The sequence below is a fragment of the Lissotriton vulgaris genome, chromosome 10 (assembly GCF_964263255.1).
Source record: "Lissotriton vulgaris chromosome 10, aLisVul1.2, whole genome shotgun sequence".
NCBI classification, from domain to species: domain Eukaryota; kingdom Metazoa; phylum Chordata; class Amphibia; order Caudata; family Salamandridae; genus Lissotriton; species Lissotriton vulgaris.
In genome coordinates, this window is record NC_141698.1 from 137,604,177 (window position 1) to 137,748,355 (window position 144,179).

The following is a 144,179-nucleotide window of genomic DNA, read 5'->3' on the forward strand; positions in this document are numbered from 1 at the left end:
GGGTCCTCTTTTCAATGGCTTTAGTCGGTATATTCTCTCTAACTCGAAAATCAGCAAATTGACTTTGCCTTGTGCTGCCGCCTTGCCCTGGTGGGACTCACTGTCCCAGTGTTCATTGCTGCTGAGGGCGGAGGCACCACCAACATGCTCAAAGCGGTGCCTCGACCCCCACGTCGCAGGACACTTTGCTGCCGCCTTGCTGCCTTGCCATGATGGGACTCGTAGTCCCAAGGTTCCTTGCTCCTGAGGGGAGAGGCACCACCCACATGCTCAAAGTGCTGTCGCGACCCCTGCTGCATGGGACACTTTGCCACTTGCTGCAGCCTTGCTGCCTTGCCCTGGTGGGACTCGCCGTCCCAAGGTTCCTTGCTCCTGAGGGGGGAGGCACCATCAACATGCTCAAAGTGATGCCTCGACTCTTGTGGCACAGGACACTTTGCTGCTTGCTGCCAACTTGCCTCCTTGCCCTGGTGAGACTTGGTGTCCCATGGTTCCTTGCTGCTGAGGGGGGAAGCACAACAAACACGCTCAAAGTGCTGCCTCGAACCCAGCAGCGCCTGTCCTTGCCGGTCATTACCCGCAAGAGGCCGGGCTGGGCCCCCCTTTAAGGTTTGGTGGATTTTGCAAGCGGAAGGTATTGTCCTTTTTAGGTCTCGCCTACGCAGCGCGAATGCGCAGCATAGGAAACAGACCTCTTAAGACCGCTTCACTTTTCCAGGCAAAAATGTGCACGCGTTGCAATGCTTTCAATGCAACGCGTACATGTTTTGGCGATTTCCTTCTGGGAGCGCACAACACCATATGGTGGCGCCATATGGTCGCACGCTCCCGCAAGGGAAATGCTGCCTGCTCTCAGCCGTCCGGCCCACGCCCCTTCTCCTCCGCTCTAACAGGAGATCACAGAGGTCGAAGCTATCATGGAGATAATGTTTGGTCTATACAGTGAAGTCAGCACACCGCTGCCTATATGGATTCCCCTACGAGGCATCGGGTTGGCATTCATACTATAATTGTTAGCCAAATAATTTTTATTGTGAACATACCTCGAGGCTTAGAAAGATTTGTTTTTCATTTGCCAATGATTTCACTCGCACATACAAAACACCTGATTAGCACAAAATAGGATGTACATACATCGTTCAGTTAATGTTAACCTTCACCTCGCATTGAAAATAAAACAAATGTAACTCTCCACCAATCTGTATTGCCATGATCACCCTTCTTCCCCTCATATATCCCAGTCTTTCAAAGGTAACCCGTTCAGCCATCTTCACAGGGTCTAGTTAGTAGAACAGAAGAGCGTGGCAGCTCTCAATGACATTTTCATAAGCCTTGCATACAACACACGTTGATTTTTAGAGGCTACATTGTACTTTCAGGTCTGGTAGTTGGAATCTATTTGTACGTATGGTGGAAAGGGGTTACTTTATTTAAAGAGATAACTCTACAGGATAAAACTTGAAATGGAGTATTTCGCCTGTGGTGTTGCAAAAATATTTGACTCAAAGAAAATGGGGCTGCCCTCCTTTGATGGTCTATTCCTATATATGTACTGATTTTTATAGGGCAAAGTTAGCTGTGAGGCAAGGGTGCGCTGCAAGTTTACATGAGGGGTTGGGAGGCAATCTACAAAATGGTGAACATCAAGTGGGCTTTACACACATACATTTTACACCATTACATGTCACATCTCTAGGCACAGGTAGATGAAGCGATTTGCCTAGAATAACACATTGTGAGTATAGTGCCAGGATTTGAAACTGGGGTCCAAGGTTCCAAAGGCAGACCCTCCAGTCCCTAGGCCACATCTCCTCCCACTTCCTAAGTCTTAGAGAGTTGCCTTTCCTGGTAAGATCTGTGAACCATGTGCTTTTACCGGGTGGGGACAAAATCTGGGTGTTGAGATTGATCTGGGCAGTCAATGAGGGGTCGCTTGACCAGAGTCTGCGGTCCATGACGGCAGAGTAATGTATTAAAAGAACAGAGGTACAGATGTGCCGCATCCAAGACTGACCCAGTTACAGTATCAGGACTACAACTCCCACAATTCCCATATGTTAAAATCCTTTACAGGGGAGTGTTTTTCTCAGGAATGGAGTTTAGAACATGGCATATAGCACTCCATGGTGCCCAAAATGCTTTTGGAGACAATGACGTAGCGAAGCCAGTCCTTGAGCATTTTAACATTGCTTGAGAGCAAATTGATACTATAGAGCTATATTTATGCAACAGCTTTTGCACTGTAGGTATACTGACCTCGCAAAGTAATTTTGCTAAGCAAATTGTCTTGTCTTTGCAATACCCCATTTTTCAAAAACTCTTTCTTAGTTAACACATACCAGTCCAGTTCGGTATTTCTGCTAGCGTTTAGAGCAATGTTCCCCTACACATTTGGTACTCTGAAGTACCCTTGAGTATAATCTGGATATTTTTGTACTCTCAACAGAAACAAGCATTTGCAATGCAAAAGGGTTTGCATTTGCGAGAGTTTGAGCTATTTTTTATTGTAAATGACATTGCCTTTTATTTATGTTTTGGTTTTTGAAACATAAATAAAAGCCATTGTCCTTTACAATGCCAATAGGTCAAACTCGAGTAAATGCGAGACCTATTGCATTGCAAATGCTTGTTACTTTTCTTGTTTTTGTGACTTCGCTCCTCTGAATTAGCAATGAAGACTGCTTTGAAGGCTGTTCTTTAAGGAGAAATATTTGATGATTTTATAGTTATTATTAGAGAAAGTTTTAAACATGGCATAAAGCCTACCATTGTGGTGCCTGTTTAATGGTTTACCGTTTAATGGTCATTTACTTTCTTCTGATTTGACTGCTCATGTGTACTGTGGATTATTTTGTTGTAATAGCCACATTATTTGTTTCCCTTCCCCCCATATTTTCCACAAGTTGGTATGGGTAAGCGTAAAGCTACTAATGTTCTCTCAGCATTAGACACCGTCTGCACAACAATTGATTCCTTTTTAGTGCGGGTGGTGAATGTTATCCCTAAAGAAATGGATATTGCAGAAGGGGCTGGGCGACCTGGGACATCTATGAACAATGATATTGTGATAGCTGTCCCTGAGCCACAGATAGGAGAGCCTCATAGCCCTAGTGCTGCTGAAGGCTCAATTACCCTATCAAACCAAGAGCTGGCACTGGTTTTCTCCTCTGATAATTGAGCCACATCTGCCGTCCTCCCACACCTAAGAGGGAAATGAAGTGCAGGAAGGCTCCTACGATGACTGGTGGGTCATATGACCATCCATCTGTAATTCCGACACATATTAAGGCAGTGACCCAGCCGAGCCCCCCTACGGATTCCTATTGAGCACCACTAAGTAACCTTAACATCTAGTATGTCGGGGCCTAACATAGGGGCAACTAGACCACACCTAGAGGGAACAAAAGAGGGTAGTATTGGACCCGAGTTACACACTAGGGGTGGTGGATGCCTATCTGCCAATATGGCTCAGATATGGTATAGGTCGCAGCAATCCAGTACAAATAATATCTACTCGTTACAAAGTGACATTACCCACCTGAGCTCCAGCCTGCAAATAAAAAAAATTAAATAGGGATACTGGCGTTAACAACATGAGTGCTCATGTTGCCATCAATGTACCTCCAGAATGTTGACAAAATATTGAAACCAAAATATTGTCACACCAAAATATTGTGTCAAAAACATTGTGATATAGAAATATCACCTTCAAGAATATTGCCGTCAAGAATATCGATTTTAAGTTTAGTAATATCGATTTTGAAAATATCTAAATCATGAATATCGTTACAAAATATAGTTGTTTAGAATATCATTTTTTAAAATTAATGTTATGTATTTTAATATAGATTTTGAATGTATATGTAATAAGTTTTGTATAATTATTGTTTATGGTTTTTCATATAATTGTTACATTTTTAGTAGTTATTAAAATTAGTTGAATTTACTTGCGTGATTTTTAGTACCATAGCGGTTGTGGGGTTAATAGGGGTATAGGGTGGAAATATTTTAATTATAAATAATTATTAATTATTTTTTAATTAATATTCATTATTAAATCGATAAGTAATTATATTCTCTTTTTTACTTTAAATTATAGGTGTGGGTTGTGGGTTTTGTGGGGGTGTAGGGCGGGAAGCAAATTCATTATAATTAATAATTAATTTTTATTTAATATAATTTTTTTAATTGATAAATATTTATGTTAATTACGCAATAAAAAAGTTAACATTACATTTTAGGGGCGGGTTGTGGGTTTTGTAGGGATATAGGATGGGAAGTAAATTAATTTGAGCACATTGCTATTTATTTTTTATTTAATATCAAATAAGTAATTGATAATTAATTTTACTAATTGTATTTTTTTTATTTTATATTTTAGGCACTGGTTGTAGGTTTTATAGGGGTATAGGGGTTGCACTGACTGGAGTGGAAATAGTCAATTTTACCCCTCTGCATTCCAACACTTTCCCTACTCTTGCATACACTGGGGTGGGAATAAGACATTTTATCCTTCTGCATTCCAACCCTTTCGCTACTGTTGCACTGATTGGAGTGGGAATAGTACATTTTACCCCCTCCGCAATCCAACACTTTCTCTACTGTTGCACAGAATGGAGTGGGAATAGTAAATTTTACTCCTCTGCAATGTTACACTTTCCCTACTGTTGCACAGACTGGAGTGGGAATAGTAAATTTTACTCCTCTGCAATGTTACACTTTCCCTACTGTTGCACAGACTGGAGTGGGAATAGTAAATTTTACTCCTCTTCAATGTTACACTTTCCCTACTGTTGCACAGACTGGAGTGGGAATAGTACATTTTACTCCTCTGCAATGTTACACTTTCCCTACTGTTGCACAGGCTGGAGTGGGAATAGTACATTTTACTCCTCTGCAATGTTACACTTTCCCTACTGTTGCACTGCCTGGAGTGGGAATAGTAAATTGTACCCCTCCGCAATCCAGCCCTTTCCCTACTGTTACACTGGCTGGAGTGGCAAAAGTAAACTTTACCTCTCCGCAATCTAACACTTTCTCTACAGTTGCACTGACCCCAGTGGGAATAGTAAATTGTACCCCTCCGCAATCCAGCACTTTCCCTACTGTTACACTGGCTGGAGTGGGAATAGTAAACCTCACTCCTCCGCAATCCAACACTTTCCATACTGTTGCATACACTGGAGAGGAAATAATACATTTTACTCCTTCAGAATCTAACACTTTCCTTAATGTTGCACTGCGTGAAGGGCAAATAGTTCAATTTACCCCTCATGAGTCCTACATTTCCCCATATGTTGACTTAAGAGGGAAGAGAACATTTTACCCCTCCCCAATAAATCATTTGCCATACTGTTGCACTGCGCGGTATAGGAATAATAAATGTACCCCTCCTGAGTCCATTTTTTTCCTACAGTTACATAAATTGTAGTGGGAGTAATATATGTATTATTTATAGAATGTAGTACTTTAGTTAAAAATAAAATGATGGTGTTTTTGTATATGTAAAATATATTTATATTGAATCATATTTTTAATATTTAATATTTATAATAATACACTTTAAATACATTTTTTAATGTTATTACTTTTTTAAATTGTAATTAAATTAGTAATGTTTTTAATGTTATTAAGTTATCTGGTTTATATTTATATTATAATGTTTATTTATGATATTATTGAATTTAAAATATGTTTTAATTAAAATGTAAAATGAAAAAAATCAATTAATTTGAGCAAATTGCTATTTATTTTTTATTTAATATCAAATAAGTAATTGATAATTAATTATACTAATTGTATTTATTTTATTTTATATTTTAGGCACTGGTTGTAGGTTTTATAGGGGTATAGGGGTTGCACTGACTGGAGTGGAAATAGTCAATTTTACCCCTCTGCATTCCAACACTTTCCCTACTCTTCCATACACTGGGATGGGAATAAGACATTTTATCCTTCTGCATTCCAACACTTTCGCTACTGTTGCACTGATTGGAGTGGGAATAGTACATTTTACCCCCTCCGCAATCCAACACTTTCTCTACTGTTGCACAGAATGGAGTGGGAATAGTAAATTTTACTCCTCTGCAATGTTACACTTTCCCTACTGTTGCACAGACTGGAGTGGGAATAGTAAATTGTACTCCTCTGCAATGTTACACTTTCCCTACTGTTGCACAGACTGGAGTGGGAATAGTAAATTTTACTCCTCTTCAATGTTACACTTTCCCTACTGTTGCACAGACTGGAGTGGGAATAGTAAATTTTACTCCTCTGCAATGTTACACTTTCCCTACTGTTGCACAGACTGGAGTGGGAATAGTACATTTTACTTCTCTGCAATGTTACACTTTCCCTACTGTTGCACTGCCTGGAGTGGGAATAGTAAATTTTACCCCTCCGCAATCCAGCCCTTTCCCTACTTTTACACTGGCTGGAGTGGCAAAAGTAAACTTTACCTCTCCGCAATCTAACACTTTCTCTACAGTTGCACTGACCCCAGTGGGAATAGTAAATTGTACCCCTCCGCAATCCAGCACTTTCCCTACTGTTACACTGGCTGGAGTGGGAATAGTAAACCTCACTCCTCCGCAATCCAACACTTTCCATACTGTTGCATACACTGGAGAGGAAATAATACATTTTACTCCTTCAGAATCTAACACTTTCCCTAATGTTGCACTGCGTGAAGGGCAAATAGTTCAATTTACCCCTCATGAGTCCTACATTTCCCCATATGTTGACTTAAGAGGGAAGAGAACATTTTACCCCTCCCCAATAAATCATTTGCCATACTGTTGCACTGTGCGGTATAGGAATAATAAATGTACCCCTCCTGAGTCCATTTTTTTCCTACAGTTACATAAATTGTAGTGGGAGTAATATATGTATTATTTATAGAATGTAGTACTTTAGTTAAAAATAAAATGATGGTGTTTTTGTATATGTAAAATATATTTATATTGAATCATATTTTTAATATTTAATATTTATAATAATACACTTTAAATACATTTTTTTAATGTTATTACTTTTTTAAATTGTAGTTAAATTAGTAATGTTTTTAATGTTATTAAGTTATCTGGTTTATATTTATATTATTATGTTTATTTATGATATTATTGAATTTAAAATATGTTTTAATTAAAATGTAAAATGAAAAAAATCTTTTATTATATTTATTATGTATATATGTAACTAAATATACATATATATATATATATATTATTTAGTTGTGTGTTTAATTTTTTTGAATATGTATAATTGTTATATGTTTTTAACAATTAATGAAACATTTAATTTGTATTATATTAGTGTTACTTTTTGATATTTTTAATGTTAATATTTATATATATTTTTTTAAAAATGTGTGCAACAATATTAATTTTTAAATCAATATTTTTGTTATTTACATTATAAATATAGGATGATGATATTTTTGACAACTATATTCATGTGACGATAATTTGGTATGGCGATAATTCCAGAGGCAATATTTTGTCACTGAACCACTGTAAGGCATTGCACAAACACAAGTCCTATCCTCATCTCTGATTACCAGTGTTAGAAACTGGGTCTGTAGTTGGCAAAAGTATGGACCCTGTGCAAGTAGGGACCACAATCCTAATCAGGGTAAGTCAGACACACACCCTAAATTAACCTGTGCTTACCTTCTGGTAGCTTTACAAAGAGCAGGCAGACTTAACCTAAGAGGCAATGTGTAAAGCATGAAGCGTACTCTCCAAAAGATCTGTTAATGGCTTGGACCACGCCTGTAGCCAATCCTGCATCCATGCCCTCTCTTGGCTTAGTTCCTGGTCTACCACCATTGACTCCACCCAGGCCTACAGGGCCTCAGGCAAATTGGCAGTTTCAGACTCAGACTCACCAAACCCTCGGAAGAGGGATCTAAAGTTAATCTTGACAAAGTTCCTATCTGGCAATGTCCTTTATTCCACAATGAAGGCTCCTTTACCAACATTGACAGTGCAGCTCCACCTCTAGTTTTCTGTATCTCTGGTTGATTGATAATTGAATTGGCCTCTCAATTGTCCTCCAGGTCTTTCCTCGTATACCCAGGTCTTTGTAGTTTTGAGAAAAGCGGTTACTCTTTCACTCTTGTTTCCTTATTTGAGTCACTTTCATTTTCATTAGCTGGGTCAATTGATCGCCTGACAAAAGAGTTCTTTACTTTGCTAGCATTTCTTGGACTGAGATTCCTGTCCATGACCCGTTCTTAATAGTTGTTTCCAATTTGAATTCCATTTGGAGATGTGTCTGATTCAACCATCTTCTGTTTCTTGGCTGTTACTTTGCACTCTATGAAACTGCGCCACTCTGCCAGCACCTTGCACCATATTTATAGTTTAACTCCTTTTCTCAATTGGCCTCTGACCATTAAAGCCACATGGATTCCCCACTGCATAGCCAGATAGCCGGCTGTTTTCCCAATATCTTTGCATGGGGAAGTGGGCAAGGGAGCTCATCAAAACAGTTAAATATTGCACGGGTTACGGATGAGGGGGCTGCTGTGGATGCCAGAAATGAAAGAAAGTAGTGTACTCAGGGGTAGACATCAGACAATGCAGATCTTGGGTCACAGAGTACCGATAATGGCTTCTCGTCGCTAAGCTGATGGGGGTCAGTATTTGCAAATCTACCTTTGGGAGCCGCCTGCTCCATAATTCAGGTACCCGGTCAGGTGTGACACCCTTGGAAACCTGCCCACTGTCTCGCGTCCAGGTTGGGGATTTCCAAGTGAATATTTTCACTCACTTTGTCTTCTTCCGAACGCTAATCGCATGGGCTTGCAGCACAATGGTTAGCTGACTGCATGTCCACTCTGAACTGCGGTGCAAAGTGGGAGGTAGGAGGAGCTACCTATTAGCTAGGCTTAGGGGTTTGACTTCCACACTCCTTCTGCCTTGTGAAGTCTGTCTTCACAAGGCCGAAGGAACTCTGATGCTGTGTATTTTCCTTGTATACTATGGTTTGCTTCATTTGTCAGAAGAAATTCAATGTGACTACATTTTTTAAGATACTCCAATTTTTATGATTATTTTTTACTTTCTCACCACTCTATTTGGCCCACAAATTCTACAGAAATGAAAAACTGTGTGAAGCATGAATTTAAACTAGAATGTGGTTGTATATCCTTCAGGTCACATTTATTTTTGAGGAAAACAATACCACAGATACACAAAATAAAATTCAAAATATACATTTCAAAGAAATTTTTTCAAGATAACTTTATTATATCAGTATTTATTATCTCCATATCTCACCTCTGTAGCACTCCTACATTGGAGGATATAAATGCAAGCACACACATATGTGTGATTCTGATTAAATCACAGGTGATAAAACCTCAAACCAACCAACGGCACATGTAAAGTTTACACAATATGTATTTACTGTTCAAATATAATTGTGGGCACATCAAAACATGTGTACCCCCAAATTTACAGTAAACAGCCTAAATAAATTCCACTCACTCAATTATTCTAATTTTATTGGGCGTCTTCCTTCTACTTTTAAAAGTTCCCTATTTGAAAATCATGTAGATTTACTTGTACGTACAACTGTACAGTGAAATACAAAAGAATGTGAGCCCATAATGTTATGTACATTTTAAAGAGCCTCTAACAGCAATTCGATGTTGCAAACTCTAGGGTCTGAAAGTGAAGGAATAATAATCAATGCTCTTTAAGACTTTCAAAGTAGCAGGATTATTTTTGATTCTAATTTATTTCTCCCATCCCAGGTTAATGATATCTCTATGCGCCTAATTGAAGTAAAATGTCAAATTTCTATGATTGACCAGTTCAACATACTTTTATAAAGCAAACTTTAAAGGGACTCATTGTGAATATATTCAATTCATATACGTCATTTTAATCTAGTTGAGCAAGCATCAAACGAAACTTGCATTGCATGTTTGCTCAAATTCAACCATGTCTCAGTTCCTATTACCCTGAATCACCCACATGGATTGTGCTCTGGTTTCAAGGAGGGCATATGGTGTGGTTGTTGCTGATGATTTGGGCCCAGGTTCTATTGTCAGGGATCCTTGCCTTGGGTTTTGTGTACTCCCCTCATGGCTCTGGACCTTTGTGTAGCTCATATGGCTTGACCCACTAATAATTCGTTTTTTTGTCTCCCACGTGGGCATACCAATTGTTGTGTATATATACAACACCAATGTGAATTTTCTAGTGTTTGTTGTTGGAATGCAGCCCACGTAGAAAGAGGAAAAAATGATGAGAAACAAAGATATTTCTCCTGGTTATGCCTTACCCAAGGAGGCATAGCATTTTGACGCATTCGCAGGTCTACCACTATTAGTAAATTTAGGAGTGTGCCAACACCCATGAGTGGATGTGTGAGACATTTATGAAGCCATGCAGGGCCCTGTGAGATGGCCAGGCATGGCTTGATAAATCGCACTTGGGTTTTGCATCACCTTTGGATCCCTTGCATGGCGCAAGGATGACACAAAACCTTGATATATATGGACCAGAAAGTCTACCTAAAAAAAAATGATTCTAAGGGAATCTCCATAGTTCTACATATGCTGAGTATTTGCAACAGCGTTGAAGAGTGCACCGTGCGCAGTCCTGCAGATGCACTTGATAATTATTATGCAATTAACATACAAATCAAGGACAGATTTAACATTCTTTCATGAAGCGCAACACAGCCGTGAGAGGGCAGGAATGTGCCATACCTATTAAGAGATGATGCATTCCTACCCCTGCGGTTGTATTGTCTGCAGCCTAGTGCCAATGCAGGCACCCTTGCGCCATGGAGCATGTAGTTACAGACAGGACTGTTGTGCAGGAACGGTCACCTTCCTGCACAAAACAACCCTTATAGGCATATTCCTCTTTCCAAGTGTGCAGCAGAATGCAGCACATTTAGAAAAAGGAAATAACTAGGAGAAATATAGATATTTCTCCTTGTTACTCCTCTGGCGGGAATTGAACACAGTTCTGCCGCATTCCCAGGTCTACCAGTGTTGGTAAATCTGGGAGTGTCTCAGAATACAAGTGGATGCATGGGAACCCCCACGATCCATCCATGTAACGTCCCCACCATGTAGAGTATATTTGCGCCACCTTGTGTTACTCCCGCTTTATCAAGATATGCAAGGCCATGCAAGGTGCCTTGCACGGCTAGGTAAATTTCCTCTAGGTTGGTGTTGGCCTTGAGCCTCCTTGTGTCCTGCAAGAACGACAAAAAAAAACTTGAGAAATCTGGCCCAAGATGCGTGTTTTCTGCTCTGTCGTGTGAATGCCTCTGCAATGGAGATACTGTGACACCCCCACAAATAACTACGTTGCAGACCAATAGTGTAAAATCCCTTGACACCACAGTAAAGCTGAGCAGTGTGAGACATTAGCTTGCTTACTTTACAGAACAGCTTGCAGAATTTCTTTATGCCCCTGGGAACTCCTTAGGGTGCATGCCATACACTCCTGGGAGCTGCAGCATTTGTCTACATATGCCATGGTGTTCTCCTGTATGTGCCTAGGGTACCACATGAGGGTGCCCAGCCAGACCTGCATAATATCAGCAAATACCTTTCACTAGCTTCCTGTATTAACGAACAACGAAAGAGCACGATTCGGATGAGAGAATTAATCTCCCACAAGCTAATTTACCTCCTTTGTCCATAATCACAGAAGAAAGGTAAAATTTACTCCTGAACCAATTACAATTTGGTAATGAGTGACACAAACTCCTGGCATTTTATTCTGTTTGACATAAATGATATAATGTTCCTGGAATACATTTGTGCTATTTCTAATTCCAGAGTCATTGCGTGCACTGGATCTGTGCAGCTTGTTATTATTATTGAATGTTGAGCAGCAGGGCCGGTGCTAGGCATGGGCAGCGTGGGCAGCTGTCCAGGGCCTCGCACTCAGCCCATCAGCATGGGGCCCCGAACCGATCGTGTGCCCTGTTTTTTCCCTGTCTCCTTGCAATTAGGGTCTATGGGAGGGGTCCCCTCCCTGGGCCTCTCAGGGATGGTGTTTGGAGTCCTAGTGGAGGGAGACGCTTCCCCTTGTCCCAATTGCAAGGAAACCCATTCAGAGACACTCGGGAGGACAATTGTACAGGATTTTAGCGCACCCACAGTGTTAACTCTCAGCCCACAAGCAATTCTTACACCTATCAGGCTGGCGGTGTGAGAATTGCTAGTGGGCTGAAAGTTAAAACTGTTGGAGTGCTAAAATCCTGTACAATGGACTTACCGTGGGGTCTCTGAATGGTTTCCTTGCAAGGGGTCACTTAAGTAAATTAGAGGGGCCTCGCACATTCCCTTTTGGCCCAGGGCCTCGCAAATCATAGAACCGGCCCTGGGGAGCAGAAATAGTAATAATTGAATGCAGCCTGGATGAATATTTATACTGCAATAAAACACCCTTGGGGTTAAGAGAAGATCTTCTGGGAAAACATAATCAAATAAACCACCATCAGTTTGCAATGCTCTCTGTCTTCTACAATCAGGAAATGAATTCATAACTAAATAGAAATCACGAAAATCCCAAAGGCTCTCTCTCATTGCAGTGGGGGCTGAAGACGGTCATTTGCACGGGTAAAGTTGGAACAAAACTAAAAGGGAATGGCACTAGAGGCCAAAATGGGCTTAATTCAGGCTATAGTAATAATGCAGTAATGTGCTTCAGGCAAATCATAAATCCAAAAGCTTCAAATGGAACATATAGTGCATACATCTCAAATTTTTTGAACATGTGCAAAATCCTTTACCCCAGAAAACTATATTATACTGTATTAGAAGCACATGAAATATAAGAAAATGACAAATTCAATAGGTCTGGCATTTATTCACGAACGTATGCAATTCACAAATGTGCAGGCATGTATTGGTGTGTTAAAACCAGATATAATGCCTTTGGTATTGCCTTTTTATTAGTGTGTCTGGAGGGCTCCAGGAGAAAAAATGCAACTCTTGGCTATATTAAACAAGGATCTGTAATGCAGTATGTCTCATATTTGGAAGATTTTACGCTATTGCCATTGTATATGAGAGTGCCTTTAATTTATGTGTTTACCAAGCCTGCAAGTGGTGCCTCTTTCAGGTTTGTAAATACATAAATAAAAGGCATTGTCATTTACATTGGTAATAGCTTGAACTCTTGTAAATACAAGACCTTTGTGGCACCAGCGATTTACTTTTATACATCTTAAGGTAAAGGGTGTGTGCCGTGATAGCTTCAAAAGTAAAGCAATTGAAAAAACTTGTTTCTATTGCTTTACTTTTTAAACAATCATGACAGAGACCTTCAAACTTTTTTACTGTGAGCCCCACCCCCCCAAGCAAAATGTTTAGAGGTCGGGCCCCCCTCCAATAGTTTATGAACCACACTAAATATGAGACGTATAAAACAGCAAATGCATCAAACAAAAACAGATATTATCCCTGACAAACTGCTCCCCATAATCGGGATGCTGTGAGCCCCTCACACTCTTTGGCCCCAATGCAAATACGCCTGCTGCACTAATGATAACTGCAGCCCTGAGAAGCAGGCTATCTCCTCTGCATCATTTACCTCCTCCTCACCGCGACAGATCATCACCTTGGTTCTAATGCTTGAAAGGAAAATAAGCTCTGGTGCCCTTTCTTTAAAGGTAGACAGTCATAACTGTTATGCAGTGGGCCCCTCAAATCCCTGGTCCCCAGTCCTGCTGCATCTGCTTCCTTATTGATAACCAGCAGTGGCCACTTACGCACTTGGCAGCAGTACCAGCTTCACTAATGAATGTCCCTTTAAAAAATAAAACACTTACATTGTCCTCTTCTTAAGGGTATCTCTCTGAAGAATATGTCTCTGGCTATTTGTAAACATAAAAATGAGTCTCCATACAGTGCTCCCTATTCTGGGCTTTCTCTGTGACAATATCTATGAATCTCACTCCTTTCCTCTGTCTCCTAGACCATTACTGTGAGGCCACAGGGATCAAGAGGATTAGGGCTCTCCATCTAAATACAACCCTGATGGCCTTCTACCTGCCACCTCATGGACTCAGCTTTCACAAAACAAACTGCACCTGAATGGTTAATACTGACTTCGAGGTGCCTCTGGAAGGGTGTGGTGGTAGTGCAGAAAGCTAAAAAAGAAACCAGCCTTCTGACTAGCCATTACTTGATTGGGTCACTTAAAGCCAGGGCCACTGGAATTATGAGTTTCTGCAGCAGAGGGGTTTACGACATAATTATCAGTTTACGGCATTTGATATATAATCTGCAGATTTCAACCCTGAAACGGAACAAATGTTACATGAATCGTGACAAAGTGTTCCGGAGCAGTGGAAGGCCCTTTGCAAAGATTGACTGGCAATCTTGTAGTTGCTTACTGCTGTATTTGGGTGTCAAACTGGTACTAATGAGGTGAAATATTTCCCCTGACCGCGTTACCTTGAGTTCAAATGACAAAATAATGAAGTAATGCTAACCACAAAATGTGGTGCATTGTGCCGCATAATTGACCTTTACTTGCTGCATAATTAAGTCAAACCTGCCACTAATGTTGTCCTCTTCTGCTGAATAATTCCAGTTGCTCTGCTTAAAGCTTCATGATGGCAAAGATGTATTCTTTTTGAGATGTAATGTAAGGGTGTTATCATCTGAGATCTGGAATAGTGGAGACATTGACAACAATGTCTGCATTAGATGCAGTTTGATTACTTATTACTAAAAAGTATATTTTGTAAGAACTTGTTTTAGCTCAATCACTGCATCACTTTGCAGCAGCCTAGCTTAGAGTATGTAAATACTGTTTTAAAATATTGACTTACATATTCACAGTGCTTTCTGAAACAGGCTGGGACCTCATAGCACTATAACAGGGCCACTGGAATTATACGGCAGGAGAAGCCCAAATTATGCAGCAGGGTTGACTAAATTCTGCAGCCAGCAAAGGCGAATTATGCTGCATAATGCTGCATATTTTGTGATAGCATTGCCACCTTATTTTGCAATTTTTACACTTGTTAACACGGTCCAGGCTTTTAGTGCCCCTCATAAGTACCACATTAACACCCACATATAGCAATAAGCAAGAGAAAGGGGGCCAGTCAACCTTTAGAAACGGTCTTCCACTGTGTTGCTGCATTTTTAGTAACTTTTGAACCGTTTGAACAACAGGAAAGTTTTTTTAAATCTGCAAATTATGAAGCAGATGATGGTTTATGTAGCAAATGTGGGAAATCCATAACTATGCGCTGTGAGTGTAGGGTAAGCGTGAAAGTGAAGGGTGAGAATGAGGAGTGAGTTGTCTGAATGCAGGGTGCATTCCCGGACACTTGAAGTAAATCAGCATGTTATTGATGGTGGTGTAGGGTTTCAGATATAAGTTAAACTATTGCTATAGTGGCATTAATCAGGAATTGAGGGTGGACGAAATAAATAATGGGCTGATCCTGCAACAAATGTCCAGTCTATAATTAGGATTGCTAGCTCATTATTTAAAAAAATAAACAGTCACCTAAAGCCTTATTTTTAGCACTTATCTGTGTGTACTTCAAGCAGCAAATACAAATAGAAAGCACTTTTAATTGTGTTCTAGGTCAGCCTGAATGATTTATGACTGATAATTAAAGGGAACAAAGACAGAAAAGTCACATTACAAATGAATACATACTTTTTTATTTATAACCCTATTTAGTGTGAAGACGAGGTCTTTGCAGGCTCTTTAAACAACACATGGCTGGCATTTTTCTATTGGCAACTCTAATTTATATTCCTTTTCGTGAAATGCATTCTCACACTAGTAAATGTAAAATACAATTGTAAGGAATAGGCAGAGTGGGGGCCCAGGGCGTACTGTAACCAGAAAAACAACAAAGTCTTCGTAACCAGTTAACAAAGGTATGTAAATATGCAAATGGTCTTTAAAGACCTGTGAAAAACTTGAGAGTGCAAGAGATAAGACTCCGGACACTGCCCAGCCGAGCTCATAGCAGCACACTCACACTCACTGACCTCCAGCCCCACGGCACTCTGATCTCCCTTCAAGGGCTTCAGAGTAAATGAAGACAGCCTGGAATTGCAGTAAATAAACATCGCCGCACTTCCAGGCCATCTTCATTTACATGTACTTGCAGAGGCATTTGTGCCCCCCTGGGAACCCATCCACGCCCACCCCAGGGAGGAATGCCCCACAATTTGAAGACCTTTGGCTTGAGATGTTCAAAGCAAAAGTGCGTTTGGCACCATTGTAACAAAGTAAATAAATAGAAAAAAGTGCGGCTGCAAGGATTTGTTTTCTATTTACTCACTTTTGTTACTGTGGCGGCACCCATGCTTTCACTTTGAACATCTTAAGCTAAAGCAAGGGTGTCGCGATTGCTTTCAAAGTAAACAAATAGGAAAGGAAAGCCCTTTTTTTACCTACTTGTTTACTTTTAAAGCAATCGCGTCACCCACGCTTTAGCTTAAGATGTTGAAATCCAAAGCGCGTCTGCTGCCATGTTAAAAAAAAAATGTTATTAAAATAAAAAAGTACGTCATGCGACCACGTTGAGACAACAATCCCTAAAATAAAAGTGCAGAAGCCATTATGCTACTGGAGGTGTGCAGCGCTGGAAAAACAAAAAAAATAAGCATAGAGGGAGCCATTATGCTTGTGGAGGCATGCAGCGCTGTGAAAAAAAAAGCATAGTGGGAGAGCGTGTCAATAGGACAAATCTATTTCAGTAAAGCCTACTGAGCAGCAGCACGCTTTACAGGGGTTCTGCCATGGAAGAGTTCAAACTGAGACAAGGAGGTACTAAGGAGGGAGTACTAAGCCTATTGACCAATGAAAAGCCACAGTGTTCAAAGGACAATGACACAAGCCAATGAAAACAATGGGCGGAGAGTGGGCGGAGCTTCAATGCCCTACTTGAATACAGCATGCCTCGCAGAGCAGCACATGGGCTGCACAGACTCGACCTAAAAAGCTTTTTGCAGTGAAAAATACAGAACATAAAACAGATTGGTTTCTTTATCCAATGCATGTATGACAGAATCAATGTAATGTGTGATGATTCAGTGTATTTTCGAGATGCAAAATAGTCCTTCATGCATTGCAGTGCCAACATTCTGTAGAAGGCGGAATGATACACCAGTCAATAGCATAAGGTGAGAGAGGCATATTCGTTGGGTGTAGCCAAAACCCACTATATGTATAATTAAAGGCAGTGGTAATAATAGGTCTTGCATACAGCTCCACTTTCAAGATAGAGTTAAAGCTTATATCAGTATATATTGTCCTCCTTCAGTCGTACTTTTCAATATGTGAAGATTCCAAGGATATGCATGCCTCAGCTCCTCACTTGTGCCTTTTTCTACTTTCCTGCTAAGGAACAGATTTATTTGTATAGACAGCTCTTACCAAACATACCCAAATAAGGGAAAGTGTCTTAAGGGAGCAAAAAAGAGTTAAAACACATTGAGATTTTTAAAAACTATTCTTAAAATACAAATGTGGAGGGTTATTATTGTCACAGGAACACCCTGTTGGAATAACAAATCGCCTCCCTGAGTGGGAGACTATTAAATACTACTGAGTAGCAGGAAAACACAGAGCCACAAGATAGACTTGGAAACTGGCTCACTTAGAATAGTGTGCTTTTTCCTCTTCTATGACCACCCATTCCCAGGAGAAGGATAAATACGGCGGGAAGTGCTTCCCGGATACAGTGAATACGCACAATGCTGGGTGAGGTATTTATCAGGTGTCATAAAAGACTTCTACTTTGAGCACAGACTCATCAATGGGGCATATGAGGCAGATTAAGACACTTGCCAAACTGAGGGGGATATCCATATATACTACTATTATAAAGAGAGAACACAAACCTTTGAGCCAGGTAAACTACAAACGTAATGCACCAATCACTACACCCAATACACCATTTGAAAGGGGAAATGTGGCAGAAGGACATAGGCTATAGATATCTACACCATATACATTAAAAAGAGCGAAAACGCCAAAAGTGGTAAAGTAGTCACTTGGGGGCGTGGTCGTGGGTGTCTCAAACAACAAATGTGTGCATTTACAAGGCCGTGCCAAGTGCAAATAACAAACAAATGCCAAGCGACTTCACAACACACTTAGATATGCACACAGAGCGGAAATGCGCTTTCACTGAATTTAGAATGCACAATATGCAGACAGAGTGGAAATGCACTTTCAATGAATTTCTAACAAACATTTGCAAATCCCAACACATACAGCGGAAATGCGCTTTTGAATGAATTTAAATTCACACATACAGCACGGTAACACCAATATACAAAAACAGCAGAGGTGTGCGCTATAAGAAATACACACATTCGTTGCAGTTACCCAGACAACATTGACGCCTTCGCATTAAAAACCGGGCGGGCCTTCCATCGACGAGGAGTGTCAAATGACGCCACACAGGGGGCAGGATTAATCGCATACTACACCAATCCCAATGCACTAAAGAAACACACACGACTTCGGATTACCAAAAGAAAAGTCTTTAACCATTGGCCATTGACCAACGACGTCACAGGGGGGTAAACACGAACAAAAAAAGCCAACATTTAATGGAGAAACGCAACTGACTGCGCATTTACGAGACTTTCCTCACACCTTGCGGACAAGATAAAACGCTTACAATAAGACATACGAATAACGAAAATAACACAACTGCCCATAATCACTCGAGCACTGCCAGGACTTCACCACACAATTGACAAAACGAAAGGGAAACTTCTTTGAAGGGATACAAAAACGAACACACGGAAAGAGCCTTCGAAAGAAAAAAAACATTAAACAGGTGACACGACACTTTCCTCACATCTTGCGGACAACATAAAACGCGGAAAACAATACATATGAATTAAAAAAATAATACAAGTGGGCCAAATCAGTTGAACAGGGCCAGGACTTGCACAGACAACTCTTCTGCGGGGCGGGCGGGGGCCCTGAAGCAGCCTTTTGCTCCCGGACAACGTCGGGATGGGCTGCTAGTACTAATATAATAAAGAGAGAGCCCAAACCTTTGAGGCGGGTAATCTCAGGAACCACAGCACCAATCACAACACCCAATACAGCGTTGCAGTTGCAGCAGAAGGACATAGGCTATGCAGACGCACACCATATACATTTAAAAGGTAAAAGAACCTTGCCAGCAAAGTAGTCCTTTGTGGGCGTGTCTGCATTGTGCTGTGGGAGTGTGCTGGGGGCGTGTGGTACGTTCGGCCCTTCATGCATGTCTCATATCGTGTGCTAATCCCACCCTGCTCCATTTAAATAGCCCTGCCCCCCATGATCATAACCCACCTTTACTCCTTAAAATATCCCAACACCCTTAAACACTAACCCACCTTAACCCTATAAATATACCCTGTACCCCAAAACCCAAACCTATCCCTAAACCCTAAACCCTAAAAATACCCCTGTACTCCAAAACCCAAACCTAGCCCTGAACCCTATTAATACCCCTGTACCTCAAAACCCAAACTTACCCATGAACCCTAAAAATACCTCTGTACCCCAAAACCCAAACCTACCCCTGAACCCTAAAATACCCCTGTACCCCAAAACCCAAACCTAGCCCTGAACCCTTAAAATACCCCTGTACCCCAAAACCCAAACCTACCCATGAACCCTAAAAATACCCCTGTACCCCAAAACCCAAACCTAGCCCTGAACCCTAAAAATAACCCTGTACCCCAAACCCAAAGCTACCCATGAACCCTAAAATACTCCTGTACCCCAAAGCACAAACCTAGCCCTGAACCCTAAAACTACCCTTAAAATACCCAAACACTCCAAAACATATACCTCAGTACTCCAAAACATATACCCCTATACCCATACTTACCTTATCCAAACATAAAAAAAAATGCTTTTACCATTCATGCATTTACAACGAATTTCGTTGTAAATTTATGCGTGGTAAAAGCATATAAAATGTAATGCCATGCGTTATAATGGCATTGCGGAGTCATGGTACTTTTGTAATTAAAGTATGCGGAGTGATGGTATGCGGAAAGAAAGTTGCGGAATAATGGGTGTTTACCCTCCCCCGGTAAGTACATTGGTGGCACGGCGGTCCACATCTCCAGCAACATACTCATATTTTTTCACCACCCATTTGAAAAATGCACAGGTCTCTCTCATTGATGGTCAGCACCGACATACACTTTTAGACACAATTCCTGTCACAAGAATTGCGAACTTTAGAGCTGGGGAGCTACGTTCGAATCTCGGCATCAGCTCAACATCCTGTGATTCCAGGCAAATCACTTTGTCTCCCTGTGGTTACCACAAATGAATGTGTTTTTCTGTAATGTAAATTGTGCTCATGCCATGTTGGCGAGTTCGCGCCATATAATATTGCAAGGAAAAATAAAGTAGGGAAACTCGAGTTCACACACTACTGAACACGCACTCTTAGGTGCATCAGCAGTGCACTGTGAATCGGAGCGTTTCACAGGCCTGTCACAGTTAAGAAATGCTATAAAAACGAAATCCTACAAAACAATATACTACTGGCCGGCAGCAATTCATACCCGGACAACGTCGGGACGGGCTGCTAGTTTACTATAAAATGTCAGAGCACTGTGTTATTCTAAAATTGCTCTAACATTTTTGAAACACAGGTATGCTCCATATTTACAGAAGTACGGTTCACCCCTGCATTTCTTCTAGCACTGGTGTTAAAAAAGCTGCCTAGGACCAGCGCAGGAACCCTTGCACCATGTTTCAAGGGTGCACTGCACAGGTGATTGTTTATGTGCAGGAAGGAACACCTTCCTGTACATAAACAATCGGTGAAGGAGATTTGCTGTTTCACTGTCTGCAGCACAATGCAGCACATATAGGAGGAGCCAAATACGAGGATAAATTAATAATTTCTGCTCGTATCTCCATCCTAAGACCATGTTTTGTCTAGTCTTTGTTTTTTACACTGCCCCATCCTTCTAAATATGGGGCAGCATCAAAAAGCAAAAGGTGTTGCAGCAGAACACCCACTGCATCACACATTGCATGCCCCATTCACCCTAAGTGAAGCATGAATAGGGACCTTATTTTGTAGGCGGCATTAAGCCACGTTAAGTGGCTTAATGCTGCCATGTAAATAAGGAGATATTGCCACCAGAACATCACATAAAGTGACATTCTGGTGGCAATATCCCCGTATAAATATGCTCCTGAGTTCCACATGTCCTAGTCAGGGTTGCAGACTATCCCTATTACCTCTCTTAAAGACAAAAGGGTTGGGAAAGTCGAGGAAACTCAACTGATGAGCAAAAAAGACTCAAAAGGAGCCAACCACAATTAGCGACAGAGAGGGGAGTGTGGAGGTTCCATAGCTGCATTTAGGACAGAATATTCACAAATTTGTAGATAAAAAGCTAAACGTGCTGCAGTTAGGTAATGTAATTTAACATTTGCACTTGTTGCATCAAAATGTTTTATTTGTGCAACTAAAGTACAGGGAACACCAACTGGCTCAGAAAGTCAGTAGTGAGTGAGTTAAAAGAGACTTAGGGCCAGATGTACATAAAGTCAGTTTTGTGAGTCCTTAATAGCAATTTTTACTGAATTGCTATTAAGGACTCGCAGAATGCCATGTAGGTAGGAATTGCAATATTGTTTGCGATTCCTTAATATTCCCTAATTGCACATTGGAAACTGCGATTCGCAATCAAGGAATACCTTCCTATTCATTCCTATGGGCCTAGAGGCCCAATAGGTACTTGCGAATTGCCGGCGCAGTTTCATGGGTGCAAGGGTTCCAGAGGGACATCCTGTGGCACCCCTGAAATGTCCATGTGTGCACATGTGGTGCACATACATGTCCTAAGGGAATGAATGTGTGTCACTTGCACTTTCAAAAAAGTGTTTTTTTAAAAGAATTCGCAAATTACCACCAACTTGAAGTTGGTGGTAATTGGCAATTCCTTAAGGCAATAACGCAATTTGCGATGCCTACTAGCATAGCATTTAGGGCGATTCCCTAAATGCTTGTGCAAAATAAGGAATCTCAATTTTAACGATTCCTTATTTTGCGTGTAGGTATTTGCCTTTCTACATTGAACAAAGCTGAATTGCGATCGCAAACGCCGAAATTCACAGAATTTCAGAGTTAGCGATCGCAATTTGACTTCCTACATCTGGCCCTATATCACTTTCAGAATTTAAGACAATGGTCTCTATTTAAGTCAAAGATGACAGCCTACTGTCTCAACTTGAGCAGCAACTATACCATGAGTCTTGCATCTCCAGGTGAGCAGGTTCTATTCCAACTTTCATCAGCAAACTGAGATGCACCAGATGGTCTCAGGCTCACCTTTGGTTGTTGTGTTTTGCCTATTTTGGTTCAGTGCACCCCTTCACAAAAAACCTCTCTACCAGTTTAGCACATTCAGAAAATTGATAGATTGTGCCTCAAAACAGAGACTAGGGTAGATTCCTGCTTTTTGCAATTAACAAATGCTGCCTGAGAAGCTATGCTGGTCACAGGTTTCCAGGTGTACTACTGACAATGACATGTGTGACATTTGTACACAGTGCCCCTTCTCCACAGCCCCTTCTCCACACTGGAATTGCACACATCATTCCACACTTAATGATTAATGTTACTACATAGCCAGAGTCCGATTTTCCAAGAAGGGTTCATTTTTCCTGTGGATTACAGACTAAGGGGCTTATTTACAAGCCCATTGCATGCCAGGTGCAGCACATATATTGATGCACTGCCAACGCAATGGACTTCCCTATATTTACAAGGCCATGTAAAGTCACCCTGCATGACTTTTCATGACCTTGTAAATATGTTTTACTTTTATGCATATCACTGCGTGAAATGGGCGTTCCATGGGTGATGCTGTGGGTGTTCCCAAGCAACATCTATAGAACTAGAAACATTCCCAGATTTGCAACAATTTGTAAACCTAGGAAAGTGTCATAATCCTACGCCTCCCCAGGGGAGGCGTAAGGAGGCACAACAAGGAGAAATACATTTATTTCTCCTCGTTTTTTCCTCTTTCTGTGCATGCTGCACAAAAAAATCATCCTCTCAGCACAGGCGCCCTTGCAAAATGACTCATTGGTGTATGCGCTGGCTCATGGCTGCTGTTTGTGGGCCAGTGCAGGGGATAAGAACGGGAAGGAGTCGTATCTTGTAGATACGGTGGATTCCTGCCCCTTTCATTTGACACATGGCAGCACTGCAGGAAAGGCCTGCTGTGCTGCCATGCCTCAAAAGTTTGTAAATGAGGCCCGAAGGTGCTTATTTTGAAGCCCCTTGCACCGGCTTGGGCCACCATTGCACTGCCATTGCATCAGTGGCTCTGCTTCGGTCCATATTTACTACATTCATACATATGGAGATGTGTAACTTTATTAAAGGCTGTCTGTTTTCACCTGCGTGAAAATCGTCTGCGCCACCTCAGGTTTTAATTTATGCAACGTAGACCTGCCGTCAGGAGTGCATACCTTTAAACTGACGCAGTGGTATTTACCAATTTTCTTTTTGTCTGAGCCTGCCTCTGCGCTGCTAATGCGTCACAATGCATTGGCTGTACCCAAGAGACCACAACAACTGTAGTGAAGTGATTGCAATATGCAATCAAGTCACGGGGTAAGTGGGCCAACTAAGGTAAGTATATGCACGCAATATCACAATTTGTGACATTATGTGCTGATGTCACACATACAAGTGGGCACTATGCCCACTTGTATGCATCTCATCCAGGACCAACATGTTTGAGCGCAATTTTACAACCCCAGCTATCAGGAACATTAACTAACTCAAATAAGTTTAAAAAAATTAAAGCACTTACCTTATCCACTCCACTGACTCACCTCCTCCGGTCCTCTGCTTCAGTCCCTCTGCATCTGCAGCAATTGAATCCTCCACACCAATCCAGATGCTCCTCTCATGCTGCTAATAATGTCAAGCAGCATGGGAGCAGTGCCAGGATTGGCTGGAGTGGGCTGCCTGAACGGTCCTGCAGGCTCTGGGGGCCTGTGCCTGCTCTCCGACCAGCTGTCTAGGACATCTGGGTGGAGTAGTTTCAAGTGCGCACATCAGGCTGGCCGTCGCAAGGCAGACGGCAATCCTAACATGCACACTCTAAACTGATGGAGCAGCAGTGGCCCCACTCCCAAAAGCTGTTTGGCTGGTGAATGGAAAAAATAAAATAATAATACATTCAATTTATTACCCTTTATTTTTAACCTTCGCTGTCCTGCCAGCAAGGGCTGACGCTCCTCCGCTCAAATGGAGGGCCCGCTGCTGCTACCATCAGAGAGACCTTCACTGGCAACCTGTCAACAAAAGAATCACTTTTAAGCTTCTCACTCACACCTACAAGGCCCTCCACAATGCTGGACCTGTACACCTCAACCACTGCCTCTCCTCCTACACTCCCACCAGATATCTCCGCTCTGTCCAACTGGCCTTGGCCACAATTTCACAGATCCGCAAGACCTGGAACTCTCAGCCTCTGCACCTCAGGCAATCACTATTACTGCTGCATTTCAGGTAGGACCTCAGTACCTGGCTCTTCCATTGAACTGCAGACCCCCCCCACTAGCACTTTAAGAACCTCATGGGTGAGTAGTCACGCTTTATAAGATCACTGATTGATTGATTGATTTGAAGATATATACAACAGTAGACCACCACCCGCACCAACCGCCTTCTCTCCTGGACTAGCGTCAACGACGAGGACACCAGCAAGATCATGAGCACCATCCACTCTGGATCACCGTTAGACCCATGCCCCCACCACATCCTCAACAAGGCCAACACAGTCCTCGCACCCCATCTCCGGAAAGTAATCAACATCTCCTTCGAGACAGCAACCTTCCCGGAAAGCTGGAAGCACGCCGAGATCAACGCCTAACTCAAGAAACCCAAGGCGTACCCCAAAGAACTCAAGAACTTCCAACAAACAACTGACTAGCTACCTCGAGGAGAACACCATCCTAGGTATGTAACAAAAAAAAGGTGGAGGAGGGTCTGAGGGGAAGTCATATTTATAAACCTAGCGGACAGTCTACACCCCCATATACCATGTAGAAACAAACACAAGTGGCTGTCAGCGGTCTGTATTATAAACAAAGGTAGAATGAAGCAACCATGTGTCTGAAATAACGTAGGTGTCGCTATGTACAGGAAATGAATCCCATCAGCCCACCCATATGGCGGAGCTTCATTATCTTGGACTTTTTATGGATACTCGTGTAGTAAGGGAGACACACCTGTTGAAATAGTGTGTTACTCTCCACTTAACCGAGACCACCAGCGATGGATCCAACCATAGAATGTCAAAGGAGGGATGGAATGGTGTTGGAAGTTAGTTGCAGTGAGAAAATGTGTGAACAAAAATGTGCCATTTAAAATTGGCTACCATGACCACAGGGAATAATTTTAATAGGGAACAATCATGGTGTCAATGTTAAAACAAAGTGTATGACAGTTTGACATAATAACTGCCAGGAATAGATGGTATAGTGGTCAACATGTTTCTGCCATTTTATAGGGACATTCCCTTCTGGCTTTTATCAGGACCTATTAATACACTACTGCAAAAAGAAAAAACAACAGTGCAAAGTAACAAAATATTTACACCAAAACAAATGATACCGGGTATGGTGTTGAACGAGGAGAATCTCCTACGTCTCTTTATCCGGTTCAAAATTCTATTGGATTCTTTCCTGAAAGATTTACAAGCAAAGAAAACGTACAGTAACAGACACATAGAATACATCTTTCCAACCTAATGTCAGATGTTGCTCTCAAGTCAACCTTCAAAAGATAGTTTTTTTTAAATATAGTAAACTTTAATCACTCGCCCAATAATCCTTGGGAGTAAACCTCACTTCTCCTGGCCACTGCTCAGGAAATGGAGGCCCGCTCTAAAACAGAGAACATTTTTTAAAATAACAGTTCAATGGTGGCATTGGTTCTCTCTCAAAGTGATACCAATCCCATTTATTCACTGTATTTACAAAAATGTGGTAGAACCTTGGCATTGAGTTCTGAAACTGTAAAGACGGCAGTATCCACTGTAGCCTACACACAGCGGCGACAGTGCATGTTGGTATTGTTTAAGGCAATTTAACAAAAGTGCACCATCCTACCTATATGAACTGGTAAATATCAGTCCTGATGTATTAAGAGTCATATTAGCTTGACAGAGTAATTCTGCAGTGCAAGGTCCCTTGAAAACATGAGGTTCGCTCAATGCACGAGGAGAAGAAAGATACGCTGTATCTGACAAAGCGTCTAACTATCTTCCATTTCTTACCTCTCCGTCGGTACCTCTGGCCTCGTCCTGAGCCAAGGGGGAGGTACCGACTGGCCGAGGCAATGTCCTTTTTCTATGGTATATTGGCCAATCATGGTTATTCGAAATGGTCATGTGTTAGTGCGGACCAGAGAGGACACCACACCATGCGGGCTACACCGAGGTTCGCAACCTATCATAGGCATCGAACACCACTAACCAGGATATAGTTAGTGGCAGGCGTTTTGGTGACTGTGGGCTTAGACTCCGCTGTACCGGAAATAAAACCTCATAGCTACAAATATTGTGAGCGAATTATTAACCTTACATTCCTCGCACCCCATCTCCGGAAAGTAATCAACATCTCCTTCGAGACAGCAACCTCAGGGCCGGCCCAAGGCATGTGCAAACTGTGCACCTGCACAGGGCCGCCAAACCCCAGGGGCCGCCACGACGAGGATCGGAAGGATCACTGGCGGCCCCCTGGCAGGATTTGGCGGCCTCCGGGCAATGCGTGAGGCGTTGTTGTTACTTATTTTCACTGACTCCGTCTCACTTGCTGGCCCCAGCCAGCACTTTTCACACTCCACTGCTCGGGGCGGGACACACGTAGCTAGGGGGGGGCGAGGGGACCGGTCCGCCCCAGGCGGCACTATTTTGCAGGCGGCAGCCTATTTGGCCCTGTCAGGTTATGTGCTACTAAGTACGTAACGTGCCATCACCACGGTGGACGTGACCGTCGTCACATCCTGTCTTGTTATTGAGCGGGGAGTTCAATTTATTGCCGACGGCTAATCTTAAAACTTTAAAGATTTTAGGCAGCCGTATATGCTTGATAAGAGCACCGTGCGTGTTGATCATTGACTATGACTGCACAGTTCATGGAGCCTCCTCTGCTCTGTCCTCATCTCAAGGAGCCCTGCCTGAAGGCTGCTGAGGGGAGCCGAGCTACGGCGCTGTCTGTTTGTGCTGCGGAGCGCGGAGATGCCCGGGAGGTCCCACCACCATGAAATTCAGGCAGGCCTGCCTGCCCGACCTGCTGTAGGTAGGTAATTACTTTGTATTAATTAATTATTTGTTTGCACTTACAGCGTAATGTTATATTATGTTCACTGCGTTTTACATTCCGGCGCAGAGGGGCAGGAGGTAAAGTGATAGTAACTATCCCTTCACCTCCTGCTCCTCCGCGCTGGAATGTGTTGGACATATGGGACATGTAGTTTTACTGCCGCTCATGTCACTGTTTTAAATGGCGGCAAGGGGGGTTACTTCCAGAAAAGTAAGTCGGGTATTGAGTGGCGGGGGGTGAGGGGAGACTTCCCTGGCAGCGCAAGGAGACTTTGCAAAATATTACATGTATGGTGGTAACTTTTTTTATGGAGGTGTTTATGAGTGGGGAAGGGGCTCGGGTCAGGCGATTGTGGAGAGTTTTCGCAGACAAGGTCCTGAGACTGGGAGCTGGGTAGCAGTGCTGATGGCCCCTTCAGTGACTCGGAGAGCCCCTGGGGAAGCTGGCCCGCCATCTATATTTGTGCCCTGATAAAAGCCCCGTCTTCTTGCTAGGCTGCACTCAGGCCCATAAATACCTCAGCGGGCATGTGCCTGTGAGAGGACTGGGGACACGGGCGATAGGGGGATTAATGACCCTCAAGGGAGCGCGGTGAGTGGCTTCATTAGCAATATCGACTGCTGCAGGATATAAATTTGCAGTCCATGATTAAAAATCCCTCCCAAGCATGCTTCTTCATCCAGCAGACCAGTACAGCTTGTGAATTTGGATAACATGTGTTTTTGCCTTTGCAGCAGTGACTTCTTTCTGACTTTACCACGCTGTGGCACTGTTAATTGCTTCAGGCATGTATCAAAATTTGCTTCTATGGTGGAAAATCTTGGATCTTACTTAGTTATCTTGTAATGGTGGGCTTGTCAACATATATGGCTGACTGTGAGGACATTTGAGAAGTTGGAGGTGTTGGCATATATAAAGTAGTTCAATGTTTTAATAAACTGTGTCAAACGTTATATTACTCTGATGGTGAGAAGACTGGGTCAATTAGTATGGTGGGGTGGGTTGGGCCCACGAAGTAAAAGTAGCACATTTCCTCATTAATTTTATGACTTGTTAATTTTTATGACAAAGGCACTGTTAATATATTAGTCAGCCTTAACAGTGAGTACACCCATTCAACTGAAGTGTTTTTTGGGGGGCATTTACAGGAGTTTTGTTGTGATTTGTTATGTGAGGTATGGTGGTGTGTGGAGTATATCATTGTTGCTTGTGTTGATGCATTGTTCTTTGTGTGACTGTATGAAGGGGGGTGTTGGCATAACTGCTGCTATCCATCTGACTGTCTATCACTTCCCAACAATCCCTCTTTTAGCACTAAATCTTCCTGAAGCACCAATGAGAGATGTTGTGTCCCCATACATTTTTGATATTTACAATTTCTATGGGATATGTATTTGTCCTTATTTCTTATATGCAGTTAATTTTACTTCCAAGGGCTGAATGGAAAAACATATGACTCGTCATGGGCAGCAATCTGAGGGATAGCCCCGGGCGCCACAAGCTCTAGCTACGCCCCTGCTCTGCTTTCGGGGATAAACTGCAGCTGTTCTGGAAACAGCCGAGGAATCCCCGCCAATACCTCTGCTCCAGCTGTCAGCCTGAGAGGACAAGGAACTGCCACCTGTTCCAGTGTCTCTTCCGGCCTCCTCCACCCCCGTGGCTGCCTTCCCCAGCCGAACCATCTCGAGGTAGAGAATCCCTCCTGCCGATGCCCCCTCCACCACCCTTTCTCTCTCTATCCAGGTGTACCTCGACTTCTCCATACCTCATAGCGCCTCTGGTACATTTTACAAGCGTCACTGAAACCCATAGCTCATGCACAACATGACTCAAAAGCGCCAAACGCAGACTATATCTGTATATAGGCATAGAAATCATAACCATATTTAGACTTGGCTCTGCCCCGTCCGGACCCCCTCTTCCGGGGCCCCCACCTACGCTCCCTGCACAGGGCCACCATGAGCCTAGAGCCGGCCCTGGCAACCTTCCTGGAAAGCTGGAAGCACGCCGAGATCAACGCCTTACTCAAGAAACCCAAGGCATACCCCAAAGACCTCAAGATCTTCCAACAAACAACTGACTAGCTACCTCGAGGAGAACACCATCCTAGACCCATCCCAGTCCGGTTTCCGCAGCAACCACAGCACTGAAACCGCCCTCATCGCCGCCACCGATGACATCAGGACCCTACTTGACAATGAAGAAATGGCGGCCCTCATCCTCCTGGACCTGTCAGCCACCTTCGACACGGTCTGCCACCGCACACTACGAGCACGCTTACATGATGCCGGTATCCAAGAGAAGGCCCTGGACTGGACCACATCGTTCCTCTATGGCAGAACTCAGAGCATCTGCCTCCCCCCTTCCGCTCCAAGGCCACCAAGATCATCTGCGGCGTACCCCAGGGCTCATCCCTCAGCCCAAAGCTGTTCAACATCTACATGGCCCCCTTCGCCCACGTCACCTGACAGCACGACCTCAACATCATCTCCTACTCCGAGGACAACCAGCTGATCTTCTCCTTCAATAAAGACCCTTGCACCGCTAAAACCAACCTCCACGAAGGAATGAAGGACGTCGCCGAATGGATGAAGAACAGCCGTCTGAAGCTGAACTCAGGCAAGATGGAGGTCCTCATCCTCGGCCCCACCCCCTCAGCCTGGGACGACTCCTGGTGGCCGACAACACTGGGAACAGCACCGACACCCACCGACCACGCACGCAACCTAGTGGTCATCCTTGACTACACCCTCTCCACTACTATACAGGTCAACGCCTTCTCCTCTTCCTGCTTCAATACCCTCCGAATGCTGCATAGGATCTTCAAGTGGATCCCCAACAAAACGAGAAAAACTGTCACCCAGGCCCTCGTCACCAGCAGACTGGACTACCGAAATGCCCTCTTCGCAGGAACGTCGGCCAAGCTCCTGAGATGGCTACAACGCATCCAGAACGCCTTGGCACGCCTGATCCTTGACATTCCCTGCCGTAGCCAAATCACCCCCCTGAGAGACCTGCACTGGCTCCCCGTCAACAAGAGAGTAACCTTCAAACTCCAAATCCACGCACACAAAGCTCTCCACCACACCGGCCTAGCATACCTCAACAGACGACTCAACTTCTACACCCCCACCCGCCAGCTCCGCTCCGCCAACCTCTCCTCCGCCACAGTCCCTCGCATCCGAAGAATGACTGCCGGAGACCTGGAACACCCTCCCCACCAACCTATGGCAGACCCAAGACCTACTGGCCTTCAGAAGACTCCTCAAGACCTGGCTCTTCGATCAGTAGCAGCATCCCCTTCCCCCCAGCGCATTGAGACCCTCATGGGTATGTAGTGCGCTTTACAAATGTCTTGATTAATTGATTGATTTAAGCAGGGGAATCTGCTTGCTCCACTGTTTTTTGCATGTATATTTGTCTTAAATGGGTTAGTCAAGATCCCCCCAAACCTGGTGAAATTCTAATTATTGACTTGCAATATAGAGATCCTACAATAATTGTTGCACGAACAAGATATGGCCTTCAACACACACACATCTACAGGGTAGCCTCATACAAATATTTACAGGAGAAATTTCAGGGAAAAGCAAAGCATTAGACCCATTTAGCAGCTCTTATGTCTAAAAGCCACCTCACTTAAGATTGGCATGGTCAAACTGTTAAAAAATCTATCGGTATAGTCTATGATACCAGCAACATTGAAATATAGTTTAGAAGCTTGGCAAGTTTAAAACCTTGGAGTTAAAACAATGCCACCAGATTAGAAATTAACATGTATTAACATTAATAGATATTCGTCTTTCAATCTCAGCAGCACAGGTGTGAGTTACTTTGTAATTCTCCCTATGCAAGTCACCCTCATCACTGGATTCTGATCTATTGAGCTATGGCCTCAGAGCAAGGATGGCTTCCTTATGCACAGTGGAAGCTGAATTGTGATCTGTAATACAAAATACGGAAACAAATGTAATCAATCCCTGGGATTGGGCTTAGAAAATGACACTAAAGGCATTGGACCCAAAATCGTTATGGGGCAGAAATGGTTGCATAATTTACATTTAAATACGCTATCAAAAAACAATTAAAAATAAAATCATACTTGAAATCTTGTCCCAAAAGAAGTATGAAAAGTTATTAGGATGCACATATAGTTCTTTATCGCTATTATACAGTTCTCTGCAATTTAAAATTAAATCGGCTTATGTTCCACATTTGTTCGTTTATAAACTATATGAGAATACCTACAGAATTCAAATTAACCTGTGCTCACTCCCTGGTAGCTTGGCACAGAGCAGTCAGCCTCTACTTAGAGGCAATGTGTAAAGTATAGTGCAACACTTCCAACTGTAAAACAATGAAAACACCACACAAAAAGATCTCCCCACCAGGTCAGAAAAAAAAGAGTTTTATTTAATAAATAAAATATGATCAAAACGACAATAAAATATTCAGTAGAACTAGAGTAATTAATTTTTAAAGCATAAACTGTAAAATAGCACCGGAAAACAGTAAGCTCCATATGCGGCTAATTGGTCGTGCAAAGTCCCAAATTAGTCCAACTGAAGTATTACCTTCTCAAGTTTTGTGCCAAGAGTCTCCTTTGTGTTAGTTAGGTTTGCAGGGAGCAATGAGAGCATCATGGGCGGTGGTTGGTGTGAAGGGAAGAGCAGGTCAGGTGTTGCGGACAGGGCTTCTTGTTGGCGGTTCTCCACTGGCGATCGAAGCTTGCTGTGCAAAGAAATGGGCTGGTGGCTGCCACAGAATTTTGGTGCTGTTCTGGTGCCATCCTGAAGAGACCAAAAGAGGGATTTCAAGAGACTGTGAGCCACACCAGGGTTCCAGGTCCTGAGAGGCACCACTTGGGGGTCAGGGACTCGCTGCAGATGGGTACAGAAGCTGTTTGGGGAGCCTTTTGTGTCCCTGAGGCTCGGATCAAGAGGCCAGCAGACAAGCCCTTCATGTCAATCTGGGGTCCTGGGCTCAAGATGAAGTTGCAGGTCCAGTTCTTCTTTCCCAGGTACGAAGGTATCAGGCAGCAGGTCCTTACAGCAGGGCAGCAGTTCCCCCAGAGCAACAGCCCTGTAGAGTGGCAGTACTTGCAGTCCTTCTACCTGCAAAGCATCCACAGGTCCAGAAACATGCTGAAGAGTTGGGGTCTGGGGTCCTACTTTTATATACAATTGTGCATTTGAAGTGTTGAGCATCTTCTAGAGACATGCCTTTGAAGTGCCCATATGCCCTGCCTTCCATGCCCTGGCTCTGTACTAACTACAGGGGTTATGCACTCCTTTGTGTGGAGACAGGATACAGCGTATTGAAGTGTAAGTGGGGCTGTGCCCAGCTCCCCTCTCGCATCTTCCCAGTGATGGCCCATCCAGTCACACCTAAGATTCCATTGTGTTTGGCTATCTAGGAGGAATACACAGTCCAACCTTCAGCTACACCCAGTCATGTGACCAGAGACAGGCTGCAGGCACCAAATGGCTAAGGAAAGAATATGCAACTTTTTAAAAGTGGCGTTTTCAGAATTGCAATTTAAAATCTGACTTCACCATAGGTTAGGATTTTAAATTGTGACTCCAGAGACACTGAACATTGTAGTGTAGTTCCTATATTCCCAATAGGCTCTGCGCATTGGAATAATATAAACAGCAGTGTAGACGTAGGACTGAGGTCGACTAGGTCTCTACTGACTGTATTAGACTTAATTAGGCTTGCCAGCTAGCTCAGAGGTCACTAGAAACTTTCTTCAATGTTCAGGAAAGAGTTAACTCTCCGGATTTAGACAAGAAGGGATTAGCTTCTGACAACCATACAAACATGACAACTTTGCTCCCTCAGAAAAAGAGTGTATCTCTAGAGTCGTGTGAAAACAATAGGCATCTATTTCACTCAGTCAACCGTGCATACTTAGTTTCACCAGAGTGCAGAGAAATAGAGAGACGGGCGTTTTCAATAAAAGGTGTTATTTATTGAGCAGTCTTCTTTCTCATACAAGAGAAATGAATTGCCACAATTGCAATACTTATCATAAAGTAAAGTGCATACAGTAAAAGTAGTATTATGAAATAATACTGTAAAAGCATTGATATGGTTTCTTAGCCATATGGTACTTTAAAATGGATAAAATATATACATACATAAAAACATTGACTAACGTACTCAACTGGTGCTTCTAACTACGTCTACCCCGGTGTACCTGACCTAAGCCTAATACTTGGGAAGGAGTAAGGAAGTAGCAGTTTAAGTTAAGTTGGTTAAGATTGTTTTGCCAAGAATCTGCATCAAGAATTATCTTAAGGGTTTAGTCAGCTCCGTGCCTTGGTAATAGAATGTGGGAGGTCTGGTATCTCTTTCTTCAGGACTCTATCTCCCAGCAACCCGCAAGGGTAGCTGGAAACACCGGAGCTGGATTTTCTCGGCTGCAGAAAAAGACAGTGTCTCTCTCTCAGTGTGTCAAACGGGAGGGGCGGCTTCCGTGGGCTCTTGCATCAGCTGGGCTCTCGGGCAAGTAGATATCCACTCTGCTCCAAACCACCGTGTGCTTGCTTAAGGCAACTGTTGGTATATTTATACCTGAAAGGTGCCGAGGTTGACGTACGGTTGGACATAAGACGTCACTAAGAACTAAAAGTTCTTTCTGGACTCCAGGAGTTCTTGTTCAAATCAAAACAAAAGCAAGGGGGATTTCCCGGGCTGCTGGAGGCTTGGTTTCTTTAAAGAACGCGTTGTGCTTTCTAGGAGTCGATAGGAGTAGCCGTGCTGTGCTTTGGACTGCATGCGCTATTACTGAATATGGATATGATTCTTATGCCTTTATAAGGATATTATTAATTATAACCACATAAGGGCATGAATCGGGAATGTCGAATTAGGGTCCTAGATAGAAATACAACAACATGAACTGATTATCGTTTCCCTTTTTTAAATAAATTTGATTTATAAAATATAATAAGGCAACTCCAATGTTATCCTATGGGAGAGATCAACCTTGCAGTAGTGAAAAAACAAATTCAATGGTTTTTCGATACAAGGACATGTAAAACAAAACCTAAAAATACATTTCCTACCTTTTAAATGCATTTAAATATATTGCACCCTGCTCATTGGGTTGACCTAGGGGTGACTTATATGCAATAAAAAGGAAGGGTAGGGCCTGGCAAAAAGTTTATTTTGCCATGTCGAAATGGCTTGTTTAAACTGCGCACACAGGCTCAGCAATGGCAGTCCTGAGACATGTTTAGAAAGCTACTTAAGTGGGGGCCACAATCAGTAGCATTTAATATACAAACCCTGGGCACAAATAGTGCCACTTTACTTGGGAATTATAAGAAAATGTAATATTCAAATAGGGTATAAGCCAATGTTACAATATTTTAAGGAAAGAGGACGAGCACTTTAACACTGGTTAGCAGTGGTAAAGTGTTCAGAGTCAAAAGGGCAGCAAAAACGAAGTCAGCAGAAACAGGAGATCTGAAGGCAAAAAGTTAGGGGGAAACCACACAAAGGATGCCAGGTCTAAGAGTGTCCCTGGGCAAGACATCCTTTAAGGCCCCCTGTTGAGGAAACGTTTGTATTTAATTACCCATTTTCTGCTAATTCGAGATCCATGATGCCAACAAATATTAAATGCTAAAGGTTAAGATGGAGAAATGCATGTGAGATAGAAAGAAAAGATAACTTTCCCTAACAACATTTGGAAGGTGGGGTCCCTTGGCGATTGCCCAGTGTGCTCATTCCTTAAGATGTCTCTGATAAGAGTGAATCTCTGGCACACTTATTTTCCTGGTACCCATAGAGTTACCACAATAAGGAAGCAGCATGTATTACTGTCATTTTGCAGAATGGCTTTACGCATCTGCCAGGGAATATTAAAGGGACCTTTTTACAGTACTGATCCGTTGGGAGCAGAATAGTTAAATGGATAAATGCTGTGTAAGGTTGTTCACAAACACTTATACATTTTTTATAATTTTTATTTCTGTACTATTATTGTTTTCCCTCCATGGGGAAACATATTCCCCGGGAAGAAACACCTTTTCCTGTAACATCACTAAATTTGGGGGCATTCTACTTCCCCCCCTGCAATAGAGGGGCATTTATTTCATCCCTTTTCTGAAGCACATTTTTGACATTTCAACTGTACGAAAAGATACGAGAGGAGTTTGGGAATGCCTACAAACTCACAAGTTTGTGAGTGTTTAAATACTCACAAGACTAACCATACCTTGATTACCAAGCACACCAGACCCTTTGTAGAGATTGCTACTACGTACAGAGCCATGGCACATATTTATACAGTTGTCAATGTATATATGCAAGGATACCTAGAACTTGTAAATCTAGAGATTTCCCTTGAGAACTGCATATTTATCACCTAAAATGGCTTTGTGAATCAAACTCATTGTCTCAGAGGCCAACCAAGCAACATTTTGTGACCTATGTCATTTCCTGCTCACTATATTTCCTCATTTTCACAGTCTTTTCCTTTTACAATTCACTATTGTCAGATTTCTAGTTCAATTAAAATCAAATGAACCCCAAATGCTCTGATGTGTCAGTTATTAGGCCGAGACTGCAAATGTTGAGTCCTGTCCTGCCGACGAGGTGGTCTCGCAACCCAATATGGAATATTGTCAAAGGTGGGCAAAGACTCCCCAGACAGGGAAGATTCATGGAAGCATAGAGCCTTTGCTGAGCAGTCTTATCATTAATTGGCCCCACTGTGCATACTCCAAGCTTATACATGCAAATGCTAGGGGTTATATACCATATAGTGCAGACTCCTGTGGCAATAATGTGAGCTGAGCACAGCCTGTCACTTGCAACTCTCTCAGAGCTCCCATCTATTGTTTCAGATGTGATAAATGTGTATTCATTATTTAAAGGTATCATTCTGCTGGTAATGTTTATAATCTATGCTTGAGGTTTTGTGAGAACGCTTGAACACCTTATATTTGAAGTCTGGCTGCAAATTACTTAGGAGACTTTTAAAAATATATTTCAATAAATTGCCATAATCAAATCTCCACCTTTATTTTCAACTTGTAAATGTTTCTGTAACTTCTAGGTTTTTTAGTCTAGTAAGCACTGGACTGTTATCAACAAAGAACAATTGCCCCTTGAACACAGACTTGAAACACTAGCAGTACTCATAACTTTGTGCCTGCTTGCATCCAATTATGCTGATCTCCTTTTTTTTGGCCTTAGGACTCTTTACCTCAGTGGACCAGAGCTCAAATGCTTCTGCTCTCTCCCCTAAACTGAATTTGATTGGATTTGTCCACAATTGGTATATTGCAAATTAAATGCTAATAGTGGGCCTGCAGCACTGATTGCGCCACTCACTTAGGTAGCCCTTTGAACATGTCTCAGGCCTGCCACCACACAGCCTGTGTATGCAGTTTACACTGCCTTATTGACTTGGAAATTAACACCCCTTGCCAAGCCTTAAACTCCCCTTTTATTACATATAAGTCACCCCTAAGGTAGGTCCTAGGTAGCCCACAGGACATGGTGCTGTGTAATTAAAAGGTATGACATGTACTTTTAATCTCTTAATGTCCTGGCAGTGAAAAACTCCCAAATTAGTTTTTCACTATTGTGAGGCCTATCCCTCCCATAGGTTAAGGTTGGGGATTCCTTGTTACAACGAATACGCTGTAATTCCCAATTGGAAGGAGGTAGAACTGTTATGTTTAGTACCTATGGAATTGTAATGATAAATCCTTTTTGCTGGTAAAGTCTAATTTATTATTTCAATTTTAAAAATGCCACTTTTGGAAAGATGCTACGCAAAAGAATGATGGATTTAACTCAGATCCTGGTGACTGAGGTTAATGTTTGCATTAAGAGACAAGCACGATGAGGGAACTTCAGCCCCACAGATTTGCAAGAGCCTGCATTTGTTACCCCACAGAGCTGCAGCCAATTTCAGATTTGCAAAGAGAACAATCAAACTGACTCCTCCGCTTATCGCCCCGGGATATTACCCTATCTAATCATATAATTGAAAATTAACCTATCTAATAATATATAGTCCCATTATATGCAAAATGATTCCTCGAGCAGCACGCATACAAATCATTTTTAAATACTCATTTAAAGAAGATCGTCAACCCAGTCCATACATAAAGATTTTAAACAAAGGGCTTTACACCTAAAAACAAACATCCCAATAAGTAGAATAATATAAATACCATTATAAAGTATTGGATAAAAAATATCACACAATAGACTTCAAGCGTCTGATCCATGGGGTCATCAGGAATTTTGCTAAGCTGAATATCACAACTCTCCTTGCGTAGGGTGCTAAGAATTCAGAGCACCTCACGATGTTGTCTGAATCAATACCCCTACATGGATGGACAATCAAATAGGCACAGGTCATCAAGTGGGACTTAAGATTTCCATCTACTGCAGAACACCCTGGGACGGAGTGTCTTGTAACTAAATTGAAGAAACACTTTCTGCGCCAAAGCTGGAACAATTTCATCAATAGTGTGTTCATATCTGGGATAGGGTTTAAAAACTAAGAACACTAACGTAGAAATCCCACAGCTTTAATTACACTTTCCACCTGAATAAATTCTCCAGTAAATGTCTTTAACCCTAACTCTGGAAATCCGATACATCTTTACCTGATCTGTCCAAAATGTTTCACACCCCACGTTCCCCAGAAGTGTCCTAAGGGAATGCATTAGAGGAATTTTGCTAACACATGGGGACAGGATCAGATCCACAAGACTCACAAGGTAGGGAGTGAGTGCTTTAGTAGGCCTACTCGAGGCCAAAACATTAGAAGCCTGCACTCTATTTTGTGTACAAGCGTCCTTTGGGCCAAATCTAAGAAAACTGTGGTTAAAGGGGTAATTGCCGGAAGATTAAGTAAAGATCATATAAAATGATGCTCAATCACTGATAGAATGTCAGTGTTCCCACATCCCCACAATTCTGCTCCACAACTGACCGAGTATCACAAGCACTGCTTTTCAGCACCTACGGCTCATGCATTCAGCACCAAGGACATTCAAGTCACCTCTACACCTGAACTCCCTCGGCAAGGCAAAATTGGTTTCACTCTTGAGTATTGGTCTGGGGACCCGCAAGACCTTAACTCCAAGTGGGTTCCATTGAACTCTTCCTGCAAGAAACTGAGTGTCACATAATAATTCCTCCGTTGACTGCATTGGTTAAGTGTGAAAGCTCTGCAAATTGCTGATTTTCACAACACTTTAAATTTGATACCTCCAGTTATATGCCTTGCGTTGGTTCTATTGTGGTGTCAAAATTTATTTACACATATGCTCTATTTTGATAGATTGGTGTTTGATTTCTTTCGAATTGTGCCAATAAGTTATCAGCCATGTTGGTGCTCTGAAATGCTTAACACATCTTCCTCTAAGTAAGCCTATTGCTCTTTGCCGCCATACAAGGACTGAGCTAAGGATTACTACTTCGCATTCAAGGTCCACTTTTGGGTATTTTGTTAATATTACATGGTAAGGCTCCCCAACCTTACCAAATAATGTTTCCACATTGCCACATTAATCCTTCAGTGTAAGAGTCCTTTACCAGAAGGCCACAGTGACTCTTCATTGATATGTATCAAAATGTACACACAATGCTCAAATTGAAAACTCAACCCTATGTAGTGCAGTAGGTTAGTGTACATCTACATTAACATTGTTTACAGTCTGGAATGGAAGGAAAGAGAGAGAGGGAGGAGTGGGAGGGAGAGAAAGAACGAGAGAAATGAGGGGGAGGGAAAGTGGGGGAGGGAGAGGGAAAGGTGCAGTGAGAGGGGGAGAGATGGTGGGAGGGTGGGATAGAGAGATAGAGATCAAAAAATATTTTAATTTCTGTATTAAGACATACTTAAAAATAGATGTATTCAAACAATGTAAAAAGAAAAAACATGTTCCAGTCTTAATCAAAGAAATTACCATTGCCTAGATTTTTAACTGAGCACTCCCAACCATTGTTAACCTTTATCGAAGAACTTACCATTGCCTATCATTTTAACTAGGCACACAATTCCATTGAAACAGCAGGAATCGAACGCTTATCTTATAGAGTAATTTACTAAGACCTTAACCACTAACCCCCAGTGATTGTATAGTGGGCTGTCTCAAAATATATATGACATTTAAATCGAAAACCCAATCCTGTATTGTGCAGTCGGGCACTGTACTCCTACAATAACATTATTTATAGAGTGAATGGAAGGACAGAGAGAGGGAGACAGAAGATTTTTATTCATTGGGGTATTAGCGACTTAAAAAGAGATATATACAAACAAGGCGAAAAGAAAAAACTGTTTTCCAACCTTTCTCAAAGAAACTACAATTGCCTATACTTTTAACTGAGTACACATAACCATTGAAACACCAGGAATAAAACACTTAACCTTGATAGTAAGAGTCTAAGACCTTAACCACTAGGCCACAGAGACTCCTTACAAGTATGTATCAAAACCTATATATGACATTCAAATCAAAAACCCAAGCCCACATATTGCTGTATTCTAGTGTACACTTACAGTAACATTGTTTACAGTGTGGAATGGAAGGAGAGAGAGAGGGAGACGATGTGTATTCTCTGGGATAAGACATACATAAAAAGAGATCTATTCAAACAAGGTGAAAAGAAAAAGAATATTTTCCAACCTTTATTAAAGAAATTACCATTGGCTATCCTTGTAAGTGAGCACACACAACCATTGAAAACAGGGAATTTAATGCTTCACTTTCTAAATTAAAAGTTCGAACCTCTTAACCTCTAGGCAACAGTACTGCTTTACTGGGCTGTATCAAAACGTAGTTGTGACACTCAAAGGGAAAAACAAGCCATTGCAGTTTTGCAGTAGGTTAGTGTTACCTACAGTAACATTGTTTACAGAGTGGAATGGAAGGATAGAGAGAGAAAGAGAGAGAAAGAGAGAGAGTTTTTAAATCTCTGGGGTAAGACATACTTAAAAGAGGTATATTCAAACTACGTGAAAAGAAAAAACTCTGGAGGCTCCCCTCAGCAAAACTGGTAGGTGGTGGGCCAAAGAGGGGTGGCGCCATCCATGCACTTTGCAGGGGGGCCTCATAAAGTTTCATTATGCCACTGCCTTGTATCTGAGGACACATAGCCATTGAAACACCAGAAACCCCTTAACCTTCAGAGTAGGAGTTTAAGTCCTTCACCAATAGGCCACAGTAGCTCTTTACTGGTCTGAATCAAAACTTAGTTGTGACATTCAAATCGAAAACCCAAGCCTATGTATTGCAGTAAATACAACAAAATGATGGATGGAGTCCTGAAACATTTCAAACACTCTCCCCCAGTTTGGACCCAGCCATATGCAAATCAGTCTTGACCCTCCTCCCCATGGAAACATTACAGCCTGAACTGTCACAACAGGTCCTCCCTGGAATAGAAACGAGCATCCTGGAAATCGTTTCAAGGTATCAACCCTCACCATCCAGGCTAGTTTAAATCCAGTAGCACAGCGAGCAAGGGACCTATGTCTAGGTATTCCCTTGGTGACTTGAGGCAAACAAACTCACACAACAAGATGATGGACATAGTGCTGAAACTTTTCAAATTCTCTCCCCAGTAAAGATATCTGTGTTATATCTATCATTCGTTTGCTCACCATGCCACTCTAGTTTGGTCCCAGCCATTTTCAAATCAGTCTTGACCCTGCTCTCCATTGGTGCAGTTCAACCTGAACTGCCAGGCCAGGTCATCCCTGGACTGGAAACAAGCATCCTGGTATGGTTTTGGGGTATCACCCCTCATGATCCGGCTAGTTTGAATCCAGTGGGACAACAAACATGGACCCCATCTGAGCTTACTATTGGCTACTTGGCACCACACGTGGGATGGGTATGCCCAGATGTGGGTCTCGTGCTCACCATGCCCCTGGAGTCGAGCTAGCCTGGATGATGAGCGGTGCTACCCCAAAACCAGTCCCAGGATGCTTATTTTCAGTCTGGGGAGAACTTGGCCTGGAAGTTTGGGCTGTACTGTTCCCATGGAGAGCACGGTCAAGACTCATTTGCATATGGCTGGGTCCAAACTGGAATGGCATGTTGAGCAAAAAATCAATGGATTTAGACCTGGATCTCTGTACTGGGGGTGAATGTTTGACATTGCTCAGCATTCCGTCCATAAATTGTTTGTTTAGCATTTGCCACCCTGAGCGGGATGGGTATCCCCAGACATGGGTCCTGTGTTTACCTTCCATCTGGAATCAAGCTAGCCCGGCTGAACAGGGGTGATACCCCAAAGACGATTGCAGGATGCTTGATTTTGGTCCATGAGGGCCTGCCGTTTCAGTTTGGACTGGACCGCTACCATGGGGAGCAGGGTAAAGACTGATTTGCAAATGACTGGGTCCAAAACGATGGATTTAGGTTCAGATCTCTGTACTGGGGTGAATGTCGGACATTGTTCACCATTCTGTCCGTCTAAGGTTCTTTTTTGCATATATAGTGCAGCAGGACCTATAGTAACATCGTTTACAGAGTGGAATGGAAGGATGAAGACAGTGAGAGAGAGAGAGAGAGAGAGAGAGAGAGAGAGAGAGAGAGCAAGATAGAGCGAGATAGAGCTAGAGAGAGATTGATGAAAGCGGAGGATGGGAGTGGAGCTGAAGTGAGAGATGAAAGAGGAGGATGGGAGTGGGGCTGGTTAGAGCAAGCATTCCAGAGCAGGTTTTCGTTCTTAGTCTGGTTATGAGACCGACAGTCTTTTGTGTATCCGCAAATAATCCATTAGGTGTTAAGTTCCAGATTTTGTGTTTACAACTCATTTTCAGTGCAAGAAGTTATTAATATTTTATTCTACCCTGTTAAATATTTAACCTTCCAAAGAGAGCAATTTAAGCTTTGCCAAACTCGAATTTGTGATGTCTGTTGATGAATATTAAAAAAGTACATTTCAGCCTGTTGATTTGCCTGCTCCCCAGAGAATGTGAGCCACTGGAACATTTAAAGCAGTGTAATGAAGAAAATGTCATCAGTTTCTTCTGCTTAGTAACAGGAGCTCACATCTTCCCCAGTGTGCTAAGCAACCACAATGGGAAATAGCAGTAATAATGCAGGGTGCCGCAGTCCATTTCCCAAATGCTGGCTTGCCTAAGGAATTTTGGGCCATATGTACAAAGATCTTTTAAGGTCTCAAACAGCCTGATTAGCAACATTTTTAATGTACAAAAGCCAAAATGCGATTTGGCAACTTGTACCTGAATTGCCATTTAGGTTTTAGATCTGGTTTTTGGAAGTTACGTGTTTAGGGCATCCCTTCCAAACACCAAAAGGAAGTGCTCAGTATTAATGTTTTGCGGTCGTATTCTGGTTCCATGAACCAATAACTACTCTATTCTGTTTTGCTTTAAGGAAAACAGGCTGCATATAAAAAGAAAAAAAGAATGCTTTAATGTGATGGTGTGCTGACCCTATCAGGCTACCATACCTGTGATGGCTATCATTCCTAAAGGGTCGCAAACAGCAATCTACCTCATTAATATTCAGGAGTTAGTTCAAGTTCGACAAACTAGGAATTGCTATTTTAAAAATAAAAGCTTCATACATTAGTAATTCTAATTTCCAAATTGCGATGCGGTAATAATCGCAATTTGGAAATCGCCATTAGTAATGTTTTTTTTATATATTTTTTTAATTTGATTTCAAACAACCATCGTCATGAGGAGCGAAACGATATCAAATGTACAATTGACAGCATAATATCTCTCAAGTCGCTTCGCACTATAACCCTGGCTGACATCCCTCCCTCCGCGCCCGGTGTGCTTCCACAGTATGGACTATGTACAGTTAGGGTGCAACAGATTTCAGAAACAAAAGCAAAATTTGAACAACAAAAATGCAGTACAAGGCATACATGTTCATTAGTAAGCTCCATCCATCTTAGTAACCATACCCTGGATCATTCCCCTTGCGTCACAATGTCAGTTGGGTCCCCCTGGCCTACCTCCTCCGATCCCTCCTCCGAACCCGTTTCAGGAGCCTGCAATGTTGCAACTAAAGCCGCTCACGCCCTTGCCGCCTCTAGCGCTTTGTCGTTGTTGGTGCGTGTGGTCTGTTGTAATCTAAGTGTACCTTCACTCTGTGCCCAATTGAGCAGTTCCGCCCGCCATCTCCCCACGCCTGGCCCCCTTGCCGATTTCCAATGCATAGGGGTTATTTTAGGTGTGTAATTGACTTACCCTGACTAGAGTGAGGGTCCCTAATTGGACAGGGTGCAAACCACTGCCAACTAGAGACCACATTTCTACTACACCTCGATTCTGATGAACTTGAAATCAGGGCCAAAATGGTAAAAGAAGGAATAAGAGAAAAAATCAAAACCAGTGACAAAGGGAGAAATTAGGGATGAAGAAGAACTTGCAAGAGTGAGATAAAGAGGCAGGGAGTGTCAGACGGTGGATTTAAGATGCATGAGGTGGACAAAAGTCTAGTCAGCCCTGGTATCCTGCACCCGAACCTTCGATAGCAGCGGCTGTAGGCTTTTTAGCAAAACTGTGCATCCTGGCTCTAATTCTTCAAAAAATTAAGCACAGAACAGCTCCAATGGCACCTGTGTTTTGCCTCTGCACACATATGTTGATGAAAGCTACTCCACTGAGACATGATGGATATACAAGGAAATTGTCCTAATACTGTGCTTCAGCACAATTTGAATGAAGCATGTGTTGTACTGATCCTTCTTATGGAAAGCCAACTTATATTCACGTACAGCCTCCCTTTTATTTATTTTCTCTCCAATGTAGGCCTGGATTGAAACTTCCAGCTGTACTTTATGCTGATGCTGCATAAACTGGATATCTTATCCAGCTTACAAAATACTTTTAGAATTAAGTCAGCATCTTTTTTTATCTATTTTCCTTGGAAATCAGAATAAAATACACCACTGTCAATTTATGAATCAAATGATACAGTTGAAAGAAATATTAAAGAGTTTATAATTGATCAATTGTGTATAGTTGCCATGTCATGACACAGTACTTGTGTATTTCACATTTATGTGGCGCAAACAGCATACGGAATTGTCTCAAATGTGGCATTGCAGCCTGTCACCAAGCTCTAAAAGAATCAATTGAACACCGATTAAGGCAGGAGAGGAGGTTTTCAATCACAACCACAAGCACTTATATTGTGACAGTAGAAATACACTATAGAAATAACAATTTGGAAAGATAGCATTCTATGATGCGGAAATGACTATACTACCCCTGTTATGGCCCTGTAAATGGAAAGTCTAAATGCAGGTAATTATGAGGCATGCAGGGCCCACCAACAAAATTATAGTACAAAACGTGGAGCACCATGCAAAAAGAATGTGACTTTGAGTGGGGTCACAGAAGCAATCCTACAAAGGAACGAGGGCAGGTTGAAATATGGCCCACAAACTTTATAAGTCCATGCGAGCGGCAGTAATTTATTATGGTCCCTTCGTTCCTCAATTCGGATCACAGACTGGCTATCAAAGACAAAATGTTCACGCGGAAAGAATATTGTGTCAAAAAGACAGACTATCATGCCAAAAATAACGACGATCAAAATATCGAGAAGATAAGTGCAAATAGGCAAGTCTAGATTTACTATTCTAAACACCACATCTACGTACCTTGAAGATATATACCTTGTCAAGGTGCATACATGTGAAGTTAATTATGGTAAAGCTTTGCATCCCCATAGAAACTTACCTTTACCATGTTCTTGTCCTTGCAGTGGCGTAGCTAGACCTTTTGCCGCCGTTGGTGGTCAGGGCATGTGCCGCCCTGCAACGGCCAAGGGTGAGAGCGAGGGGGCGACGTTCCCTGCTTCTGCCACCCCATAATGGCCGCAGGTAAGAGCGGGACTTTGGGGCGCTGCTGCCCCCAAAACTCGTGCCACCTGGGGCGGACCGCCCCTTCTTGCTACGCCACTGTGTCCTCGATAGTCTTGACACAATATTTTGTCCACATGATATTTTGGACTTAATATTTTGTCCAAACACCCTTCTATACAAGGCACCGATGCATTCCTTCTAATAGGATCCTCGACTATATTGACATGGATAGTATAAATGTGGTCCACACTGTTGTGTAATGTGTGTTGTGCACAAAAGGGGTTGTGGAAAGGGCATGTGCAGTGTCTTGCAACAATGTGTGTGCACGTGTGTGTGCGTGTGCGGGCGCATGTGGTCACTGTAGAAGGATAGAATGTTATTTGAAGCATTATGTTTGCAATGTTTCGTTAGCATGATGTGAATTTTGACAGAAAGCCTAACAATCTGGCGGGAATTTTAGAAACTGTGGCTAGTGTCAGTCAGTCAGTCAAAATACTTTATTTCGATAATTCAATATCATAAAAAGATGATGATACATAATATACATTCAAAAACACTTTAAAAAACGATTACAACTATTATATTTAAAAATTTCCCACGGGGGGGGCGTGGCCAAGATGGCGGGCTGAGAGGACGCACTTGCCGTGAGCTCCCGAGCCCCTGGAAAACCTGCACCTCTCCACACCGCTGATCTCCCCCGGATCGAGCGGAAAACGCACCCAGTACTCCCCGTGGTGGTGTGGAGCAGTCCGCAGCCCTCAGTTAACCTGCCGCAGCAAAGGAGCCGCTAGAGAACCGGCCGAGGCGGAAGCCGCCGGAGGACTTGCCGGGAGGCCCGAGGACCCCCCGATCACGAGGCCTTGATAACCCGACAAGGCGAGCCTGTAGCACGGGGTGGACCAACAGATTGGGAGCGACTTGACACCGCGACCGTCCTCGGTGGGTGCTGGGGCGACCTTACTCGGCGGAGCGGAGCTGCATTGACGGTGGAAGCGGAGGCGGAGCCGACAGGAAGTAACTATGCAAGCCCGGGGATCGGGTAGGCCGCGGGGCCTGCACCACGTGGCCCGGCCCGGAGCCCCTCCTTTGACCGCTGCTGGGCGCTGCCGGGCCCTCCGGCGCCCTCGATCACCTTCGCGGCCTCGGGCTCCGGCTGCCGCATAATCTGCGAGCTTGGCCCCCAGCTGTGCGATACTCGAGTGGACCGGTGGGGAAAGACTGCCACGATCCCCGGAAATGGGCCTAGCTGGAATCATCGGCTGTGGTTTCGGGAGCGATCACTGAGAGACTGTTCGGAGAGGCCCTCGATGTATTGGTAGACCCTGACCACCACATCGGGCAGCACGACACAAAGTCTGGGAGTTAAGACTACGCCAGTTCGGCGCTGGTTCCCCGAGCCGGAACGAGCGGCCATTTTGGACGGGTGCGGAGCGGTTGCATTGACCCTCATCCGAGGCGTGTGGGGGCGCCTCACTGAGAGTGATTCCACGTTGGCACGAGCTGTGTGAACTGCCACCCACTGCTGGACCGCGGTCCCGGCCTGTAGCGCCTCTTCACCACGGCCCGCAGGCTTTCGTGATCCCCGCCCCTCCGCGATGTCGAATGCCAGGGGGCAGAAGAAGGGCGATCGAACTTTGCCGGACATGCTGGGACGAGGCACCCCGAGGCAAGACAGGAACCAGCCCGCTCCGAGCCCCCCGACCAGCTCGCGGGGCGCTGAAGGTAGGGAACCCCCGGTGACTAGATCGTTCCTGGAGTCCCTGTCCAGCTCTTTGAGGGAGGACTTTCAGGCCTTGAAGCAGGAGGTGGCCGGGGAGGTCCGGGAAGTCCGGAGAGAGGTGGACTCCCTGGGAGAGCGAGTGAACACTGTGGAGGCGGCAGACCACTCCAGGCACGAGGAAATCACCCACCTGCAACAGGAGGTCCTGAGACTGAGGGACCAACAGATGGACCTACAAGCCCATGCCGAAGACCTTGAAAACAGGTCCAGGCGGAACAACATCAGGGTCCGAGGAGTTCCATCCAACGAGGAGGGTGAAGACGCGGCTGCCTACTTAGGAGCCCTGTTCCGTGAGATACTGGGAGAGTCCGAGGACTTCCCGATTCGGATCGACAGAGCACACAGAGTTGGCCGGCCTCGCAGGGCTTTGGCGCCTCCTCCGGACATTTTGGCCTTCTTACCAGATTTCCCCTTGAAGGAGCGGATTCTCCATGAGGCACGGCGGCAACAGCCTTTCCGCTTCAGAGACCACCCGGTGGCTCTCTACCAGGACCTGTCCGCGATAACACTGCAGAAACGGAAGGCCTTTAAAATTGCTACGGACTTCTTGAGGGAACACGACACGCAGTACTCGTGGGGGCATCCCTTCCGCCTAATCTTCCAATGGAATGGAACTTTGCACCAGCTCCGGTCCCTCCAAGATGTATGCGGGGTGCTAGGAATCACTGCATCGGACACGGACACCCCGGCGCCTAGTCGCAGACGGAGCACGCGAGATGGCTAGCAACTGGTCGGGGAACGGCGATCCCCGCCGCCCGCGAGGCCTGACTTGCCTACAATTCGGGCAGAAATGTCTAGCGCCATACAGGAGGCCTCCAGGACGACGGCAAATGTCAATGTGGCCTTGACAGCCTGAACTTGCTCCGGAGGGAGTCTGCAGTAGCCTATCTTCATCGCAGGTGCGGGGGTTCCGGGGGTGGGGGGTGGCGGGGGTGCTGGTGGTGGTGGCTGGACGTCCACTTGAATGACTTTCCACGGCCTTGTCCGCTGAGGACCGGACTGGGACAATGACGTATTTTGAATGGTTTGGGGAGAGGGGAGTGGGCAGGGGAGTTGGATGGGCAAGTTTGGGGTTTGGGGGTTCACTGGGAGGCGGGGGAGGAGGGAGGTGTGTGGGGTTCCAGGGAAGGGGGGTTCACACAGTTGGGGGTTCGGGGGTTCGGGGACTGTACTGTGCTGCGGGGTGGTTTGCTTTCACTGTGCGCTGGAGCCGCTTGCTGTGGCCTTTGAGTTTCGTCCGGTGGGCCTTGCCCGCCTTGGTGAGCGTTTCTGGTATTCCCCTCACTGATGGCCCTTAAGATTGTTACTTTGAATGTGAAGGGGCTGAATAACCCGGTTAAGTGAAGGGCTGTACTGTCCCTCCTGGAGGACTCGCAGGCAGACATTTGTCTTCTGCAGGAGACCCATCTGCTGGCTAAAGACTGTCACAGGCTGCGGACCCCAAAGTTCCCCACGCAGCTTTTCTCTTCCTCCGCTTCCAAGACGGCGGGGGTAGCGCTCATGATATCTAGGAGGTTCAAGGGGGAGGTTATGCATAAGGTAGCGGAACAGAAGGGGAGGCTCTTGGCGTATGGAATCAAGGCAGGAGGTCTGGTGTTTACTATAGGCTCCATATATAGCCCCAATGATCATCAGGATCAGTTTTTACACAGGGCGCTGGAAGACTTGACGTCCACTCCTGACAGACACATCGTGGTTGGGGGGGACCTGAATGTGGTCTTTGGTGCATCCCTGGACAGGTCAGTGCAGAGGCGCCTACAATCGGGAGAGCTTTCGGGCTCGGTTCGTACCCGTTTGGAGGAGCTTGATATGCACGACATGTGGCGCCGTCTCTACCCCGCGACCCGCGCATACTCCTATTATTCACACGCCCATAAATCATATGCAAGGTTAGATCATCTCTTGGTGACGGGCCCGATGTACGAACTGGCCTCGAGCGCCGACATGGGGGTCCTGTCTCTCTCAGATCATGCCCCGGTGGAAGGCACTTTCCGACTGCCTCCGGTGTCTCCCTCGAGAGGGGTCTGGTGCCTCAGGGACACTCTGCTGCACAAGCAATCGGTGGTGAAACAGATCCGTGAATCCATAGAGGAATTTAAACGTATTAATGACAACGACGACACCACCCGCGCGACGCAATGGGCCGCCTTGAAGGCTGTGCTCCGTGGTGAGTTTATTGCCATCTCCTCGGCGGAGAACAAAGATCGCCAGCTTAAGAAGGACGAACTTACCCGCCAGGTGCGGGAGCTAGAACAGGTGCATCAACGGACAGGAGCCCCTCGTGTCTGGAGGCAACTGAAGGCCGCCAGGAAACTCCTGTCCGCGCTTGACATGGACAGAGCGGAGTACGCAGTACTTCACCTGAAACATAAGTACTACACCGGCGGAGACAGGTGCGGCCGGCTTCTGGCGCACAAACTCAGGGTGCAGCACCAGCAGCATCGGGTGAGGGAACTAGCGGTCCCCACTGGAGGGACGGTCACAGAGGATGGACAGATAGCGGAAGTTTTCCGTGGTTACTATGCTGACCTCTACGCCGGCGTTCCCCCCTCAGCGCGAGCCGAAGCAGACTATCTAGAGTCGGTGTCGCTCCCGTCCCTGACGCCGGATCAAGCCCAACATCTTGAGCGGGAGATTCGGATTGAAGAGGTGGTCACGGCGATCTCCCGACTCAAACACGGGAAGGCCCCGGGCCCTGACGGTTTTATCCCTCTCTTCTATAAGACCTTTTGTCAGGACCTCGCACCCCTTTTGACGCGCCTCTTTAACTCGTTCTATGAGCCGGGCGCTATCCCCCCGGAATTCCTTCAGGCTACGGTATCGGTGATTCCGAAACCAGGCAAGGATTGGACTGCTTGCGGGTCCTACCGACCGATTTCACTTTTGAATACAGACCTGAAGATTTTCACCAGTATCCTAGCGGCACGTCTGGCGCTCCACCTCCCAGGTATGGTTGACCCGGATCAGGCCGGGTTTGTACTGGGCCGGCAGACTGTCGACAACACTAAAAGGGTGACCCATATACTGGAGAAGGCCTCACGGATACCAGGGGAACGCATGCTCCTTTCCATTGACGCGGAAAAGGCGTTTGATAGAGTGCATTGGCCTTATTTGGAGAAGGTCTTGGGCAAATTTGGCATAGGCGAGAAGTTCAGGCACCTGGTGTTCAACTGCTACCGATTCCCATCCACGGTAGTGAGGGTGAACGGATGCAGCTCTAAGCACTTCCCAATAGAGAGAGGCACCAGACAAGGGTGCCCACTGTCACCATTGCTTTTCGCTCTTTATATGGAGCCGTTCGCACAAAGAGTTCGCCAGAACCCTAACGTCACAGGTGTCCGTATGGGGGAGTTCCATCACGCCCTTAGTCTCTATGCGGACGACGTGATATTGATGCTCGATGATCCTGGGAGGTCATTGCCTGCTTGTATTGCAGAACTGGAAACCTTTGCGACCGTAGCGGGTTTCAAGGTAAACCTTGGGAAGTCGGCGGCCCTTGACATTTCGCTGTCCGGCGCCACCAGGACTGACTTACAGAGGTTTTTTCCTCTGAGCTGGTCTAGGGATCAGGTACCTTATTTGGGGATTCTTCTAGCGCCCTCTCTTCCTGCCATGGTCACGGCCAACTATACAGCTTTAATTACAAAGATCAAAGAGGAACTGGCCCGCTGGGACAGGGGCACGTTGTCGTTGCTGGGAAGAGTGGCCGCGGTAAAAATGACCCTCCTGCCGCAAGTCCTGTACCCATTTCGAGCTCTCCCGCTGCAACCCCCTAAGGGGTGGCTAGCACAGACTCAGTCCGCAATCACTCGCTTTGTGTGGCAGGGCCGTAAGCCTAGGATCAAGAGAACCATAGCCACGCTGGCGCCTGAGTCTAGTGGCCTTGGGATACCGGACCTGCATAAGTACTTTCAAGCTGCTCAACTGCGCTACTTAGTGGAGTGGAGCCGGTGGGAATCGGACAAACACTGGTTGTTTCAAGACCAGGCGGTGGCGGGCAGGACGCTGCAGGAGGTGCCCTTCCTCCGGAGGGCCCACCGTCCCCCCAACCTCTATGCGTCCTTTGTAACGCGGGTCCCGCTCTGTGTGTGGGACTCCGTGTCCACCAGGCATGACCTTACCACCTTTCCTTCTCCTTTCACGCCAATAGTTGGTAACTCGGACTTTGGCCTAGGTATGGAGCCGGGAGCCTATGAACTCTGGCGAGCGGCCCGCTGCTCCGCCTTATTTCATATGTATGGCCCAGAGGGTGCGGTTTCCTTCCAGGATCTACGGCGGGACTACGGCCTACCCGAGACGGAGCGCATGCGATATATGCAGGCGCGCCACTGGGCGCTACAACCGCAGGTGCGAGCATCGGCGGACCGGAAGCTCACAACTTATGAGCGTTGGCTGGTGACTCGCTCATCGGACGCCAAGCTTATTTCTGACCTTTATAAGATGTTGCAACCTCCCCCCTTTCACATCTACAATCCCGGGAGGGAGCGGTGGGAACGAGAACTTGGACGAGCGTTGAGCCACACTGATTGGGACCACATTTCTTACTGGGCTCACGGAGACTTTCACAAAAATTACGACTTATTGGTATCGCACCCCCGAGAAACTGCATGAAATGGACCGCTCAATACCCAAGACATGCTGGAGCAACTGCGGTCAGACTGGCACACTCACTCATATACTATGGGACTGTCCCCTGCTGACTCCTTACTGGGAGGAGGTGCTGAATGAGATTGACCAGTGCTTTGAGATTGAATTACCCCGCTTTCCCGCCTATGTTCTACTGGGCTTGCCAAATGGTTTAATGTACCCACTAAGGTCTAAGAGAGGTAGGCAGATAGCGATCGCCCTGGGATCGGCAGTACAGAACATACTCATTCACTGGCGCACTACCACACCTCCTACTGTTGTTGGCTGGCTACATAGATTGTGGCATGTCCTAGGCATGGAAAAGCTGTCTCTGGTGGTGGCGGGGGAGGTGGACACCTTTGAAGAGCTGTGGGCACCATTTCACACATTGTTAAGATCGGAATTCAAGGAAATCACTTGCCCTAGATATCTCAGATTGCTACGGCTGACGCCGCCGCCAGAACCGCCAGCCTGAGCTGGCCCAGTAGGCAGTTAAAGGGAGGGATGGATACTAAGCTGCCACAGTGAGAAGGCGGAAGGTTGACGGCACAGTACAGGGGGTGGGGGAGGGAGTCGGGGATTGGGGAAGGGTAGTTGGTTGGGGGGGGTTTGTCTTTCTCCTTCCTTTTGTTTTGTTCCCACTCACAGGTGCACTAACCATGTGACTTTGGCACGAACGTGCCCATCGCACTGAACGGACTGCCTTCACACATCTGTTGAATTGTACACACTGATTGGAGGGGTGCACCTGTGGTTATTTGTCTGTAATGTTGTCCCCTTTTTCTTTTCCTACTGCAATAAAATACTTTAAACCTAAAAATGTCCCACAAATTTCATGAATGTTAAAAGAAAATCATGTCACAAAAATGTTTACTGCCATATTACATTGCCCAATATCAGAAAAATATTTACAATACAAAACATCATTCTCTTGTTCCTAACCGTAGCAGCACCCACCAAAAAACTGGCGACGTGAAAAATAACCCTAGGGCTGTTTAATAATTGTAGATATAGGAGAGCGGGCTTGACTTGAAAAAACCCTGCCTCCTTAAGGATGGGAACAAGAAACTTTGTCTTTGCAGCCCTGTAATAATCACAAAACATCAAAAAATGCATTGTGTCCTGCTTGGAAAAGTTATCGCAGGAACACGGTAGTGCCTGTTAAGTGGCTAGTGTCTGATAAAAGCGATGGAAGAGCAATAAAGTTCAGGAGCTCTTCAAGTTGTTGAGGTCTGTCTGCCTCACATCTTCTGTCAGCTCTTAGTGGTGCAGGACTCTGTTTAATTGTGCTGCACATTTTCTGCCACTTAGCTTCACCCTGTCAGACGTTTGAATTGCTTGGATGAATTTATGCTTTTAAAAGCGACCTCCTACCTGGCTCATCTTTTTGTTCTGCCCTTCGTTCTGGAGGCTAATTTGACATCTCTCAGAGCGAACACTGAGTAATGGAGCACTGCTAATGAAGGTAATCTGGGAGGGTGCTGCACAAAGGAAAGACATGCAGGTTCAGATTGAAGAGGCTTCTGTGCCACCACTCCTGCCTTATTTTCCCTTCTGGTGGACGCTGCATTAATCATTAGTCACATCATTTTGTAACTCATGCATATAACCAGTGAATTACATTTTGTACAACGAGACTACATCACTTCCTTCCCCCAAGTGATTCATCACACTTCAAATCCAACACCGAAGCGTCTGCCAATCTTCCAATTATCTTCCATCAATGTTGATATTATTTCTAATTTTCCTGGTTTTAACTTCAAAGGCATGTAATGTGTTGTGATGGGAAACTCATTGCAGATACTAAAACTCAAAATACAGGATAACCAGGACACCTGTGTTTATTAACCTGCTCCACTTATCAGATCCACCCAGAATACTTCTTGTTTAACTTAAACATTCTTTTTTTTATACTCAGCTGAGCGCTCAAGGTGTTTCTCATTAGTCTCAGATGAGTTTCCCAGGACAACCTAAATGTCTCTTTTATAAACCATTACATATTCCACCTATAGGCAAGAATGTGCCAGGCAATGAAATGGCTAAAGTGGTCCTTATGCTCTCTACAATGATCCATAGAAGGGAACAGCTGTGCCCTTCTTACAATCTCGCATCCTCAATGTGCACCACAGTAGGACCCCTAAAGGTATTGACTCACCCAATAACAGCTTTCAACACCACAATGCCCCAGAATCAGTGCCCGATGAAACCCTGTGGAGTCCCAAAGGCAGTCGAAATATTGCACCCCCGCCCCTGCAAATTATCTCCTAATACCCAATGCAACTGCTAGCTGCCAGTAGATGAGCTTTTAAGAGACAAACTGTTATGTGAAGCTGATGTCTCTGGTTTATGTACTTTAAGTTGGTAATGGGTACATTACATAAATACAGTATTTTCTCTATAGAGTCTTTAATGTAATGTTATCACTTTTTGAGTTGATCCATTTTTTTCCATCTTTTGGAAACAATATTTATGAAAGTTTGATTGTCATTATGTTTCAAGATCAAATCAATATTATTTTGATGCGTTGTCGCTGGGTCCACTACCAGGAACACGGTGACCTGGGAACAGCGCATCTGAAGTCTGCAAGAAATAAACTTATACTTACCACGAAAGCACAGAGCTACCTCTGTTGCTCTGAAGATACACAACGCTTCATCGGATCTTGAAGTGACTGGCTCACTTTTAACTTAAACTACAGTTCCCGGGTATAAATAATAAGCGCATTTCGCTTCAAGTCCACTTTCTCTCATCGACATTGGAATATTAGACAGTCTTGGGCCCCACCGGGTCGGAAGTATCACCGGCAGAGCGACGTTTTGGCTCAAACACAGCTACCTAGAGCCCTGAAGATTCGCGTGATGCGATGAAACACGTGTCGGCTGGCTGTTGTTAAGCCTTGAAAATTAAATAAGGACATAAGGATCTTCCCTTGTCATACTATTCATTTCCAATTTGTTGTTCACATCAACTGTTTCTCTGCATGTTTTTATTACTATGAATGTTGTGTACTATCACCTACATTTACAGAAATATTAAGTGTGTGCATAGGGTACGTCTGTGTACTTTGGCTATTTGGTAATCCAGAACTGCCCATAAAGCTCTGACTACACTTCCAAGATGGCCTTGTCTAGTCTTGCTGTGAATTTCTTGAAGTCCCCTAAATGTCATTCTTTTTTGGTATATCTTTTAGTGTTTTCTGACCCTTGACATGACTTGAAAGCTATGCCCAGCAGGCAACTCGTACTTTTTCCACTCCCTCTCTTTCCCCCATTCTGAAGACATTTCAGAGGTGTGGCAGGGTATAGTGTATATCACAGTGTCTACTACTTACCTCCACATAAAGCAATGGAAGCTCCACCCAGCTGCTGATTCATGATGAAATAACTAGCTTTGCATTCTGGCATGACCCAAAGTTGTTGCTCTCCCCTTTCCCCTTCCCATTTCTAATTGTATACAAGTGTTCAATTGCATGCGTACACGATAAAATGATTTAAGAATTTGTATTTACCAATAGGAAGAAAAAATATGGTATCTAGGAAAAGGATGACAACCCCTTTCCCCACTGTGTTATTATTTTCTTGGTATATGAACAATGAGCATTGCACATTACCAAACTTGACACACTACACATATTAATGCTCCTTAATTCTGATTCCCACAAGTGCATGTGATTTGTATATTTTTTTTGCTTTACTGACCCTCCTTCCACAACTTTGTAACTATTTTATATTCTTGCATTTACAACTTTTTTCCTTCCTATCTATGCCACATTAGCCTACAGAACTTGTTTTTCAATTGGAAAGGAAGAGAGACTGCAAATGTGAATCTGTTGTCTACGAATAGTGACACATGATCCTTGTGAGAAAGTGAACTCACTTAACACGACAGGAGTGTTTTCGCTGAAATTGTCATGGCAATCAGTCAGTATATATATTTTTTTTTTGGGAAGGAGCAACCTCCCGTAATGGGTTTATTCTGCAAAATAAATGGCGGACATTGCGATCACAAAGAAGAACAAGCATTTGCAATGCAATAGGACTCGCATTTACGCGAGATCTATTGCACTGCAAACCGAAGTGCAGGCTGGGGGAAGCTGGGTGAGAAAGCCCAAACAAGAGTGGAGGGGCGGGAGTGAAGGCAAGCATAGCGGGAGGGGGCATGGGAAGAAAATAGTGCTTATACAGCATGAAGTAAAGGGGCCAGTAGACATGGAAGGATACAAATGACAACATGGCCGTCATAAGGAGGGACCAACAGCCTATAAACCAATCGGAAGGCAGCATTTAGGAAGGACAAAGACACAAGCCAATGAAAAGTGGGAGGGGAGTGGGTGTGGCATCTCCCCCCTACTGAACTACCGAAGATCAACCCTAGAGCAGAGCTTGCATGCTGGCTCAGGGCACAACCTAAAAAAAGAGCATCACAACTCCCACAATATGGAGGAACTTCCTCCTCGTTTAAGCTGCAGTCCCATGGTGGACCGACTGTCAGCTATGTTTTTTGACACTCAGGTTAGCTGAGGGTTCTCTACGAGAAACTAAGTCATTCTGCCATCTTTAGATAAGCATGGGGAAACATGAGACTGGCAAACAGGAAATTCACCAAGTTTTGGCACACATTTTGAATCCACCAATCACTAAACAAGGCCTTGAATCATGCAAAACAAATGGCAGTGATGCTGTGACACATCTTTGACGTACAGGGTTTAGTCCCTCACACAGTGGCTAGACTTAAAGGTGAGTCTATCATAAAAATTATCAAAACCCTACCTGGTTTCTCTACACCAGTTTAAACTAGAATCCCTTTTCTAAGACAGGGGAGCAAAGGGCACCAAGGAAATAACACAGCTGTCACAATGACCCGAAATATGGGCTAAATTCTTTACACCTGGGGGCACCTTTAATGGTTTGAGTGCCAGGAGACCATATCCCCTGAAACACAAGTCACCCAATATGTCTATAATAAACATGCTGCATTCAATTATTAAAAGTCAGACCAACTGGCTTTGTCGCCATACATTTCAAAGTAGCACCAATTCCGTTAATTGCTGTTAACCCTATCGCAATTCAAAATGGAGGCTGTGTCCCAGTACAGTGCATGGCGTACCAACAGTGGAGAGTCCAATTTAAAGAAAACATTTCATTTGTGAGGAAACTAAAATGAAGTAGTGACTAAACACACAATATCTACTGCATTGAGTTCTATTGAGATTCTTAGCAACATGCATATATTAGTTAACAACACTCAGCCAGTGCTAGCAAGGTGTTCACTATAAAACTGAAAGTTTTACAATTTCTGCCTACGGACACTGCTTTGAGCCTCCCGTTTACTGAAGTACTCTAAAAAAAGAGCAATAACAATATAACATATGACGATTTTTTGCAAAGTGTATATTTTATCATTCGCAACTGTAGCAGTCCTGCATAATGGTGCTATATCAGCATTGGTTTTCTCTCCTTCTATGGTTATTACCTCATTACATTCATCAAAACATCAGTGTCTGAAGTGTCACAAATGATCTGAGGCGCTTGAAAACGCACATCTTCATGCAGGTGCTTGAAATCGCACCTCTTCATGGAGGCACTTGAAAACACGTCTCTTCATGCAAGCGCTTGAAAACAGGTCACTTCATGCAGGCGCTTGAAAGCACATCTCTTCATGGAAGCGCTTAAAAGCACACACCTTGATAGGGGCGCTTGAAAACAAACCTCTTCATGGAAGGGCTTGAAAACGCACCGCTTCATAGCAGCGCTTGAAAACGCACTCATTCATGGAGGCGCTTGAAAGCAGACCTCTTCATGAAGGCGCTTGAAAACGCACCTCTTCATGGAGGCACTTGAAAACACACTTCTTAGATAGGCGACACCGGGGAACTCGGTTAAGCCGCCAATATGGCGGTTGTGCCGGTCCCCGGTGCAAATGTCCCTTGCAAGGGTGGTGGGCGGGGCCCACGCTGACGATTCGCGTGCATCCCGCCCTCCTCATCCCCGCCTATTGGCTCAGTGTCTTTTGCCCCGGAAGCACGTCAAGTGCTTCCGGGGCAAACGTAACATGGACGGTCCTGGACAGAGCCAGGACCAGTTCTAGCCCGCTCGGGGGTTCTCGTCCCCATTAAGAGCCGCGGCAGAGCTTAAGGAGAGTCTCTTTCTCCACCGCTCTGCCAGTAAGCCCCCAGCACGCCCGACGACCACAAACAGCTACAGCGCCCGGAGGTTTCCAGGGAGCCTCCCTCCATTAAGGATCTGTTTCTTTTTTTCTTTGCAGGTGAGCACACAGCATAGAAACAGATTCTTAAAGGAGGGAAGCTCAAATAGCAATGTTCACCCCGGATGCAACCATGCAGGATTGTCCCTAGCTTAGGGGTCCTGGAGAGTTGATTAACCCTGTAGTTGATCCTCTTTACTAAGTGATTCAACGCCCAGACAGATTCACCCCCGTGCTTTTGGAGTCTCGGGATCATATGGGACCATACTAATGAGGCTAGGGGACATTGTTTGGCCAACCACCCTATTTCTGAGATTGATGCCTCTACTACCCCTTTCCTGCCCATGTGGACCAGGTTGCTCCCTCCCAAGTGAATTATTATTGCAGCTGATGTCATTGGATACTTGAAAAACAAAGGAGAAATGAGCTTTTGGAACGGCCCCAGTTTCAACCCCCCTTGACCATGCATTGACACGTTCCAACCCATCCGGCGCGCCCTGTCCATGAAGTTGCCTGTGAGAAAATGCTGTTTTAACCTGTGGATGCATGAATGTCCTATGATCCAGACTTCCTTGCGGGTCGGCAACCCGGCGAGTACCCCACCGAACTCAAAAACTACCGCCCCATCTCGCTCCTTCCATTCCCGGCCAAAGTCATCGAGAAAGCCGTAAATAACCAGCTCGCCGCCTTCCTCGAAAGCAACAAATCCCTTGACTCCTCTCAGTCCGGCTTCCGAGCCAAGCACAGCACGGAGACCGCCCTCATCGCAGCAATAGACGACATTCGAACTCTACTGGACAATGGAGACACAGTCGCCCTCATCCTCCTAGACCTCTCCGCAGCCTTCGACACAGTCTGCCATAGCACTCTTCTACAGCGCCTCAAAAACATCGGGATCCAAGGAAAAGCACTGGTATGGATCACCTCATTCCTCACCGGAAGAACCCAGAGGGTCCGCCTCCCACCATTCAAGTCCGAGGCCACTGAAGTCATCTGCGGCGTACCCCAAGGTTCCTCACTCAGCCCCACCCTCTTCAACATATACATGAGCCCCCTCGCGACCATCGCTCGCCAACACAACCTCAACATCATATCCTACGCAGATGACACCCAACTGATCCTATCACTCACCAAAGACCCTAACACCGCCAAAACCAACCTACATTAATGTATGAAAGAAGTAGCAGAGTGGATGAAGCACAGCCGTCTGAAACTGAACTCAGACAAAACAGAAGTCCTTATCTTAGGCACTCCCCCTCCGCTTGGGACGACTCTTGGTGGCCAGAGGCCCTTGGAAAAGCACCCATCCCGACGGACCACGCACGGAACCTGGGCATCATCCTGGACTCCTCACTCTCTATGAACAGACAAGTCAACGCAGTCTCATCTTCATGCTTCAACATCCTCCGCATGCTCAAAAAAACATTTTGTTGGATCCCCACCGAAACCAGAAAAACAGTCACCCATGCACTGGTTACAAGTCGCCTGGACTACGGAAACACCCTATACGCCGGTATCACCGCAAAACTCCAGAAAAAACTCCAACGCATCCAGAACGCATCAGCCAGACTCATACTAGATATCCCGCGTAAAGACCATATCTCTAACCACCTGAAAAACCTCCACTGGCTCCCTGTCAATAAGAGGATTACTTTCTGCCTCCTAACCCACGCTCACAAAGCACTCTACGAACTTGGACCCAAATGCCTCAACACACGACTTTCCTCCTACACCCCCCCTCGCCAGCTACGATCTTCCAACCAAGCCCTTGCTACCATTCCTCGCATCAATAAAACCACCATGGGAGGCAGATTCTTCTCCTACCTCGCAGCTAAAACCTGGAACTCACTCCCCACTCACCTACGTCTCACACAGAACCACCTAGCATTCAGAAAGCAACTTAAAACCTGGATATTCGACAAGTAATTCCCATCCCTTCCTCAAGCGCCTTGAGACCCTCTGGGTATGTAGCGCGCTATATAAATTTCTGACTTGACTTGACTTGACTTGACCTCTTTTGCAGTTAGTCCCCGGGCCGTGGCTTCTGTGGCAGCCCCTGTCCTGAAAGAATGGGTCCCAAGCTTGGAGGCATCCTGTTGCTACCAAGGCCAGTGCCAGGACCCTCCTGAACTGAAACCTTGCCAGAGGGGGAACTATCCTGGTGGATCAATAAGGGCCCTCCTGCCCCCTGTGGCCTGACTGCCATATATGACTCCAAATTTCCAACGGGACAACATGGGCTCCCTGTAGCTCTCTGCAGAAGAACATTGTCGCCCCTGACATTCTGATCCATTTTTGATCTAGGAATTGACAGGGAAATTGACCCCGCCTGCCTTTGCACATGGGTTAATTGCATACCCTCCTGCCAGTCCTTCTTGTTTCGTGACACCAGCTCACCCACCCTGAAAGCGCCCTAGAAGGCAAAGGAAAAAGCACATTAGAATAGGCGGGCCTCATGGCTAGAGTTGCATATTTTTTCCAAAGCCGCCATAGTGGCTGTGAGTCCCTCAATGCTGATTGGGTGTCTTTCATCCGGCTGTGTACCCTGCAAATGTTGCCAACCTTTAACGCTTTTTGGACCAAAAATGTACATGTGGGATCCCTATGCCCCATCATTTTTGCAAAAAATGCCACTGCAGTCACGGGGCGCTTTGCGCAAGCCACTGACCGTCCGCCATCCCTTAGTCCCTTCAAGAATGCCAAAATAGATGCTGGTTTATGCGGATGCATGTCGTTACTACGCATGCTTTTACAACACATGCCTTTACCACGCAACTTTTACATCGCAAGTCGTTACAACGACTTGCGTTGGGGGGCGCTGGATAGTAAATAGTTTAATTTACTATTACAACTCCAGTCCCTGTGGATAGTAGGGAAGGTTTTGGATAGTAAATTAAACCATTCCCTATCCTACAGCGCCCCCCAGCGCAAGTCGTTGTAACGACTTGCGTTGTAAAAGTTGCGTGGTAAAGGTAGTGCGTGGTAAAAGTTGTGTTGTAAACCCTGTTCCCCGGTTTATGGCAGGTCCCTACTCAATCCTGCCCTAAGGCTGCGCAGTATGCGGTAAATGCTGCCTCGTATGCCATCCTAGTCCTGGGCGCTAAACTAGCTGCCACGAGGTCTGGTAAATTGGAGCACCAAGCTGCCACAGATGCTCCGGAAAAGGTGTGGGATGATCCACCACTTCCGGATGATGAGACATGAAAACCTGCACCTTGAAACGAGACAATCCATCAGCTGCGTGACTGAGGACGCCAGCGACATGCCTAGCTCTAAACAACACATTCAGCTTCATACATTGCAGTACAATTTCTTTAAGCAAGCTAAGCAACATTTTACATTTAGCTGACTGCAGGTTGATGCCTCTACTACTCCCATGTTATCTGACCAGAAAAACACTGATTATTGAACTGATTCAGCCAAATTGTCAAGGCCACTAGAATGGGAAATAGTTCGAGGAATGAAATGTTACTTCGGAGGCCGCTGTCAACCCACCACATGGGCTAACACCCGGCCACCCAATGTGGGTGATGGAGCAGATTTCATCTGCAGTCAGGCATTGTTTATTTTTTTGGTGCTTCAGACAGACTGCATTTAAATTGGCACGCACATTTTGGTGCAAGTTAAAAACATGGCACATGAAAAACATGAAAGTGAGGCCTATTCAGTCTGAAATGCTTTTGCTGAATTAACATGTGTTTTTGCAGTGTAGAGAAAAGTAGCCTTTTCAGCTTTGAAAATTAATAGAATGTGTTACTCTCTTCCCAGCTCATCCCTTGCAATCTAAATTCACTATTCTTGTCTTAAAAGACTTTGGTTGTTGCATATTTAGATAAAAAATTCAGTTAATAACACCTCTTTTTATAATGTATGTGAATTAATAATGCACCAAACACTACACATGGGGCTAAATGCTTTTTGCATGAAAAGCTATCTAAAACATTAAAGCATGTTGCTGTGTGCGCTGTATTAATTGTGTGCGCTGCATTAAGTGTGGGTGCTTTTAAAATTTACACTAAAGCATAAAAATGCTATGTTGCAGATTGCACATTTATTTTGCATGTTGTCATAAATAATTATAAAAGCTGTTTTAAACTAATAGCTTGGCTAGGTAAACATTTATAAGGGGTATTAGTATGAGGGAGGGAAACATAACGGCTGATTTACATGACATTAATATTCTCTTTTGTGTATGTTTGATTTTTGAGGCCTAAGAAAACATGGCTGCTTGTAAATCCAGCAAGGCTATGACTTGCATTTAAAGAGAAGAGAGCAGGCGCAGATACCATCTTGACTGAAACTGCGGAAGGAGTCAAGGTCACTTTGAACTGGACATTCTTGTGATTGTGCCAATGTGCCAGTTAGTTAAACATATCATTCCTGACTGCACTGTGGAAGGAAGGAAGGAGGAATTAGAATGAAACATTTTTCATAGCAAATGTTGCAAACATATGAAATGTATTTACTCATGTTTGCTTCTTTTGTTAAAACTGGTATAGTCGGGATTTTGGAATGAGTCAGGATGAGGAGACCTCATGCCATCATGGCTGACCAATCACATACAAGTTTTCCTGAAGATGCAACATTTTTTGTGTAGTCTGCCAAGAATTAGAGTATAAATAATGACCTCTCTGGAGGCGTGGCTGGCTTTTTGCTCATATGGCTTTTTTTGCTCACTGGCTGGCTTCAGGCTCATTTGGCTACTAGGCTCATTAGGCTTCAGGGGGGCGTGTGAGCTCTTGAGAGAAGGAACAGATTAGACAAGACATTCTATGGGTTAGGTACGAGATCGTCACGGGTGCAGCCTTGGGCGTCCGAGGAGAGTCAGGTGGGGGGTTCCCTGGTGATTTTTTCCAAAGTCCTGGCACGGCATATTTTGGCAATGCAGGCCACATTCTTTTGAGGTCTGGTGAAGGAGGGGATGCTTGCTCTTTAGACACAGACAGATGCAGAAGAGCAGCAACAGATAGAAAGGCTTTTTAGATTCAGATGCTAAACTTTAAGTTTATGATTTGACTAATTAATTAGGTCTGAAAAGATTTATTTGACTTATGCATTTATTTCTCTTAATGGGAGATTTTTGCAAACTATTTAATTATTGATTAGCCTTGCAAGACAATTTTTTCTTAGAAACTCTTTAAGAGTTTTGACGGATATTTTGTGCCTCATTTTCTTTCCTACATGTAATGCTTATATGCAGACTGTAATGTGTTCTGTATTAATGCTATTTTTCCTGTTTTCCAAATTCTGTAACCTGATTGATATTTTACTAATAGATAAAGGGTCAGAGAAAAATTAACTTTTGACTAGAAAATAAAACCCTATAAATACTCAACAACTCTCTTCATTGGCTTAAATAATAATTGCATTTTTGACTGTTCAGGTTTATTTAAATCTTCTGAAGTTAATACATGGTGTCAAGGGCCCAACACCTTTTCAGCGGTAAAATAGAGGTAGCATGAGGGTTTTGCATTGAGAAATTACCAAAAGAAATTACCGTTCTATCAGTTTTTGGTAAGCAGAAGATGGTTATTATTGATTAGTTTGGTGATTAAAGATTATTGATTTCACCATCAACTATTCAACTAATGGATCATTGACCTTAGGAGGGAAGTAAAATAATTGCCCAAGTTAGATAAATGTCCAAGTCCTGATTCCTGACTCCAATGCTCAGAACCTGAAGACTGGCAAAGCAGTACTGGAAGGTGATGCAAGAAGTGATGTGAGAATCAAAAGAGTTGTGAAATGTTGTTAATATGCTAGGATGTATTTGTAAAGTGTTGAAAATATTAAGGTTTTTTTAATTTATTTTTTTACTGTTGGTGACATTTTGCTCATTTTGAATTAATGGTGTTATTGATTATATTGGTAATTTCATAGAACATACTTTTTTGGTTATTGATTACATGTTTTAACTCTTCATGTTAAGTAAGTGTCTTGCTCTATGTTGTCTGGAAACACAGGTATGCACACCTGTGGGAGAATCCCGGGAAGGAAAAGCGGGTGGTAAATGGAAGCTACACTGCACTGAGGTTACTCGTCTGTTGGAATAACACTGAGAAGCTAGGTAGGTCTGGCAGCGTTAAATTCGGAACTATTTTCTGTGTAAAAGTTTGAGTGATTGATAGCAAAGAGTTCGCTGCTAGAATTTGGTGTGATATCAACTAGAAAGGGTTACACTGAAGGAGTAGCAGGTTCTTCTGAGCTTGAGTGACAGCAAAGAGTTCGCTGGTGAAACTTTAGTCTGATATCACCTAGAAAGGGTCACACTGAAGGAGTAGCAGGTTCTTCTGAGCTTGATTGATAGCAAAAGGGTTCGCTGTTGAAACTTTGGCCTAAATATATCCCAGAAGGGATGAGTCCAAAAGGAGTAGCAGGTTCTTCTGAGCTTGAGTGAAAGGTTAGCGGAAGGGATTTACCTGTAGTGTTTGAAGAGTAAACAGAAGGTCTTACTTTGTGAAGGGTAAGCGGAATGTGTTACTCGCAGTAAATATAAATCTATCCTTCATTTAGTGGAACAGGCAGAGTAGCAAATGTATTTATGTTGTTACTAACAGAGTTATTGAGTAAGAGAAATATTGCAGTAAGATTTTGTGGGGGGTCAGTAGTAGGAGTATAACTGACTGAAAATGAAACTGACAGCTTTGGAAAAAAGAAATTGCATTGAACTATTGCAAAAATGAAAATGTTTGAAGGTTTAAAAAAGCTGTTAGGAGGTAAAGTGAAAAAATAATTCATTATTGGTGAAGCTCCTGAAGGAACACCTGTGCATTTTATGTCTACCAATTTGGGACAAAATACATGTATGTGGGTTCACCAATGGTGCAAGATTACTGAAAAAGAGGGTGCTTTGAGTTTTCCAAAAGATGGTACTTTTGAATTGCAAATTATTGACAAATTAAGGGAAGTGTTATGTGAAATAAAGACACCATCTAAAGTTGCACAATTTGAGGCCTTAAGTTTGTGGGAAAAGACAGCAAGAGAGAAAGCAAGTAAGCATAAAAAGGTAAAGCACCAAATTCAGGAGAAGGGAATTGATGATGATAAAGAGCTTCAAATAAATAATGACTCAGGTGATGAAATAATGAATGCATTATTAACTGAGTGCCCACTACTTTATGTGGTTCCCATTAAAAATACTGAAAATAGTATATGTTATAAAATGTTATAAAAATATTTCTAGAGCGCACTATCACCAATTGGTTGCTTGGCGCTATGATCAGTGATAACATGAACATAGAGGAAAGAGGATTATTGGAATGCTTGTCTGAACAGCCAGGTCTTCAAGGCTTTCCGGAAAGAGAGAAGATCCTGACAATTCCGGGTCTCCGACGGGAGAGAGTTCCACAGGCGGGAGGCAAGGGTGGCAAACCTGCGGCCTCCTGCGCGTTTTAAGTTGAAAGAAGGTGGCTGCAGGAGGTTCTGGTGGAGTGAGCGAAGGTTGCGGGATGGGGTGTATTTGGAAATCAGGTTGTTGATGAATAATGGGCTGTGCCAGTAAGTATACCAGTAAGCACTACACTTGCCACTGCTTCTGTTGAACAGAGAAAAACACAGATTGAGAGAACTGTGCAGACATTCCAGGTTGACTCATTACCTGTTGATTCAGCACTGACAGCGATACCTCCAGGTGTTACTGCTTCAAATGTGCCTGATTCAGTCCAAGAATTACAAACTGCAGATGCACAGATAATGCCTAGAACAATTATTACTGTACCAATTAGTATGGACCCTACTGAAAAGGTTAAAAAAGCTGCAGAAGGAGTGAATATGGCAGGGCTTATTTCAGAAATTCACAGATTATTGCACAGAAATTACCCCAAGCACTGAAAGGTGAGGGAAAATGGCCTTTACAACATCTACAGCTCAGGATAAAATAAATATATTTGAAAATTGGATTTCTCAAACCTGCTTTAAGGAAGCAGCAGTGAATAAAAATATAGAAAACATGGTAGAACATATTATCACAGGCCCTGAAAAAGAGAAACAGCTTAACGTTTTAAATTCAACATGTGAACATGAAGAAATTAACAGTCCATGGGCCAGATGTAGGTGGCCATTTACCGACCGGTAACGGCCAATTTTGTCCGTTACCGACCAGTAAATGGTCATTTGAGATGTAGGGGCCCTATTTTACCGATTCGGTAAATTTACTGAATCGGTAAAATACCGAATTGGTATTTTTACCGGTTCGGTAACTTGCAGATGTAGGTGGGACTCTTCTGAGTCCCACTTACCTTACAGAATCGGTATTTTACCACCCAATCCAATTGGGTGGTAAAATACCATATCCAGGTGTGCATCCACATCTGTGCATGCACACCTATGCCATGTGACAGACAGACATGCCCTTAGGGCATGTCTGTGTGCCACATGGCACACATGCCTGAATTCAGCGTGCTAGAGGGTGTCAAAGTGACACCCCCTGCACCCTTGCAACATTCGGTATTTACAGAATCGGTAAATACCGATTTGGTAATGCCCATTGATTTCTATGGGCTTCAATGCCCATAGGAATCAATTGGCATTACCGAATCGGTATTTACCGATTCGGTAAATACCGATTCTTACAGAATCGATAATTCAATTACCGATTTTCCCTACATCTCCCCCCTTCTATTTTACCAATTCATAAATACCGAATCAGTAAAATTCGGTATTTATGAATCAGTAAAATATACTTACCTACATCTGGCCCCATGCTGTTTAAATAATGAAAATGTGAACCAGTGTCAGAAAAATAATTCATTTCCCTGAGTAAGGAAGCAGCTGTATGTGCATTAACTACACATAATGGACTGACAGATTTGGCTCAAAAATATGAAACTGATGGTTCAGGAAGTTTTCCATCTCAGAAAAGTTTTGGGTACATATGGATGATGAAGCAAATGAGAAAATGTGTCTTTCAGGAATGCAATTGCAAATTGCAGAAATAAAATATATTTTTAAATGCAATGGGTTTGAGAAATTAGGAGACAAATGGGCAAGAAAACACTAGAAGAAAAAGAAACCACCAGACATAGCAAGGAAACTGGAAAAGAAAAAGAAGCCACCAGATCTAGTTGAGAAAAGTAATAAGCAGAATGAGGGAGAAGCTTTTACTTACTCATTAAGAGAAAAGGTGGGAGAAGTGCATGTCCCCATGCTAGAGAATAAAGGTGAACTGCAACATTTCTGAACATCATCCCACAATTGAGAGACAAATTTATGTTGTGGTACCCACAAGTTGATGGATTTGATGAAATATTAAAAGAGTTGTGCATTAATTTGGAAATATTCTTTTACATTGCGATGCTGACTAAATTGTGGTTTGAATCTAAAGTTGTTGTGGAAAGGCCAGGTGAAGAGACAATGAAAAGGGTTTGCATGAATGCATCATCCTTTTCTGTTGTTATGGAGAAAAACATAGCAGTGATTACTTTCCTGAAGGGCAAAGTGCCGCCAGCAAAGGATGTTGATTGGGTACAGATTAAAAGAGCACAGGATGGACGTAAAAGTGTTTTGGTTCGTGCAAATTCAGGTATGGATGTTGTACTGCTGGAAAATGTGTCCTTTTGCCATCTTCATAACAGATTTGAGCATTGGAAGAAGAAAAATAAATTTAAACATGATGCACAAAAACATAGAGAAATGCAGATGCAAAATATGCCAGCTAAGCAAATGCAAATGTCATTTCAGAAACAGGTACCTATGGCAGGAATTTTTCAAGCAAAGATGGTCCCACAAAATATGGAAAATGCTAAAATTTCTTTAAATAAGGTGTCCAGAGCAAATGTGAATTATTTCCAGAGGTAAAATCCGAACCCAGTCCAACAGGTTGCTGCGTTTGAAAATGAGATTTTTAACCCTCACAATTCAGAATTTACCAAGTCTATTGTGAAGGCAGTGGAAAGTGCAGATTTAGTTGCAGGAGTTTTAAACAAAGAAATTACAAACCCAGTGTTAGAAGAATTTGAAGCAAAAATAGGCCCATTTGAGGAAAATTGCAAAACTGTTGTCTGTGACTCAGGCCTAGCGGAAAAACAATTATTTTGCAAATTAAGCAGCTCAGATTACTGTACCTCCGATAATGTTAATTTTCAGATTACTGTAGAGGATGTACAATTTAAAATGGCCCAACAAGAGACAGCTGTAGTATTGTTTTCAGAAAAGACAGTTGAAAAATCACCTTCATAATTTGAAAAAAATGATAAACACAGAAATAAGAGAGTTCACAGAGAAGGATGCCTGATTAATAAAATGTGCAGAATATGTCTTATTAAAATTAGAACCAAATGACATGTATTCAGGGACACCATCAGTTGCAGGAATTTTACCAATAAAACGATTTTTGATGGAATTGATTAGAAGTTTATGTAACTTTCTGATCACAGGTTCACAGAAAATAAATGAAAAGAAGAGAATAGTGCAGGAGATTAAAAGCATATTTTTGCCATGTTATCCTGTGGTACCGAAACCAGCCAATATATTTTTTCACATTCCATGTACTGGAGAATGGCTTATTTTTATTGATTTTTTCCAAGTTCATGTCACAGTGCCATTGGATGAGAATAGTCAGGAGTACTGTCAAAAAGAAGATGAATACATGGGACACAGAATTGGAAAGGGAGGTAGAAAGGTGTCACCAGAGAGAGGGGAAATAATTCCTAAGAAAAATCCACCTCAAATTCAGAAAGAAGTCAGGAAATTTTGGGGAATGGTTAGCTGCTGTAGAGAGTGGTTACTAAACCTTTACCTAGTGGCTAAGCCTTTACTGAGGCTGACACATAAGGATGTGTCTGATCCACTTCCATTGGACAACAATTGTACAAAAGCATTCCTAGAGTTGAAAGAGAAAACATTTCACGCCCCAGCACTAGGAATGAAACTTTATTTGAAAGAAAATACACTAATTTGCAGTGAGAGGGAGGGCTGCGCTCTCTCATTGCCTATTCAAAAAGATGAATGTGCTCAAAGATCTGTGATGTATTGCCCAATGACCTTTGACCCTAACTTCACAGAAATGTCAGCAAATGAATTCATTTGCGATGGAACTAAATATGAGTGTCTAGATATCATGAAAATGTGCATAAAGCCAAAATCAGACTTTAAAGATGAACGTCTGAGTCAGCCCAACAACGTCCATTTTGTAGATGGCCCATGTTTAAAAGATAACACATTAAAAGCAGTGCATGCTGTGCTCCTTATGCATTATGTTGTCAAAGCTTCATGGCTCTCAGTAGTTACCTCAGCCTAAAATTCGAAATTGATTGCCCTTACCATCCATAACATGCAGTATATCTGCTCAATTGGGAGTCACTGTTGTCATGGGAGGGAGAAATGCTGATTCAGTTGCACAAATTTGTGTTCTGTTAGCATATACATTCAATGGAATCTTCACCGTTAAATTAAAAGAGGCTCAAGAAAATGTTTTTAAAGCAGCACAACAGGGTTGTATCAGAACTGTTTTTGAGAAAAGTGACAACTGCAAAATGGCAAATGTGTTATTGCAAAGACTGATACCCAGGTATAGATTGCCAGTTTCTCTGAAATCAGATCATAATGAGGTCTCCAAGATAATGAGTACAGAACAACAGATTGGACAATGAGTGGATTGTAGCTATCTGCCTGAAGTGTCAAGCATAATAAAGCAACACAATGGCAGCACAGAGTTACCTCTTGCAAAAGACTGTTTTTCAGCATCACCAAAGTGGCTTGAAAATGCACATGCAAATGCACTTGTGGAAAACACTGATGAGAACACTAGCCATTGCTGTGTAGGTTTGGTTGATGTACAGTGTGCAGTTTCTCACCAGATTGCAGCTTCTACGCAAGATCTGCATAATGGATGGTGCAACGGCTTTGATCTGAGAGATGCTGTGGTGAAACATCTGAATCTGATCAAAGTGAAAATAAGAGTGAAAGGCCTTGGTTGAAAAAGTGCAAAGGATTGATGGTGCTATGCCAGAGTTTCTCAGCACCTACGTAGTCCAATTTGCATGAAAAAAGGTACTGAATGCCACACTGTATGAGCCATTCTGATGGCAAGCTGATGACAAAGAGCAAAGAAATGCTGACTGTCCAGTTGAATTCTCTTTTTATTATTTTAGTTACTTATTTTAAAGAAGACTAACTGTTCCAAGAAGCTTCTAACAGAACTCTGCACTAAACCATTTGAGCTTGGCTATATATGATCTGATTACAGATAGACTTGTGTTTGCCTTAGAAATAGAAGTAAAATTGTTATATGCTCAGCTCTTGCAATACAAAAAGTCACTTGTGAAATTAAATATGTGTGATGAATTATAAATCATTTGATTATGATTTGATATCATCTGAAGGGTGGATTGATGGAGCAGATTTCATCTGCAGTCAGGCATTGTTTATTTTTTGTGCTTCAGACAGACTGCATTTAAATTGGCAGGCACATTTTGGTGCAAGATAAAAACATGGCACATGAAAAACATTAAAGTGAGGCCTATTCAGTCTGAAATGCTTTTGCTGAATTAACATGTGTTTTTACAGTGTAGAGAAAAGTGGCCTTTTTAGCTTTGAAGATTAATAAAATGTGTCACTCTCTTCCCAGCTCATCCCTTGCAATCTAAATTCACTATTCCGGTCTTAAAAGACTTTGGTTGTTGCATATTTAGATAAATATTTCAGTTGATAACACCTCTTTTCACAATGTTTGTGAATTATTAATGCACCAAACACTACACATGGGGCTAAATGCTTTTTGCATGAAAAGCTATCTAAAACATTAAAGCATGTTGCTGTGTGCGCTGTATTAATTGTGTGCGCTGTATTAACTGTGTGTGCTTTTAAAATTTACACTAAAGCATAAAAATGCTATGTTGCACATTGCACATTTATTTTGCATGTTGTCATAAATAATTATAAAAGCTGCTTTAAACTAATGGCTTGGCTAGGTAAACATTTATAAGGGGTATTATTATGAGGGAGGGAAACATAATGGCTGGTTTACATGACATTAATATTCTCTTTTGTGTCTGTTTTATTTTTTGGGCCTAAGAAAACATGGCTGCTTGTAAATCCAGCAAGGCTATGACTTGCATTTAAAGAGAAGAGAGCAGGCGCAGACACCATCTTGACTCAAACTGGGGAAGGAGTCAAGGTCACTTTGAACTGGACATTCTTGTGATTGTGCCAATGTACCAGTTAGTTAAAGATATCCTTCCTGACTGCTCTGTGGAACGAAGGAAGGAGGAATTAGAATGAAACATTTTTCCTAGCAAATGTTGCAAACTTATAAAATGTATTTACTCATGTATGCTTCTTTTGTTAAAACTGGTAAAGTCAGGATTTTGGAATGAGTCAGGATGAGGAGACCTCATGCCATCATGGCTGACCAATCACATACAAGTTTTCCTGAAGATGCAACATTTTTTGTGTAGTCTGCCAAGAATTAGAGTATAAATAATGACCTCTCTGGAGGCGTGGCTGGCTTTTTGCTCATATGGCTTTTTTGCTCACTGGCTGGCTTCAGGCTCATTTGGCTAGTAAGCTCATTAGGCTTCAGGGGGGCATGTGAGCTCTTGAGAGAAGGAATAGATTAGACCAGACATTCTATGGGTTAGGTACGAGATCATCACAGGTGCAGCCTTGGGCGTCCGAGGAGAGTCAGTTCCCTGGTGATTTTTTCCAAAGTTCTGGCACGTCAGATTTTGGCAATGCAGGCCACATTCCTTTGACGTCCGGTGAAGGAGGGGCTGCTTGCTCTTTAGACACAGACAGATGCAGAAGAACAGCAACAGATAGAAAGGCTTTTCAGATTTAGATGCAAAACTATAAGTTTATGATTTGACTAATTAATTAGGTCTGAAAAGATTTATTTGACCTATGCATTTATTTCTCTTAATGGTAGATTTTTGCAAACAATTCAATTATTGATTAGCCTTGCAAGACAATTTTTCCTTAGAAACTCTTTGAGTTTTGACTGATATTTTGCGCCACATTTTCTTTCCTACATGTAATGCTTATATGCAGACTGTAATGTGTCCTGTATTAATGCTATTTTTCCTGTTTTCCAAATTCTGTAACCTGATTGATATTTTACTAATGAATAAAGGGTCAGAGAAAAATTAGCTTTTGACTAGAAAATAAAACCCTTTAAATACTCAACAACTCTCTTCATTGGCTTAAATAATAATTACATTTTTGACTGTTCAAGTTTATTTAAATCTCCTAAAGGTAATACATGGTGTCAAGGGCCCAACACCTTTTCAGCAGTAAAATAGAGGTAGCACGAGGGTTTTGCATTGAGAAATTACCAGAAAAAATTACCGCTCTATCATGGTCCCAGGATGGCCCCAAAACCCTCACTCCCTGCTGCGTCTGTCAGGAGCCCGAGTTCTGAACTGGTCTTTGCTGGGTTGGGCCTCACCACTGACCCATTGAAGTCATGCAGAAATGCCAACCAAATACGCATATCCTGTTTTACCTCACTGGACAGCCTACTGTGGTGATGCTTGTTTTAAGGTCTTGCGTGGCGTACTGAGCACATGTGCAGTCGAGCTCGCGAGATTTTATGTTTTAGGGTGACTTTCTCTAGCGAGGCTTAAGCCCCCTCCCTCTTCTCCATTGGCTGGAGTCCTAAAGGGTGGCCAGCCATTGGAGAAGAGGTCGCCATGACGTATTTGTTTCTCTTTAAGCCCCGTCCTTTTCAGACTGGCTGACTTGCCTTACGTTTGTGGTAAAAGGTTTCTTATGGTTAGAGGCGGCAGACTCGAGAGCAGAGGACGGCCCGGGACCAGGGTTTGATTCCCGGCGCGGCAGGTTTCTGGACCAGGGTCAGCGGACTCGATAATTCTCTTGCCTCGGTGCCCACTCTGATCAGCGATCACACTCGGCAACTCTGGGCATTAGCTTGCCTCATCTTCACTAACGGCCCCACCAGACCGCCGGGGATGCCTGGTCTCACCCTGGAGATACCCATTAAGGGACCATCTCTCAGGGAAGCCAGGAAGGGTTTCGCAGCGGTCGAAGCGCCTTGGGACCCTACGGGTAGGTAGTGCGCTATATAAATGCCAATACATACATCTTCTTTATGGGACCAGATGGCCCCATAAAGAAGATAAGGAACCTTTTACCACAGCATGAAGTCGGTGACGCCCAGTCTGTAAAGGACAGGGCTAAAAATTAAACATGCTTATACCGAAGAAGCCGTTCTTTCTCCAAAATGCGATAATAACGCCTCTGCACGGCGTGTCCTCATCATTGCCCACCCGCCGTGCACCCCTGTCTGCCCAGCTGACTGCATGCCATGACCCTATCTTTGCCACGGCTTTGTTAGAAACCGTGTTGAATTCCTATATACTTTGGGGAACTAAACCGTGTTGATTTCCTACATACTTTTGGGAACTAAACTATGGAAACCTGGGGACTTGCTCTCCATGCATGGAAGACCGTATGGCACGGTCCAGGATGCAGGACATGGTGCCCTGTGGGGTGTGCATGGCATAATGTGTCACAATGCTGGGCACAACTTGGTGTGCAGGGCATGCTATAGTTTAATGTAGGTTGTGTTGCACCCTTTTTACTGGCCATTTTAAGATATGCATGATGTGCCACATATTTTAGGGTGCTCGACATGTGGCACAACCTAGATCATGGCACGGAACGTATTTATTCTCTCTGGTATGACGTGTAGTGCATATGGGGCAGTGCAGATTTTTTTGAGTTTTTTACACTGCGTGGTGTTTTATGGTGATTTGTAAAGCACGGGTAGCAATGCATGGTACCCATGCAGACTTGAAAAAGCACCGATTGATAACTAACATACTCCACTATTGGAGTACCACCTCTGTCTCTGTGTGTGTGTTTGGCTCTGTGTGTGTGTGTGTGTGGCTCTGTCTGTGTGTCTGTATGGCTCTGTGTGGCTCTGTGTGTGCACGTGTGTGTGTATGTGTGTGTCTGTGTGTGTGTGTGTGGCTGTATGTGGCTCTGTGTGTGGCTCTGTGTGTGTGTGGCTCTGTGTGTGTGGCTCTGTGTGTGTGTGGCTCTGTGTGTGTGTGTGGCTCCGTGTGTGTGTATGGCTCTGTGTGTGTGTGGCTCTGTGTGTGTGCGTGTGTGTGGCTCTGTGTGTGTGTGTGTGGCTGTGTGTGGCTCTGTGTGTTTGGCTCTGTGTGTGTGTGTGTGTGGCTCTGTGTGTGTGTGTGTGTGTGTGTGTGTGTGTGTGTGTGTGTAGGGCTATGTGTGTGTGTAGAGCTCTGTGTGTGGTGTGTGGGGTGCTCTGTGTGGGGCTCTGTGTGTTTGTGTGTGGCATTTGCGAGAGAATAAGCTAATAGCATTGTAAATGACAATGCCATTTATTTATCTGTTTTCAAAACCAACACATAAATGTAGTCATTTACAATGCCAATAGCTCTAACTTTTGAAAAGGCGAGACTGTTGTATTGTAAACGCTTGTTTAAACCTGCCATCGCCTGAGCAATGGACCGTAAAAAGAGGTGGGCCATTGGAATAATTTTTTAGGCAAAGTTCAGCATGCCCAAATTTTTTTGTAACTGATGTAAAGTGACTTTTTCTTTTTGTAACCAGTCCACCAATGCCCGTGAAAAATAATTCACCTTGCTTAAAGATAATCGTGACACTCCCTCGACAGAGTCCAGTTCAATGCCCAGGAATTCGATTTTTGTTGTTGGCCCCAACTGTCTTACCCTGTGCCAGAGGTACCCCTAGTTCCCTCATTAGTGTGCAGAATGTGTCCAATGCTTTGCTGCTCTCGTGTGACTGTGGTGCACCCAGTAGCAAAAAATCATCTAGGTAGTGCAGTACCCAATGGTGCTCTGACACCTGCCTAAAAACCCATTCCAAAAAGGAGCTGAATTTTTCAAAGTAAGAGCAAGAGACAGAGCTGCCCATTGGCATGCACATGTCCATGTAGAATTTCCCTTCCAACTGAAAACCCAGTAGGTGGGAATCTTAAGGGTGCATAGGTAATAATCGGAATGCAGATTCAATGCCTGATTTTGCCAATAAAGTGCCTGGGCCAAGCGATTGCAGCATGGCAATCACCTGGTCCAATGATGCATACCTGACGGAGAATAGTGTTCCATCAATGACCTCATTCAATGACAGTCCCTTGGGGGCAGATAGATTATGGATGAGGCGGAATTCCTCTGGTTCTTTCTTGGGAACCACCCCCAGTGGTGAACAGACAAAATTGTTCACAGGGATTGAGTCAAAGGGGCCTGCCACTCTCCCCAAATGCAGTTCTTTTTCTACCTTCTTTCTTGAAATACATATGTCATCTCTCACTGACTGCTGATTGCAGTAAGACAGCCCTGAGTACCCAGGGGCTGGGATACGGAAACCATCCCTAAAACCTTCAAGCAAAATCTGTGCTGTTGTGGTAAAATTAATTACCTGGTACTGAATTTCTATGCGGTAAAATCAATAAGAATAACTCATAATAAATAAGAGGCAAAATCCGTGATATTTGAGGTTTCTCAAAAAGGGTTTTATTCCTATAAAAGGAATTGGGTGATTAGCATATTGGCTCGAGCCAAGGTGGCATACCGTTCCGTCACCACATAGGTTCGGGAAGGGACAGACTGACAGAGTCAATGGTAATATGCGGGTATGCAAGTATGCGACAATACATTATTGACAGGCATTCATATATATAGTCAATGCATTACAGTAAAGGCATATGCAGGAGGCGTAACAGCTGAGAAGAGAGATAAGAGTACATGTACGTAATACAAAAGGCGTTACAATAGGCGTGCACGAAGGCGTGAACAAGAACGTCATTTAACATGATGTCACAAGTAGGCGGATCCATGAGTGAATCCGGCAGTGTCAGCAAAAATACATGGCAGAGATGCGCGCGCAGCAGTATGACGTGTAATGTACGTGTAACTTGAGGGGTGAAGGGGAACTTGACATTTAGCCCTCAAGTGGAGACAGATGTCTGGATGTCAGATCAACCTAATCCCAAATCGTATCTAATATCTCATGTTTAAGGAACTGTATTATCTGGAAGGAAAAGGTCTCTCGGACAAGAGGCTATTCTATACTGACTGTGAGTGCGTGTATGAGCGTCTACGTGTCTGCATGAGATGCGAGGGGTGCGAGGGAGGGCATGGGCCTACCATGGAAACAGAGGCATGAATTACTTGCATAGAGACAGTGAGGCCAAGCCCTTTGCTCTGCAGCTGGAAGGATGTTGACATGAAACTACTAGGCAGGAATGTATTTTTGAGGAGTGGAGCAGATAATTCGAAGGTTGAATACAGTCTTGGCAGGCAACAGGCTGAGCCAAGCACCGTTAGCCACACAGGGAGTGAGGCAGAGGTCACGGGTACAGATGCAAAGCCCAGGTTTGAGATTCAGAGTAAGAAGGCAGGAAAAGGCTCGATGGCAGAAATTCATGGCCTACTTCGCCAGAGCTGAAAAACGTGTAAAACACATTACATAAAGACGTTGGCATGGCATATTTAGGAACGGACTATTTGACCCATTCATGGTGGATCTGAAAGAGGACATGTTAACGTTGGACGCAAATGTATTTGCGTCTTCATAGCTTGAAGGGGAGGGAACATACATGTACTTGTAGCGTGTACACGGAGTCGTTGGGGTCTAAGATAGGGGACACAATTGATCACAAAATTTATATTACCTCATTCCCTCCTTGTCCCCTACGGACCCTTCATGATATATCGATCTGCATGAATCGATCAATCTGTTCATGTAACATCATTTGCTCTTCTTTCTTCTTTTGACGTTTTGAATGGGAATTTGGATGCGGAATACATGATGTGGCGCACAAGCCGCAAATCGCCGGTCCACATTGTAAACACAGGCAGCAACTGAAAACTATGAGAAGGCCAATGCCTAGGAAGGATAGGATCTTCCATCCCCAAGCGGTCAACGTTGTCCAGAACCAACCGGACCAAGTCCAGGTGCCTGGATTCTGATGTATCAGACTTGCAAGTTTATGGAGACGTGTTATAGCTTTATATACCGTTGGCGCGTTTTCTGGAATGAAAACACAGCAACTTGACCCGATGACCTTACAAGCTTCACCCCTATCAGCTAGGATGACGTCAATGACGAGACGATTTTGAAGAACAACAACCTGCATGGCGGACTGCTCTTCTGTTAAGTTACCTAGAGCGGAGGTAGTTTCATTCACTACTGCTTCGAGAGTTCTAGTTAATTTGCGTATCAGTTTACTATTAAAAACAGCATCTAAGTAGGGGAAGAAACCTTTATTGAAGTCTGTGTATTGCTCCCATGCCGTTTCAGTGTAGTCGACAATCGGGAGATCTCTTCGGAGTCTATTGTTTACTAGATTGGTATTTCTGTGATAATCAGGAGGAGCTAGGAAAACAGGTGGCAGAAGGAATGCAATGTAATAGGTACCATCCCAGTCTGGAGGCAAACGTATGTATGCGATATGGCCACAGACAAAGTAGGAGTGACGTGTAGCTTTAAACGTGGATGTATGTGGCTCTGTGTGTGGCTCTGTGTGTGTGTGGCTCTGTGTGTGTGGCTCTGTGTGTGTGTGGCTCTGTGTGTGTGTGTGGCTCCGTGTGTGTGTATGGCTCTGTGTGTGTGTGGCTCTGTGTGTGTGCGTGTGTGTGGCTCTGTGTGTGTGTGTGTGGCTGTGTGTGGCTCTGTGTGTTTGGCTCTGTGTGTGTGTGTGTGTGGCTCTGTGTGTGTGTGTGTGTGTGTGTGTGTGTGTGTGTGTAGGGCTATGTGTGTGTGTAGAGCTCTGTGTGTGGTGCGCTCTGTGTGGGGCTCTGTGTGTTTGTGTGTGGCATTTGCGAGAGAATAAGCTAATAGCATTGTAAATGACAATGCCATTTATTTATCTGTTTTCAAAACCAACACATAAATGTAGTCATTTACAATGCCAATAGCTCTAACTTTTGAAAAGGCGAGACTGTTGTATTGTAAACGCTTGTTTAAACCTGCCATCGCCTGAGCAATGGACCGTAAAAAGAGGTGGGCCATTGGAATAATTTTTTAGGCAAAGTTCAGCATGCCCAAATTTTTTTGTAACTGATGTAAAGTGACTTTTTCTTTTTGTAACCAGTCCACCAATGCCCGTGAAAAATAATTCACCTTGCTTAAAGATAATCGTGACACTCCCTCGACAGAGTCCAGTTCAATGCCCAGGAATTCGATTTTTGTTGTTGGCCCCAACTGTCTTACCCTGTGCCAGAGGTACCCCTAGTTCCCTCATTAGTGTGCAGAATGTGTCCAATGCTTTGCTGCTCTCATGTGACTGTGGTGCACCCAGTAGCAAAAAATCATCTAGGTAGTGCAGTACCCAATGGTGCTCTGACACCTGCCTAAAAACCCATTCCAAAAAGGAGCTGAATTTTTCAAAGTAAGAGCAAGAGACAGAGCTGCCCATTGGCATGCACATGTCCATGTAGAATTTCCCTTCCAACTGAAAACCCAGTAGGTGGGAATCTTAAGGGTGCATAGGTAATAATCGGAATGCAGATTCAAGGCCTGATTTTGCCAATAAAGTGCCTGGGCCAAGCGATTGCAGCATGGCAATCACCTGGTCCAATGATGCATACCTGACGGAGAATAGTGTTCCATCAATGACCTCATTCAATGACAGTCCCTTGGGGGCAGATAGATTATGGATGAGGCGGAATTCCTCTGGTTCTTTCTTGGGAACCACACCCAGTGGTGAACAGACAAAATTGTTCACAGGGATTGAGTCAAAGGGGCCTGCCACTCTCCCCAAATGCAGTTCTTTTTCTACCTTCTTTCTTGAAATACATATGTCATCTCTCACTGACTGCTGATTGCAGTAAGACAGCCCTGAGTACCCAGGGGCTGGGATACGGAAACCATCCCTAAAACCTTCAAGCAAAATCTGTGCTGTTGTGGTAAAATTAATTACCTGGTACTGAATTTCTATGCGGTAAAATCAATAAGAATAACTCATAATAAATAAGAGGCAAAATCCGTGATATTTGAGGTTTCTCAAAAAGGGTTTTATTCCTATAAAAGGAATTGGGTGATTAGCATATTGGCTCGAGCCAAGGTGGCATACCGTTCCGTCACCACATAGGTTCGGGAAGGGACAGACTGACAGAGTCAATGGTAATATGCGGGTATGCAAGTATGCGACAATACATTATTGACAGGCATTCATATATATAGTCAATGCATTACAGTAAAGGCATATGCAGGAGGCGTAACAGCTGAGAAGAGAGATAAGAGTACATGTACGTAATACAAAAGGCGTTACAATAGGCGTGCACGAAGGCGTGAACAAGAACGTCATTTAACATGATGTCACAAGTAGGCGGATCCATGAGTGAATCCGGCAGTGTCAGCAAAAATACATGGCAGAGATGCGCGCGCAGCAGTATGACGTGTAATGTACGTGTAACTTGAGGGGTGAAGGGGAACTTGACATTTAGCCCTCAAGTGGAGACAGATGTCTGGATGTCAGATCAACCTAATCCCAAATCGTATCTAATATCTCATGTTTAAGGAACTGTATTATCTGGAAGGAAAAGGTCTCTCGGACAAGAGGCTATTCTATACTGACTGTGAGTGCGTGTATGAGCGTCTACGTGTCTGCATGAGATGCGAGGGGTGCGAGGGAGGGCATGGGCCTACCATGGAAACAGAGGCATGAATTACTTGCATAGAGACAGTGAGGCCAAGCCCTTTGCTCTGCAGCTGGAAGGATGTTGACATGAAACTACTAGGCAGGAATGTATTTTTGAGGAGTGGAGCAGATAATTCGAAGGTTGAATACAGTCTTGGCAGGCAACAGGCTGAGCCAAGCACCGTTAGCCACACAGGGAGTGAGGCAGAGGTCACGGGTACAGATGCACAGCCCAGGTTTGAGATTCAGAGTAAGAAGGCAGGAAAAGGCTCGATGGCAGAAATTCATGGCCTACTTCGCCAGAGCTGAAAAACGTGTAAAACACATTACATAAAGACGTTGGCATGGCATATTTAGGAACGGACTATTTGACCCATTCATGGTGGATCTGAAAGAGGACATGATAACGTTGGACGCAAATGTATTTGCGTCTTCATAGCTTGAAGGGGAGGGAACATACATGTACTTGTAGCGTGTACACGGAGTCGTTGGGGTCTAAGATAGGGGACACAATTGATCACAAAATTTATATTACCTCATTCCCTCCTTGTCCCCTACGGACCCTTCATGATATATCGATCTGCATGAATCGATCAATCTGTTCATGTAACATCATTTGCTCTTCTTTCTTCTTTTGACGTTTTGAATGGGAATTTGGATGCGGAATACATGATGTGGCGCACAAGCCGCAAATCGCCGGTCCACATTGTAAACACAGGCAGCAACTGAAAACTATGAGAAGGCCAATGCCTAGGAAGGATAGGATCTTCCATCCCCAAGCGGTCAACGTTGTCCAGAACCAACCGGACCAAGTCCAGGTGCCTGGATTCTGATGTATCAGACTTGCAATTTTATGGAGACGTGTTATAGCTTTATATACCGTTGGCGCGTTTTCTGGAATGAAAACACAGCAACTTGACCCGATGACCTTACAAGCTCCACCCCTATCAGCTAGGATGACGTCAATGACGAGACGATTTTGAAGAACAACAACCCGCATGGCGGACTGCTCTTCTGTTAAGTTACCTAGAGCGGAGGTAGTTTCATTCACTACTGCTTCGAGAGTTCTAGTTAATTTGCGTATCAGTTTACTATTAAAAACAGCACCTAAGTAGGGGAAGAAACCTTTATTGAAGTCTGTGTATTGCTCCCATGCCGTTTCAGTGTAGTCGACAATCGGGAGATCTCTTCGGAGTCTATTGTTTACTAGATTGGTATTTCTGTGATAATCAGGAGGAGCTAGGAAAACAGGTGGCAGAAGGAATGCAATGTAATAGGTACCATCCCAGTCTGGAGGCAAACGTATGTATGCGATATGGCCACAGACAAAGTAGGAGTGACGTGTAGCTTTAAACGTGGATTTGCCTTGATCACTGAATTCGATCACAGTAGTACATTTACTATGACCTAAGTGTATGGAACCATTCTTTCTGATACATAATTCCCCTTTGACTGGTAACACTGACATAGCAGGTAATACTGGTGCGGCTTCGGATTCAACAGTAAGAATCATGAGGTTAATTGTGTAATTTCCTAATCCATATACTTCATTTTCTAGATCAGTTCCTGTTCTAGTGGGAAGTCCCTTCTTGTCAGGGTAACAGACTTTAAGTAGAACTAAGTTCAGGTTTCCCCAAACCCAATTCCCATCGTAAACAGCAATGTCAGAATCTAAGGAATTAATCAATCTAAACCATGCCCCACAGGAGCCATTGTGAGTGAACGGGTAAGGAAAAAGGGGCAGAACTCCCTTGTATTTCTGGTAGGGAGGGAGTCGGCCACATATCCAGCAGTTTGTAGCATTGTTAGTCTGATGGGAGTGGTGTAACATACTAATGAATGTGTTGTTGCGCAGCGCAAGTCTGTAAGACAGTTCATGGGGAGGTAATTCGCTAAAAGAATGTTCGGCAGTGACATTGTAAGCAGATTGTGCACGCTTGAAAATAGGGTAATACATATGTAATAATATACTAGCAGCAATAATAAGAAGGCTTAGGAAAAACATAATCAGTAATGTCACTATACAGTGACTACGAAGTGATTTACAATATGCACGTTTCTTGAGTTGTCTCTGTCTATCTCTCTCTCTATCTCGGTCTAGGGGATACATGTCAGAAACTAATTTAACCGATTCACCTAGGGGAGGACTTAAACAATTAAACTGTCTGACTTGCTAGACCGTAACTTGAGTCTATATTCTTCGGAGGCGGTTTTCTCAACCAGGGGGAGTTTTGAGTCAGTTTGTGGAGGAGGGCAGGGCTTAGAGTCCAAGTCCGAAGGAAGTCCGTGAAATTTTTTGATATGGCTCGAGTGCAGCCAACCTTTTCTGCCCTCCAATTTAACAGCCGTCCTTGTCGTCAGAAGAACCAACTTCGGGGTCTGCCAGCGGGGCTCCAGTGGACTTCTCCGGTCAAAATTCCTCACGAACACAAAATCGCCAAAGACCACTTCATGGGGCTTCACCTCAGTGTTGTCGGGAAAGGCTGCAGCTACCTGTGAACGACAAGATTGTAGTGCAGACATCAAGGAGGCAAGGTAATCTGTCAGCATGACACAATCAACATCTGTGATTTTACGAGGTATAGGCGTCCCCCACATATTTGGTGGCCTACCGAAGACCACTTCATACGGGGATAGCCCGGTTCGAGAGTGCGCAACCATCCTCATATAGAAGAGGGCAACTGGTAAGGCTACTATCCAGTCAACGCCTTTCTCTCTACATATTTTTGAAAGTCGGATCTTTAGAGTCTGATTATGGCGCTCCACCAGACCTGCTGCCTCGGGATGCCGGACACAGTGGAACTTCCACTGATACCCTAACAGGAGTGTTATGTGCTTCACAAGCTCGGATGAGAATGGCTGACCGTTATCTGAGTACACGATACGGGGCAAACCATACCGTGGGAAAAACTCGCGAACCAGCTGCTTGGCTGTGGTCGGAGCAGTGTAATCTGGGACTGGATATGCTTCTGTCCATCGGGAAAGTGCACATACGACTACGAGGACATACTTGAATCCTCGGCAACGTTCCATCTGGATATAATCCATCTGGAGGACTTCAAAAGGGTAATCGGGAGGCTGAAATCCACCTTTCTCTACAGGGATGCTTTTACCTGGATTGAACTGACAACAAATCATGCAAGTACGCACTTTCTGTTTCGCTGCTGATCGTAAGTTCTTATTGTACCATATGTGTTGAATGCTATCTAGCATTGCCTTCTCTCCTAGGTGTGCTGGACTATGTACTGTGTTAATGATTACTTGAACCATAGAGTCGGGGAGAAACCATGTAGATTTTCCCTTCGTCATCCATCCCTGATCTGTTTGGATCCCTCCTAGTTCAGTCCACTTCTTTATTTCATCTGGTGTGGCATGTGTCTGTATGTCAATTACATCATTTGCGGGATCCTTGACTGTCATGCAGTGTGATGGTGTCGGAACTATTGTCTTTGTCGAGTCAGTTGCATGCATTCTATTCTGGGCAGTTTGCTTAGCTGTTCGGTCTGCCAGGTCGTTACCCTGGGAGATCGTATCGGTAACCTTTGTATGTGCCTTACACTTCATAATAGATATCGCAGTAGGTAGATGTATTGCATCTAACAAGGCTTGAATGAGGGGACCGTGTTGAATGTTGGCACCGTGAGAAGTTAAGTAACCTCTCTCTCGCCAAAGGACTCCGAAATCGTGAACGACTCCGAATGCATAACGTGAATCAGTGTATATGTTAACTCTCTTATTTTTGGCTTGAATACAGGCTTGTGTCAGAGCGATGAACTCTGCTGCTTGAGCTGACAGGGTGTCGATACAATTTGTTTCTATAACTTCGGTGTCCTTCGTGACTGCGTAGGCTGCCACTAATTCTCCTGTACCTGTTCTCATACATGAACCATCCACATAAAGTGTCAGATCTGGGTCTGGTAATGGGACATCTGTCAAGTCTTGTCTGGGTTTCGTCGTAATAGTAATGACTTCAATACAATCATGCTTCAGTGGGTCTACACCGCTTAATGGCAATAGTGTGGCAGGATTCAATGTGCTACAGCGTCTGATTTCTATGTGTGGTTGAAACAATGTCAATTCATAACCTGTCAGTCTTGCTATGGTCAAGTGTTGGGTCTGTGTACGGTTTAAAAGAACTTCCACGGAATGTGGAACTTGTATTGTCAATTGATGTCCTAATACTATGGAATCGCTCTGTCTGATTGCTAAAGCTGTCGCTGCGACTGATTTCAAACATGCAGGTAAAGCTTGGGCTACTGGATCTAATGTGCTAGAAAAGTAAGCACACGGTTTGTGTGAACCTGCTTGTTCCTGAGTGAGGACTGACAAGGCAGTACCTTCACGTTCTGTAACAAAAAGTGTAAAGGGCTTACTGTAACATGGTGTTGCTAAAACTGGTGCTTGACATAAGGCTTTCTTTAGATCTTCAAAAGCTTGTGTATGTTCCTGAGTCCAAGGGAGGACAGTCGATGTCGCTGCCTCCTGAGTTGTCAACTGGATGAGTGGCTTTGCTAGAAATGCATATTGGGGAATCCATTGTCTGCAGTACGAGGTGAGGCCTATGAAAGCCCGCACCTCCTTTTGTGTTTTCGGTGGTGACATGTTTACAATTAACTGGATGCGATCTGGTGTGAGCTGTCTCCCCACTTTGGACAGCAAGTGACCCAGGTACACAACTTGCTGAACACAGAATTGCAGCTTTGAAGGGGAAACCTTGTGCCCCTTGTCAGCCAGGAAATTTAAAACCGTCAGTGATGCTTTTTCACATTCGGGTTCGCTTCGTGCGGTGATCAGTAGATCATCGACATACTGGAGTAGGGCGGTGTTAACAGGCATGTGGATACTGTCAAGTTGTCTTTTCAGTGCTTGGCTATAGATGCTGGGGCTTTCTGTGAATCCTTGAGGTGCGCGTGAAAATTTGAAACTTCGTCCATTTAAACTGAATCCGAACAAGTATTGGCTTTCTGGATCGATTGGGACGCTAAAGAAGGCGTTCTTAAGGTCAATTACAGTAAAGAACGTTGCTTCTGAATCAATAGCTGTCAGTAATGATGAGATATCCGGAACCACAGGATACTGTGGTACAATGCATTTATTCCATTCGCGCAAATCAATAACTAATCGATAAACAGGTGGTGCATTTGGATCAGTTCGTTTAAGAACTGGGATGATAGGAGAATTACATACATTGGAGTCGGTTTCCACGACCACTCCTTGTGCAATGAGCTTGTCAATGATTCTCAGCAAAGCCACTACAGCATCTGGAGGTAACTTGTATTGTCGAATTCGTGGTAATACCACTCCTGCTTTGAGTGTGACTCGATATGGTGTAATGTGCATACAACCTACATCAGTGGGGCCTTTCGCCCACAAGTGTGCAGGTACACTCTGTAACCGGGGATCCATGTCTCTTAATACATAATGGCCTTTAAAATCTCGCAAGAATAATCGTACTCCTTCCGGAGAACAGCATATTATAGCTCCTAGAGCTTTCAGTGTCTTTATACCTAATAGGTTTTCTGGACATGATTTTGTAAGCAATAAATCAGTAGTCCGTGTCAGAGGACCAACTGCAAGTGGAAGTGGCTGTGATACTTCATTAATAATGGGCTTTCCTGAAAATCCAAGGGAAACATTCTGTGAGCCTGAGAGGGGTGCCCCTGGAACCTCATTGTGACTGATCGTGGTCCTGCTTGCCCCTGTGTCAATTAAAAACTTTCTGTCTTTTCCTAACACTTGACTGTGTACATAAGGACCCTCTTGATCTACGGGAACTTCAATAAGGGGCAAGCCAAACTCCCTCTCTAGGCTGTTTCATGTGTACCGCTGGTAATCAGGGTAGTCATTCTGTGCATACTGGTACATCTGTTGTGTCGTGTTCTGTGTTGCAGTAATAGGCTGTTGCTGTGGCACTGCTACAGTTTGTGATGGAGCTGGCATAGGCGGAATATGTTGTATATTCTGTGGTGCTTGTTGCTGGGCCTGATCTTGTCTAGGTACGCGCGGTCTCTCCTTGGTCTTACCCGTGGAGATATTGTGTTTCAGAACTGCACAATCGTTTACATAATGACCTGGCTGTTTACAATAGTTACATGTCCCTTTAACAGGAGCCGTCGAATTACTAGGCTGGGTTGCACCCTTTTTGTGACCATCAGCAGGAACTGACTGGGCAACTAACATTTTCATTTTCGTGTCTTTCATACGTCTTTGTTCATGTTCTTGTTCTTCTCTAATTCTATTCTGGTGGTACTGTAACATTTGTAACATTTGTGAAGGGGTGTTAGCTTGCCAAGTGCTTTCAACTTTCAGTACTCTGTTCTTAACCAGGGGCAGTGAATTCTCGACTAATTTTGTTACAAAAAGGTGTGGATAGGACTCGCTACTAGGTTTCAGGCCGCTATTAATACCAAAACATTTCTCAAATCGAGTATAAAAATCACTAGTGTCTTCATCGGGTTTCTGTTTACAAGCTGAAATTGCACCCCAATCTTCCTTTTTCGTACTTAATAAACGTGGCAACACTTGCACTAACAATCCTGGTAATGCTTTAACCTTATCCCCGAGCCCTTGGCCTGGAATTCTAGTATTTTCTTCATTTTCTAATGCAGTCCAATCAATCTTTGCATTTCCCACTTCCCATTCTTTTTCTTTAAGTTTCTCATAAATACCAGGAGGCAGTAGCACTTTCAATATCTTCATAATGTCAGGATAAGTATAGTCACCCATGAGTAACATGTCTTTTAATTCACGGTGGAAACCTGCGGGATCTTTATCATGGCTAGGTACTAGTTTTTTCATTTCCAATAATTCTATTTTGGTTATGGGTGTGAACACAAACACACGTCTAAGTGTATTGTCGGCATTCTGAACTGGGTGCACTTCTCGCAACGGATTCTGTCTATCCAGGTAATACATTTTTCTTTCCATGGAGTGTGCTGAATCAGATTGTGGACATAGGAAGGCACTATATCTGTGCCTCTGTTCTAGAATTACTTTAATTAGATCGGTACCTAGACCTCTCCATTTATTCATGAGTAGTTCTGCTAATATATCAGGCAGGGGGCCTGGGTCGGAATGTTGGCTCCTATACAATAAAAGTAGGTGTTGTATCATGTATGTACCAGCTAAACGCTGCTCACTTGGTGTCATGTTCAAAAATGTGTGTGCTAACGCATCATCACTATATTTCTCGGGACTGTCAGCCCATTGTACTGCTGACCTCGCTAATTCTTGTTCATCCATAGAATCTAGTACATGGTACCCCATTCGTTCTCGAAGTCTGTTATCAGTAGCCTGAAATAAGTGTTCAGGAGTTCTTGGATTACACATGGCTTCTTGGAAAATTCTTTTACTTTCTGGACGCACTGGACGCATTGAATTATTAAAGGGTCTTCCTTTACCTACATATGCTATCGTTTCTCTAACTGGTAATTGTGTTTGTCCTGTAGCTTCTTCTGATGGCTCCTCTTCTGAGGACTCAAACTTGTCTGATTCATTTTCTGGTTCTATCGGTCTTGTTTCATGTATTTTTATTACTACGCTTCTTATTCTTTGATACATGTTTTTTATACAATTTTGTTTATCATGGTTCCCATCTGCTATATTCTGACCCCATCTGTGAAGTGCTTTCATTTCCTCCGGGTCCATCCCCGGCCTATCTTGTTCTCTTATTAAGCAGTTTATAAAAAACCGTAATATCTTGGCTTGAATGTCAACTTTCTGGTGAGCCATGGCTTCCTTAATACTTTCAGGTCCCTGCCCTGTTTGGACAAAATGATATATTCTGTCTAGATCTTCGACCATTCCGGGTAGGGTCAACAAAAAGTTGGTGACTCGTCTTAGTCGTACTGATGCTAGTATTAATCTTTCATCATTTCTACCGGGTACTGGATCATATCTACAATCCCCGAGACGGTCTTTTATTATATCAAAATCGGCTGATCGAGGTGTACGCTGTTGTGCTAGATCCCTGTAAGTCAATCTATGTACCTGTGGAGGTGTCTGGAAACCTATCGCTCCTCCGGACGTGCCCCCTGAGGCACTGCCTCCGAAGGGGTTGTTCGGGTGTAAAGTGGGAGGAATGGGTGCGGGAAGAGCTGGAAGAACGGGAGGAAGACCAGGAGGGACATTCGGAACGGGAGGAAGAGGTGGAGGAGTAGCTTGTCGCGGGGGTAGGAGCTGATTGTCTCGGGGTCGGGCGCCGCCAGGAGGGGGTGTGCGCGGCGGTGCGGTATTAGCGTATGCGGGTGCTACATCATCCAAATAGGAAGAAAGGAAAATATCCTTCGCGGTTTTGGGATGCGTTTTAGTCGGGAGCATGGGAGGTGGTAGATCTTTTGGTACCTCAGGAGTGGCTTTAGGTAAACCTTCGGCCAGGAGAGGATACATACCATTCCTAAGGGTGTTTAGTTGTCTGTCTACTTGTTCTATTTTTACTCGGATACCTTCCTCAACTAATACGTTTTCTTGGGCCTTGTCTGAATCCTCTTTCCTTTTCTCTTCCTTTCTAAGTGCTTTTTCTGTACGCCTATGCGATTCTTTACGCCATAATTCGATGGCATCTTTCTGTGACTGTCTGGCTTTCTTTTTTTCGTAATGCTTCTTCTACTCTTATAATACACTCTGAATCCCATGTCCCTGCAGCGGGCCACCTCTGATTCTCTGCCAGGTCTTTAGTGTAGTCCACCCATAAATCGAGAAATAGAACGGCATCTAAGCCGTGCTTGTGGTACATAAAGTACCCTGGAGTGTCCCTAGGTGGGATGGGAACAGCTTCCTCGAGTACCCCTTTTCTAGTCTTTATCTGTCTTAATTTGGAGAACAACGGCATCTTGAAAATCTGGCTACTTAGTGCTTACTCAGATATGGATACAATGAACACAATAATCACAATAATGACGATCGAACAATCACTCATACCACGACATTTTGAGACACATTAAAACATTTTGAGATGAACAATCACAATTAGAATGTAACTTGCTAACTGCATAATACTAGATACACTGCTCCACAGTGCAGACTGAATATACTGCTAAACAGTACAGATACACTGTCTAAAACAGTGCAGACCAGGTCTGTGTACCCAAACCTGTCTTGACCGGCACAAACTAATGCGCACGTCTAGATGCGTCCCCAGCAACGGTACTCACCGGGAAGCACGGAAACAGAAGGCCTCGGAAACCCTGGACTGGACTCGACTGGATTCGGACTGGATTCGGACTCGACTCGTGACGCAGATACTTCGGAACTTCGGAACCTGGTGGGCCTCCGTATACCTCGGATCTTGCTCTCTCAGCTAGGCTCTGGTCGGGATCCTCCGCACTTCTCACCGCCTCGTCTGGGTGTCGATCGCGGCCTCAGTCACCTCCGTTGGCCTGAGGGAGATACAGGAAATCCTGTGGGTACGCGTAGTTTCCGTCCGGCTGTGGCAGGGGACTAAGCCTGCAAAGCACCTCCGGCGCGTGATAGGGGGGAGGGGTCCCTATTCGGGCGCCAATTATGTGGTAAAATTAATTACCTGGTACTGAATTTCTATGCGGTAAAATCAATAAGAATAACTCATAATAAATAAGAGGCAAAATCCGTGATATTTGAGGTTTCTCAAAAAGGGTTTTATTCCTATAAAAGGAATTGGGTGATTAGCATATTGGCTCGAGCCAAGGTGGCATACCGTTCCGTCACCACATAGGTTCGGGAAGGGACAGACTGACAGAGTCAATGGTAATATGCGGGTATGCAAGTATGCGACAATACATTATTGACAGGCATTCATATATATAGTCAATGCATTACAGTAAAGGCATATGCAGGAGGCGTAACAGCTGAGAAGAGAGATAAGAGTACATGTACGTAATACAAAAGGCGTTACAATAGGCGTGCACGAAGGCGTGAACAAGAACGTCATTTAACATGATGTCACAAGTAGGCGGATCCATGAGTGAATCCGGCAGTGTCAGCAAAAATACATGGCAGAGATGCGCGCGCAGCAGTATGACGTGTAATGTACGTGTAACTTGAGGGGTGAAGGGGAACTTGACATTTAGCCCTCAAGTGGAGACAGATGTCTGGATGTCAGATCAACCTGATCCCAAATCGTATCTAATATCTCATGTTTAACGAACTGTATTATCTGGAAGGAAAAGGTCTCTCGGACAAGAGGCTATTCTATACTGACTGTGAGTGCGTGTATGAGCGTCTACGTGTCTGCATGAGATGCGAGGGGTGCGAGGGAGGGCATGGGCCTACCATGGAAACAGAGGCATGAATTACTTGCATAGAGACAGTGAGGCCAAGCCCTTTGCTCTGCAGCTGGAAGGATGTTGACATGAAACTACTAGGCAGGAATGTATTTTTGAGGAGTGGAGCAGATAATTCGAAGGTTGAATACAGTCTTGGCAGGCAACAGGCTGAGCCAAGCACCGTTAGCCACACAGGGAGTGAGGCAGAGGTCACGGGTACAGATGCAAAGCCCAGGTTTGAGATTCAGAGTAAGAAGGGAGGAAAAGGCTCGATGGCAGAAATTCATGGCCTACTTCGCCAGAGCTGAAAAACGTGTAAAACACATTACATAAAGACGTTGGCATGGCATATTTAGGAACGGACTATTTGACCCATTCATGGTGGATCTGAAAGAGGACATGTTAACGTTGGACGCAAATGTATTTGCGTCTTCATAGCTTGAAGGGGAGGGAACATACATGTACTTGTAGCGTGTACACGGAGTCGTTGGGGTCTAAGATAGGGGACACAATTGATCACAAAATTTATATTACCTCACTGTGCTAGGGCATGAATATTTATTCAGCCAGGGAACCAGGGACATAAAATCAATAGATGAGTGTACTTTTGGAAACAACTAGACCTCATTCCTGCTTATTTGTTCCCCTGTCTTTTGATTTTTATGACACCTAGAGTCTAGGTGTGATGAGAGTCCGCAGAATGAGCAGGCGTGTTTGAACTTATAGGAACCACTGGGTTTGGTGTATGTTTTTCTATTAAAATCCCAGCATGCTCCCTTTTGCTGCCCTACCCCCCCCCCCCCCCCCCACCTGGTGTGGGGTGTAACTGGCCAAAAGGACTGCAACTTAGGTGCATCCTTGCCCTGGTAATTCATGTGTCGTAACTATAAAATTATATCCACCTGATCCCATGTGAGAGCTAGGTCAGATGCTTTTACCCTTCTAAAAGCCTAATCATATTCCTTCCAGCACATCCCACCAGACTCATCATGAGCACATGTAATCCTGTTGTGGTAACATACCAACTCTGTGCTTAGTCCTGGGAAGTTCTCTATTATTACCGCATGGCAATACCCAAATGTCTTTATCCAATTAATCAGTGTCTAATCAAACTTCTTTCTAGTTGGCCAATTGGCCCAATCCCGTGGGTGGGCTCACTCCCTAGCCTTCTTGGCCTCTTCCTTTTTATCCTTGTCTACCAACAAGGAAATTATGTCTACATATTCGCCCTTCCAAATTTGCTCTTTCACATTTTGTGCAATGTGCCTAGCCAAACGATCTCTGTTGGAGCGCACATCCCCCAGACCTAACATTGGCAACAATTGTGCTGTACCTGTAGATGTGCCTGCTTACATCTTGGCGTCGTCAGGTCCTTCAGCAGTCTTCCCTGGGGCCTCCAAAATCAACAGTGGTGTTCCCTTTTGCTTTAACAAGAACCTCAACTGGTGGTGGTACCACCTGTGTTGCCTTCTCAACTCGCATTATCAAATTCCTCGCCTCCATTAGCGCATTGCCGTCTGCTGACAGGACCCCGCTACCTGTACCTGGAATCACTGCCCCAGCCTTTGCTAGCCATGGCAGCAATGCTGCTAGGTTGGGCACCATGTCCTGCTGCCCTAGCGCTATGTTTGGAGCCAATGCAAGTTAAGGCTGTGCTGGCATTGGTGCCTCAGGACCCGGGATGACAGGGACAATAGGGATTACTATCGGCACTGGTGCCTCAGGGCCCGGTGGCAAAGGGGCCACAGGCACAGGTATTGAAATTGACAAAGGAGCGCATGGGGTAGGAATGGCCAGGACTACCGGCTCTAGAAAAGGTATTAGCGGCCCTGCTGGGATCACTGGGACAGCCCCCCTTTCCCTGCTTTACATTGTCGCTTGTAATGTCATGTAATAAAGCGCTAGGAATGTTTACATGTACCTTTTTCCCCATGAAATATCAATCTGTCGTGCTTATGTATCTGAGTATACGTAGTCTGCAGTAAGGTCATGGTTGCTAGAAAATAATTACTTCTATTAGTAGGCATCCCACGATTTACCGGGGACGCCTGGGGGAGGGGGCAGTGGTCCCTCATCACACTCCAGGGGGCAGTTATGGCCAGTAAACTGAAGGGCACGGGGTAGGAAGTCCCGCTTCCGGTAGGCCGCTTGGCCAATCCCGGCGCAGACGTATTGGGCAACAACCTGGCACAACATCAGCCCCTGGGAGGTGCAAGGAAAGGGCATGGAGGCTGCACCCACGTCATCAAGTGGGGACCGGGGCCTCTTGTGCAAGGTCACTGCGGTAAAGGGGTGACCTGGTAACTACTTGGGAACAATCATGACCTTGCACGTAGGCTCATTCAGGATATGCAGAAAACAATAATTGTACAGATTCCAGTCTAGGTTAGGTATGGCTTTGTATTAGTCAGCCATTCAGTTGTATCAAATTCTGTAATTTTGAAATGTAAATGGATATGTTTTGGGTTTTCTGCGTATAAAACGATTATGATTTAATAATGTGTTTTATTAATCTGTAATAAATACGGCCTGGGTTACTGACCCCTAATCCAAAGAAATGGTTTGGATCTGATTATTGATGTACTCTGAGGGAGGGGACAATCGGTTATTGGCCACGTCCAGGGAGGGGACTCAGCAAATCAGGCCATATCAAGAAGGCGCTTGAAAACACCTCATCGTGCTGGTCTACGGCCTGAACCCACTTCGTCAGCTATTAAAGCTACCTACTGACTGTTACCCCTGTGGGCCCTTCGATCCCAGGTTTCCAAGCCTAATGGTGAATTATTTTAGGTTTTTCACTCACAGGCTGGGGGATTGATCATCCATACATAAGGAGGTGGGCACTGCTCGAGGATTATCACCTTTAAGTGGAGTTTGGCTGATTCCTACGTCATTATTTAGGGCCAGTTTATCACCGAGCTTTATTCAGGAACCCCTCTCTCAAAGCGCTTCCTGGCTGCTGCACGGTGGTATGTAGCACGTCACCAATATATCTAAATAAATAATGTATATTAGATTTGGCACAATATCAGGACACACTTCTAAGCCTATTTAAGGCCTCTTACTGTACAGTGAAACCACGGACTGCAAAAATCTTTAGAGCATGTGGTTAGACTTCATTGGAACCCCTAATAGGCTGTTGTTTTGAAACAGGTGGGGTTCACTACCCTTTTAAGTAACCATCCAACGGCATCAATGACGCAACTAATTTTGAGGGGATTTCTAATGCCCCGTTTCCAGCGAAAATACCTGAATGTGTGTGATCAATCAACGAAGGCAGTTTTTGAATGGAGGTCATGTTTTAGATGATTGTTAGTGTATTTTCGCCCCGGTGCAAAGCCTGAAAGAGCCTTGCGTGAAATATGGGCATCCTTTCTAGCATGGTGAAGGGAGGCCCATTTGGCTGATTCTGCATCAGTATACATCTTTGGATGCTGTGGACCAATCAATTCTTATTTGTCTCCTGCAGAGTGGAGTGGGCCTAGCAGGAGCCGCTCTGCAATGAATCACAGGGTTGCTATTGTAGAGGAAAGCAAATGAAGCTTGGCCGTTTCAAATCAAAGTGCTCAACCACAGCATGTGGATGCTGCAGGGCCCAGGGGACTGCTCTGAAAATATTGATGTTCACTTTCTGTGCATTGCCATTCTCGCCGAGGTACAAGTTATGATCTGTGCTGTGACTTGTAAGCTTAAGTTACACGCATTTTCTTGGTCTTACGCTAGTTGCGATGACAGGCATTTTCTGGCTTGCGCATATTCTCAATGCACACGTGTCACGGTACATGTATGTACATGCAGCATCAGCCTTCTTGGAATGGCTTCATGCGTGTACTTGTGGCGTGACACAAGTGCATACATGCATTAGGACAAATGTGCATGCATCAGCACCTATCTTGGAATGGTTTTTCTTCAATAGAAAACCCATTCCAAGATAGTGGGCCATGCATCTTGATTTTTGGCGCATGCGCCATGATGCAGCCATTTGCATGCCTGGTGAGGCACTTGCAGCCATTTGATGAATAATTGCCAAAAAAGCATTGGCAATGCCAATAGTTCAGTGCAGTGGTGTACTATCGTTCATATTGTTGGGGAGGGTAGCGTCAGAGATTTCCGGGCAAGCATCGTAATGCACCCAACTCAAAACACTGCCAGGCTTGCGGCATTACTGGCCTTATGACTATTGTAACAAACAATAAGATGATTGAAGGAATGTTTGAAGTAATCTCAGCCACTGGCAATCACTCGGGACCACATTCCAGTCCATTGTTTTTGCCTTTGTCCTGCTCTCAAAGCAGCAATCCAGTCCAAACTGTTAGGCTAGGCCTCCTCCTGACAGGAACACAAGCAACCACCGACTGGTTATTGCCTGTGGTTCATTTTTGCCTCGCTAATGCGGTACATACTCCTGTGACACAATGAGCATGTCTGGGCATACCCATCATTCTTAGGGTGTCTATTGCAGCAAACGACAGAGTGTTGGAGGAAAATCTTGCATACATCTCTGCCACTCTGTAGAGTGGCTTTGTGAGTGAAAGAAGATGGACAATTTTTGTGGTCCGAGTGACTGCCAGTGGAGACTTTATTTCTCGCATTCCTTCCATCAATTTGTATATTCTGGTTGTGGCAGCTGTTCTTGGGATGGATCCAGACTGGTCCTAGGAAATCCACTCAACTAAGTCCCAGCGGAAAGTACTGCCCATGGACACACTGAGCAGGGCCCATGAGTGACGTGTGTGTGTGTTGTGTGAAGGGGCAGCTTACAGTGTGTAGATGAGGAAGTTGCTTCCCTCTCATGTACTGCTTGGCTGAAAAAGGCCCGACATCATGGACAATCACCAATCTCTTTGGGGCATATTATCAAGCAGCGCGTTAAAATTATCGCCGTTTTAGCAGTAGAAAACACAGGGACACAGCTGGGATTTCACACCTCTTCCGGGCGGTACAGCCCATCAGGGGAACAAAGACACCATATGAAGTCATATTATATGGCCAGAAGGCAAACCGGTTTGATAAGTTCTTTTTTTCAATGAAAAGCACACTTGTTACTGCAAATAAGAGGTGTCAGTCTTACCCTATTTTTGGGCTCATAGTAACACCTGCTTCACAGCAGAGGGATGGAACCCCTTCAAAATTGTGACCTACAGACCCTTGAATGTGCCTGCAGCACGCATTCTATCGGTTGAACCATGGGGCAACATTATAAACAGAACTGAAAATTAATATTAAATATCACTACCACCCTAAAGACCACATTTCAATAATCTTAGAACTATGAACACTTGAGTTGCATTGCAGGGTCTATGCACATTTTTTTTCAGAGGGTGCCCAACTCCCAGAGGTATTCTGCAACTTTCCACCTAAACATTACACAAGATCTCTGCAGTAACCGCATTAACCCTGTAAGCTATCATACCTTTTCTGAATCTGCACTAGGAAAAGTAACCCTGTAAATAATTATGGGATTCACACTTGTTTGGCAAGGAGAACACAACGCTCTCTCCATTATGTCCATTAAACACCCGAGCTATCGCACTGGTGTAGACTGATGCACATTGGTTTCTGCAGTAGGTTTCTTGTACCCCTGAGCTATCGTAAAATGCAATTTGTTTGTGACAAATTAAATAGAGAAAAACAGTTTTACGCTCAAATTGTCCTTCTTATTTTATTCATGTGCAACGCCTGTGTGACAAACGTCTCCAGAGAGCAGCAGGTAAGGTAAACTGGTTTATTCACAAGCTAAGTGACTCAAAACCAGGAACGTCCAATCAGATCCCAAGCACAGGGCATGCGCCGTGCTCCTGCTCCAGAATCCAACCACGCCCTTCCAGAACGTGGGAAACGACAAGTACACACATTTGATTACAAACAAGAAATAGTCTACACATGAGAAGTACTGTGCAATGACTGTAACTATTCCCATTTACAATGAATACAATTAATAACTCGTATATCAGTTTGTATGATTAGTATCTATGTCCTAGCAAACTATAGACTGACTGATTCTGCACCCTGTGATGCCACTCCTGGTCCGGCTTTCACACTGGTGGTGCCCTGTGCGACAATGTTTGTTGCCCCCCCCCCCCCCCCCCCCCAAACCATCTCTGCCACGGTTTCCTTCACTAGCACCCTTTAGCAGTGCCCCTCAGGTCTCCATAGCCACTGTCTCTCAGATTCATTTAGTTTTATAGCACCATTCAGACTAATGTGAGTTGTCAGAGCCCTGAGTACGTGGCGCTCCGGAGAATATGGCTTCGGCCAATGATGTGCAGGTTAATGGGCACTGACAGGGGGTCGGTGGCAGTCAGAATAATTCGTTCCTGTACAGATATGACAGTTTATATAGCTGTGGCAAAATTCTTGGGCTGGGCCTGGACCATTAGAAGTAGAATGCTAACAGATTAATATGTATTCATGGTGCCACATTTAAATCTGCTATCTAATGTACAATAATTCGATTCTAAATGTGTAATGGACTCGTGATTTTTAAATGTAAATATGTATAATTTTATAACATTTCGTATTTATATGTACAGTTCGCTTTTATGACAATCGTCGAATAAAGCTTGTTTGATTTGATTTGATTTGAGTTGTCAGAGCACTTTACATCACACACATTGCACAGAAGCTATAATATGCGTGTAAATCAGTGTATAGGAAATGTTACATCAGACAGGACTACAAGGTGTAGAGTAGGAGTAACATGTCATCGATACTGGTAGGCAATATAGTGTAAGAATCCTTATTCTGGAAAAGCACACATTCGGAATTTAAAACATTACATCATTGTTAGGGGTACTCTTTAATAATAAGATTTTTTTCTAGACAAATGAACCCTTTTGGCAAGATTAGGATAATGAAAGACTGGGCAAAAAAAAAAATATAGCTCTAACATATACCTTGCAGTTTGCATTCAGCTCTTTGATGACAGTTAATAGCTCAATGTTCTATATTAGGGTGTTGACTTATAAACGACAAGTTAAAAAAAGGAGCTCTCTTACAGAATCAGTAACCCACCAACCTATTTACATTATATGCACTCTGTTTTCTGCATGGTACACGTTCTTAGCAGCAGGCATTTTATCCCTCCGTGCTCCCTTAGGATGAGTCAAAACTTTCACTGGACAAACCTCCAATCTCTTTCCAGGAAGATGATTAATCGCCAGAGTTATCTTGACATTTTAATTGATGCCAGAAAATGGGTGGAGGCCAGGAACGCGGCAGCAGGTGCATTGAAACTGATAATTTACTTGCAAAAATTACGCCCCCACCGCAGGTTAGCACCCGATGCGGTGGCACCGATCGCCCTAGAGCCGGCCCTGTGCCATCTCGCTCATGACTTCACCCCTTTCAACTTCTACCCTTCCCTCACTCGATTTGTGGGTGTTTGGGAAATTTTTGTTCCCATTTAAGCATTCACTGGGTGCCTTGATTCGTTAATGATAAGAGTAAGGCCTGAAGGGAGATGAGTCACAGTGGTGGCTCCCCTGCTAAGGCGGAGGAGTATCACCCCACTGCTGAAAGTAAAAAAAAAATGATAATAACTAATGTTATTATTGTTTTCGTTTTCCTTCCTGCTTGGATGCGGGATGGGGCAGGTGGAGCAAACTCTAAAGTGTTCATGGTGGTTTGACCGTCCCCCAGAGAGCCGGTCAAACCGTTATGTGCACTTGCATCTTCCCCATCAGGCTGCTCTACACAGCCTGGTAAGGAACATACAAAGACCCCAGGCCCCTGTCTGAGCGCCGAACCACAGTGCTCAGACCAATCACAGCGTTGCTTAAGGCAGCGTTATGATCACAACACTGTTTAAGGCAGCGTTGTGATTGGACAGTGGCTTCTGGGAGGCTGGAGCTTCCTGTTGGTGCGGAGGAGCTGGAGCAGCACCCGACAGTATACAGGAAAATTAGTGTATTTTTATTTTTATTATTCATCCCTCTGCCCACCACCTGTGCTTAGTAGCAGCTGCTACTGGATGTAACGCAAAAGGACGTGGACCCCAGCAAAATGTACTGTGTGACCCCTGACATTCAACCATTCCACAGGTATTCAAAAGATTAATCTAAGCAGGGGTGGTGCCAGGCCTACTACTAAATTAGGGTCACTGCAGGCAGTTGCACTAAGGTGCCTCCGTAAGAGACCGCAAAGGGCTCCAAATTGCAATTACTGAATGAACATTTTCTTACGGGTGGGCAGAGTGACTGAACGGATGCTATTTTCCCTAGTGCAATAAAATCATCACAATGGAGCTGAGTTCATTTATTTAAGTTCTCCCACCAACAGGTCCGCAGTTGCCTATGTTATGCTGATAGCAATATGCCTGATTTTAGGACTTCACAAAGATGGCGAAAATGTACTATTCCAATATGTTTTTACTCAAAGGCATGTTGCTTTCTGGGATTTACACTGGGAAGTGCATTTTTAACATTGCAAGTATGGGTTGGAGAATTCCAATATGGAGGGGGCATGGCTAACCTCTGAGCATGCTTGCCGCAGTCTAGAAGAGGTCCACGCTCCATTTCCTGTGACCCCACATAAATCCTGACAACAGCATATGTGAGTATAGTGTCAAAACTGCATGACGAGTGGGCTGGGCCATGGCAGATGGGGCGAGTGATGTGTATTGCAAGCTAGCTCAGACCAATCCCTCCGCTACTCTCATCCTAAATGAGAGCAGTGCCAGGATTGCACAGACAGTCTCTGATGCTGTTCCAGGGACTGCTGGGACCAGGAATCAGAGGAGCACCAAGGCGCAAGGTGGCAGAAGCAGCATCAGGATAGGTTTATTTATTTATTATTAACCCCCCCCCCTGCCCCCCGCTGCTTTCCCCTGCACCACCTCCACCCATCCCACCACTTTTTATTTGCGCCAACTGCCACTGAATATAAGTACTGAACTTTGAGCCCCAGTGGAAAGTGGAGCAACGGAAGGAAATGACGAAGACCTCCAAACCTCCCACTCATGTGTACGTGGCTTCTGTGCAGTGAACACTCCTGTGCTGACTGGGAGCGGAGTTGTGTGGCTGGTGCCTGGGGGTGACTGTGGTAGCGAGGAAGCAAGCAATGAGACTGAGGATCACCAGTTGCAAGAAGACTGCAGCATACAGACGGTGGCTGCTGCAATGGATCTGGAATCAGAAGCGGAGTCCAAGACATGGGCGCCAACTGGAGAGGCCAAGTACACAACGGGAATTCTAGGGTGATAAGCGTGGCTCAAATCCACAGGAGTGACTTACAGCACTCACCTATAATTACCTTACAGGAAGTCAGCCGGACAGTGGAGAAGTATAAACAAAAGTCTTTATTAGGCCAAACAACACTCATATGAGAGGGCCCTGTCCGACCTCACTCCTAGGAGTGCGAACGAGAGGACTGACTCTCTGCATCACAGCAATACATTATAATGCAATACAGTAAATGGGGTACGCCCCTTGTGGAAAGTTACTGAGCCTCAGACCAGTGGACAATGCTCTCATACAGCAGGCATCTGCACCTGCAAGGGATACATTATTATCTCTGCTCAAGGCCATGGAGCTAGGCTTCGGCGTCTCTGGGCATGAGAACATTACAGATAACAAGAAGTGTTACTTTCGGCCCCAGTGAGCCGAGAAACGAAAAACTGCTGTCTTAGTATATTTTCTGTATTCCTGCGGGAGGGGCATGAGCGAGCAGAGCCCGCAGGCACAGAGAGTTACACAAAATGGTGGCACACAGGCTAAGCTAAGAAACTAATATGGTCACGCATACATTTGAATATAAGTAATAGGTAAGAATATGAATTCAGCATAAGTGTATATACGAACTGCATTAGTTAGTCATATGATGCTAATTCATACGTCATCATAGGGTAATTAGAGCATCGAAAAGTGAATTCTATCAGACCCTCCTTTTAGCATCATTGGCTAACTATAGCCTCATTTATTTGCATAAAGGTAGTGCCGACATCCATTCTAGGGGCAGGACTATATGTCTTCAGTCTAGAACATCTTCTGCAATAAACATCAGCCAACTCGCATCAGCAGGAATTTCAGTAATCATGGAGGTGGTATATTGACCCGGTAACTTCTTTTTCGGACGTATATTTGCAGCACACATTGAGCAACATGGAGGGAGGCAATATATGCAAAGGCAGCAGGACAGAATTACACTCACCACTCCAACCAGGCCCATCAATATTTTCCAACCCCAAGAAGAAAAGGCACCCCAGAGCCACCCTTGTAGAGACCATGTCCCATTGTCTTGGTGCAGTTCAGCCGCTAGTCTATGCAATTTTTGTACTGCCAAGTTAACAGTGGGGGCGGAGTCTGGGATATAAACACAGCAAGATGTCCCGATGACGCGACAGGCCCCGCCCCTATCAGCTAGTATGACGTCAAGGACCATCCTATTCTGGATCGTAAATAATCTCATAGCCTGAACTTCAACAGAGATGTTAGTCGTAATGTCAGCCTCAACCAGAACCACCTTTTCCATTACCCTAGAGAGTCGTCTAATAGCTCTACTGTTGAATATAGGACCCCAGAAAGGAAGCAAACCCTTAGAAAAATCAGTCCATTGCTGATACGAGGTATCTGTCTGATCAACGTCCTCTACCTGAAGTTCCCTCCTTTTACGCTGCTCTTGCGGCTGCTCCTGAGGACTGGGGAATCGTCGATGAGTTCTGTGGTAATCAGAGGGAGCCACATACACGGGAGGAATCATATAAGCCAGGTAGCACACCCCACCCCAACCCTCGGGCAACCATAAGTATCCATTTTCACCGCAAACAAAATAGACACTGGGTGGGGCAATCAAAGAGGGGCTAACGGGCAGGCGTATTGAAGCAGTCACATTACAAGAGCTATTTCCAACCTTTATGGGACCCCTCCCCTCTATACAGAAGAATGGAGGAGGACCCACTACAGCCAGGGGTATCAAGGACTTGGAGCTGTCGTTACTCTTAGGGGGATGCCTATAAGACAAAGTTGCATTCAATTTCATGAAACTATCCCTAAGTCGATCAGTATCATTAGGTGTCAAGAATCGACCCAACCTTTTCTCACATGTCTCTATAAATTTTTGGTCAAAACGTCCGTCAGTATATATTCGTCCAAGGGAAGCTGAAGGCAAAGGGCGTACTCGCATGGTCATTGTCCACCCCCTATTCTGCAGCCGTGGAGTTAGGGAATCTGGCTGTTGGAAATATTTAACAAGACCTATAAGGGTGTACCATCCCACACAACTATTTATCGGAGTCAAAGGAAGAGCAAGGAATCTATCTTTTTTATAAGCAGCAGAAGGCAAAAGCCCACAAACCCAGCAATCTGTCATGTTGGTAGTGGCATGTGCATGATGCAAAGTCTTAATAAAAACATTGTCTTTATAAGTCTTACGTATCATTCTCTCACCATAATCGACGGTGATCATTTTGTGTTCTGGAACAGCAGTAGGTGTGGGTGCAAATGTATGAACGGGATAGTATTTATCTAGGAAAAACAGTATTCCAAGAGTCACCAGAAAAGCAATTAAAACAATTATGATAACTACTATTTTACCCTTTCGGGAAAGTGCCAACCAGGGGGAATCAGGCACACGTCTCAGGGGAGCTGCAAAAGGCTGCTCCTCATCAGGAATGGGCCGCCCAAAGGGATACATTTCTAATGATCGTTCAAAATTATCAAAAATCAAAAAATAAAAATCACACTGTTACTAAAAAAATATAGTCCCAGACAATCCTCGACCGGCCAGAGGGGTTCTTCAACCCTTAAAAAAGGGATCTTCTCCCTGTGTCCTTCAAAGCCTCACAGGCAGGCTTTTACCGTCCATACCTACTCCAACGTCGCCGTTCAACAATTCGAAACAAGGGAAGCACTTAATTCGGGCCCCGCGCCACTCTAAAGTCTCAAGGAACACAATCTTCGGCTAAACACCAGGGCTCTTACAAGTCCATCCCTACCACCAAATCTTCTTTTTCAGAATGTCCACTAAGCCCTTCTTCCAGTATTTAGTCCATCATATTCCAGCACTGTTACTTATTTTCTTCGGGGCCGCAAATTATAGCGAGTGCTCCCTGGCACTTCGGGGTCAGAAAACAAAGCAGGTGTATCAGCGGCAGATGCTGAACTTTCCGATATCTCTTTGCTAGCAACAAAGGGAGTGGTAGAGCTCACAGTATTCTCAATTCCGCTTCGCTCTTCTCCAATCAGTGAAGCATCCGAGAAAGGAACATACCTCGGGATATGTTCACACTCCTGGTCAGCGATGCCATCTTGTACCCATTGATCATAGGGCAACGGGAGCGGGACCCTCTTCACATGAGAGGCATGGGTCCACGCTTTCCTGCCGTCAATCCGAAGCGCCGTGCGCGTAGTGAGGAGCACCTGGCGAGGCTCTGACCACCTCGGTTCCAAACAAGATTTCCGCTGATATCTTCTGACGACGACCCAGTCCCCCGGGTGGATGGTGTGTCCAGGCCCCTCTGGCAACGGCTTCAGAGTGTCTGCTACCTGCTGATGAATAGAACGAAGATCTTTAGTCAAAGCATACAGATAATCTGTCAACAAAGGGTAAGGTATTTCAGTAAAACATTTAGGCCTAGGCACTCCCCAGATATTGGCCGGGCGGCCGAATACCACTTCATGTGGCGAAACGCCCATTTTTGCATTTACAGTGACTCTCGTGGAAAGCAAAGCTAAGGGAAGTGCATCTGGCCAACGGAGACCTGTACTCTCACATATTTTGGCCATCTTGAGCTTGAGTGTGCCATTAAACCGCTCCACGAGTCCTGCTGCCTGAGGGTGTAAGGCTGAATGGAACTTCTGCGATATGTGCAGACCTTTACTAATTTGTTTCATTAATTCTGCATTAAAGGACGTGCCATTATCACTCCAGATCACCCTAGGTAATCCGAAGCGGGAGAAATACTCCTTAATCAACATTTTCGCAGTAGACATGGCCGTGCAGTCTTTCGTTGGGAACGCCTCCACCCACCTACTAAAGGCACATACGACCACAAGGACGTACTTCAAGTTATTGACTCTTTCCATTTCGATGTAATCCATCTGAATCACCTCAAAAGGGAAAGAGGGGGGTGCAAAATTTCCAGTTGGGACAGGGGTACCTTTTCCAGGATTGTGTCTCAAACTCACCATACACTGACGAACCAAATTGGTGGCCATCTTAGAGATATTTTTATTGCTCCACACCGGGTCTAACAATTTGCAAATACCCTTGGCGCTCACATGGGCAGGCCCATGTGCCATTGTCACTACTGGAAGGACATACGCATTCGGTAACATCCATCGTCTCTTGTCTGTCACATCTGTCCAATATTCATCCGCATCCAGTCGTCCCTGCCCATCCTTCCATGCTCTCAATTCCTCATCCGTCGCCTTGCTTTGTATATTTTTGACACTCTGTACCGTGTCTGTGAACATATGAACATCTGGGACCCATCGTGCTGGCCCTGCCACAAACATTCGTGGTAATTTTTCTCTAGCAGTCTCTTTTGCTGTCTCATCGGCAAAAGCGTTGCCTCGCCCGACATCGTCCACTATTGTCTTGTGTGCGCTACATTTTATCACAGCCAATCTTTTGGGTAAAGTCAGTGCCGTTAGCAGTCGTAATATCAGTGGACCATGTTGGATGCGTTGTCCATGGGAGGTCAAGAATCCCCGTTCTGCCCAAAGTCGCCCATAATTATGAACCACGCCAAAGGCGTATTGGCTATCGGTGTAAATGTTCACATCCAACCCCTCACTCAACTCACATGCTCTCAGTAAGGCAATAATCTCGGCAGCCTGAGCAGAATTGTAAGGTATTCTAGAAGTCTCTACCACCGTCTGTAATGTCGTTATTGCATATGCTGCTGTCGATGTCCCGTCTGGCAATTTAAAACAGGATCCATCGACATACAGTTCCCCGTCTGGTTCTTCCATGGGCCTGTCTGTCAGATCCACCCTCCCCTTTGTCTCTTCCTCAGTCCTATACAGACAGTCATGTATGTCATCATCATTTGTGTCATGTGTGTCAGTATCTGTGGGGATAGGTAACAAGGTGGCGGGGTTCAATGTGGCACACCTTTTAATTGTTACATGGGGTGCAAAAAGAGTCATCTCGTAACCTGTCAGACGAGCGCTTGTTAAATGCTGCATCTGTGTCCTGTTCAATAAAATGTCCACAGCATGCGGTACCATTACTGTGAGGTCTGATCCCAGCACGAGCCCTGCCGATTGTCTTATAGAGACCGCAGCAGCCGCCGTGGCTCTCAGACAGCTCGGCAGCGCTCTTGCCACATTATCGAGCGTTGCAGAGAAATACGCACACGGTCTCTGCTTCCCCCCAAAACACTGAGTTAGGACAGACAACGCGCAACCTTCTGCCTCGTGCACGTAAAGAACAAAAGGCTTCTGGTAATCAGGTGTTCCAAGAACTGGCGCAGAACACAAAGACGTTTTTAGTGACTCAAACGCTTCCTGACATGCGGGGGTCCAGGGTAGGGGTTCGCGCACTTCTTTGGTAGTCAGATACAATAGGGGTTTTGTTAGTAACGCATAGTTAGGTATCCACTGACGACAATATGATGTTATGCCTAGGAACGCGCGCACCTCTCGCTGCGTGTTAGGTATTTGCATGTTAGTGATCGCTTTTATGCGCTCCGGCATCAATCTCCTCCCCACTTTCGAAAGGAGGTGACCGAGGTAGGTGACCTCCGTTCAACAGTATTGAAATTTCGGAAGGGACACTTTATGCCCCCTTTTAGCCAAATGGTGTAACAATTTTACAGTAGCATCCCGACAACCCTGCTCATCATCCGATGCTATTAGGATATCATCCACGTACTGCAACATTACGTTGCCAGGTGGAAGTTCCAGGTCATCCAATTGTGCCTTTAGAGCCTGACTGTATATACTAGGACTCTCAGTGTACCCCTGAGGAATTCTCTTGAAGCGGAAGCTTCGGCCAGCCAATGAGAATCCGAAGAGATAACAGCTTTCCTCATGTACTGGAATACTGAAGAAAGCATTTTTCAAATCTAGGACAGAGAAATATTTGGCCGAAGGTAGAATCATAGTCAATATTGTAGTGATGTCCGAGACCACCGGATACTGTGGCTCCACCACTCTATTTACCTGCCGCAAATCAATCACAAATCTATAAACATCAGGAGTATTATCAGTAGCATCAGGTGACCGTCTTTTAAGTACAGGCAAAATGGGACTGTTACATATATTCGAATCAGTTTCTTCCACTACACCAGACTGTATTAAATCCTGAATTATTTGTAACAAGGCCTTCTCACCCTCCCTAGGTATTCTGTATTGTGGAATTCTGGGCAATTTGGCTCCCACCTTCACTCTTATTGACACCGGGGCAATATCCATTCTCCCTACATCATTATCACTGACAGCCCACAAGCTGTCGGGTATGCCTCGAAACTCAGGTGGCAGCGGGTCGTCTTTTGAAAAGCACTGTAGTGGGCGGGCAACATTGGGGCCTAGAGTAAGGTACACGCCATCCGGAGAACAATAAATGGTGGCATGCAATCTCTTCAATAAATCTAAACCCAACAAATTTTCTCCACAATTTGATGTCAATAAAAACGGTGAATCAACAGTAAAGGGACCAATCGTTAACGTGAGAGGTTTAGAAATGGGGCTAATCACCGGAGTTCCTGCGAAACCCACGGATATGTTATTCTTGCCAGACAGAGCCGCCCCTGGGACCCGAGAACGAGCCACTGAACTTTTCATTGCACCCGTATCCACTAGAAATTTCTGTTGAGACCCTAGTAAGTCGGCTTCGACATAAGGTCCCCTCTGATCAACTTCCATAAGTACTGGTCCCATGCTCTGTCCTACGCTGTCCTAGTTGTGGGAGAACCCTGTCAAATCGTCCACCGAGTAATCATCGTTGTAATACCGGCCCCCACTCCTCTGTGACTGTTGTCTATCTGTCCCGTTGTCAAAGTAATTGCCTCCCGGTCTCCCGCCTCCTTCTGATCGCGCAGCCTGTCTCCCAAAATCACCACTGCCCCGTCCTCGTCCTCTTCCTGGACCGGTACCTGACTGAAGCAACGGGCAGTCTCGCCACCAATGCCCTTCCTGCTTACACTTGGCGCACTGGTTCGGTCCCAGCCTTTCCCTACTCTCACCTCTCCCAAAACCACCTCCGCGACTCAGCGCCGCACCTCTTCCTCTGCCTCTTGCCACCTGCTGCAACAAAACCCTCGTCTTCAAATCTTTAGCCTTCTTCTCCTGCTTGTCCTTGTTCTCATTTTCCCTGTGCTCGTAGTATTGCGCCATACTTAGTATTCCCGAAGGAGAGGACGTCGTCCACGTGCTCTCCGACGCTTGCAGTCTGGCTGATATTTCAGGCAATAAATTTGTGACAAACCTGTTAACAAAGAGTCGTAACCCTCCATCCTGTGACACATCCTGTCCACTAAAATCCATGAACGTTTCCTCAAACCTCGTAAAGAAATCTGAGACCGCCTCATCCTTTTTCTGCTTGCAAGCCGTCAACTTGTCCCAATCCACCTTTTTCGGGGGAATAAGGGAGTGCATATACTTTATTATGCGCCCCGGTAAAGCTAATATTTCAGCCTTCGGCTTCTCCCCTGGCTTACGCTCCTTGTCCCAGTCCTGTAACTCTTGCCATGTACCTCCCAGTTCCTCCCTATGATCCGTACCTTTCACCTGCCGCCACACATCAACCGGGACCAAAAGCCCGAAAAACAATTCAACATCGGCCAACGTCATCACCGTAGAAGACGCCGCTTCCGTAAGCTCTTTGTAATAGGCGGTCGGATTCTTTCTGGAATCCGGCAGCTGAGCCTTCAACGACAATACCTCACTTCTCTTCCATGGCGTATACACCCATTGCTCCTGAAAATGCGCATCAATTCTGTTCCTTGTAACAGCCCTCGTGACTGGGTCTAACAACTCGGGGACCTCAGGATGAAAAATAGGGTGCACCTCTCGCATTGGGTGGAGACCTGGGAAATGGGGTGTACCGACAGAGGGCAATTCATTCCTGTATTGCAATAGCGCGCGCAGACTACTCATCACTTCCTTCACCCCCGTGTTCGTTCTGTACGCTCCAGCCTGTATATCCCGCAAAACCGCCGGAGCCACACCTCCATATCCCTGCTCCCATAGCGGTATCAATACACCAGCCATGTGCCACAAAGCGTGCTGCTGCATCAATGGCTCAAAATCTTTCATGGTGGACCAGATATCTTCGAACGAATAAATATTATTCCTGGCCCATTGGCATGCCTGGTTAGCCACCATACTTTTTTCATCCAAACCAACTGTAGAACGTGTAAGCAGCTTCCGTACCTGTGAGAACAATCCGCTACCTGCGCCGCGACTCGGTGTTAGCATCTCCTGACTGGGGGTGGTACTAGCTGAAACAGTAGGGAGTGCTAAAGAAAATGGTGAGGGGGCAGGTGAAGTGGTCTGGAGTAGAGAAACGAGGGGTGTCGAGGGTAGGGATTGTTGGGGGGCACTCGCTGAAGGACCTGCACTACTAGGGGCCGAAAGTGGCAAGGAGGGGTACAATGGCTGCGGGGCATAAGGGGGAGGGGGTCGGGCATTCAAAATGTCCTCCATCTCATCTGGGTCGTCCTCTCGTACTACGTAACTTTTATTTTCTTTCAACCTACAAAGTCTATCTGCGCGCTTCATGCGTAGTGCATTCTCATTCCCCACCTGTTCCCTCGCTTTCTGCGCCATAGTCTGGGTGGACTTTTTATACTCCTCTTTCTCCTCTCGCATCTTACGTTTCCTGGCCTCTTTCTGCCACACTCGCAAAGAGTCGAACATACTCTGGCGGCTACGCCTAGCAAACAGTTTGTCTTGCAAATAATCCAATTTAGCTTCATCAAAAGAACCCGTCAAAGGCCATTGTAAATCCACATTATCAGCAGTGTACCGATGCCACAAAGTACCAAACAAAATCGGGACCAGTCCATGTTTAACATACATATCAAAACTCGGTGTCCCTTCAGGGGGTGCAGGTTGGCTCTCGGCCAGTCTAGTATCTGAGGGTCGACAACAGCATCCAAAACATCGTAACTTGCTAAAACACGGCATCTTTACTTTATCTTGAATCACAACTCAAGTTCATTCACACACAAACATATAGACGGACATCAGAGAACCACGTACACATTTACAATATCTCCAAACACGTGTTACCAAATGGGACAAGGCCCGTCGACCAAGTCCTGGGGAACCTGGACTCTACCGCAGACCGAACAGTACGTTAACTGTCCTGAGGACGGGGAACGGATCCGCCACCCGTGCGGCACTATGGATCGCTGCGCACTTTACCGCGGGAAACCCGGATCACACCTCCGCTGAATCACCACACTAGGAGTCAGGGTAAGCGCACCAGAGTCTACCCACAATGAGCCACGCTTTCACCACAGTACCATTCGGTCGGATCGCTACAAACAATTATCTCGAAATACGTCCCCAACCCCGTCAAGTCTGTCAGAGCACCAACTCGTACCCTGAGTTCCCCGGAGCACGCTAGCCCCAGGAGCACGCCGGCTCCTTAAACCATCGGAGACACTCTAGTCTCTCGGAACAATCCCGTTCTTGCAACAATCACAGGTGGACCACTCACCTTCCGTAGGCGGCACCGACCTCTACCGTTCTCCACCTCCGGCTGCCAGGACCAACACGGTCAGCTTCGCGTTCCGCCTTCTGGACCCCGGCGTAAGATCCGAACCGGGACCTCTCCCGATCAGCAGGGTGGGGCAGCGCTGCGAGAACCAAGCTCGGCATCAAATGGGATCCCGGGCCCACCGTGCCGACCAGCGGGTCCCCGGCCTTCTGCTACCCACTTACGGGTGAGAAAGATCCTTATCGCGGGGTCCCTATTCGGGCGCCATCTGATAAGCGTGGCTCAAATCCACAGGAGTGACTTACAGCACTCACCTATAATTACCTTACAGGAAGTCAGCCGGACAGTGGAGAAGTATAAACAAAAGTCTTTATTAGGCCAAACAACACTCATATGAGAGGGCCCTGTCCGACCTCACTCCTAGGAGTGCGAACGAGAGGACTGACTCTCTGCATCACAGCAATACATTATAATGCAATACAGTAAATGGGGTACGCCCCTTGTGGAAAGTTACTGAGCCTCAGACCAGTGGACAATGCTCTCATACAGCAGGCATCTGCACCTGCAAGGGATACATTATTATCTCTGCTCAAGGCCATGGAGCTAGGCTTCGGCGTCTCTGGGCATGAGAACATTACAGATAACAAGAAGTGTTACTTTCGGCCCCAGTGAGCCGAGAAACGAAAAACTGCTGTCTTAGTATATTTTCTGTATTCCTGCGGGAGGGGCATGAGCGAGCAGAGCCCGCAGGCACAGAGAGTTACACAAAATGGTGGCACACAGGCTAAGCTAAGAAACTAATATGGTCACGCATACATTTGAATATAAGTAATAGGTAAGAATATGAATTCAGCATAAGTGTATATACGAACTGCATTAGTTAGTCATATGATGCTAATTCATACGTCATCATAGGGTAATTAGAGCATCGAAAAGTGAATTCTATCAAGGGAGGTGACAGAAGACCTCCATTAGGACTTAAAATGAGGAAAAATGTGAAAAACTGCATCATGAAAATGCAACTGAGAGCATGAAAACATAAGTTAGGAACAGCCAAGACCAAATTGATCCAAGGCAATTGTGGTAAAAGAAGGATCTTCTGGTGAGTGCCATGGCCCGGGTGACTGTGGAGGGAGAGTAATTGCTACAGAAACTGTGGAAATCACTAAAAAGGTGTTTTTCAAGACATTGGGGCCTGACTAAAATGTCTGTTGTGGGACATGAGGTATAAAAGTCAGCTGAAGGATCACTGTGTACTTCCACAGTGAAAGTCACTTCGGTGATCAGGGAACTTCAATCCATGCTAAATATTTAACTGACATAGATCGCAATATTCTGGCAGGGCACCTGAAAAGAGACAGTGAACAGGCTACCCTTTCAGGAATCCAGTCCAGAGTGGCATATTGTATTACCTTTAGTGACAATCAAAAGATATGTTGGTTTATGGGCATGCTGAACAAGAAATATTGGTGATGGTAAAAGACAGACAACCCCTGGAGAAGTACCAGGTCAATCATTGAACAGCTGTGTATAATGATCCTGGAAGCCAGAAATCCCAATGTGGCAAACAGAAAAGAATACCCATAGATGTTCTCTGGCAAAAAATGAGGTGAGAAAAGGAGCTATGGCCACCTCTACAGAACTGCATAGAAGAGCATGCCTTCCTCCACGGCTGCAGAAAGTGGAGCAGAACCAGATAAACAAGTCCCTCTGGGAATATGTTCACATGCTGATCAGGATCCAACACCGGAGGATGTGCTATTGACAGTATGAGAAACAGAGAATGTCCTAAAACTCAAAATTGACTCCAGGAAGACAGAAATAGATGTTCTTATAGTGGTGCTCTGGAAAATAAACAAGACAGTTGGTCATACTGAACACGCTCTGTTGGGAATGACAACTGTGCTCATTAGTTGCAAAATGCAAGTGGACATCAAGATCATACAATCCTGCGTAGAGGATGCAGAAGGGAGATTAAGAAAAACTAATTTCAGATGTGTGGAGATCTCTGAATGTGTGGAGGGCCTGAGTGTTAAACTACTTGTTTAACACTCAAGGTCCTCAAACCCATAATCTATCCAAATTGTTTCAGTGGAACGGGCATATAGAGCACCTACTGTCTGGCAAAACCAGGGACACAACTGAGCTCACTTGTTGTCACACTTTCTAACTACAGAAACAGTAAATTGTTACTTCAAACCACAAGCATTCAAGGGTAGACTCCATATGAGAACTCAGCAGTCTTGACCTTTTTGGATTTCACCTTGGGGGTGCAAAGGCAGATACACAGTTTCAATACCACCAAGAGAGCTCTAAAAAGAAAAGGAAATAATAAAAATCATTTCTGAGAATCATAGGAAAATGAAAATCATGGCACTTCATGACTCAAGGTGAGGTCTAGGAGTGGCTAGAGTGGTGGTGTCTGGTTAGCCCTTGAAGGCGCAGCAACAAGGTGGCCCGGGCTGCATGTAGTGAGCATGGGGAACTAAAGAAGACAATGAACCAGCATGGTAAACACAACACCAATCTCCACAAAAACAGTCTCCCAACTTAGATTAGCATTTTCTAAAGGTCCACCATGAACATCTGGCCCTGCACCATCTCAAGAACCAGATAATGCTACAGGACAGATGAAAAGAATAGAGTAAATTCTTGGAACACACACCATTGAGCAAGACAAATGATTATCAGGAGGAACCGATGTTGGAATGCCCAAAAAGACAGGCTAGTAAATCCAGACAACATTGAGAAAACAAAAAACACTCTGAATGGCTTCTGCTGGAATTAACTATTTGAAAGGAAGTGTTTGCCTACTTGATAATTATGATCTATGATGACAGTTTTGTTTAAAAATGTCTTTATTAGTTTGTGCCTCCAAATCTGCACACCATGTACAGAAACAATCATACATCTCTTCCACCTCAGTCGAGGCAGTGAATATTTCAATAGTAATACATGCCCGAGATTAGACCTAAGCTCGCATCTGTGAAGGTATCTCAATCTACTTTGTTCGCTTTGTTTTTATGTGCTGCCTCATAACTCAACTGTAATTAAACTCCCCCCACCTCCCTTCCAACCCCCCCAAACCCCCTGATGCCCCCCTCACTCCCTGCCGGGTCTGTATAACTTGAGGTCCGTGCATCTTACTATTCAAGCTGGGTCTCCCTGTGTCTCTCACCTTTGTCCTGGGGCCGTCCCCTTGTGGAAGGTGTCTCCTCTGAGCATTCCTGCCTGTGTGGGTTGTGGGGATCTATGATGACAGTTGTGGCCAAAATCAATTAATCTGATGTACCAGGAAGTGTATGCCATAAGTTGTTATTATGGGGTAGGGGGTGAAGGTGTGGGTGGAGGAATGAATTCCCATCTCCACTGTCATTCCCCTGCTATACAATTTGAGGTTAACTTTCCCTTTGTTGTTGAAATACCTTGATTATTTCTTCTTACATACTTTAAAAGTTTAAATTTCAGGGGTGACAGATGGTTCTGAGTTCACTTTAAAATGATGTGGAGTGAGGGAAATTGGGAGATTTCAGTTTCATTGTATTTTATTTTACTATAAATAGCAGAGGTGATTAAGTGGAGGTAGTACTTTAATGTAAGGACTTTTTCAATGGAGGAGGATGGTTGGGCTGTCTTTAATGTAGCCACATGGAAGAATCATTAATGTGTATGGCATGAAAAGTTATTGGTCTTAGTAACAATACCAAGACAGGGATTGTGCAAAAGATGCTGTCTAAGCAGAAAGTCATGGTCTACTTGCAGGAAACTGACCCAAGGATTTTCAAGTTCATTCATCAAGCAAAGGAGATATAGTGTTGTTTTTCAGTCAGTGCAAACCTTGGGGATGGGAGAGATGGCAATACAATTAGAAGATCAGGGACATTCCACTTGGAGATAACCTGAAGAGCTACTTCAAGAAGATATACAATTGCAATGGGGAAATGGGAGGGTGCACAACTCCTCTTGGCCAATGCCCATCTCTCCCCAGGCCTATGGAATGCGACTCTGTAGACAATAGGCACACAAGTCACAGACCTTCCACCAGCAATGACGTGTCTGGGTGATGATGTCAATTTAATAATCAATGAGCTGAAAGATTAATGTAAACATGAAAGTTTTTCTGGGACAAACCCACACAAACCTTTGTGGGTTAACACATGTAATGGACTTATATGGCATATGAAGGAGATTTAATAGCATGACTATGAGCTTCTCTGTTTTTTACTCAGGACCCACAACTCCTACTCCAGGGTCAATTACTTCTTTGCCCTGCAGTTCTTTGTCAAAAGGTTCATGGATGCAAGATACTATCAGTGGAATTTAAGACCCTTCCCCTGGCATGATAATATTTCATATCAGAAATAGAAAAAGAGGAGATTCATACTTGTGACTCTAGTAGTCAATTGAGAAGGTGTCATGGGGAGAAGAATTAATACAAATCAATACTTACTATTAGAACATTGGAATGTTGGGAGCTCTATTGCAGACAATGGAGTGCTCCCTGCTTCTACGGGCGGATAAAGGCCCGCAGAGCAACATTCCAATGTTCTACAAAAGCTTCTCGAAGCTCGAGGGGATTTATATCCCCTCGAACTTCGAGAACCCTTTGTTTAATTTGTTAGAACATTCTGCCCTCTAGGTGTAGAATGTTCTAATAGTCTTATAGCCCTTCGTAGCAGGGCTATACCGACAATTAAAGTCCCGCTGTCTCGTTAAAGTCCCTCGCCTTCGGCTCGGCCCTTTAACGATTCAGCGGGCCTTTAATAGCTAGTATAGCCCGCTACGGCGGGCTATAAGGCTATAATACAGTACTGGCATAATACCTAGGCAAGCAAAGGAAACTATAGGAAATGGTGGACACAGTCTAAATCATTTGGCCTGGCTGAGTAGATGAGAAGAGGGACTAAGACACATATAGAGAGTCACCACATAAATGAACAAGCAGGTGGAGGGAGATATAGCTGTAGGAATAGCTTTTTGCAAATACATCAAAAATATCTATGATCCAAATAGACTTGTGTAGATAGCGACTCATCCCCTTTGCTTTCTTTTCACTGTAGTGATAAAGCCATTGGCAGAACTGATACATAAGGATGCTTAGTTAAGAGAGCTGGCAATGACTGCAGAGTTGGAGGAGCACATCTTGTTATACACTAACGACAGCCTGTTATATATAGCAGATCCATATGAATAACTTGCAATACTGAATGAGATATTTAATATATTTAGAAAATATTCAGGTATGAGTATAAATTTGGTGAAAATGCTCCTGCTCATCTTTGGGCGTTTGATGTCAAACGGGAAACTACCATGCCCCTCAGACTTGAGCACCAGAATTTTAAATATCTGGGGTTGTGGATATCCACTAATACTAACATCCTACAGAGGTAAAAAGGAGGCACAATTTCACAATCTGATGGTTCTGTGAATGAGAAGTTTACATCTCATATTGGAAGAACTGCTCCCTTTCTCTTTACTAGGGAGAGCAGACACATACAAAATAATTGTGCTCCAAATATTTTAAACATGCTTCAGAACATACTGCCATTCCAGAGTTTTTAAAAAAAGAAATAGGATATTACAAGGCAAGAATGCTACTCAGGGCAAACGCCCCCCCCCCCAATGATTGCATTAAAGATGCTTTAGAGATCTATCTATCGATGAGTTATCGCTTCCTGAATGTAAGGAGGCATTATGAAGGGACCCATCTCAACACAGTAAATGGAAGGGCATACTCCTTCACGACAAACCCACCCATAGTGTACATAGATATGTACTAAGCAATACAGGCTACCCTCAAATGTCATATGATGGTTCTTATGTATTAATGTAGTCCTTACTTTAATAAACTTTCTTTTGAACTTTAAAAAAAATGTCATATGATGGTGCAATGCCTCGTAACATGCCATCTGTCACCTCCACTGCAGTGAAAATACAGAATAAATTCAATAGAGTAATGGGTGACACAAACAGGTTGACACCATCTGTGAGGGAGTGCTAAACTAACAAGCCTTGGCAAAGCTTATAGGTCTTTGCCAATGTCTTTATGTTATTTTGTACAGTGGCATGGCTGCTGTTCAACATGGTTAAAATCTAGTGGTGTGGCAAAGAGTATAGTGGCCTAATAGAGAGTAATATAGAGGAGATTAGAGCAGAGCGGCATAGAGTAGGGGGGGCATAGAGTTGCGTGGAGTGTTGCAGCATAGAGTAGAGTGGAGTGTCCTAGAAATGAGTACCGTAGAGTGGAATGGCATAGGGCAGAGTGGCATAGAGTAGAGTGGAGTGGCGTAGAGTGAAATGGCGTAGAGTGGAGTGGCACACAGTAAAGTGGCATACAGTAGAGTAGCATACAAGAGAGTGACATATGGTAGAGTGGCATAGAATAGAGTGGCATATAGTGGAGTGACATAGAGTGGAGTGGCATAGAGGGAAGTGCATAGAGTGATGCAGAGTGGAACGAGTGGAATAAAGTAGAGTGGCATACAGTGGAGTGCTGTAGAGTAGAGTGACATATAATAAAGTGACAGAGTAGAGTGCGTAGAGTAGAGTGGTGTAGAGTGGCATAGAGTGAAGTGGCATAGAGTCCATAGAGTGACATTTTGTGGAGTAGAGTGGGGTGGAGTGGTATAGAGTGTAGGGGTGCAGAGTGGCGTGGCATACAGTGGAATGATGTAGAGTGAAGTGGCATAGATTTGTGTAGACAGGAGTGGAATGAAGTGACATGCAGTTGAGTGGCATGCAGTGGCATAGGGCGGCGTAGAGTAGAGTGGTAGAGAGTGGGGTGGAGTGGAGTAGAGTGGCATGGCTAGTGTGACATGGTGTAGAGTGGAGTAGTGTAGAGTACAGTGTATTAGAGTTGTGCATAGTGGAGTCGAGTGGAGTCTTTAATAAATTGTGCAATTCTATACTACCAACAGTCATTGAATGGACATGTAACATGAAGTAATGTATTGCCACTGAAGAAGTGGGTTATATGCTGAGGTTTTCCTTCAAAAAATTGAAAGTAACTGTGGGAGTTGGGCTGAACGTTTAACTATATGCAGTTTATTATAAAGGTTCCTCTTTTTACATAAAAATATACGTGGTGGAAAATCGATAGAGAAGGCAAAGTTATCTTGGTTTTAATTATTTGAACTGCTGCACTCAGTGCTCAATTTGAGCTGATAGTTGCAAGTGAGGCCTGCTGGCACTCTTTTTTGGGGACCGGAACTTATTTTTCCATCATTAGACTGCGATTCCCAATAAGAGAGCATAAGACAGAAAAGGAAGAGGGCTGCAAGAAAAGAGTGACAAATGGGAGAAAGCAGGGATGATAAAAAAAAACCTACAAGAGTGAGATGATGGGGCAGGGAGGTATAGTGGTGGACAAAAGGGGCATGAGTTGGAATTAAGATTTGACAGCCTTGGTATTCGGTACCTCCAACATTTGGCAGTACCGAGCGAGGCTTCTGAGAAAAAGTTTAGGCGCTTATTAGTTTACAAATTAAGCACTGAATGCACAATTCAACATTTAATTAATTGTTGTCCACACTGTTGTGCTTTTATTGTGTAACAGAAAACCGCATTAAAATACTGCTACAAAAACAGAATTTCGATATGAAAAGTTTTGCTCTCTGAAAAGCCAAGACTGGCTGACAGCGTAGCAATTGACACTAGGTTAATTGGCGGATGTACTTGCAGGCTGCCAGGTGCAAACTTCTATTATAATTACAAAGAACTCATGACTCCCCTGTTCTATCTCTCTTAGCAGATGTTTTGGGAGAAAAAGGGAGTGCTGAGAATAACAAAAGAGTGCTGAGAATGGCAAACATTTCACTCAGTTCTTTAAACAAAAGTTTTATTTCACTTCACATTTCCTAAACTTTCTTCAACTGTTTGTACAAAGTTTAACTGTGTATTGTATTGTTGCAGTAATTTTACTGTTAATATGCAGCTGTAATTCAAGAACAGCATTTGAAAGGAGATCTGAAATAAAGAACTAGTACCATGCAATTTTTGTAGTTTGACGTTGACATGGCACAATGTGGCAAATTGGATATTTTCTCTTTTTTTGCTTTGCAGGGCATACAATTAATTGCTGGGGGGTGCTAATAGTTTTCATTTGTGCTTGTTTGATTATTCCATTGTATATGAATTTTGTGAGCTACGTAGGGACACTCCCTTTACATCCAGTTACTTTTAGGTGACAAAAAAAAAGATTTTTGTTCTGAAATGTTCTTTTCATACTGCAAAGCGACCCAGTGTCACCAACACTTACAATAAATGTTCCTATTAGGCCTGCCTTTCTTACTTAATTGAGACGTGGGCTACATTATGAATGTGCCATTAAAGCTAAGTGACAGCTGCACAACAGGATACAACACTTAAATATATAATATTCATAGGAGCATTTTAAGAAAAGACTGCATATGTGAAATAATTCTATCAATAGGGTAGGATTATTATTTCTTCCACAGATATTTGCTAAGGTTTCGCCACATCCCTTCCTGGATTTATTCAGTTACCAATAGGAAATGTCTCTCTGGAGGGGAGAATGGATATTTATGCAAATGAAGGTTGCCAGATTGATAGCACACATACACAAACATGCAGGTGACAGCCACAGCAGGCCTTCGTAGACGCCACTGATTCCCTTTCGAGATTTGAGAAGATCAAAAGGAAGGCAAGCACCCAGCAAAGGTATGACACAGGATCGCAATAATCTCATGACATTCGAATGCCTTTTGTTATATGGTACTGTATCACTTTGTTGATTCACCTCAGAAGGACTCCGCCTTGGATACTCTGGGTAATTTGGGGTTTGGGCTTGTGCCATGGGTGTGGATCATGAATATTAAATACACAATATTGTGCAACACTAATATTATAGGCAAAGTATCAAAAGGGAGGTATGTAAAGATTTTCTACACCTAACTTCACATATATGTAGCTTGACATTATATATATATATATATATATATATATATATATATATATATATATATATATATATATATATATATCAGCAAAGTCTTCAAACCTCCACATGCAGCGGCGAAAGAAGAGACAGACCCCACGTTCTCCAGGCAAGATGTTATTTATTCCTTGTGCCTCCCAAAATGTAACGTTTCGACTACTGACGTAGTCTTGTTCACACACCACACTACCTACTGGCGACCACCATGTCATGAGTGATGTAATATGTGACGTCATCAGCAGTGCATTGCAGGCGCGCTAGTTATAGTGAGTCCAACTAACTATAACGTGGGAATTTCAATGGTTTTATGTCAGTAAAATTTCCAGCTAACTATAACTGGTGTGAAACCTATGGTTTTTTCAGTGAATTTAATAGGTTTTTTAAATGCTAATTCCTAACTATAACTGTATATATATATATATATATTCCACAAATCCATCAATCGATAGAAGAAGTCCGCACTCACAAAAGGTTTACTTCCCAAATTCCAGATTTTATTGGTCAGGATTTCAGCATGTAAAGGTACAAACACCAATATAAATATATAACGGAGCTTGAGAGACAGGCGCTCTTGAATGTTGCCCGTCTCAACTTGTTGAAAATCCAAGGATTTCAGAGCAGGGTGCTGCCTGGAGGCCGTGGAAAGGAGGGAGGCTGAAATTACTGAATAAAGGTGAACTAAGAACTTTTCATGCTGCTGTTTAAAAAAAAAACTTTTATCGTGCTGCTTGGGTGCACATATTTTGACATTAATATACTCACCATACAGGCTGGGATATTTGCATACATCACGTTTACCAGGACGCCAGTTTGCGAAAGAAATACAATGAGTATTTCCTCCATGTTTATGAGGATGGAGGGCTAATCAGCACTAATTTGAATGCCAAGGCTGCCCGGGCGGCCCCGTAGGGGACCCTCCAACAGGGCGGCCGCCTTAGTGCCACAGGAAGGCACAGAAGTAGGCTTCCTAAGCTCCCTGGGCGAGTGACCAAAGGGGTCTGCTAGCCACATCACGTCCGGCAGTGGGAGGGGGGACAAGGGTACAAAACCTTCCCCCCGCCCACTGAGAAGTCTCTTGACCGCTGCCCGTCGCGCTGTTTGGTCGTGTGACCCATGCCCTACCGTCGAGGACCAGGAGGTTAGTTATCGCCCCCCACCCACCCTGGGTTCATCCTAATGGGCTAGGCTCGGTGGGGACTCGTTCCTCCCATTATTGTGCCCCTGGTCCCCGTGAGGTAGCGTCCACGTCCTGGGTGACTGGGGGCAAGTTAGTGGGATGGGGGGCCTGTGCGGTAGGGGGGTGCGGTCCGGTAGGAGGCAGCCGCGCTGGCCTGCACGAAACTTGGCGTGCACGGCCACCGATGTGTTGGAGTTCTCGCTATGGGTGATCACCGCACTCGAAGGCAGTGAGGCTGTGGGCCCGTACTTGAGGGCACCACGTGGTGTCAAGGGTAGAGGCCTGGGCCCGTCACCTCTCTTTTCAGGTCAGAAGCTGAGCACATCCCGTGGCAGCCTTGCTTCCCTTCCCCACCCCCAGCCTTTCCTCGTGGGCAGCAGCGGGTCTTTAGCTGCGGGCTGGGGGTTTGCACAGAGGGTCATATTACCTGTGTTCAGTACGCCGCCTGCCCCCGGGCACTGTCGGCACTTCAGTGGCTTGGGGCAGGGCCACGGTATAGGTAGACTTGATTCAGTCCACCGCCTTTCCTGTGCGTGCCCTGGGGGATTCATCCTTGCAACGGTCTCTTCGGTCTGCCAGGCCCGATATCGGGTGGTTTGAGGAGTGAGGCATGCTGGGGGGGGGACACATGACGAGGGGCTGGATGGCTCTGAGCCCAGCCGGGCGCTCAGGTTACCGCGGGTCTCCTTAAGTTTGGGGGCACTCGGTACATGACCCCGTTTTCTCCCTGACCGAGGGCCACAACTATATAGGCTGCGGGATTGGTATTTACTCCTCCTCACTTTGTTATCAGCACGCAAGAGGTCTTCGAGCCTCATCACAGCTCTTTGCTTCCTTGGCGGTGTGACGGGGCGGCACGCAAGTGGGGGAGGTGCTGGACACTAGGCGGGTGCTCCAGGGTGATGCCCGGCGGGCAGTTATCATGCCGTCATGCTCACAGCTGGAGCGGCGGACCTCATTACCGCGAGGCTGGCCTGGCTAGGAAGGATCGCCCACCACTGGGTCTCTGGCAATATCCGGCATCTCCCTCTGCCAAACAATGGAGGGCAACACCACCGTTGTTCAGGCAAACGGGGGGGGGGGGCAACTGAGCGACTCACCTCGACACCGTGCTGCACTTAGGTGACGCTGGCAGCGTTGAGGTCCAGGAGGCAAGTCTTGGACTCGTCGGGGCAAGGTCTTGATCTCCAGGTGGCTTCTCCACCCTTATTTGGGCTCTGCCTTGGCCTTGTTGAGGCATTTATCAGTCGGTTCTTTTGGTGGTGGGTGCTATGGCTTTGGGTCCTCTTGCTTCGCTATGCAGCGATGTAAAAGGAGTGCCGGTAGGTTCAGAGGGGCCTCATTGGTTTTGTGGGTAGCACCGGGTTAGAAGGGGTATGCGCCGATCGTTGTCACGGCAGTTGTAGGTCTCCCTGTTTGCAGATCCTCTTCTTTGGCACGGGGGAATTGCTCTAGGCACATTTCCGGCAATTGCGGGCGACCGGTGAGCTGACACGCTCAGGACGGTTATTGACCGGAACCACATAGGTAGTGGCGTACACAGCGGTCAGCGAGGCCGTGCCCCTCCCCGAGTCGGCGACCAATGTAAGGGGGGTATGGGGGCAGCAAGCGCTGCGGTGCAGTGTGAGCCTCGGAGCGGTGCAAGCTAGTGTCACCTCCAATCATTCCTCGCAGGGCCTGAGGTGGGAGGCAGGCTGCACACTGCTGGCTCCAGCTGCTTCAGGTCCTCAGGAATTTATTTATGCGTTTTTATCTCGCGCTGACATTACCCGAAGGTGTCAGAGCGCTTCACAATAGGATCAGTACTGATACATGAGAACATTACAAGTGAACAAATTACAATAGTAAACGTTCATTACATGAGGCAAAAGTGACAATCGTAAGCAAACAAAATGCAAGAGGCAGCAAACGGTGCATTACAGGAGGAAAAAGTGACATGTGTGCAGGTTACATAAATGTACTAAGTACAAGTAGAGGTTTAATACTGCATTAAATGGAGGACACTCAAACACAAGAACAACATTACGTAGGCAATGGTGCACTCCGTACAAACAGTTCAGAGCAGGCCTTTCACCACCCTGGTGGCTTCCTGGGCACGGGGTGCCTTGAGTTGGGGAAGCAGTGAGCAACAAGCTCACAGTAGTTTGGTGGCAGGGTCATGCTACTCTGTTTGCAGGCGCGTGATTGGGCGGCACCCAGTGGCTGTAGTGTAGCGCGTTTCAGGCAACATCAGCGATACGGCTCAGCAGCAGTTGCCCAGCCCTGTAAACAGCATGCAGAACGGGAGAGTGAGGTGAGCCATTGAGCCATGCTGCTGGGGGAAAGGAACATGGTGCGCGCTTTGGGATGTGCCTGGCGTTGTTATCGACCAAGCGAGCGCCATCAGGTGGTGGAGACCAGACCATCTTCTCCAGGAGATGGTCTGGTGTGCCCCCCGGTCACCAGGGAATGAAGTTTAGGCCAGCCTACAGCCCCATGCACTGTATGAAACGTAGTATTGGGGGCCTAGCGATTCGGCGTGATGGATGACCGCGTGAGCAAATCAGGCTGAGTGGGGAGCCCTAAAGGCATGTAAGGACCCACTGTTCGTATCTTACGTGGTGATGCCACACCATATCATCACAGGTACCTCATTGTAGTCCGTGTCATGCACACTCCACCGTCTCCTCAGACCAGGGACTGGTGGTGCGGCTATGTTGTCCACATTGTCTCAGCTTCCTCTGTGACATGTGATTGATAGGGTTGATAATCACATTCAATTCGTGAGGACAATGGGGAATACTGCAGAGGGAGGGGCACGAGCATATTTCACCCTGCCACAAGTCAGTGATTCACAATTTACATATTCGACCGAGGCTTCAAATTTACAGACTCTTGGTTTATACCACACTGGGAGACAGCTACCCAGGGTCTTTGATAGAGTGCTGCATTGGCTATAATTCAACATCGGGGTCACCAAGGCCGCTGTGATTCCTCTAGCAGTCTGGCAGGTGGTAGGCTGGCAAGCTCATATGGAAAATACGCACCCTTTGTCATCAGTACATGCACGGGTATACAGTATTCACTCCCGCCTGGCACACGCATGAACTCGTTTGTGAGCGTTGTGTTGGTGTGAGGTTGGACTAAGGGGTTGCCCTCCAGTGAGGTAATAGGATACGCTTTAAGCCCTTCCACTTGCAACCACCGCAAGGGCCCTGTTGTGTTGTAGGCAGATGGTTAGGCGTGGCTTTATTGTATGGATGCAATGACAGAGGAGGGTTATCCATGTGGGACGTATGGGGAAACATTCAGCATGATGTTTTGACACAATGACCAAGGCAGAGAAACTGTTCAGGTCTGAATCATCAGACCACAGGGTGGCACGACAAAATACTTGTATACCTGCAGGGGCACATTTGAATAGGTACATGCAAATCTGGCCATCTAACATTATGGTATCCGGGGCTCTGACAGATTAATGAATAAGCAAGGAAGCATGAATCAAGCCACTCTCATATGATTTGAGGTCCTCCAATTGTCTGGATATGAAACCTTTGATGGTAAACAGTAGTGTCTGGAGATTAAACCTTTGATGGTAACAGTAGGCCCAGGTACTAGTCGGCATCTTTAATGGCCTTGTTATGCGCCAACCACCGTTCCAGTGGATCATAAGCCAGTGAAATGAAGCTGGCTGGCCTTTCTGGATTCATTATTTTGCGGCTGCGCATTAGGGAGTACAGCTGGTGCAGTGTAGGTGGCAGGCCATTTCCAATTGGATCAATGATCCTGAGTGTGGATGGGAACTGTCTTTTGTAAAGGTTGGAGGCCATGTCAGCCACATACAGTTTATAAGTTGGGGGCAAGGACACAACCCTGTTTAGACCTCTGTTTGGGGGGAGGGTAGAAACACAGATGGGTAGTGTATTTGAAAATCCCATAAGGTACTACTGTCTTGTCTCAGTCTGATCGGTTCAGATTGTGGAATGTTCCGGGTGAATTGTTTTGATCCAACGCCGAAGTGAGACCCTCTAGTGCAGAGCCAAACTCTTTGGCAACTGCAGCACGACAAAGGTCTTAAGGAGCTGGTGAAAAATGGTGCATGTGAGGTAGACCTTTGGGCCCATCCTCTGGCAGGGATGACAATCAGGGTTCACATGGAGGAATGAGCTATTACCTGCCAGTCTTTTGAGCAAACAACCTGCAGGAAAGTTTAAGGGAGGCTGCTGAGTGCCCATAGTATTGTTTGCCTAGTTTCCGGGCTAGTGATGTTACTTTTCAGGGTAAGGTTCGAAGTTTTAGTTGCGTTTGGATACTTTGACAGATTGCCCTTACCCATGCTACACTTCGATATAGTTGTAATCTTGTGGAGTGTTGAACGAGGTTGTAGCTTTCTAGGAACTCATTATTTCTCGTAGTCCCTTCATTGCAGAACATAAGAATTTTCAACATTCTTCAAGGAAGCCATTGCAGCAGGACGGTATTGAACCATAGAGAGCAATGGTTGTGAGTCCTGGCACAACAAGAGTAATGGAATTACATTTTCTTTCCACAGGCCCGAGCACATACACTTGTATTGAAGTTTAGCTGCGACTTCAGCCAGCGGGGTGTTCATCAAGTGTAAGCTGCCGCTCCCCAAGCCTGAGACACAAGCACAGCGCTCTTATAGAATGAAGACTTGGGGGTTCCATGTTTATGCTTTTGAATATCAATATGTGCCCCTAGTAATTAGCTTTGCATATGATGAGGATTTTCATGCAACAGCACTGTGTTAAATTACTCGTGCCGCAGCTATATATTTGACAATACTCAGGCCCAGGGCGAGGTGCACGGGAAACATTGTGTTCCCTTATACAGCCTATTTAGTGGTTAAACAGGACTAAAGGGGATACCTTTGGCAGTATTGCCAGGCCAGAACATACGCAGGGAGGAAGTAAGTGTCCCAGGTTGTGTTACATGATATACCTTTGAATAGGAAGTTGGTTCAAAGGTGCATTGGGGCGGACAATGCCAGGTGAACAGGGAAGACTTGTACTAGAAGCAAACGTGAGTGGTTTCCAACACTGTTGGTTAGAAGGGATGCTGTCAAGAGATGGACTCAAACTAATTAGCATTAAACTCATGATGTATACTAGTTAAGCGACCTACATAATGCTGTAAATGTGGTGCCAAGAGGGATGGCATGCCAAGGGAGATACCTTCCTTTTCATTGCATGTTGAAGTTTTTTGGCCTGCTATGAGTTATTCAAAACACCAGGTACTATGATTTAGTAAGTTGTACTCTATCATAGGTACTCACAGGACGCATGTGGTTAAATACAAACGGCTTTGGTCAGGACTGCCCCCACCTCGAGCAAAGAAAAGTAAGAAATATATGGGTTGGCATACTTTTGCAGACATGGTGGTTGGCTAGCACACATGGGTGTGCTGCGGAGTTTGGGGACAGTTTAGCAGGCATAATCTTGTCACTTCCCTGTGAGAGACAGCAGACCCCCAGGGGGACAGCGTGCTCAAATACACCCCTTGCTTGGTCTATCTTGCGATCATCTCAATGGGCTTTACACCTTCAGCCTATCTGGCTTCGCCATACTGTGAGTAGGTTAGCCATGGACTTTAATAAAGGGCTGCAATGGCCCTCTTTGCTACAGTGCAGCATCTAGTTTTCTGGTGCTATCTGTACCATCATTAGCACCTGCATCGGCTCACGTGGGTAGCAGTATAGCTTCTTTCTATTTCGCCCGGGATTGGGGCTGGCAATGTCATCTACTTTGCAGCCAGAAATGGATTGGCAAAGACATACCTGTGAGGAGGCAACGCACACTCAGCGTAGAGCTAGTTGGGTTTCGACATACCATGGTATACCATCAGCGATACATGTAAGGTTATGGGCTACACACGAATAGGCACTTTCTGTCAGCTGGGGCGTGAGTGTGTCAGTCCCAAGAGGGAGCAGGCTGCCTGGTTAGGGTGGATATAGATGGGAGAGAGCACTAATATGGGCAACCACAAGAGCACATCATGCAGTTATTGTTAAGGTTATATTGATTAATTGATGGTATGTTACCAGTTGCTTCACTTAAGCGAATGTCCCTTGGGAGTGGTCAGCGAACATCGGACTGCATTGTTGGCGGTTAGCCAGTTGTGAGGCCTTTTAGATGTATGTTTCTAGCTCAGGCAGGTCCTAGTATGGGTTATGGTGCCTGAAGTCCGCCCCGGGTTACAAGTTAACAGGCAGGAGGAGCGGCAGAACTGAAAGGGGCAAGGGTTTGACTGCTGGTCACAGGTTCAGATCCTGGTCAGTCCACTTAGCAGTTCATACTTCTGTGGTCATTGAAACGAGTAATTGTAAATTGTAAATTGATACTTGTATAGCGCACTACTCACCGGCAAAGGTCTCAAGGCGCTTGTACGTGAGGCGTCCACTCCTGGGCACCCCCAAGGTGGAGGCCAGGCATCCTCAGCGTTGTGGGGGCCGTTGTGGAGATTAAGCAAGCTATTGCCCAGAGTTGCAGAGTGGGACTCCATCATTGGAATAGGCACAGAGACGAGAATTATCAGGTCCGTGGAATATTGAGCCCAAGACCCGCCGAGGCGGGGAATTGAACCCTGGTCCCGGGCTAGACCTCTGCATCAGGGTCTGCCGCTCTAACCATTGAGCCACACTTCATTGAGCCACACTTCTCCACTAGAAGTGGAAAGAGAAGGAGGTAGAGAAGGAGAAGAATCAATGATGGTGCTTCGAAAACTAGAGGAACCAGAATCCGATACATCACCACCGCCAAAACAAGATCTGTCCGAAGGAGGAGAAAAAGGAACACACTCTTGAGATAAAAGCATGTCCCCACTACCCCTCTCTTCATTTGAGGAAACAACAAAAGAATTATGAGAAACATCAACAGAGCTATCAGACACAGGTTGAGAAGATGTTTGCCCATTTTTCTGATAAACAGCAACCCGCCTCAAATTCCACTTCTCACCATTATCAAGAAGAACATAATTAGGGAAAACTTTTCTAACAGTAAAAGGTCCCCTAAACTTTGTCAAACCTTTAGCACACCTCCCAGGTTTAACTTTAACCAGATCCCCTTTTGAAATCTTACTTCCCACAGAGGGAGAAGGCAAAGTAGAGTTAGTATCCACAAGATCACCTCTACTCAAAAGTTGTTTGACCAAAGAAGGAACAAGCATGGACCCTGGAACCCTTCCATGCAAGATTTCAAAAGGAGATTTTGTGCAATTACCACGATGAGCACACACCATTTCCTGAACAAGATCAGACACACACCCACCACTAGACACAGCCAGCTGAATTGTTCCCTTCACCAACCTATTGACCCTCTCACAAATCCCATTACCCTGTGGATTTTAAAGTGAAGTCCGATGATGGGACACACCAGAGTGAGAAAGAAAAGACTGCATTCTGCGAGACCAATTGGGTCCCATTGTCGGTAACAATACCACAGGGAAAACCCTCACATTGAAATAAAGACTTTAAAAACTTTATAGTGGTCTCTGTGGTGATATCCTTTACAAAGTCAACAACTATCCATTTTGAGAAAACATCCATGCACACAATGGCAAAACGTTGATGCAGATTAAACTCAGACATGGGTCCAATAAAATAAATGATAAAAAACAGAAAGGGAGGTCTCCTCTTAAAATCCGATCCAGGGACGAGGAGTGAAGGGAAAACAAGAAATCAGAACAGTCCCTCTGGCTTACTAAAGAAAAGAGGATAGTGCTTGCTCATATAGTGCCACCATAACTCAAGAGATCTTTACAATTAGAACCACTCCTAACAGTTATAACAAAATATAGAAAAGACAATTCAGATAAAATTTATCAATGATTTATTAAAAAAATACACAATATAAAGCATCAATAACTGTGCCACAGTGAAAGGTATTAAAAAAAGAGTGTCGGCATCATATAGAAATGATGTACATCTCTGCAATGTGCATAATACAAAATTTTAAAAACAGCAAAAGATTAAAAACAAGTTGTCGACGCAGCGTTTCGGTTTCTAAGTTGACACCTTCATCAGGACAGGGTTCTATACAATAAAGAAACAACGTATTAACACAACATTTTCTTTGCTGTCACAAACTAGATAAATAAACTACCCATTACTCTTTTTTACAGCTTATTCAGTTTTTATCAAACATCTTCTATTATTAGAGCAAAGGGGCACATTTCTCACAACTGTCTTTTATTCTAATGAGAGGAACTTATTTTTAAGACGCATTCACAACAGTAATCAAACACATTATGGCACAACAAACAGTGGCAACTAGATCTCCTGAGCTACGTGGAGAGTTCTCATGGTGGGTACTACATAGTACATTGAGTATATCATAACAATGCGAGTGTGAGAGTAGTCTTAATCTATTCCTGCTGCCCTTGTCAATGTGCAGCTGTGGGTTTCTTTAGACTGACTTACTTATAAAAACGGACTCGTGTTGTCTTCGAGCCGTATCTTCCTCTGATTCAATTTGAGGGAAACAGTCCTTGATTCATCACAGGACATCAAATGAAATTCAAATGGATTATGATTTTCAGAAAGGAATCTCCTTATATCTGCAATTACATAAGACCTTACATTTAGAGATTCAATTGCACATTTACTTTGATGTCATTATATGTGCACATCCCATTTTTTTAAAAAATTACCTTGATAATGTAATGGAGTTTTCTTTCTAAGGAGGAAAAAGGAGCCACCGGTATATGGGACTGTTTTTCGAAGTTCCTTTAGAAAATTAAGAAAGCAGGGTATTCAAATTAGGTCCCTAATGTTAAAATTATACATAGGTCAGTCAATTACCAAAATCATTACTCTAAAAATCTGGAGAACTCACCCCTTTCTATAAGGGACCAGCGAGAAATGCAGCACGTGACTGGATGTCGTCAGGCTCTTTTCGTTATAGTGGAATTGAGATGTTTATTCGTTATCACCGTATGGGTTTTTTTTTCGCATTTACCACCCTGAAAAGAACATATAATAATAAAGCGTTTATCAATTCCCCACTAAATCGCACAAGCTTATAAGTGTTTTGCACTAATTGTCTCCATAGTAGAGCATGACAATTTATGTCGTTAGCCGAACTCTTATGTTGCAGTATTTACCCATGTCGGCTTTTATATATTAAAACGAGGTTTCCTGAAATGACATTGTTCATGTGTAGATAGTCGCATGCATTAAAAATAATTTGCGGGTCGTTTAGATTTTGGGATTCATTTCAATGGGTGTGAGACCCTGAATGCAAACGTCCCTAGATTTAATTTACCAACTAGCCCGACAATGCGGGTTCTGAGGCTTGTTTTATTTAAATTATGCGGGATGGGTGCATTGAATCCCACACTGTATTGAAAACGCGAACTGTTAGTGCTCCATCGGGGAGTTTCTCGAAGAGACTACCTCCCATCCAAATACACAGCGAGACAGTAGCTGCAATGTCTCCTTTCTATCGACGAGGGTTTCACGCTTACCTTACGTCCGAGAATCGGCCTCCCTGCTCCTTTTTCTCTCTGGTTTCTTCAGGTTGCAGCTACATGGGCATGCAACTCTTGTTTATTTAAGAGGTTCCATTTCGCGCCTTAATCGGGAAACCTCGCGAGATTTAGGATATTCTCGACGTGTAATAATGTGCGACGAAGTTTGGAGAACTACTGAGGTAGTTCATTATTCATGTGCGACCTTTAATTGGAACTACAGCAGTAGTTTGTTGTTAGTTTCAGCGTTTAAACTGCTATAGTTCCGTGATTCTTTTGGTGTGAGTCAATATAGAGTTTTTACTATATGAACGTTTCTGTTCACGCTACCAGGCTGTTTAACAACTAATGATCGGGTTTTTTTGGATGCTGGTTCTATTATCAATCAATTATTATTTACAAAATGCCTCCCTGCTCTTGGTGGATTCAGGCAACTAGACTATACCAATTGGTCCATATTTAAGTTATACTTCTTCTCCTTGATCCTATTGATCAATCGGCATGTCTCCCACATGTACTGTGGTATCTTGAGTCGTCACAACATTTTACAAAAAAACGGTGCAAAAATACATTTTACCATGAATTTATAAAATGCGCTCCCAGTCTTCTTTACTATTAAGCCCGTTTCTCACGGTATTGAAACGGGACATGAAGAATTGTTCTCGTTTTTTTCTTTTAAGATCTATGTCACCTCCTCTTAAATTCATTTGAATACTTTCCACTCCACACCAAGAGAGATCATTAATTGTGTGGTTGGCCTCTTGCCAGTGTTCAGTTAAAGGTGCTCCTCGTTTTTTAGTGCGAATTGCTGATTTATGTTCAGTTATTCTTAATCGTATTTCACAACTGGTCTCTCCTACGTACATTAAATTGCATGGGCACTTTATCAGGTAAATAAGGTTTTTTGACCTACAGTTGATGAATGAATTTATTTTATGTTTTACCTTGTTTTGTTCGATGTAATCACCCTTAATGATATTTTCACAGTTGCAGCAATTTCCACAGGGAAAGGTTCCAGTGGGAAGAGGGGCATTATTTATACTTAGTTGTGTAGTGGTCGGTAACTCTCTATAAGTATGTACCAAGCTTTTCTTTATGGTTGGGTTGCGTCTAAACGCAAACATCGGTTTGGCTAATTTTTCTTTATTTGGTTTATTTATCAGCTTCCAGTTGCGATTTATTATATTTTTGATTTTGTTGCTGATATTGCTGTAGTTAGTTACAAATATTAAACGCTTTTCTTTTTGTTCATCCTCTTTTTTTGAAAAAAGATTCTCCCTATTAAAATATTTAGCTCTCTTGTAGGCATGTTTGATCATGCGCTTAGGGTAGCCTCTTTCCACAAACTTGTTAGTTAAAACAGCAGCATGTTTCTCAAAATCTTTCATGTTGCTACAGTTACGTTTTAATCTTAAAAATTGCCCAAAGGGTATATTGTCCTTCTGGCATGGAGGATGATAACTAGAGTAGTGGAGCATGGTGTTCCTGTCTGTCTTTTTAGTAAAAAGCTCCACTAGGAGTTTTTTATCTTCATGTTTAATGACAATGTCAAGGAATTCACACTTATGGGCATCATAATTTGCTGTAAATTTTAAATTGGGGTCACCCAAGTTTAACCATAAAATAAATTCCTTTAGAGTGTCCTGGGGTCCTGTCCAAATAAATAAAACATCATCAATATATCTGGACCACTCAGATATATTCTCAAAGAAAGGAGCTGATGGGTTAAAAATATGGATGTTCTCGAATTGCGCTACATAAAGACAGGCCAGACTGGGAGCGCAGGTGGCTCCCATACTGGTCCCCTTTATCTGTTTATAATATTCCTTATTAAAAATAAAGATGTTATTTTTAAGAACAAGGCTGACACAATCAATGATAAATGTTTCCTGTGGGTTTAGGTCCCTATCTATTGGGCATAGTAGTTCTTTGATCATGTTTATTGTGCTATCTTGAGGTATGTTTGTATACAGTGCCTCGATGTCGAGGGTCACTAGATACTGGGTCTCTGGGTTGAATGGTAAGGTTTCTACTTTTTGGATTATGGCCCCTGTATCCTTGATGTACGCTTGTTGTTTTGTGACGTATGGTTGTAAAAAAACGTCCGCGTACTTACTGAGTGGCTCCGTCAATGAGCCAATGCTCGCTACAATGGGCCTCATTGGAGGGTCATGGAGGTCTTTATGGACTTTGGGTAGTCCATACAAGGCAGGTATGGTTGGGTTACTGTTCCATAGAAATCTGTATTCTTCCTCACAAATAACTTAATCTTCTTTTGCTAGGTCTAGTGTACGTTTAATTACATCCTTTAATTGGGTCCAATCATTCCTACTCACTTTTTGATAATGGTCTTTATTCTCTAGCATCAGGGTCATTTTGGCATTATATTGGGCAGTGTTCATAATTACAATACTCCCGCCTTTATCTGCAGGCTTGATAGTTAATTTTGGACAGTTTTCCAGGTGTTTTAGAGCCTCTTTCTCTTCTTTGCTCAGATTAAATTGAATCCAGTTTTTCTGGATGTCCATTACACTTTTCTCTACGATCCTTTCAAAGGCTTCTATATCCTTATTTGTTTGGCCAATTTGCGGGGTCCAAGTTGATTTTGGTTTAAGACCTGATTTGTTGGAAGATGGGGCTCTCTCTTTACCATCAAAGAACGTTGATAATCTAATTTTTCTAAAAAAGTTTTGTAAATCTCTTTCCAAATTAAATCTATCTATTGGACGAGCTATGGCGAAGCCCAGACCCTTTTCTAAAAGTTTAGTTTCTGTTTCGGTGAGGATAGTTTCTGATAGATTAATGACAGGGGCTTTTTTTACTTGTTCCATGTTTTCTGGCTCCTGGTATAGGGTCGTTGGTATGGCTGAGGTTGAGGGGCATAGCTCCCCCTCCCTCTGCCTCTCCCTCTCTGTTGTCCATAAGATTGGCGCTGTGCCAAAAAACGAAGTGTATCTTTTGTGTTGCTTGACACTCCTTCTCTGTCTCTGTTAGAGGTTCTGCTCTCGTCTTGGTTCTCTGCCTCAGAGTCTGTGCTTGAGTAGGAAGTATCAAAAAATCTTACTTTTTTCTTTTGGAAATTTTGGTTCTGATTTTGCTGCCAAGGTCTACGATTGGGAAAGGACTCCCCCTGGGCGATCGTAAAAGTCTTTTTGAAGATAGGGATACACATGTTCCGGATTACATTTTGCCACGTCTTTCCCAAATTTGTTGCTCTTTTTATTAAATAGATAGTCCCTATAGCTATTTACATCGTTCTGGATATCGTCCAGTTTTTTCCGGGCGTCTTCTAAGGCTGTGCTGTCAGAAAGTTTTTGCTCCAAGTCTTTTATTTCTTGCCTTTCCATAACTAGGATGTCTGTAGCTGTTTCGATAATTAAAAGCATCCAGTCACGGCTGCACCTGTTGGCCACAAGGGTCCAATTCTCTATAAATTTTTGATTATTAATGAATATACCAGGTTCATTATTCACTTGGAGGCCTTTTGGAATTATACCTCGTTTGCAATAATCGATAAGAAAATCTGAGTGTAACTCAGTTCTTATCGTTTTCTTTTTCGCATTCCATAGATTTCGCCACTCATCTTCATTAGTGTTGTCAATTCTGACGGTGGAGATATTTTTAACCGTCCCATTTATAATTTTATTAAATTGTTCTTCATTATAGCTAAGGGTTTTGATGCCTTCCATAATGACTAATGGGTATGATTACCCAGAGGTTACGAACACAACCTCCCCGGTTAACAAACCGTAAACACAATAAAAAACAGAAAGGGAGGTCTCCTCTTAAAATCCGATCCAGGGACGAGGAGTGAAGGGAAAACAAGAAATCAGAACAGTCCCTCTGGCTTACTAAAGAAAAGAGGATAGTGCTTGCTCATATAGTGCCACCATAACTCAAGAGATCTTTACAATTAGAACCACTCCTAACAGTTATAACAAAATATAGAAAAGACAATTCAGATAAAATTTATCAATGATTTATTAAAAAAATACACAATATAAAGCATCAATAACTGTGCCACAGTGAAAGGTATTAAAAAAAGAGTGTCGGCATCATATAGAAATGATGTACATCTCTGCAATGTGCATAATACAAAATTTTAAAAACAGCAAAAGATTAAAAACAAGTTGTCGACGCAGCGTTTCGGTTTCTAAGTTGACACCTTCATCAGGACAGGGTTCTATACAATAAAGAAACAACGTATTAACACAACATTTTCTTTGCTGTCACAAACTAGATAAATAAACTACCCATTACTCTTTTTTACAGCTTATTCAGTTTTTATCAAACATCTTCTATTATTAGAGCAAAGGGGCACATTTCTCACAACTGTCTTTTATTCTAATGAGAGGAACTTATTTTTAAGACGCATTCACAACAGTAATCAAACACATTATGGCACAACAAACAGTGGCAACTAGATCTCCTGAGCTACGTGGAGAGTTCTCATGGTGGGTACTACATAGTACATTGAGTATATCATAACAATGCGAGTGTGAGAGTAGTTTTAATCTATTCCTGCTGCCCTTGTCAATGTGCAGCTGTGGGTTTCTTTAGACTGACTTACTTATAAAAACGGACTCGTGTTGTCTTCGAGCCGTATCTTCCTCTGATTCAATTTGAGGGAAACAGTCCTTGATTCATCACAGGACATCAAATGAAATTCAAATGGATTATGATTTTTAGAAAGGAATCTCCTTATATCTGCAATTACATAAGACCTTACATTTAGAGATTCAATTGCACATTTACTTTGATGTCATTATATGTGCACATCCCATTTTTTTAAAAAATTACCTTGATAATGTAATGGAGTTTTCTTTCTAAGGAGGAAAAAGGAGCCACCGGTATATGGGACTGTTTTTTGAAGTTCCTTTAGAAAATTAAGAAAGCAGGGTATTCAAATTAGGTCCCTAATGTTAAAATTATACATAGGTCAGTCAATTACCAAAATCATTACTCTAAAAATCTGGAGAACTCACCCCTTTCAATAAGGGACCAGCGAGAAATGCAGCACGTGACTGGATGTCGTCAGGCTTTTTTCGTTATAGTGGAATTGAGATGTTTATTCGTTATCACCGTATGGGTTTTTTTTTCGCATTTACCACCCTGAAAAGAACATATAATAATAAAGCGTTTATCAATTCCCCACTAAATTGCACAAGCTTATAAGTGTTTTGCACTAATTGTCTCCATAGTAGAGCATGACAATTTATGTCGTTAGCCGAACTCTTATGTTGCAGTATTTACCCATGTAAATGACAATGTCAAGGAATTCACACTTATGGGCATCATAATTTGCTGTAAATTTTAAATTGGGGTCACCCAAGTTTAACCATAAAATAAATTCCTTTAGAGTGTCCTGGGGTCCTGTCCAAATAAAAAAAACATCATCAATATATCTGGACCACTCAGATATATTCTCAAAGAAAGGAGCTGATGGGTTAAAAATATGGATGTTCTCGAATTGCGCTACATAAAGACAGGCCAGACACCCATTGACATGAATCCCAAAATCTAAACGACCCGCAAATTATTTTTAATGCATGCGACTATCTACACATGAACAATGTCATTTCAGGAAACCTCGTTTTAATATATAAAAGCCGACATGGGTAAATACTGCAACATAAGAGTTCGGCTGACGACATAAATTGTCATGCTCTACTATGGAGACAATTAGTGCAAAACACTTATAAGCTTGTGCGATTTAGTGGGGAATTGATAAACGCTTTATTATTATATGTTCTTTTCAGGGTGGTAAATGCGAAAAAAAAAACCATACGGTGATAACGAATAAACATCTCAATTCCACTATAACGAAAAGAGCCTGACGACATCCAGTCACGTGCTGCATTTCTCGCTGGTCCTTTATTGAAAGGGGTGAGTTCTCCAGATTTTTAGAGTAATGATTTTGGTAATTGACTGACCTATGTATAATTTTAACATTAGGGACCTAATTTGAATACCCTGCTTTCTTAATTTTCTAAAGGAACTTCGAAAAACAGTCCCATATACCGGTGGCTCCTTTTTCCTCCTTAGAAAGAAAACTCCATTACATTATCAAGGTAATTTTTTTAAAAAATGGGATGTGCACATATAATGACATCAAAGTAAATGTGCAATTGAATCTCTAAATGTAAGGTCTTATGTAATTGCAGATATAAGGAGATTCCTTTCTAAAAATCATAATCCATTTGAATTTCATTTGATGTCCTGTGATGAATCAAGGACTGTTTCCCTCAAATTGAATCAGAGGAAGATACGGCTCGAAGACAACACGAGTCCGTTTTTATAAGTAAGTCAGTCTAAAGAAACCCACAGCTGCACATTGACAAGGGCAGCAGGAATAGATTAAAACTACTCTCACACTCGCATTGTTATGATATACTCAATGTACTATGTAGTACCCACCATGAGAACTCTCCACGTAGCTCAGGAGATCTAGTTGCCACTGTTTGTTGTGCCATAATGTGTTTGATTACTGTTGTGAATGCGTCTTAAAAATAAGTTCCTCTCATTAGAATAAAAGACAGTTGTGAGAAATGTGCCCCTTTGCTCTAATAATAGAAGATGTTTGATAAAAACTGAATAAGCTGTAAAAAAGAGTAATGGGTAGTTTATTTATCTAGTTTGTGACAGCAAAGAAAATGTTGTGTTAATACGTTGTTTCTTTATTGTATAGAACCCTGTCCTGATGAAGGTGTCAACTTAGAAACCGAAACGCTGCGTCGACAACTTGTTTTTAATCTTTTGCTGTTTTTAAAATTTTGTATTATGCACATTGCAGAGATGTACATCATTTCTATATGATGCCGACACTCTTTTTTTAATACCTTTCACTGTGGCACAGTTATTGATGCTTTATATTGTGTATTTTTTTAATAAATCATTGATAAATTTTATCTGAATTGTCTTTTCTATATTTTGTTATAACTGTTAGGAGTGGTTCTAATTGTAAAGATCTCTTGAGTTATGGTGGCACTATATGAGCAAGCACTATCCACTTTTCTTTAGTAAGCCAGAGGGACTGTTCTGATTTCTTGTTTTCAATAAAATAAATGCACATGGTATGCCACGGCACACCAGGACAGAAAATCTTACCCATGCTAGTGCCAACAGCCACCTTCAAGCGTTTCTCACCTTCCTTGCACATACTACACTGTTCAACCCACACAGCAACCTGAGCATCCATGCCAGGCCACCAAAAATTAGATTTGAGCCTTTGCTGGGTCAAAGTCTGACCTAGGTGCCTCTCATGAGCAATATTAAAAAGCTTACGTCTGAGACCACAAGGCGGAACAAACTTGTCATTGCGCAAAATAATATTGTCCTCACAAGTAGACAATTTGTCCAGAATCTTGACATAAGGACGAACAGAGACCTGCAAACAACTCTCTCTCATTGAACCGTCCTTAATAAACCTAATGACATCCTTGAGAACCTCATCACTTCTCATAGCATCAATCCATTCCTGATGCGAGAAAGAACCAACACCAAAGGAAACAACATCTTGCACCCAAGCAACACTTTCATCCAACAAATCCATATGCACATCACCCTCAGTTGGTTTCAAAGGCAATCTTGAAAAACAGTCAGCTTGGAGATTCCTCCAACCCTGAATATGCTCAACTTGAAAATGAAAATCCTGCAATTTAGCTGCTAATCTGGCCAGCCTCGGAGAACCTCTAATAGCACCACCGGGAGCCAAAATCCTAAGCAAAGGCTTATGGTCTGTGTTAATAACAAAATTGACCCCCAAAGATAAGTGCGAAAATAGTGCGGTACCCCACACAGCTGCCAAAGCCTCTTTTTCAATGACACTGTAATTCCTCTCAGCATCAGTCAAAGTTTTAGAAGCGAACGCAATAGGACGTTCCAATTGAGCATGTTTCTGAATTAGAACAGCGCCCAAGCCAAACGCACTCGCGTCAACCATAAGGATGGAAGGTAGTCTGGTGTTAAAAGGAGCTAAAACACCCCCCTTGCAAATTTCGTCCTTCACCAAAATAAAAGCTCATTCCTGCTTTGAACCCCAAACAAACTTGCACCCCTTCTTGAGCAAAATTCTTAAATCAATAGTCTTTTCCGAAAAATTGCTAACAAATTTAGAGTAGTACTCTATAAGGCCCATGAAGGACCTCAACTGATCCTTATCAGCCGGTCGAGGAGCTGACCTTATAGCCAACAACAAATCTTTCTTTGGCTTAATCCCAGAAACACAAATTTCATGTCCTAAATATTCAATCTGCTGAACAAGAAAGGCACATTTCTCCCTGCGTAAAGTAAGACCTGCATCGCCAATCCTATGCAATACTTGTCTAAGTATGTTATTGTGCTCAGACTCTGAGCTACCAAAAACAAGAATGTCATCTTGAAAGTACACAACTTTTTCCAACCCCTTGAACAATTAATGAACCATGCGTTGAAACACGTTAGCCGCTGAAATCAACCCAAAAGGCAAACGTGTAAACTGAATGATACCTTCAGTAGTGATAAAGGAAGTGATATGTTTGCAAGTGTCATGCAGCTTAACCTGATGGTACGCGCTCTTAAGGTCAAGTTTAGAAAAATATTTCGCACCCTCAAGTGTAGACACTAACTCACCAATATTGGGAAGGGGAAAAGTATCAGCAATCACACACTTATTAACAGACCTGAGATCAACACAGAAGCGCAACTTGTCATCCGATTTTTTAGAAATAACCACCGGAGCAACCCACGGTGATCCCTCCACAGGTTCAATGACCCCACTCTGCAACATTTCCTGCAACAACTCTTTCACCTCACTCCTGATGGCAAGACGAATCCTCCTGAGCTTGTGTTGAATAGGCAAACAACCCTCTTTCATCTTTATCATGTGGGAATACCCCTTTAGCTCGCCCAACTCATTCCTAAAAACAGAATCAAACTCACTCAGAATTAGGCTAACAGAATCATCCTCCAAAACCATCACTTGATCAGGAGCCCTTGGGTTGATAATAATATACAAGTCATATTGATGAACCCACCCCAATGTGGGAGGGCCATCAAAGGACACATAGATTTTCCCATTTGTGGACCTGTTTTTAAAGACAATGCTGGACTCAAAATAACCAACAATATCTATGGTTTCCCCTTGAAATCCCTTCGGAGAAATATCACTCCTGAATAATGGTTTGTCCGACCACAACATTCTGAAAGTGGATTGAGGAATGATGGTGTGACGGGAACCAGTGTCCACCATAAGTGAAACCTCCCACGCCCATCTATTACAAACATAGCTTTAGGTCTATTTTGTCTTCGATCATCAACACTTGCAACATCAGAGTCACTAACTACTAAAAGTTTTTCAGCAACCGAAGAACTGTCACAAGAATAATCTTCTACAACAACAACTTTTTGCTTATTCTTCGTTTGCACATCTTTGAGAAATGTCCAATCCTGCCGCATTTTAAGCACTCTTTATTAGCTGCGAAGCAAAACCTGGCCTCAGAAGAATGGGAGTTGCTTCCACATCTGGTGCAACATTTGTTTGAAGAAAAACCCTTCTTAGGATATGTTTTCAACTTATTTTTTATCACTGCAACAGAATCATCTAGACCAGAATGAGAATCAAGTTCTCCATCTTTATCCAAAACTACAGACACTTCTTGCTCTAATTGCTTCTTCTTCGAGTTTTCAATAACTTTGATGCACTTCTCTATGACTTGTGCAAGTTCAATTGCGACTTTAAGTGTAGGATTTTTGGCCGCCCAAAGTCTTTCCTGAATCTTGCGGCTGTTACACTGCACTATAAGCTGATCTCGTATTAGCTCCTCAGCCATTGTTCCAAACTTGCACTTTATTGACAACTCCCTCAACGGGTAACAAAGTCATCAATATTCTCTTCTGATCTCTGTTTTTGTGTATAGAATTTATAATGATGCATCACAAGATTCCCCTCCTTAGCAAACTTTACTTCCAACCTGGAGATAGCTTCCTTATACAGATCAGGAATGGCTTGACCATTTGCCTGTTAAACGATCGGTAAAAACCTAAAAATTCTTTGTCCCTCCTTCCCCAAAGTACTCAACAAAATGGCCTGTTTCCTATTCGAGGAAAACTCTTGGCCATCAATAGCCTCCAAATAGTTGTCGAACATAATGAACCAGTCCTCCCATTGCACTGGAGGATTTCCCGGTTCACTTAAAAATGGTGGAGGTAGAGTTATATTTATGTTCTGTGCCATGTCAAAATGAAATGAAAGCAAAAAATTAAAAGGAAAGTCAAGTACAAATACCTTCACTCGTGAAAGTTCTCTTGAAAGAGAAAACGAGATGCAGAGTGATCCGTTACAGTTGAAGTTGAAGAAAATCACTGCCGGGAAATGACTGCTGCATGAAAAGGAGGCTTGACAAGCACGTTGAATGCTTCCGCGTGATGTCACACGCACACCGTCAGAAGGACTGCAATCCAAAATGGCCACAAAGTGAAAATGAGGCTTGACACACACGTAGTCCTGAAGCTGGGGAAGCACGTCACATGCTAGTTTCGACAATAACAGAAAGAATGGAGGAGACAAACTTGAAGTCGTTGCTAGGAAACAGGAAGCGAATACTCACAGGTGAGCGGATGAAGGGAAATAGTTTTCTAAATTAGGAGGAATAGTTTCGGATTTGGCCGAGTTAGTTTCCGACGCCTCAATCTTCACTGGAAAATAAGAGTGGCATCACTGGGTTCGTTCTGGCCAGGTCCAACTGATACAAACATTGCTCTTGCTAATAATTCATCGTAAGTCCCTTGAAAGACAGCAGAATTCAAGGATCAGCAGGCACAAGTCGTCAAAATGTTGTAAATAAACTCCTTCAGTCGGTAGTAGTATGTAAGGAGATTTATTCAAGAGCACAGCAGTATAGGACCCAGCGCCTGCTGACCAGTCAACCAACTGCCCAAGCAGAACCTGGGGAACAAGCAAACATGCTAATTCTAGAACAAGACAGAGAGAGCATAGAGTAGAATAGAGGTCATAGAGAGAACAGGATAAACAGGCAACAGTTACAACAGACCTACGCAAGCAGGTCGGTCAGGCCCCACTCAGCGCCACATGTGCCCACACACAACTAAAGAGCACAGAGAACAAACAGAAGCAGCTCAGCCTCGCGGGGCTCGAGCACGGACCCCCTGGAGGCCAAGCAGCCACGCCAACCGAGCGCACACCCCCAGTTGTGATCCGACATGTAAGAATGGCAGAAACGATCGAGCCCCGGGCCCCAGGTGCCCCCATGCCGCCCAGTCGGACACGCATGCCAACACCAGCATGCGGGGGGGTCCTAACACTGTGGGATGGGGACTGGCCAAGCAGTACGTCCGGGGCTAAAATGCTCAATGCAAGCGGGCAGGGCCAGACCAGGAACTCGGGCGAAGCCTCTGCCCACGCCAGCCACAACCGTGTGCAGAGGAGCACCAAAATGGACCCGGCCCACATGCAAAGAGGGACTCACCTCCACGCAACCCCCACCACGGCAATGTTGTTCCACAAGGCCTTTCGCGTCGCGCTCGAACGGGCCCTGAAACAGACAGCGTGTCTAGCTGCCGAGGCATCAATGGCATGTCCGGCATAGCAAAGAGGCCGGAAACTTGGTGAGGGGCACCTATGTACCCCTCACCCTTCCCGGCGCGCCAGACATGATGCGGACACCCTCGTCCTCAGAGGGGACTCCTCCCCAGGTCCTTCCCCAGTTGGGGGTGGGGGGGAGGGGGAGAAAGCCCGATGCTACTACAGGGCAGCCCTCCTGAGTGGCCCCCTGTGGAGGCCTCAGACAGCCTCAGAATGTTTCAGCACACAGCTTCTAAAAGGCAGGAGGCTGAAATATTAACATACTGATGAAAGTTGGGATTGTTCTTTGTCGGGACCAATTACTGAGTGCCTGCGAAATACTTAGGAGTGTTTGACCGCACAAAAGGAGAACCCAGGCTGTGCTCAGACTCATAGCTAGAAAATCAAGGAACATTGATATGCTAAGAAGCAGGCAGGACATTGCTAACACAACAAACATATTTCGTGGCACTGCAGCACGAGTACAGGCAGCGGACCAACAGCACAGCCTCAGGCACTGTATGGAAGAGGGCAGGCAGCAGGCAAATAGCACACTTTATGGCATTGCACATAAAGGCTGCAGACTAGTAGCAAAGAAAATAGCACTGCACATACGAGGGCAGGCTGGAAACCGATAGCCCACTCCATGGCACTGAACATACGAGGGCAGGCTGCAGACCAATAGTACAGCCCATGGCACAGCAGATATGCGGACAGGCTGCTGACAAACAGCAAATTTAGCAGCACAGAACATTGCGGGTGCATACTAGAATATGCTGTAGACTACAAGCAAAGCTCATTGCACTGCACATAAGAAGATATAGGCTGAAAATCGATAGCACAGAACATTGCATTGCACATACAAGGACAGGCTGCAGACAAACCGCTCTTCATGACAGTGCACATATGAGGACATGCTGCAGACCAGTAGCACAGACCATGGCACTGCATATACAAGGACACGCTACAGATAAGATATTTTGTAGGCAGCATATTGCTCTTGTGTGGTGCGTAATTTAAATTGAGCTGCATCCAGGTGGTTATAGCGCAGCACAATTGGGTTGTAGTTGAAGGTAATGCGAGTTTCTCTCCTAGTGGGGCAGTATAGTGTTCAGTGGGGGAGAGGATGTGACACCATGGTCAGAGCTGTCAAATTTGGAACTCGGGAACCTGGGGCCAGATGTAGGTGTCCAAATACCGGTCGGAAACGGAAAAAAATACAGATTTTTTGCAGTTTCCCGACCGGTATTTGGACATTGGTATGTAGGGGTAGCAAAAACATACAGATTCGGTAAATTTACCGAATCAGTAATTTTACCGAATCGGTAAAATCACCGATCGGTAAAATTACAGAATCTGTAATTTCTTATGTAGGTAGCACTTTAAACAGTGCTACAGGGCCTTTAGAATTTTTATTTACCACCTAATACCATTGGGTGGTAAATCACGAATTCCTGTGTACATGCACATCTGTGCATGTACACCTGTGCCGTGTGACACACATACAGCCCTTAGGGCATGTATGTGTGACACATGGCACACAAGCCATAAACAGGGGTGTAACAGGGTGTCAAAGTGACACCCTAGCCCCCTTGGCAATTCAGTATTTTTACCGATTCGGTAATTACCGAATCGGTATTTGCCATTGATTCCTATGGGCTTCAAGGCCCATAGGAATCAATGGCAAATACTGATTCGGTAATTACCGAATCGGTAAATAACGAATCCTACCGATTCGGTAAAAATTACCGAATTTTTACCTACATCTTATTTACCGATCCATAAATACCAAATCGGTAAAATTCGGTATTTATGAATCGGTAAATAAGATTTACCTACATCTAGCCCCTGGTTCTGAAGGATGATTATTGAAAGATGTCTGTCCTGTCAGCACTACCTATAAAAGGGAGTCAGTGCACGCAACACAAGAGGAGGCTGTATGTCTGCACCCAGGGAGCGAAGGGGGGCTGTGTGATAACACCCAGGAAGTGAAGGGGGGCTGTGTGACTGCTCCCAGGGAGCAAAGTGGGGCTGTGTGACTGAAACCAAGGAGCGAAGGAGGGCAGTGTGACTGAAACCAGGGAGTGGTGAAAGTGGTTCCCCCGGCTACAGCATCCCAGTGAGAAATATGGCCCCCTCCCACGAGGTTAGTAGATTAGAGCTGTGCTTCCATAGAGCTGGAAAAACTTTAAACATGCCTATTTCAAAGTGGAATACTCTGCTAAAACAGGTTCCATTGATTTAGGGCTGAAAAGGAATGATTATGAGCAAAATTAAGTGCTGCAATAGTGCCACAAAAATGTATTTTTTTTGTGCCACTAAATTCCCATTCTTGTGCCGCTAAATTTGCAAATCTATGTCGCAATATCCTGGGGGGTTTGACTAGATACACCAAATACGTTATTGTGCCCTAAATGCGAAAGTATGCACAAAGCATTTGACATTTCCAGAGGTAGAACTAGAGAGACTCAGGAAAGCTTCCCATGACCCCTAGACAGTCACATCAGCCTTTTAAAACCAAACACTGTGATAAGCGTGGCTCAAATCCACCCGAGCGACTTACCTCACTCATATACCATTACCATATAATAAGCCAGCTGGACAGTGGAGAAGAATTAGTAATATATTTATTTGGCCATAATATTCATCTGCAGATGGGCGCCGTCAGGTCTACACCCCAGGGAGTGCACCAAGAGGACTGCCCCAGCCCATCACATTATAACATAGCATGGCAGAGTAAAACCATGTATCAATCAAAAAAGGCTAGCTAGTTTAAGGGAAATGGTTTTGAGACTCAGGTACGTCAGCAGTAACAATATGTGGAAAAAACACTGTTTTCCTTTGAAAGCCCTCACCCACCGACCTAGTCGGTGGCATGCTTCATCATCGGGCCCACCACAGTGGCACCGAATGTGCCCCGGGTGTGCTTCAACACCAGGTGACTGCGGAGCTGGTATTTTGCTGAGTGTGCAGTGAAGGGGTGTGAAGGTGAGAAATTAAAATGCTATCCAGGAGGTCCCAGCACCCGAGGGTTTAGCAATATTTAATAGACTGGGCCTCTGTTAGCAGGTTAAAAAGGCAAAAGGACGTTTTAAGGGAGAGTTACAATGACCTCCAGCGTCCAGTGTGGTCTACATGTTTCAGCCAGTGCCTTTTGTTGTAAGCTGGCTTTCCTCAGGACCAAAGAGGTGTGAAAAGTGCAAAATAATAATAAACTATATTTTAAGTGAGTGTTGTTGTTTTCTCTATGTGTCGCGCACGCTAAGGCGCTGTAACTGTTAGAGGGGGATTCCCTCAAGCTTTTTCTGTTATTTCTATGTAAAAAGCCTCATGGGTCGCCTGGCAGAGAAAGAGACCGAGTAGTTCGGTCTAGTTCCTCCTGGGACCTATTCGTCCATCCGCGGCGCCCGAAATGCCCAGACTGGAAAAGTACTGGGCTCAGCAGAGGGTGAACAATGAACTCACACACCAGGCATCTGCACCTGCAAGGGCAACATTATTATCTTTACTCCAAGGCCACGGAGCTGAGACTCTGGTTCTCCAGAGCATGGAAACATTTCTGCTCATAAAGGAGGGGGGAAGACTGTACCATGAGACATTGGAGCTGCAGAGCAAATGTCAGCATCAGATGTCTCTCTGCCATTGACAAGCTTCTCTCTCTTATAGAAGAGTGTACAGAAATGTCTAGTCTGTAAACTTAACCAAGGGAAAGCAATGTACTACAACAAGTCTTCTAACTTAGAAGGCAAAAATAAGACAAAAGCTTACACATTACAAAAACAATTCTATCCAGCTGAAGCTTGCATATTACAAAAATAGGTCAGTGGGTTGCAGCACATGAATAATAAGCTGTAACTGCTTATTGTTTAGAAACATTAGGCTAACATATTCACAACATCATTAGGACATTCTGTAACAGGAAAATGACAGTCTATTAGACCCTCCTTTTAGCCTATTGTGGCAGCCTTTATTGCTTAAAAATAGGGGACTGTACAATTCTAAAGGAGAGAACGGGGCCGGCATCACTCATCAATCAAAGGGAAGCAAAGAAAACAAGAATAACCAATAATATATCATCATAAAAGATATCTGGTATCGGGAAATGAAATACTAGGATGAGCATGATCATAGAAGTAGTGCAGCATACTATAGGACAGGAAGTGCAGAGGCAACAAGTAAAAGAACAACCCCTGCAATACCAACTAAAACAATAATTATTCTCTGGGTGTGAGGCACCCTCCTTTTTGACTAATCTAAGCATATGTTCTCGGGGTACCATTGCTCTATAACACCATGTCATGATCGAACTACTGAAAAATGCATCACAGTTCAAGTCATGAGCAGGAATTAATGCAAATAATATCAAACTGTCAATATCAGGGAAAACACCCTATTGAATTCTATACTGAGTGTTCACTTCCATTATCAGCGAGGACCTACATCTAACATCCATGAAGTAGATCTTTATCGGGCTGAAATTTTTTTTACTAAACTACCCAAAGTATACTAACCCTCACAGCTACTTCCATAGGGCAAGAATACAAGCAACACTTTTTCACCCGTGTGTGTGTATGAAGGCAATGACCCACACACCCAATAATCTGCAGTACTATAAGTAACATGTGTCTGGTGCAACATTTGTAGACTACATCATCCTAATGAACTTCCCAGTGCTCCTCCTCATGAGGAACTAGGGTCACTCTCAGGTGGTGTTGCAATAGTACTCAAGCGGGTATGCGCCAAGCAACAAGAAACTA